General features: G+C 32.5%; 5 protein-coding genes, 2 long non-coding RNA genes and 1 pseudogene across 8 annotated transcripts; 6 read left to right on the top strand and 2 right to left on the bottom strand.

Annotated features, from left to right (window-relative positions):
• Positions 1 to 4,213: 4,213 nt before the first annotated feature.
• On the bottom strand, positions 4,214 to 6,980 carry LOC133187090 (uncharacterized). Of its 2 annotated transcripts, none has more exons than XR_009721120.1 (3): positions 6,911 to 6,980; positions 5,093 to 5,175; positions 4,214 to 4,450 (listed from the first exon to the last, which is right to left on the bottom strand). It is a non-coding gene; the product is annotated as an uncharacterized LOC133187090 (long non-coding RNA). The 2 variants fall into 2 exon arrangements; XR_009721121.1 differs by lacking the exon at positions 6,911 to 6,980 and adding an exon at positions 6,688 to 6,706.
• An 859-nt stretch (positions 6,981 to 7,839) lies between these two features.
• On the top strand, positions 7,840 to 9,083 carry LOC133187089 (uncharacterized). The gene is made up of 3 exons (XR_009721119.1): positions 7,840 to 8,045; positions 8,476 to 8,549; positions 9,035 to 9,083. It is a non-coding gene; the product is annotated as an uncharacterized LOC133187089 (long non-coding RNA).
• A 29,587-nt stretch (positions 9,084 to 38,670) lies between these two features.
• On the top strand, positions 38,671 to 53,433 carry LOC133186959 (uncharacterized). Its single transcript, XM_061322340.1, has 6 exons — positions 38,671 to 38,715; positions 50,458 to 50,711; positions 51,730 to 51,931; positions 52,249 to 52,472; positions 52,774 to 53,013; positions 53,276 to 53,433. The coding sequence occupies exons 1-6, from the start codon at positions 38,675 to 38,677 to the stop codon at positions 53,431 to 53,433; spliced, it is 1,119 nt and encodes a 372-aa protein (XP_061178324.1). The 5' UTR covers positions 38,671 to 38,674.
• A 12,853-nt stretch (positions 53,434 to 66,286) lies between these two features.
• LOC133186957 (uncharacterized) lies at positions 66,287 to 72,972 on the top strand. Its single transcript, XM_061322339.1, has 6 exons — positions 66,287 to 66,396; positions 66,686 to 66,936; positions 69,740 to 69,950; positions 71,373 to 71,587; positions 72,440 to 72,544; positions 72,794 to 72,972. Exons 1-6 carry the CDS (start codon positions 66,287 to 66,289, stop codon positions 72,970 to 72,972), a joined length of 1,071 nt encoding a protein of 356 aa, XP_061178323.1.
• A 4,043-nt stretch (positions 72,973 to 77,015) lies between these two features.
• On the top strand, positions 77,016 to 87,906 carry LOC133186956 (uncharacterized; annotated as a pseudogene).
• Positions 87,907 to 95,095: 7,189 nt separating this feature from the next.
• LOC133186955 (uncharacterized) lies at positions 95,096 to 102,684 on the top strand. Its single transcript, XM_061322338.1, has 7 exons — positions 95,096 to 95,126; positions 95,446 to 95,644; positions 95,999 to 96,255; positions 99,266 to 99,479; positions 101,526 to 101,740; positions 102,173 to 102,277; positions 102,509 to 102,684. Exons 1-7 carry the CDS (start codon positions 95,096 to 95,098, stop codon positions 102,682 to 102,684), a joined length of 1,197 nt encoding a protein of 398 aa, XP_061178322.1.
• Positions 102,685 to 115,503: 12,819 nt separating this feature from the next.
• Positions 115,504 to 122,182, top strand: LOC133186954 (uncharacterized). Its single transcript, XM_061322337.1, has 6 exons — positions 115,504 to 115,721; positions 116,089 to 116,345; positions 116,759 to 116,969; positions 119,220 to 119,438; positions 120,032 to 120,129; positions 122,013 to 122,182. The coding sequence occupies exons 1-6, from the start codon at positions 115,504 to 115,506 to the stop codon at positions 122,180 to 122,182; spliced, it is 1,173 nt and encodes a 390-aa protein (XP_061178321.1).
• Positions 122,183 to 130,794: 8,612 nt separating this feature from the next.
• LOC133186603 (arsenite methyltransferase-like) lies at positions 130,795 to 135,652 on the bottom strand. Its single transcript, XM_061321835.1, has 9 exons — positions 135,496 to 135,652; positions 134,961 to 135,111; positions 134,561 to 134,697; positions 134,100 to 134,169; positions 133,407 to 133,488; positions 132,938 to 133,069; positions 132,201 to 132,343; positions 131,820 to 131,954; positions 130,795 to 131,150 (listed from the first exon to the last, which is right to left on the bottom strand). The coding sequence occupies exons 1-9, from the start codon at positions 135,645 to 135,647 to the stop codon at positions 131,079 to 131,081; spliced, it is 1,074 nt and encodes a 357-aa protein (XP_061177819.1). The 5' UTR covers positions 135,648 to 135,652; the 3' UTR covers positions 130,795 to 131,078.
• Positions 135,653 to 144,179: the final 8,527 nt, after the last annotated feature.

The following is a 144,179-nucleotide window of genomic DNA, read 5'->3' as shown; positions in this document are numbered from 1 at the left end:
GTGACAAGACCTTCCTTTGGTTACCAACATATTTGACCCTTGACCTTAGAGTTTGACCCACTTTTGCAACAATTTACCAAAATTTTACCTTGGCCATAACTTTTGAAGAGTTGGTGCTAGGGCTTTCATACTTCACATGTGTAACCTTTCCTTGAGTGTATTTTTTTTTTACCTTTTGACCTTGACCTTGGAGTCTGACCAACTTCTTCAAAAACTTTATAACCTTGGTCATAAAATTTGAACTGTAAGTACTAGGACTTTCAAATTTCACAGGTATATTTGTTGTGACAAGACCTTCCTTTGGATACCAACAATTTGAACGTTTGACCTTGACCTTGGAGTTTGACCTACTTTTGAAAAACATATTTTGCATGTGTATTTCTTAAGACAAGGTCTTCCCCTGCGTACCATTAATTTTGACCCTTTGACCTTGACCTTGGAGTTTGATCCACTTTTAGAAAACATTAACCTTGACAAAACTTCTGAATTGTTGGTGCTTGGGCTTTCATATTTACCAGGTATATCTACTGACTCGAGTCATTTCTTTGGGTAACAATATTTTTGATCTCTTGACCTTGGAGTTTGACTTGCATTTGAGAAACTTTAACCTTCGCAATAAGCTGTCTTACGGGGGCATCAGTGTTTCACAAACACATCTTTTGTTGTATTGAATTGTATTGCTTTACCCATATGATTGTGAGTTGTAAGATATATATACAAGTAATTAAAATATAGTGTGAATCTATAGGCCATAGCCCAAATAATCCAAGTTGGCGAGTGTCGTCAATTTACTTTTTTAAATGCATATATAAATGCGATATATTTTTTAAAAAATATATCTGCGGTTTTGGTTTAAATTCAAATCATCATATTCAAACAAGCACGCAATACATAATTCCGAAGACAGTTGATTTTTAATCGTCCAAAACAGTGCGACATTTAACTCCGGACACGACATTTGTCCGGACTTTCGCCAACCACTTTTCCAAAGATATGTGGAAACCATTTATGTCATCTGATGGGATTTTTTAAAACTTAACACATGAACCAAAATTTACACCTGATTATCTTCTAGGTAAAAAGATATTACACCTGAAACCAAGAAATCCCATGGGATAATGGTGGGATTTTTTCTCCTAACCAATATCCCACCATTATTCTGTGGGAGAAAAAGGTATTCTGTGGGATTTTTTCTCCCATAGAAGTTTGAAAATCCCATGAATGCTTTATAATGGGACAAAATCTCCCATATACTTGTATATAGAAGATAATCTCCCATCTCTTTATAAATGTGGGATTTATCCCATATTCATTACAAAATAGAAATAAATTCTCCCATGGGATAAAGAAACAACAGTTTTAAACCAAATAAAGAAACTATTGAACAGTTTAACTACTATTAATTATTTATTTTCATTTAAGTTATGTGTTTCCTAAACCATTTTTTTTTAAATTTCTTAAAATTAACCAATTTTGGGGTAATGTTTAATTTTTTCAATGATTAAAGATCAAAAAATCAAAAGTGGTTTTATCTCTATAACTTTCAGTTTTTTTTTTTGTTTTTTTTTTAAGTAAAAAGGCAATTTCCCTTGTATGTAGATTACCTTCTTTTATTCCTTGTATGTAAATTTTGAATGGGAAAAATAAAAAATGCAATTAAGAAAGAACAAATCTTTTTATGTTTATTTTCCTCCTAATCATTTAGGTTAATTTATTGCATAAGTGCCATTTGTCAAGCTTTACAACATGATCAGATCCATGCACGTTGTTAGATCTTTGCCTGTTTGCTGCACTAAACTGATAGGTTTCCAATTAAAAAATCACATGAAATTGGGTCGTATCAGTCACTCTGAGATTCTTAAGAGAGTTTTAAAACTTATTTAGATGCACAAACTGTAATAATTTACCTAATTTTTACTTTTAATTTTCTTTGTATGATCCTGATCATGCCTTGTTTTGTTCCAATGACAGCTGGAAATTATTTTACACATAACGAACCCGATCTGACAAATGAACAGAAAATAATGTTGAAAAAAAATTCAACCATCTTCATTATGCACATTTACTGGTAGTTTGCATTAAAAATATTTAACAACCTTTTCACTAATTTCAAAACTTTCTACCTACACCTACTAAACATATCAAGAATTTTTGACAGTTCATTGAACCCGTTCAAAAATAAACATGATGAAAGGGCATGGATCCAGAAATATTTGCGGTGGTACTCTACTCATTGTTTCATATCATCCAGTAGAAAACAAGTTTTCCTTAGTTCTGTTACTTCTTTAATAAAAGCACTCTGCTGATCTTTTACTTGTTATTTTTTGGTACATATAATAACCATGCACCATTGACATGTATTCAACTGATAATAGCCAAGTCACCTTAGGCCATTGCAAGTTTCTTCTTTGTTAAACGTCAGCATGCACCTTGTTTTGGACACCCCATAACACATAAAATAAGAGGTCCAGGCCACAGTTAGTTAATGCTCACTGTTAATACCCACGCGGATGCAAATATAGCAGAATGATATTGGGTACATGTATTAAACTTTTACCTCAGCAATCTACGTGTAATTTAAATAAGATGTTAGATCCGCACGCATACTCGCTAAACTGACTGTAGTGACTATGTGAGCGGATATAACATCTAATCTTAACTAGTTTGGTACTTAAGTGGCTTAAATTTATTCAACTTCTTTCAGGAAGATTTTCAATTTTCTTGTCATAAATGCATATTGTCAATTATTATGCTTCCTGTCAGTTTGTCTCTACATAACCCATACCCTACTATTCTTGCATAGTGTTCTAAGGATTTAAATAGCATAAGCATACTATGCCGAAATAGTGCACGACTTCATTTTCTGAAGAAAAACTGACTGCGCCCATGCCTGGGAGCGAACTCACAACCCCGAGATTGTCAGTCGGACGCGCTACCGATTACAACACAGACGCCGTTATAAATATCAATGTACTATAATATATAAACTTAGTTTCAAATATTTTACACTTAAGTAGCTGCAGAACTGTAGCTCTCAGAAAAAATATATGTTGACAGACCAAAGAGCTACAGTGCCACCCATTGAAAAAACTGTATATTTATTGCGCACAAAAAAGTGCGCTCCGTTCTGAATTAATTCTTCGAAATTCTTACCTCAATTGAAAACAAAGCTACATTTCAAAAAAGTCCTTACTCCTCTATAACTTTATGTAGTTTACACTTGTACTAAGTGCGTTGGACCAAATTCTCGTGAAGAACAAAATGGCAGTATAAATAGGCAAAATGTTCAATGATTTCAATTTCAGGGCCAGGAGGGCTGTTAAAAACAATTATAAGGAATGATTTATTGTGGAAACAGTGAAAGAATATGTTAGAAACACACGTTTAGTAATATTTTGAGATGACAGTTTTAAAAACACTGAGAAATAAATCGAGAAACAGCGCACAAAAAGTGCACAATAAATATACAGTTTTTTCTATGGGTGGCACTGTAGCTCTCCCGTCTGTCAATATATATTTTTTCAGAGAGCTACAGTTCTGCAGCTAACACTTAAGATGAAAAATAAACAAAATAATTCTTCTAAAATAGTTTCTTGCAATTGACCCCATCACTCAACTACTATTCTCTAAAACTATCTGTACATTATACCTAAAGCCTCCGGCTTGTGCACCATGTGTCAAACCCTGACTACTTTTTAAGAATAGTGCATGCAAAATACAACACTATTATATAAATATGCACACTTCATGAGTTCCCTAGTTCATTGAATAAAGGTACACATACCTTCATTTTACATTTAAGGACATACGCAAGATACCTTACCTACTGATAATTTTTCAAGATATTCTAAATTTAAACTTATAATACATGTACCATATAACATATTTTTAAACAAAAAATCAGCATGCATTTCCAGGGATTTTGAAAAGATATTAAAGTTTGAAAAATTTTGCATTATTCAAAAAAAATGTACAAAAATTACAAAACATAAATTCCAGATTTTTTTTATCAAAATTGTTTTAGAAGAGATTTACAAATCCATATATAGACAATAAAAATATTGCACACAGGTCCTTCATTTAGTGGAACTCTTCAACTCCAGGGAAGAACCCAATAAAGTGCAAACTACGTTGCGTATGACCTTAAATGCCCGTTTATATAAGAGAAAAATAAATTAAAGAACTTGTTCTAATTAAAATAATGAAAAAAATCCTTATTTAAGCCTTTAAGTTTAATTTTTAATTAAGAAATTTGACAGATGAATAAGAAGAGTAATATACAATATAATACTTCTTAAATTAATTCTCTTGGTTCCATTCATTAGATATTCAATATTCGAGTCAACACTCTATACATGAATGAATTATCAAAAGTTTTGTCCTTAAAGTTTTCAATGGATCCACAGATCATGAGGTGATGTCTCCTTTTATGTGTATGTATCTGTGTACACTGGAAAAAAAAGAAAGTCGCTGTGTGATGAAAAGGATAAACCAGAAGTCTCTGATGAGACTGTAGCTCTCCTGGTCTATATGTATAACAAAGAAAAAGTAACACTTGGATTTGAAACTTTGCAACAGACAGCAATAAATAGAATTATGTATCTAAGTGTAGTCTACTTGTGTGCCACATTATATTGAAATCATACCAAAATTGTAGGTGGAGTAGCGTTTTTAAGGAATTTTACAGAAATTTCTATTTTTAGTAACCATGGCAGCACCGTTCATTGAAATGTACCTTAGTGCAGTCTAAGTTATATTGAAATCAGAATAAAACTGTAGGAGGAGTAGTGTTTTGAAAAATTACAAACAGATGGACAGCTAGACAGACAAACAACTAGACGCCATGGACAGACAGACAGACGGACAGCTAGACAGATGGACGAGGGACACCTTCCTATCCCATAAGCTCTTCTGATCTCTGACCAGTAGAGCTAAAAAAAATATCAAATTTGATTTTTTTTCAATGTTAAAGAAATAAAACTGCAAAATTAAATTGTAAATGGTTGGTTGCGTACTAATTATTCAAAGTAGTTTTTGTTGTATGGTTTGAAAAATTTTATTATTCATTCTCTCTATTTTCACAAAGAATTACCTTTGCATTTCTTGTATCTACAAGGGGGACAAATCTTCAAATGGTACATGTACACTATATGTCAGCTACTATACCTTCATTTTCTGTTAAAGAAAAAAAATAGAATAAATCATACAATACCAATTACATGTATAATAACAAAGCATGGATTAAATTTTTCACTAAAATTAGAAAATGAATTGAATATCGATCACTCAAATTTCTCGATCCAGCCAAAATGACTGACGCTAAAATTTACCCCTACTGAGGTCGAAGTATAAAAGTATAAATTATTTTTATCTATCAATATACCATAAATGAAACTTTGTGCATGTTCTGCATTCATTTACCGGTATCTGTATATAGTAGTTTTATGCCCTTGAGAATTTTTCATGATGTCATGCCATAATATTTCCATGTCTGTTTTTTTTTTCTCTGTGGTAACTCTTTGAAAGTTAGCGGAATTGATTTCTTGATAATTCTATCGGAATGTAAATTAGGCAGGTCGATAGGTCAGGAGCTAAGAAGGCCTAATATGCATGAAAATCTCGTGCGCACCTGTCTCTGTGTCTGACGCTAAGGAGGCTAAATATGCATGTAAATCTCGTGCGACTACCTTTGTGTTTGACTTCAGTGGGTGAGGACTATTGAAATTGGCATGGGAGTCCTTGTGTAATTTAAATCTATGTCTACATTAACATTGCAGGTTATCCTGCAACATTCACGAGAATGCGGTCTTTATTTCTTAAACATCCAATATCCTATCAATTCTAATAAAAAATCATATTATTAGTAATAAAGCTAGAACTTTTTTTTATTTCATTTCCAATTAATAGAAAAAATATTTTTACAAATAAATAATTATGTAAAATAAAAAAGTCCTAGCATTTTTGTCTTTTATAATTTACTTACACATAAGCATCTACATGATGTATATTTTTTCCCCTCAAAAGAACATGAACATAACTTAATAATGATATTCCTAAGTATGTATTCATGGTATAAAAAATGAGTTTAGCAGTATAAAGATTGATTTTTCACTCAAAGTTTAAAGACTGTTTTTCAGAGATTAAAAAAAAACATTGATTATATCAATAATCATGTGGGTACATGTCCTATGTAAACTTCAGATAATCAACCAATTTTCTAACAGAGAATTAGTAATTTGATATTTGGATACTTCCAAACAATATAATTAGGAGTTTTGGGGGTTATTAATTATGTCCATCATGACATGTACTATAAGCACTGACCCCTCATATCTCAAAATTTATTTTGACACCAAAAAAAAAAAAAAATAGTACTTGCAACACATGCAATGTTTGTTAATCCCTAGTACACTACAGTAGTAGGATACTTTTAACCATGTCTGAGAGAAGATAATTAATTTTCTAATCAGTAATGCTGATGACTGTGATCAAGATACTTATAAATTGTTACTTGCAAATTACAGACAAATTTAGACATGACAGAATAATTTTTTAAGTACAATCATCAGCTAGTGTACACATTGAGAATATTCGAACGAACGAATACTAGCCTACAACGTTGTCATTGAGGAAATTCGAACGAAAGAATAATATTCCGATGTGTATAATTTTCTGACGATTATTTACTTTGTTAACTTGTATAATGTACTACTGAATAACCCCATCGACTGCTAGCTCTGCAAACACTTTACAGTGACAGAAATTCATAAGATTGTTTCATCAGTTAACGAGGAATCAGGATGATCTATAGATCTTTAGACTTCAAAAAAAAAAAAAGAATCTATGAGCCATGTATTAACATGCTTTAAATGAAATAAATAACAAATTCAATAATTCTAGATCTACTTACAAAAATAGAGCAGGTCTTCGTCATAATTTTGTTTACAAACATCATGTAGAAATTCCAATATCCTCATAATCTTGTCGCCGTTTTTTTTTTCTTTGGTTGGTATTGGGTAATTCTAGGAATATAATGCATCCGTCTGCACAGAATTTTTAAATGCGTGTCTAAGAGAAAACCATGCAAAATCCAAATTTTATTATGAAAGGCATTGTGATCATTTTGACTGATTTTATTGTTTCTGATTAGCATCATGTGTCCTCTAATAAATCCCAGTATCAAAACTGTCAGGTACCTTTGGGGATCCCTATTATAGCCCTATATTCTATTTTTAGCACATTTTATGAAAATATTTTGAAAAACACCCATAGATTAAGAGAAAAAAATTGCAGGAAAAAATGCACTTTTATTCAAATGTTACATATTAAATAAATTTAAAGGAAGTGCTCTAACTAGAAATATTTTATTTAATTTCATTTATCAACACTGATTCTGTAAAAGTGGGGTCTAAAATTAGATTAAATCAATGTGTTTAAAATACCACTATCTTTAGAATGCTGTAAAAACCCAAGAAACGCTTAAAACATTATAAATATCAGTTTAATTGCAAAAATCCTTCTAAATCAATATATAGTTAAAAGGAATTTGGTTGCAAATGGCATTATGCTAATTTAAAAATAGATTGAAGTTGGCTGAAACTATTAGAAAAATTATCTCCCTTAGTGGAACTCTCCTTATTTAAAGGAATTAAAAGTGTGATGTCTTAATGGCAGACGAAAAGATGAAGTGTTGATTTGAGGACAATATTATGATAAAAGATCTCTAGCTTTGTTGAAAGATTGTAAAATAGATTCAGCTGAATATACAAGGTATTTTAAATGCAGCACATAAGACATTTCTGTCCGTGAAACGCTTCTTATCGTTAACCATCTTGAACCATACAGCTGTTATGGGACTTGGACATTCTAATTTCTGTAAACATACCTACATGTACATGTATGTGTCAAACACAGAAATATACTTGGTCTACACTGGAAAAGGAAAAAAGAACATGTTGTCACCCATACCTGATAGGGGAGACGCTATTATGCAAACCCGTTAACCGAGAGGGTCAAGCTGAATGAGGTTTTGCCTGTTGGAACTGGTAAGAACATTATGCAGTTTAAAAACTTAAGGAATTTTGCTAAACCATTGAAATTAACTTAATTTCTGACCTTAAAGTTTTCAGAGAGACACTGTACATGATATTTGGGTTGTCAATAAGAAATGAAACAGATTTATAAAAAAAAAAAAGCATGTTGGGGGTTCCTCCCCTTAGTGAGGGTTGAGAGGGCAATACCAGAGTAATTGGGGAATTATGTCATTATAGGTGAAGAAATTCCCCAGTCCCACAGGTCTTAAGGACAACCCTATACATGTAAATATAATATCACAAAGTGATATCATAATTGGAAATATTTACTGACTTTGTGTTTATAGTTGTGAAAACCTATTGATATCAAGTTTATACAACTTACATGTCCAATCTATAATGATTTATATCTATCAACTAATTTGATTCCTAATTGTTACAGGTATATGCAAAAGATGTATAGAAACACACTTTAAAAAATCAGTATGGAAGTAAAGCTGAAGGAAGAGCTTAAAGGTACATATACATATACTGTGTGTTTATAATTATATGTAAAAGTTTTATCAAATTATTTCTAAAATTTACTCAGTAGCTTATACATCAAGTTTCACTTATGAAGCAAAATTACCTGCTTTTATTATGTTATAGCTGAAATACATGTAAAAAGTGAAAACTCTTGAGCAGCAGTCCACTTGCTAATTCTTGTTCTCATTCGAGTATATTTAGTACTCACATAAATTAAGGATTCTACAGTAAATGTTGATGAATGGCTTTTACACTCAATAGTTTCATAATATTGATCATTTCACATGTAAATGATCCAATCCTGTTTGGAAATAAAATTTCAATTGCATATTGTTTTGAATTAGTTCTAAAAATAAAATCTCAAGTGTGATTTCTGTTTCATTTTATGTGTACATAACTGGTTATAAGTATTCATGTAACTATGAGGATTATTAAGTATTGTATAGTTAATATTAAAATTAATGTTTATTCTTTAGCAGAAATGTGTTCCTATTGACAAGGCAACAATTGAATCAAACCAAACAGGTGATCACTTACTGTAATATAATATAATATTTTTAAGGTACTACATAATAATAAAGATAATGTCAATGTTTAATATCTCAAAAAATAAAATTAACAAATATGTTTCATTTCCACACTGAAAAATATAACCAAGTGGACATTGTTCTCATGCAGTTCAATGACATGAACCAGAGTTTGTACATGTGGTTAACATTTTATAATGTATACATACAAGTTACTATAATCATGATAATATACATGTAACTGCTCATTCACATTACTGATAAGTAAAGTAACAAAGAGCAATTTATGTGAAGTTAGGTTTAAATGGTGAAGATGCCTGAATATGTGACTGATAAACTGAAAAGTCCAGTTCATATAGTTCAAGTTTTGAGCTTTAAAATTATTTAATTATGATTCATTCAAAATGTTTCAGCATTAGCATTTTTAGCATTAACTGTAATGTATAAGGGTATATATACTTCATGGCTTTTTCAATTATTTTACAGAGCAAAGAATGGAGGAAAATGGAAGAAGTCATGGACTTAACAGAAAACATATGACCTAATACCTGCAGGTAACAGCCTCCAACCCCCCAACCCCCCCAATAAATGTTTATTGGTCTGTCCATTGGTCATTCTGTCTGCACATGTATGTACTATAACACTTTAATTTGGGAACAATATCTCTTAAAGCCTTTGAGCTTTTGCAATATCATTTCATATCACAACTCCTTACAGCCTAGAGAAGATCCCTATTGATTTGAGGTCAAAAGGTCAAGGTTGGAAATTCCTACAATACAAAAAAAACTCAAATAATAACTTTAGTTTCCCTTGAGCTTTTTCTGTTAAATTTTATATCATAATTCCCAATGACTTAAAGAAATCCCCTTTGATTTCAAAGTTAAAAGGTTTAGTTGAAAAATTCATATCTTGCAATAAATAATGTCCTGGTGATAACTTTGGTTCTCTTTGAGGTCTTGAATTTATTTCTTTAATAAAAAAAGACACCAATTGACTTTAAGGCCAAAAGCTGAAAGGTTAAGGTTGACCTTTTTCTTTTTCCATCTGCATTTTTTTTTTTGGTCCAGTTCTTCCATCCTCATTTTTTTCCATAATTGGGGGCCACAATTCTCTGAATTAGCTTGTTTTATATTTGGATCATTTGCAGGTTTGCATTAAACTCAATTAGCCATTTAAGGCATTTGGATCTCTTACAAAATAGGAAATAAAGGTGATTCAGGCTAGCATTGCCAAGGTCCCTTTGTTGTAAAATTGAAATTATTCCCTAATTCCCAATGTCATTTAGAACATCAAAATACATGCTCTTTTGCTTTTGGGTATAAATGAAAATTTACTGTACAAAAATGTCTTCTTTGATTATCATAATTATTGCAATATCAATTATGAACTTTAATTCAAACATCAATTTGTCATTGCTTTTACAGATTTTGAATTCATATCATCAGTGCATATAAATTGGTCAAAAGATGAAAGATCTCAGCATAAATTGTTCAATCATGCAAAGCATATCCTGTCAAATGGAGATTACCCTTCCTTAAAGTGTCAAGTATCTCAGAAATTGGACTATTTGCAATACTGTTCAGGAATATTTTACAGTCAGTACATTTAGCAATAGGGCCTGTTGCACCATGCCAAGGTACAGAGTTGATGCTTCAAGCTGTCGACGGCATTCCAAAGGAAAAGGATGAAACTTTTTTTTAGCTCACCTGAGCCGAAGGCTCAAGTGAGCTTTTCTGATCGAAATATGTCCATTGTCTGTCGTCGTCGTTGTCGTGGTTGTAAACTTTTCACATTTTCATCTTCTTCTCAAGAACCACTGTGCCAATTTCAACCAAACTTTCCACAAAGTATCCTTGGGTAAAGGGAATTCAAGTTTGTTCAAATGAAGGGCCACACCTTCTTCCAAGGGGAGATAATCATGAATTTGTGAAAAATTGATGGCATCACCTAAAAACTTGTCAAGAACCACTGTGCTTGAAAATATGAAACTTATATGGAAGCATCCTCAGGTAGTGTAGATCCAAGTTTGTTCAAATCATGACTTCCAGGGGTAGGGTGGGGCCACAATGGGTGATCAAAGTTTTACTTAGGAATACATAGGAAAAAGCCTTTAAAAATCTTCTTCTCAGAAACAGCAAAGCCATGATTGATCATATTTAAAAGGAAGCATCCTCAAGTAGTGTAGGTTCAAATTTGTTCCAATCATGACCCCCGTGAGTAGGGTGGGGCCAGAATGGTCGATAAAAGTTTTGCATATAATACATGTACATAGGAAAAATTTGTAAAAATCTTCTTCTCAAGAACAGCAAAGCCATGATTGGTCATTTTTATATGGGTGCATCCTCAGGTAATGTAGACTCAAATTTTGTTCAAATCATGACACCCCCCCCCCCCCCACCCAAGAGAATAGGGGGGCCATAACAGGGGATCAAAGTTATACAAAGGAATACAAATGTTATATCAATAAAAATTGTCTTGTTAAGAACAACATAGCCATTATTTGTCATATTAATTCAAATATTATTATTTTGCTTTATTTCAGTGTAGTAGCTTCAAATGAGTTTTTAATTTTTTTGTTGTTTTTTTGTTGTTTTTTTTTTTTTTTTGACAATTTAAAATTAGAGATCATCTTAGTAATAAAATTTTTTATAATGTTGCTGTCTTTAAATTTTCTCTGTAAAAGTAACATGTACATGTACATGATACATTTGGTATTTTTCAAATGCAGTTGAAGGAATTTAATTGAGCATTGTCAAATATTTCATTTAAATACTAGTTGTGTTTTTATGACTTTATGGTATTAAAAAAGACATAAACTTTGTTCTGTTCATTCATTTGTATAATTTTAGGGCAAACAAAATCAGCATTTGTATAAAATGTTTTGCATGTTTAAAAACAACTTTTGCAATGAAGAACTGTATGAAATTTGGGCAACACTGTGAAAAAGTGGATTTTATTTACTGATGTGTTCACACTTTTGAACACTCTCTCTGTTAAACTTGCAATTTTATGTATTTGCAGTTTTTGCACATGCTAAGGGATCCTGTAAAATGAGCCCCATAGCTACATGTATAGCCAGTTCATTGCTATAATACATTAAGCCTTGTCAAAAACTCATGATTTTTAGCTCTACTGGTTAGAGACCAGAAGAGCTTATGCGATAGTAAGGGGTTGGTCGTCTGTCTGTCCGTCAACAAAAGCTACTCCTCCTACAGTTTTGGTCTGATTCCAATATTACTTGGCACACAAGTAAAGTACACTGAGATACATAATTTTTTTTATCGGATTTTGATTTTGATGAACGGTGTTGCTATGGTTACTGAAATAGAAATTTCTGTAAAATTCTTTTAAAATCTACTCCCCCTTTAGTTTTAGTCAGATTTCCATGAAAAGAGACCAAATCAAGGATCATTATTCTATTTATTTCTGTTGCAAAGTTTCAATTCCAACTGCTACTTATCTCTTCCTTTGTTAGAAGTACAAACCAGTAGAGCTACAGTCTCGAAAAAGACTTCTGGTTAAACAAATATTCAAATCATGCATCTTTGTGACATTCTGGATAAATATGAGCTAATTTCAGTCATGAAGATTGAAGGTCATGTGCCTGAAATGATTTAACGTTCAAAATGTAATCACTCTAGTAGTCCAGTATGCCTTTCTACCCAGATATTGTGTAATTTTGCTAGGGTGAAAAAATCAACTAATTCAAATGTGCCACCAAATTGCCTGTTATTTTTACTTAAATATCTTAAAACAAATACTTCTTGATAAAAAATATAATCACTGAAGTGTCTCTTAAAATTCTATGCCTGTTTTTTCTACAGAATATCCCTTAGAATTATTGTGACCTTTTTGCACTTGCAGTTCTGCACTTACAAGAGTGAAAACTCCATTAATTTAAATTTGCAACCAAAATCCCATTAATACTAAATAATATATTTAAAAACAATCACTTTTTAAAAATATGAAATCAATGGAAGCGTTTCTTGGAATTTTATAGCTGTTTTTCTGCAGACTATTCAAATATCTTTATTTCTTACAATTATCGTGACCTTTTTGCACTCGTAGCTCTTCACATTCAAAAAGGTATGTGGAAAAAATTCTGTAAATATTTTTTTCAAAGGTTTTATTTCCTTAAATCCATTAGTTATGAAGATATTATGGAAATTTTTTATATACTAACAGAATATGTACAAAAGGTGTTATTTTTCCATACTGGGTATAGAAATAGGCTGACGATAAACTAATTCTCCCTGTATCCATGGTAACAAATCAAATGACGTCACCAAACTTACGCAGTAAGTAAGTGACCTTGATCTCACTTTGTATGCAAAGTTTCAAGAAATTTTGAGAAACTTGCTTTCATAGCATTCTGCATGGTTTTCTCGTAGACACGCATTTAAGAAGTGAATCCATAGATAGAATATTACTGCTTCTTTTTATTTATTGGTTTATCTTTTTTTAATTTAAACAATGCATAGTTCACGAGAAAACAAAGAAATGAAATAAATTATCAGGCCTATTTTTTTCAGATTTTTTTTGTTGTTGTTGTAAATACTGCCATGGGTAATAATGGTAATTAAAATGCCCAATACCAAAAATATTAACATTTTATATAAATGGGACATCATCATGATCATTGAGAACATGATAAGAAGGAGGAGGGGTAGTGGACGGGTGGGTAGTCTCTCTGTATCTCTAAAATAAAAATTAATGTTTCCCTTGAAAAGTCAAGAAAATTTTATTTGCATGGTCAGTGGGATATTCAGTACAAGTTTAAAAGTCCAGTCAGTACATAGCCTCAATAAAGCCCCTTCTTCTTCTTTTAATTCACGACATTTTGATATATTGTTAACTTTCTATGATGTTCAAAATTGTATCATTCACCAACCATCCTTCATGTGATAATCAATAGTAACCTATAAATTTTTGTCACTTCAAATCCCATTTTTGTGAAACGTAGAATGAATCAAAGTACTGAAAGTACTCATGGGAGTTGAACATTGTAATGTAAAAGATTTAACAGGAAGTAAAGGAGCTATAATGTCGGAACATTTTTTTATGCTTTAGATACAAACCAACTATTGCAGATTTGCTAGAGATACAACATCAAACATAAGAAATAATTTCAAAAACATTTGAATAACGAAGATCATGGGCCACAATACTCACCTGAGTAACTTTAATGACTTTAACCGTGTTGTTCTTATTCAGATTTTCAAAACTTTTACCACTTAATATTCCCATGCAGGGACGTAGCATCGTTTTTGAAAGGGGGGGGGGGGCTCGAAAATTCTATTTTTTGGGTGTGGGGATAGGTTTCAAACTTCTTTCAGTATCAAATTTTACTCATACACTACTACATCACCCCTATTTGAATATTCTGCAACAAACAGTAGGGGGACGGACTTCAATAAACATTTACAATATTAAGTTTCTATAAATTTCATGTTTGGAAAAAAGGGGGGGGGGCAGACCCCTCCCCCTCTCCAATGCGACGTGCCTGTCATGAAAAAAAATGTGTCAGCATAAATTAATATGGCGATATCAAACCCTGAGGGGTCTCTAAATCTACACAATATTAATAACAATGTCTTGAAATTATGAGGATTTTTTCCCTGTACAAATACATTCAACTTAAATCCCAATTTACTTAATTCATTAAATATACCAATTTAATTTTTAGCCAATTCTCACATAGTATCCATATAATATATGAGTGCAGAACATTAACTGGCAGATTAGAAATATGCAGCTTACGTCATTTAAATTTCCATCTGTTACAATCAGAATGTTTAATGAGAGACAATGAAATGGGCGTGTACAATTCAACACGGACGTCCGAGAAAACATTGGATTGAAATTCTAGTTTGAAATTCATTTTCAATCCAACTGAGCTGTTTCTAAACCTAAAGTGTGAATGTATGATCCGAAAGACAAATAATTTCAATTCCCAAATACATGTTGTTTGACATTCATATTTATGTGAGTACTTTAGCATATAATTTTAAGGATACGTAAAAGTAAAAGAAGACAGAGATTACTTTTTCAGGGGACGGCCATTTGATTCTAGAAGGGGGGGGGGGTCAAAAATTGTCGAGTCAGATCATGCATCCACTTGATAGAATATATCTATTTCTAGGATGACAAAAGGTTTTTTTTTAGTTTTGTCTTCACTGAAAACTGTTTGACAAACAAAACCAGGGAGGGGTTGTCAATTTAAAAGAAAATTTTCATATTTATTCCAAGATCGTTCAGCCCCCTCCCTCCCAGCACACACATTCACATACCAAACAGAAATCAAATATTTGTCCGTTTATATTTCTTTAAATACACTGGACAGAAAATTCTGATTTATATAAATTTCAAACTATTCCAAAATTGAAATTATTTGTCTTCTTGGTCAATCAGTAACACCGTACGTTCTTGCGTAGCTGAGGTGGATTGAAAATGAATTTCAAACTGGAAATTCAATCCAATGTTTTCTCGGACGTCCGTGTCAAATTGTACCACACATTTCATTGTTTATCGTTTAACATTTTGACGGTAACAGATGGAGATGACGTAAGTTAATATTCCGCGATCTTAATTTGTTAAGCAAACTGAATCAACACAACTTTGAATGGTTTGCATTCTAATGGTTCTATTGCAGCAAAGTTTCCTCAAAACAAACGAAACTTTTTAAGTCATTTGGATGTAATATATAAATCACTAAAATATTAATGGACATGCTGATACAGCTCATCCAAATTTCTGAAAATAAAATCTTTATCTTCTGGGCTCCTTTCTTTAATATTTCGAACATTGATAATTTATTTAAAATACCTATGAAAGCATTTGAAGCACAACGCCCTCCCTACTTTCTTCTGAATATGTACAAGATCCGGGCCATGGCCGTAGGAACCGGGGGGGCAGGGGGGGCCGTGCCTCCCCAATAATTTTGCCGATATATATTACTATAGAAAACATAGATACTATATGTCTGTGCCCCCTCAATAAAAACGTCTGATGACCTTTGTTTTTTTTTTTTTTTTTTTTTTTTTGCTTGTCAAGAAATTTTTGGTAGTAGATAGTGCCCCCTCGACTGAAAATGTATGGCTGTGCCCCCCCCCCCCCAAACTGAAATTGCTTCCTACCGGCCTGATCCCTGGTGCCAACAACCAACTGGCACTTTTTATTTTCAATGTTACCATCACCAGACACTAAATTGTCATTTTTTTCTTCCTCTGATTGGAACAAGTAGTTTATATTATCTTTTGGGTATAACTGGTTCTTTTCGGACACATTAATTACTTTTTATAGAAATTTTATATTTAATTTTTCTATCAAAATGTTTTTATCTTTATAACTCAATCATTATGTATTTTTTTAAATCCCATAATTTTTAATTTCATGTCAAGAAATTTCTATACAGAAGTAAGTATCTCTGAATACTTTGCCTTTTGTTTGTTTGTTTTACATCTCTTCGAGAATTTTTCTCATAAAGAGACACTACCACTTGCCAATGGAGGCTAGGGCTGCAAATTTTTACCTATACAGGACACTCAGAACCATTGAGCAGTGAGGGATTTTTTTGGGGGGGTGGGGGTGCCAGCACCTAATGCGAAATGGGATCTCGGTTTATACGGTCTCATCCGAAGGGTCCGTTTCTAAATGCATACCGCAGTGGGATTCGAACCCACGACGTAATGTTTAACACCTTACTTTGAATCTCTAGAGCAAACGATTTTGAACAACTGTGCGACGCGAGTGAAATTTACTATTTGTGATTTTGATTTGATACAAATTTCAGTGTAATTGAATTTCAGGTATACTATATACATGTAGCTGAGCTGGACAAGTTTTTCAAACTTTCAATGAATTAAAACGATCGACTTGAATCTGTTTTGATTTTTAAAAAAAAAATCAGATGTAGTTTAACGAGCTACTGCAAGAAATAAAACTGTTGTAATTATGAGGATCGATCTTTCTCGCATATCGATCACTGGTCTTAATAAGCCATTGTGTCCGCACACGCATGCATTCATTCATTTTAATTGTTTTTATTAATAAAATCAAATGAAACATTTTTTAATAATAACGTACTACTGCAATACACTTTTATATGCAGACATTTGAAATGCATTAATTAATGTAACACACATTTTTCAAGTTCAGTACTAGTGTTGTACACGTGACCCACTGAATGCTGATAAATTCATGAAATTAAGGATTAAAAATTAATGACATCTGAAATTGTCACACATTTACTTCTTTCTTTATAAGTAATTCTTATCTGCAGAGTTATCAAAAACACGCAGTCTTGTCGGCAAGGTCGGTAAGGAATTTTCTGGACCGATAACGTACAAGAAAACAGTGGTCCAAACGACCGTTTAAAACATTGAACATGATGCAAATTTCTAAAACGCTGTGCCTAGGTAAGGACCACAAAACACCGAAATCGTCCGTATATGGTGACGATTGTCGATCAAAATTGTTAAAGCATGTCTCTGATTAGAGACTCTGTATCATAAGATAGGACTTTTTGTGAGATCGAATATCATAAAACTTAAAAGGCATCTTATTTTAGTGCTACTATTTTTCCCTTTATCAGCGATTCAGCGCATGTATCTGGTCTGACAAAACTTTGTCCAGTCTAACAGATCATTTGACTTTGTCAGACCTAATGTCTGACAGTGATTCAAAAATTTTGACATCTCTGCTCCGAAAATTACTGCACAGTAAATTCATTTACAGTTGTATAGACTTTACATTTGTATCTGTCCTAATATACTTAGAAGCATAGATGAAATATTTGCAAGATTTTGCCATGGTTTATTTCCTTCATCACATGACTATTAATTGTTTGGAAGTTTGAAAAATAACAATAAAAAAAGTTTCAGCTTGTTATATGATCTAACGTAAACGGTTATAATTTGTTGTTTTTCTCACTTAAAATTTACATACGTACATGTAGTTCGAATGTCAGACCTGGCTGTTCCGACTTATTTTATCAAGAATTTCATATGTGAAATGCTTATAAATTTTATGCCACATGAAAACAACTTGAAAACTCAAAAAGCTTAATTTAGTAATTTATCTTAAAGTTTCACCTTTCTGTGTACGTTAATCACCTTCTCTCCGATTTTCTTCCTCTTCGATGTTAAACGTGTTAGGATTCAATATTAAACGAACAATTGTTCATTTATATCCAAATCAATGTAATTTTTTTTATTCTTTTGATGTTTATTGTATTACCAAATAAATATTGTTGAAAACTTCGAATATTTATGGCTAAAAAAGGTATTACATTGATTGTGAAATAATTTTTACCACGTGTCAGTCAATGCAAAGAGGTTTCGCGCAGTCATATAGTCACTTGTACAGAGTTGTCGTTAATTTCCCACTCATTGTTTATAGGTGCCGCTGTATGTGCTGCAAAGGAGGTTCGTGACGACAATTTTCAACATTTTTTTAGTTCTGTATAAATCAATTTTAGTTTAATCAAAATATAGTATTCAAATTAAGTTAAATGAAATTCAATCGATTTAGCTTCATATCATTTATCAAAATTAGATAAATTCAGAAAATTGAAATGGACTATTTTATGGCGGACGTTTATGCAAGTTTACATTGAATATCACAGGAGTAAATTGGTCGACACAGAAGCCCCACGGACGGCCACTATATAATCAATACAAATTACTGCGCTTAGAAAGCCCGTGATGACCAAGGGAGATTGAACATAGTTCAACTCCCAAAAATCAAAAGCTATACGAGCATTCATTTTACTTTCATAAACATGATTCAAGTTTATATTTTCGAATTTTTTGACAAACGTTTGTTTGTATCATCTGTCCTTAAGCAGTCTAGACGAACTCCAAAAACAGCGTGAACTCCGAAAATGAAGTCTTTGGCTCCATCATGCATTGCGGCAAAATGGCGTCCGATGTAAACAAACAATGGATTGTCGCTCGCTTTCTCCAAATAAACGGCTGCATAATGGCTGTATTTAGTGCATCATTACTTCGTTTTATTTTTTGTTGAATGGATAATTGCATTTATTGAATTATTTTGTGGATATTGACTTATTTATCGCTTCAAACTCTTGCATAATAGTGAATTGGATATACGACATCGAATTCAATTCTGCCGGTAAGAAATATTTTCTTATTTAATTTATTGTCCCCTTGATTTAAATTTTATGTCGTTCCTACAATAAAGGTGCTTTAAATTTATTATTGAAGACACCCAACTTGTATTTATTTTAATCAGAAAATGCGCATTTTTCACCACGGAGCAGAGATATTAACATGTTCATTTTTAGAAGACATGTTGTGTCCTTAATATCTAGAAGAGTGGTTTTTAAAGTTATTATATTGATAGATAATAGTTTTAAAAATGTTTTCATAATAATATCTGTTCGTATGTGATAAAAAATCGGTAAATAACTATGGTAAAAACTTACGCGTTCAATTCAGATGTCGTACACAAATTAAAAAACCGTAATGCTAATTTATGTGTAAAATTCAGTCAAGTTTTTAACAGTTACAATACATATTGTCCCATTTTGCATATATATCCCTTTTATTATGCATATTTACTTCTCAAAACGTATCATTTTCTCTGTAATTGATCTGACCTGAAACGTTAACTTTGAAAGTAAATATCTCCTTTTTTGCAAATAAAATCAAAAATCTAACAAATACGATCTCTTCCAACGTCTTTTGTTTAGCATTTCTGAGTACTGGCACAATTGCCATACTTTCCAAAACTTTGCACGGACAGTTTTTGTAGACCCATCATTTTTGCTCAAAAATCGCCATTTTTTGTGTGTGTGCGCATGCGCAGACTCTATTTTCGGAGTCTTTTTCAGTCTCAATTTCTTACTTCCGGAAACGCTGTTTTTGGAGTTCGTCTAGACTGTTAAGGGGGGGGGGTATGCAATTTTATATTAATTGTTTGCTATCAATTATGAACGATGTAAAATTGTTTGGATTTAATTTTTAAATTGAAAATGAAAAAAAAATTATGACTTAATCCAAAGGTTTAGTAAAAGCATGGAGTTTGTTTTTCATGAATTTCTATTGTAGATTCATTTGTTAAATCGACTTGCTGTGTGTTAATATCCCTTGTGTATGTTTTGTTAGTTCCAAGCAAATTGTGACAGTTTTGCTACCTGGGGAAAACAAAAGACTCTTAAATGCCTCTAGGTATATACATACATGTATCATACCCTATGGAGATCTGGGGTGAAGATATTGGTTTCTTGGAAGTTAGCAAGGGGAGGGGGGGGGGGGGTTAGGTTTAACAGCAGACTTAAGTTGCTTTATTAGTATTCAAACATTTACTGCAAGATTAAGAAAAACAGGTAATACAACAGAAGTTGATTATTTTTCTGTGAAATCAAACTCAGATGACAAATATCAAAAAAAAAAAAAAAAAAAAAAATCAGATTGAGCTTAACTTGGGATCGACACCCCCGTCCAGAAATATAGTCCCGTCCAAAGCTAAAGCGTTTAGAAGTCAGCAGAGTCAATATCTCGAAGTGGGTCTTGTGACGCATTTATGAATATGTCCTATTATTGTTTTTTATCGATAAAATAAAAATAAATCATTTATAAAATTATAGCTTTAACTCTAGCTTAAAGAATATCTATGTCCGATCTAGGACACTATAGCATAATACGATACTCTTTACAGAGTTATGTCCCTTTCTAGAATGTAAGTTATAGATTTTAAAAATTTATGGTCTTTACGTTTACGTGATTTATTTTTTTCATCTAAACAATAATAGCCAATGTAACTTTTATTTTAAGAAACTTTGGACGAAAAGGATTTTTTTTTAAAGTTTAGTAGAAAAAAATGACAATTTATAGATCCTTGATTTAAATTATAGTAAATAATCAAAGCGGTCCCCTTAGGACTGTTAGTATATAAAGAAGATAATATGTCATTCTACTATAGAACTTCAATCACCTTGTTTTAATGTTATCCTGTAGATCACATTCGCATTTAAAAATATCTTTCGTGGAAGACCAAACTGATTAAATTTTAAATAGTAAAAATGAATAAAAATATATAATTTGATATTTGAAAGTTAATGATGTACCAAATGTAAATTCCGTGTGAAAAGTATACACATATACTTAACTTTCCTATCAATAATCTTGTATTCAAAGTGTACAAACAGTACATTTCAGATACTAGATGCAGGACTTGTGAAATAAAACAAAGGGCTAATTGCAGCCATATGTCTGCCGATAAGGCCACTGTTGTTTAATTTCAAGTCTATTTCAGGTTTTTTTTATATATACATGTATTGAAATCTTACGAGATTGTACAAACTTAGCACTGCACATCAACACCAAATACAGAGTAAGAGTGGAAAGCTAACGATTCACACATTTTATCGTTATTCAGTAAAACAAAAAATAAAATTAAAACAATTTTAAAAAATCAAGCAGAAGAAATGTTGCCCCCATATGCAGACGTCTCTTTTACGCTACGAATATTATGCAACAAAATTATAAAAGTTGTATGCTTCTATAAATTCTTCATCAGTTGAGCCCAACTCCTTACATGTACCCCACCCCATCTCAAAAGAGTACTGAAATTGCTTCCAAAGGCTTGATTGTATTTCAGTATCTTTGATTTGCTGAAGAATTTTCAAGAGATCTAGAGTAATTTATTGATTCTGGAAAATCTTATATAATGTTGTAAAAGAGTGATCAGATTGAAATCATTGAATGGATTCCAATTTCACACCTTTGAAAATATATTGTAAAATTTAGCCTGAAGGGAATATTCTCACACCTTTTTTTCCCCAGAACTTCAATGTAAACAGTGATATACACATATATTCAACAATTCATCTCCACACCGACTGATGATGACTCAAGCCATTTCCTGTTTATTATCAATTTGTGTATATACTTTGTTTTGGAGTACCTACTCTAAAAATTATTTTAAAACATTTTCCAAGAAAAAACAACAACATTTTAAAGTGTTGATTAATGGACATACAAAAATATGTATAGTTATAGTTTTTTTTACTGCAAAACAATGAAGATGACAATGGCCTATAATTAGTAAATATAGTTAACCTTGTTAATTAAGTTTAGGTAACAACATGTTGGACTAATTATGTTGTTAGTGCTATTATCACATGAAAACAGTTATTGGTATCTGTTTCAAAAAAAAAAAAAAAAAAAAAAAAAAAAAAAAATTCAAAATACATGTATTTGAATGTACACATGAGGCTTCATGGTTTGCTCATTCAAAGATCTGTTGCAACTCATTTTCATAATTAAAAAACCATCATTTATTCAACATTTTATTTTTTTCTTATTTAACAGATGAAAAACATATATTCATAAAATATACTTTTCTAACATTTCAATTTAATTTTACCAATTTATATATATGCATACATATAATATGACCTTTCCTATTACAATGCATTCAGTACTGTCTTTTATGGTGCAGATTACAATCACTTACAGAATTTAGACTCAATTTACCAGAAATTGTATTTTTCATTTCATAACTAATTGTTTGGGAAATTTAATGATAATAATAAGTGTACAAGTAAATGAAGAATATCTAACTGTGCCATATTTCATCGTAAGTTTTTGTATGAAGAAAAACTATATAGGTATACATCTCAGCTCTTTGATTCATTCCTTGAAAAAATTATCAATATAATTACAATCCTTTAAATTTAAAAATGACCCAAAATTTAAAGTTATACTGATATAGAAAAGAGTAGAAATTCTGATATTGTAAAAATTAAGACTTCAATTTTCATAGGGAACATTTGCCATGTTAATTAAACTCACCTAATCATACTGGTGTGTTCTCTTAAATGGCTATATATAACTTTTTTTATTTCTCAATGAAATTTTGCCAATTTGATATTATTTTGCTTGCAATAGCATGTACTTTCTAAATATAAAATGATAAATTGTAAAAGGACTGAAATTTTCATAGGGAGAATCCATCATCATATTATACTCCGTCAATCGTACTGGTGTGTTCTCTTGAATGGCCATAACTTTTTTATTTCTGAATGAAATTTTGCCAGTTTGATATCATTTTGCTTGCAATAGCATGTACTTTCTAAATGTAAAATGATAAATTGTAAGAGGACTGAAATTTTCAGAGGGAGAATCCATCATCATATTATACTCTGTCAATTGTACTGGTGTGTTCTCTTGAATGGCCATAACTTTTTTATTTCTGAATGAAATTTTGCCAATTTGATATTATTTTGCTTGCAATAGCATGTACTTTCTAAATGTCAAATGATAAATTGTAAAAGGACTGAAATTTTCATAGGGAGAATCCATCATCATATTATACTCTGTCAATCGTACTGGTGTGTTCTCTTGAATGGCCATAACTTTTTTATTTCTCAATGAAATTTTGCCAATTTGATATTATTTTGCTTGCAATAGCATGTACTTTCTAAATGTCAATTGATAAATTGTAAGAGGACTGAAATTTTCATAGGGAGAATCCATCATCATATTATACTCTGTCAATCGTACTGGTGTGTTCTCTTGAATGGCCATAACTTTTTTTATTTCTGAATGAAATTTTGCCAATTTGATATTATTTTGCTTGCAATAGCATGTACTTTCTAAATGTCAATTGATAAATTGTAAGAGGACTGAAATTTTCATAGGGAGAATCCATCATCATGTCATATTACTCCGTTAATCGTACTAGTCTGGTGTGTTCTAATGAATGGCCATAACTTTTTTATTTCTGAAAGAAATTTTGCCAATTTGGAATTATTTTGCTTGCAATAGCATGTACTTTCTACATGTAAAGTGATAAATTATAAGAGGACTAAAATTTTCATACGGAGAATCCATCATAATGTTATATATTACTCGTTAATCATACTAGTCTGGTGTGTTCTCTTGAATGGCCATAACTTTTTTATTTCTGAATGAAATTTTGCCAATTTGATATTATTTTGCTTGCAATAGCATGTACTTTCTAAATGAAAAATGATAAATTGTAAAAGGACTGACATTTTCATAGGGAGAATCCATCATCATATTATACTCTGTCAATCGTACTGGTATGTTCTCTTGAATGGCCATAACTTTTTTATTTCTCAATGAAATTTTGCCAATTTGATATTATTTTGCTTGCAATAGCATGTACTTTCTAAATATAAAATGATAAATTGTAAAAGGACTGAAATTTTCATAGGGAGAATCCATCATCATATTATACTCTGTCAATCGTACTGGTGTGTTCTCTTGAATGGCCATAACTTTTTTATTTCTGAATGAAATTTTGCCAATTTGATATTATTTTGCTTGCAATAGCATGTACTTTCTAAATGTCAATTGATAAATTGTAAGAGGACTGAAATTTTCATAGGGAGAATCCATCATCATGTCATATTACTCCGTTAATCGTACTAGTCTGGTGTGTTCTAATGAATGGCCATAACTTTTTTATTTCTGAAAGAAATTTTGCCAATTTGGAATTATTTTGCTTGCAATAGCATGTACTTTCTACATGTAAAGTGATAAATTATAAGAGGACTAAAATTTTCATACGGAGAATCCATCATAATGTTATATATTACTCGTTAATCATACTAGTCTGGTGTGTTCTCTTGAATGGCCATAACTTTTTTATTTCTGAATGAAATTTTGCCAATTTGATATTATTTTGCTTGCAATAGCATGTACTTTCTAAATGAAAAATGATAAATTGTAAAAGGACTGACATTTTCATAGGGAGAATCCATCATCATATTATACTCTGTCAATCGTACTGGTATGTTCTCTTGAATGGCCATAACTTTTTTATTTCTCAATGAAATTTTGCCAATTTGATATTATTTTGCTTGCAATAGCATGTACTTTCTAAATATAAAATGATAAATTGTAAAAGGACTGAAATTTTCATAGGGAGAATCCATCATCATATTATACTCTGTCAATCGTACTGGTGTGTTCTCTTGAATGGCCATAACTTTTTTATTTCTGAATGAAATTTTGCCAATTTGATATTATTTTGCTTGCAATAGCATGTACTTTCTAAATGTAAAATGATAAATTGTAAAAGGACTGAAATTTTCATAGGGAGAATCCATCATCATATTACACTCTGTCAATCGTACTGGTGTGTTCTCTTGAATGGCCATAACTTTTTTATTTCTCAATGAAATTTTGCCAGTTTGATATTATTTTGCTTGCAATAGCATGTACTTTCTAAATGTCAATTGATAAATTGTAAGAGGACTGAAATTTTCATAGGGAGAATCCATCATCATGGTATACTCCATCGATAGGAATTGGTGTGTTCACTTAATTAAATTACCATAACTTTTTGTACTTTTCAATGAAATTTAGCCAGTTTGGAATAGATTTTTTTGTCATAGCATTCACTTAGTAAATCAAACCTAATAAATGAATTTGTGTATATTTTTTGAAACATTAAGAAAATGACCAATGGGAGACTTTTTTTCTACTCAAGACCAGGTTTTAAAATTTAAATAAATTATTTGAAAAGGGAGAGCTTTATCTGCCTTATAAATACAGTCATAATTACTATTCAAAAATAGAAATTAAGTTTTTAAAGTCAGATACCTGCATGCATATAACATATGAATTTATTTGACCCCTAAATTTATCTGTGAAACCTGAGTGGACTGCAAGTTTTCTCCTTTTATTTCATGCAAATTCACTTGGCTGAGTACTTTTATTTGATAACGCTCTCCGAGTGAAAACGCTACCATGATTAAAAATAATTCAACATTCATTTAAAGTAGAAAAATATAGTCGTTATAGAACAATTGAATACTTTATTTAGAATGAAACGAAACGCCCGGAGTGAATCCACATAGTCGAGACGAATCCACCCAATACCGATCAAGATCTCCACTGCGCTTTGTATTCGTAGTAAAATTACACATTCTGTAAATGCATTGTTGCAACTGTGATGCAAGAACAGGGAGATGCAGTCTGCTGAAAGGATTAATTCACGTACTTTTAAATCAATTTAGTCTCATTTATATTCATTTTATTGAGATATTGGTTTAATACGTAATGCTTGAATTAGTCCACAATCATCTCAGCGCAATTAATAAGTCAAAAAGAAAGGTGCTTTAGTTCAGTTCAGTTATGGAATTCCCTCCTATGTATAAGGAGCACCCAACAGTGGCTGTCAGCTATCATCCGCAACTGTACTCGGCAATGCTGGTACCGGACATCCATGACTGTACCTGCTCACTAATATCAAAAACGGAATGTCAGAGCAAGATTTTCCGGATTGTTCAACGTATTAAACTATATGTTGTTGATTAAGTATGGATTGTTTTTTAATGAAAAATACGTGTTAATATGGAGGAAAGAAAATTTCTGATTTTAAATAAATCTACTTTATGGAAGGCTGTAATCGCCAAAACGGTAACGATAACTGGCTTAGTAAATATATCGCGGAAAATATATGTAAGCTTGACTATGCCTAAATCCATTGTATGAATCGCTATTATCTCTAAAAAGTATAACATTTACTACAGCGTACATTTTGTATATCTATGACTGTATCCTGTGCCTGGTATACAACATCTGCGACTGTACCTGTGCCGTACATACACACTACCACTGACTCAACCCGTGCTTGATTAACTAACATCCACAACAAAAAATTCTGTGGATTTTCTCCGATTTAGATTTAGACTGAATTCAATCAAAGCAAAATTAACGCTAATCTTTATATTACCCATGACAATGATACCGAGACAAACGAACAAACGATGTCAGCAGTAATTAGGGAAGGATCCAAAACTTTTACAGATTTAAGTTTAAAGCTTTATGTTCAGAGTACAATATGAGCCAGGTCTTTAATTTTTTTTTTTTTTGGGGGGGGGGGGGGAGAGCTGGGGGCATGATTTCGATATCCTACGTGCTCAATAATAATGATGAATTTAAAATGAAACATGCTAGTATAATTATAGAAAATATATGAGTAAACAATAAACAAAGTAAAATAAAAAAGGAAATTAAAATAAATATTGGAATTAATTTGTAATCCTTAATTTTATGTTAGAAAGTATAAGTACTTCACAATATTATTAATTTCACCCATTTCATTGATCATGCAAGTGGTGTCAATGAAAAACACAGGTTTTTTCCCATAAATATATGTCTTACGATATATACGGGTGGAATGGGCTGATTCATCCGTTTTCAATGTGTTATATATAAACATCTCAAGTGCACCCCAGGAAGTAGCCTCCTATGCCCTGCATGAAAAAGAATAGATCCTGACAAAAAACCCTTTATTTATTTACAAAGTACATAAAATTTACTAGGCACAGGCATCAAAGTTGTAAAAATAGACTGGAAGAACACCCCCCCCCCCCCCAAAAAAAAATTCTCAAAAGAAATAAAAATTAATTTTATATGCATGGAACAATTAACATCTTGACTGGTCGATAACCGTGGTGTGATACCTGAAATATGTAGGGTATGGTATTAAAATAATTGATCATATCAAAGGAAATTAATGCTATAATTATCGATAACATCCGAAGAAAATATTTGTATAAGTAAATATTTTTATTAGATCCACCTCTCTGAGATTCTGCTGTACTGTCCAGACAACTCTAGAAATTTTACACCATGACTGTACCGGTGTCTGATTGACAACATCCACGACTGTACCTGTCCATTACACACACTTTATTCTACATCCATGACTGTACCAGTGCTTATAAACAACATCCATGACTGTACCTGTGCCTTATAAACAACATCCCTGACTGTACCTGTACCTTATAAACAACATCCCTGACTGTACCTGTGCCTTATAAACAACATCCCTGACTGTACCTGTGTCTTATAAACAGCATCTATGACTGTACCTGTGCCTTATAAACAACACCCATGACTGTATCTGTGCCTTATAAACAACATCCATGACTGTACCTGTCCAGTACACACACTTTATTCTACATCCATGACTGTACCAGTGTTTATAAACAACATCCATGACTGTACCTGTGTCTTATAAACATCCATGACTGTACCTGTGCCTTATAAACAACATCCATGACTGTACTTGTTCAGTACACACACTTTATTCTACATCCATGACTGTACCTGTGTCTTATAAACAACATCCACGACTGTACCTGTCCAGTACATACACTTTATTCTACATCCCTGACTGTACCTGTGCCTTATAAACAACATCCCTGAGTGTACCTGGGCAGTATACACATCTTACTCTACATCCATGACTGTACCTGTGCTTATAAACAACATCCATAACTGTACCTGTCCAGTACACACACTTTATTCTACATCCATGACTGTACCTGTTCCTTATGAATAATATCCACGACTGTACCTGTCCAGTATACACACTTTATTCTACATTCATGACTGTACCTGTGCCTTATAAACAACATCCACGACTTTACCTGTCCAGTACACACACTTTATTTTACATCCATGACTGTACTTGTGAGTTATAAACAACATCCACAACTGTACCTGTGCAATATACACATCTAAATCTACATCCATGACTGTACCTGTGCCTTATAAACAACATCCACGACTATACCTGTGCAGTACACACACTTTATTCTACATCCATGACTGTACCTGTGCCTTATAAACAACATCCACGACTGTACCTGTCCAGTACACACACTTTATTCTACATCCAACACTGTACTTGTGCCTTATAAACAACATCCCTGACTGTACCTGTGCAGTATACACATCTAACTCTACATCCATGACTGTACCCGTGCCTTATAAACAACATCCACGACTGTACCTGTGCATATATACATACTTTATTCTACATCCCTGACTGTACCCATGCCTTATAAACAACATCCACGACTGTACCTGTGCATATATACATACTTTATTCTACATCCATGAATTAACCTGTGCCTTATAAACAACATCCACGACTGTACCTGTGCAGTATACACATCTTACTCTACATCCCTGACTGTACCTGTGCCTTATAAACAACATCCATGACTGTACCTGTCCACTACACACACTTTATTCTACATCCATGACTGTACCAGTGCTTATAAACAACATCCATGACTGTACCAGTGCTTATAAACAACATCCATGACTGTACCTGTGCCTTATAAACAGCATCCATGACTGTACCTGTGCCTTATAAACAACATCCATGACTGTACCTGTGCCTTATAAACAACATCCATGACTGTACCTGTGCCTTATAAACAACATCCATGACTGTACTTGTCCAGTACACACACTTTATTTTACATCCCTGACTGTACCTGTGCCTTATAAACAACATCCCTGAGTGTACCTGGGCAGTATACACATCTTACTCTACATCCATGACTGTACCTGTGCTTATAAACAACATCCATAACTGTACCTGTCCAGTACACACACTTTATTCTACATCCATGACTGTACCTGTGCCTTATAAATTATATCCACGACTGTACCTGTCCAGTATACACACTTTATTCTACATCCATGACTGTACTTGTGCCTTATAAACAACATCCACGACAGTACCTGTGGTGTATACACATCTTACTCTACATCCATGACTGTACCTGTGCCTTATAAACAACATCCACGACTTTACCTGTCCAGTACACACACTTTATTTTACATCCATGACTGTACCTGTGAGTTATAAACAACATCCACGACTGTACCTGTGCAGTATACACATCTAAATCTACATCCATGACTGTACCTGTGCCTTATAAACAACATCCACGACTGTACCTGTGCAGTACACACACTTTATTCTACATCCAAGAATTTACCTGTGCCTTCTAAAAACATCATCCACGACTGTACCTGTCCAGTACACACACTTTATTCTACATCCATGACTGTACCTGTGCCTTATAACAACATCCACGACTGTGCCTGTCCAGTACACACACTTTATTCTACATCCATGACTGTACCTGTGCCTTATAACAACATCCACGACTGTGCCTGTCCAGTACACACACTTTATTCTACATCCATGACTGTACCTGTGCCTTATAAACAACATCCACGACTGTACCTGTCCAGTACACACACTTTATTCTACATCCATGACTGTACTTGTGCCTTATAAACAACATCCACGACTGTAACTGTGCAGTATACACATTTAATTCTACATCCCTGACTGTACCTGTGCCTTATAAACAACATCCACGACTGTACCTGTGCAGTACACACACTTTATTCTACATCCCTGACTGTACCTGTGCCTTATAAACAACATCCACGAGTGTACCTGTCCAGTACACACACATTATTCTATTTCTATGACTGCATCTTGCTTTATTAACAACATCCAAGAAAAGTTATTCAAGGCTCTACTTAAAGTTTGTTCTTTTTCGTTTGTGACCCGAACCCCCATTCCCAATGCAACCCCCACCCCGTCAAAAAAAATGAATCATATGCCTGCAAGAAAGTGTGGGATTTAGACTTTTGTTTTTAAGAGGAAATACTCCTTCTTTCGATATACTCCATCCTCGCCTTCACAACTTCTGCCAAGTTTTATTATTATTGTAGAAGAGTTTATAAGTAATGGATTAATTATTTTAACACCAGTGTCAAAAAGTTAACTGCTCATTTAAAACTCTTCTCATAAAGAGGGGGAAGGGTTAGACAATTTTATAAATTGAAATCGGGCTTTAAACATAACGAGTGAACCAGATTTTCAAATACTCATGGAAATGGATAAATAACTATCAAATCTCTCCGTATGTTTAACTTATGTAAAAGTCAACTGACATATTAGATTCATTGGCAATAAAATGACTATTTTTGCTGCTTTTAGTCTGTAAACATATGTTCTACACCCCCCCCCCCCACCCCCACCCCCAAATAACTCACTCCCCTGAAACAAAAAACAATTGGTATAAATTTGAAGTTGTAAAATAACAATTCATAATACTTGAAAAAGGAATTGTTGTTTCAGTGAGGGGTGGGGGGGGGGGGGATAAAAATATTTTCCGTTGATTTCTATAGAGATGAAGTTTTACCAAAATTATAAACTTATCTCTCTTTGTTTTCCCAAATAAGTTACGTTTTCTGATAAAATTCACATAAATATTCGGTATATAAATATGAAAAAATCATTCCAAGAATGTTAACTTTCTAAATTAACTCTGCGATAGGTGGCAGAATTTTACTATCATTCTTGCTATCATATGGTTTATTCAAGCATGCGTATTAAAGCTATTGAGACAAACCTTCTGCATTAGCAATACTAGTCCCCTACCGGAAAGTGTAATCTGGTTCCCATTAAAAATTGAAAATGCTGTAATTCTGTCAAAAAATCATTGAAGCGGAACATAATGCAAACTTGATCTATAACTCATCAAGATACACTGACATACCAAACATCAACACTCAATATCTGCAAACGTTTTGAAAAAAAAGTGTGGAAAACCCTTAAAAATTAAAAAGGTTGTAATTCCCTCAAAAATCAATGAAGCGGAACGAAATTAAAAACTTGATCTGTAACTCATCAATACACACTAACATATCAAAATCAGCTTATCTGCAAGCGTTTAGAAAAAAATGCGGAAAACCAAGTGGGACAGAGTGACAGAGGGACAGCTTGGCGGATAGACAGACGGACGGACAGACTCAGAGGAAACCTATCGTCCGCTCCGGTTTCAATTTATTTTATTAGTTGTTTATAGAAACCGGAGGGGACGATAGGTTTCCTCTGAGTCTGTCCGTCCGTCTGTCGGTCTGTCTGTCTGTCAGTCTGTCCCACTTGGTTTTTCCGCACTTTTTTCTAAACGCTTGCAGATATTGAGCTGATTTTCGGCATGTGAGTGTATCTTGATGAGTTACAGATCAAGTTTGCATTTCGTTACGCTTCAGTGCTTTTTGACGGAATTACGACCTTTTCATTTTTTCAGGGTTTTCCGCAATTTTTTTCTAAACGCTTGCAGATATTGAGCTGATTTTTGGTATATGACTTTACCATGATGAGTTATAGATGAAGTTTTTATTTCGTTCCGCTTCATTGATTTTTGACGGAATTATGGCATTTTCAATTTTTAACGGGAACCAGATTACACTTGCCGGTAGGGGACTAGTATTGCTTATGCAATACTCTCAGAATGCTTGTTCTTGATGAAAGGGCAGATTAATTACTCTATTTGCATAAATGTACCACAAAAGAGCTGCGAACGATAGCATTGTTCTCCCGCCTACCTCCAAGTCAATTTTCAAAAGTTAACATATTTGAATGATTTTTCATATTTATATATATGAATTTTCATAAAACATTACTTCTTTAGGAAAACAAAGAGAGATAACTCTATAATTTTGGTAAAACTTGTGTTTTTCACTATAGAAATCAACGGAAAACGGAAAATATTTTTAAAACATCTTCCCCCCCCCCCCCCCCCCCCCGTGAAACAAAGATTCCTTTTTACAGGCAATATGGACTGTCATTTTACAAATTCATACCAAAGCTTTTTGTGTTTCACAGGGGGGAACATATGGTTACAGACAAAAAACTACAAAAATGCTTATTTTTTTCCCACCAATTTCAAAGGGTTTTACAACTAAAATATTGTATTTTATTAATAATATATGTTTAATTTTATATGCGTAAAACATAAGAAAAGATTTAAGGAACATTTATTCATATCCAAGAATATTTTAAAATGTGTTGATGCTTTAAAGCCCGATTTCAATGGAAAATATCGTCTACCCCCCTTATTTTCAGGGCTAGAATTAGGGGTAATTAACTATTTAACACTGGCATTAAAATTATCAGTCAATTACCATTGAACTGTTCTTTGCATTCAACAAAGATTTTACGGTCAAATTACCATTAGTTCGAATTAAACGAGTGTAAAATGTAGGCGGGAATCGAGAGTTAGCGTGCGTGGTTCTTAGAACTCTTTAGTGTGCAGTGTATAGAGGGCTCTTAAGCACATGAAAAAAAAAATCCAACTTTTTCCTCATTTTCCTCTCCTGTTTATGTCATGTTTCATCATTGGCTTATTTCTTAATTCTTTTGAATGCCATTTAAACATTGAATTGTGAAGTGTAGATACATGTAGTATTACATGTACTGCAATGATTATTTTCAATAGGTCTTTCTTTGTTAACACGATAAAATGCACTATTCCATCCTAAAATGTTTTCAACTATGAAAACATTTTTACACCTTCTTCTGTGCCAATCCCAAAGTTGCGGGGTATTATTATCATAGTTTACAACTGATTATACGTCAAACGTATACGACAAATGTTTATTAAAATTAATAATAGTAATTGGCTATGAGTTGACTTATAGCTTTGAGTTTTCCACCTGTACACTGATGATTATTCGTGTCTCGAACTTGATTCTAATTGATTTTCATGGTCAAATTTTAAGAGTCAATGACACACTTTAAGATCAAAATTTGTGAGTGAAATAAAATTGTTTAAATACTAATGTTTTTTTATGGTAGGATGGTCCAAATACAGTATACAATACGTAGCTCTTAAACCCTGAGAAGTTTATTGTGTGTAAATCTTGATTATAAGGCATAGGTACAGTCATAGATGTAGTGTGTGTCATACACAGGTACAGTTGTGGATGTTGTTTATAAGGCACAGGTACAGTCATGGATGTAGAATAAAGTGTGTGTACTGGACAGGTACACTCGTGGATGTTGTTTATAAGGCACAGGTACAGTCAGGGATGTAGAATGAAGTATGTATATATGCACAGGTACAGTCGTGGATGTTGTTTATAAGACACAGGTACAGTCATGGATGTAGAATAAAGTGTGTGTACTGCACAGGTACAGTCATGGATGTAGAATTAAATGTGTATACTGCACAGTTACAGTCGTGGATGTTGTTAATAAGGCACAAGTACAGTCATGGATGTACAATAAAGTGTGTGTACTGGACAGGTACAGTTGTGGATGTTATTTATACGGCACGGGTACAGTCAGGGATGTAGAGTAAGATGTGTATACTGCACAGGTACAGTCAGAGATGTTGTTTATAAGGCTCAGGTACAGTCAGGGATGTAGAATAAAGTGTGTGTACTGGACAGGTACAGTCGTGGATGTTGTTTATAAGGCACAGGTACAGTCAGGGATGTAGAATAAAGGATGTATATATGCACAGGTACAGTCCTGGATGTTGTTTATAAGGCACAGGTACAGTCATGGATGTAGAGTTATATGTGTATACTGTACAGGTACAGTCAGGGATGTTGTTTATAAGGTACAACTAGTCATGGATGTAGAATAAAGTGTGTGTACTGGACAGGTACAGTTGTGGATGTTATTTATAAGGCACGGGTACAGTCAGGGATGTAGAATAAAGTATGTATATATGCACAGGTACAGTCGTGGATGTTGTTTATAAGGCACAGGTACAGTCATGGATGTAGAGTAAGATGTGTATACTGCACAGGTACAGTCGTGGATGTTGTTTATAAGGCACAGGTACAGTTATTGATGTAGAATAAAGTGTGTGTACTGCACGGGTACAGTCGTGGATGTTGTTTATAAGGCACAGGTACAGTCATGGATGTAGAAAAAAATTGTGTGTATTGGACAGGTACAGTCGTGGATGTTGTTTATAAGGCACAGTTACAGTCAGGGATGTAGAGTAAGATGTGTATAACTGCACAGGTACAGTCAGGGATGTTGTTTATAAGGCACAGGTACAGTCATGGATGTAGAATAAAGTATGTGTACTGGACAGGTAAAGTCGTGGATGTTGTTTATAAGGCACGGGTACAGTCAGGGATGTAGAATAAAGTATCTATATATGCACAGGTACAGTCGTGGATGTTGTTTATAAGGCATGGGTACAGTCAGGGATGTAGAATAAAGTATGTATATATGCACAGGTACAGTCGTGGATGTTGTTTATAAGGCACGGGTACAGTCATGGATGTAGAGTTAGATGTGTATACTGCACAGGTACAGTCAGGGATGTTGTTTATAAGGCACGGGTACAGTCAGGGATGTACATGTAGAATAAAGTATGTATATATGCACAGGTACAGTCGTGGATGTTGTTTATAAGGCACAGGTACAGTCATGGATGTAGAGTATGATGTGTATACTGCACAGGTACAGTCGTGGATGTTGTTTATAAGGCACAGGTACAGTCAGGGATGTAGAATAAAGTGTGTGTACTGGACAGGTACAGTTGTGGATGTTGTTTATAAGGCACAGGTACAGTCAGGGATGTAGAGTTAGATGTGTATACTGCACAGGTACAGTCAGGGATGTTGTTTATAAGGCACAAGTACAGTGTTGGATGTAGAATAAAGTGTGTGTACTGCACAGGTACAGTCGTGGATGTTGTTTATAAGGCACAGGTACAGTCAGGGATGTTGTTTATAAGGCACAGGTACAGTCGTGGATGTTGTTTATAAGACACAGGTACAGTCATGGATGTTGTTTATAAGGGCACAGGTACAGTCAGGGATGTAGAGTTAGATGTGTATACTGCACAGGTACAGTCAGGGATGTTGTTTATAAGGCACAAATACAGTGTTGGATGTAGAATAAAGTGTGTGTACTGCACAGGTACAGTCGTGGATGTTGTTTATAAGGCACAGGTACAGTCAGGGATGTTGTCTATAAGGCACAGGTACAGTCCTGGATGTTGTTTATAAGACACAGGTACAGTCCTGGATGTTGTTTATAAGGCACAGGTACAGTCAGGGATGTAGAGTTAGATGTGTATACTGCACAGGTACAGTCAGGGATGTTGTTTATAAGGCACAAGTACAGTGTTGGATGTAGAATAAAATGTGTGTACTGCACAGGTACAGTTGTGGATGTTGTTTATAAGGCACAGGTACAGTCATGGATGTTGTTTATAAGGCACAGGTACAGTCAGGGATGTTGTTTATAAGGTACAGGTACAGTCAGGGATGTAGAGTTAGATGTGTATACTGCACAGGTACGGTCAGGGATGTTGTTTATAAGGCACAAGTACAGTCATGGATGTACAATAAAGTGTGTGTACTGGACAGGTACAGTCGTGGATGTTGTCAATCAGACACCGGTACAGTCATGGTGTAAAATTTCTAGAGTTGTCAGGACAGTACAGCAGAATCCTAGAGAGGTGGATCTAATAAAAATATTTACTTATACAAATATTTACTTTGGATGTTATCGGTAATTTTAGCATAAATTTCCTTTAATATGATCAATTATTTTAATACCATACCCTGCATATTTCAGGTATCACACCACGGTTATCCACCATTCAAGATGTTAATTGTTCCATGCATATAAAATTATTTTTTATTTCTTTTGAGAATTTTTTTTTGGGGGGGGGGGGGGGTTCTTCCAGCCTATTTTTACAACTTTGATGCCTGTGCCTAGTAAATTTTATGTACTTTGTAAATAAATAAAGGTGTTTTGTCAGGAACTATTCTTTTTCAGAAGGCTACTTCCTGGGGTGCACTTGAGAGGTTTATATATAACACATTGAAAACGGGTTGATCAGCCCATTCCACTCGTATATATCGTAAGACATGCAAATATATATTTATGGGAAATAAAACCTGTGTTTTTCATTGACACCACTTGCGTGATCAATGAAATGGGTGAAATTAATAATATTGTGACGTACTTATACTTTCTAACATAAAATTAAGGATTACAAATTAATTCCGATATTTATTTTAATTTCCTTTTTTATTTTAATTTGTTTATTATTTACTCGTATATTTTCTATAATTATACTAGCATGTTTCATTTTTAAATTCATCATTATTATTGAGCACGTAGGATATTGAAATCATGCCCCCCCCCCCCAAAAAAAAAATAAATAAAGACCTGGTTCATATTGTTCTCTGAACATAAAGCTTTAAATTTAAATCTGTAAAAGTTTTGGATCTTTCCCTAATCACTGCTGACATCGTTTGTCTCGGTATCACTGTCATGGGTAATATAAAGATTAGCGTTAATTGCGCTTTGATTGAATTCAGTCTAAATCTAAATCGGAGAAAATCCACAGAATTTTTTGTTGTGGATGTTATTAATCAAGCGCGGGTTGAGCCAGTGGTAGTGTGTATGTACGGCACAGGTACAGTCGCAGATGTTGTATACCAGGCAGAGGATACAGTCATAGATATACAAAATGTAGGCATAGTCAAGTTTACATATATTTTCCGCGATATATTCACTAAGCCAGTTATCGTTACCGTTTTGGCGACTACAGCCTTCCATAAAGTAGATTTATTTAAAATCAGAAATTTTCTTTCCTCCATATTAACACATTTCGTATTTTTCATTAAAAAACAATCCATACTTAATTAACAACATATAGTTTAATATGTTGAACAATCCGGAAAATGTTGCTCTGACATTCCGTTTTTGATATTAGTGAGCAGGTACAGTCATGGATGTCCGGTACCAGCACTGCCGAGTACAGTTGCGGATGTTAGCTGACAGACCCCACTCGGAGCACCCGAGAAGGTGGTTTCATAAAATACATTTAAAGGTCCGAAGTATTTCAGCACTTATAATTATAACCCATTACAAACCTATTTCAATGATATTTACAAAAATATTTTAGTTACCATTCATTATGAAATCATTTCAAGATAGATCCATGCAGAAGTCTATTTAAGGTTTATGATAAACACTGATAAAAGTAAAGAATAACAATTTTATATCTAAACCACAGCATGTATATAATATGACAGTAAAGTTTTTTTTATAGTGATATAAAGCTAGAGTAGAAATATTAAAGTAATGATTTTAAAATGTTAAGTTTGCAATGAATTATATGGCAAAAAGCTTTCAAAAATAATTTTGACCCTTGACTGTACATGTATTAGATTAAAAGAAGATGGACTGTTTTTCCCTGTGCATTAAAGAGATAAAAACAATTTCCATTCTCCTGTAGGATAAAATATTCTATAAATCATTTTGTTAGAGAACTTTTAATCCTATTAGTGACAATTATAGAACTTCTTGTCCTATTTCACAAATTATGGGATAAAAAATCCTATGTAAGGTTAAAAATGGGAGTTTTGCTTCTATAGGAGAAAAAATCCCACAGAACTCATTTTTCTCCCACAGAATAATGGTGGGATATTAGTTAGGAGAGAAAATCCCACCATAATCCCATGGGATTTCTTGATTGCAGGTGTAATATCTTTTAATCTAGAAGATATTCAGGTGTAAAGGTTAGTCCATGTTGTGCGATTAAAAAAATCCCACCAGATGACATAAATGGTTTCCATGTATCTTTGGAAAAGTGGTTGGCGAAAGTCCGGACAAATGTCGTGTCCGGAGTTAAATGTCGCACTGTTCCAAGTATTTACCTCTTCTCTAATTTTCTGGTAATATTCTTCTACGTATTTTTAATTATTACTAGTAATCATTTAACCTATCTTTCTGTTCTTCTTGGCAGCTTTGTACATACGTACATCAACCCCAATAACATGCTTAAATTGGACGTCAGCGGTTGATGACGTATACAGATCGCATTGTTACTGGTACGAGGAGGCATCCAATAAGCTTTCCTTTTTTGAAGCAGACGATCATTGTGCATCAAAGGGCGGGAGATTGGCCCCTTACGTAGATAGTATGCAGTATACGATGATTGAAAATATGCGTCCAGAATACACGTATGTTTTACCGGGATTTTCATATCAAAATCTGCTGAATTAATTGTAATTAAACATTAAATAACGTTGAAGTTAAATGAAAGGATGTTGTTATTTAAAATGAATTTTTTCAGAAAGTATTTTTAATTATCTATTGGAAAATACTTTCTTAATTTTCTAGGATACAGTATTGTACACGGATCTTAAATAAAAAAAATAAATTAAAAAAAAAACAATAATTAAAAAAAATTAAATTATAAAAAGCGGTAAAAATAACCAACGATGGACACCTTAAAAAGTTGTTGCTTTTTAATATTAAAAAAAATGTTAAAAGTCAGCATATCAAGTGTTTCATAATGAATAAGAAATTGCAATTTAACATGATAGTTGGTAAATTCTCTACTGAATCGTATACATTTGCTAAATACCATACTTAACCTATTCTGAAAAAAAAAATGAAGAGGCACTTCAAAGGCACCAAATGTACAGCTTCAGAGAATTTTAAGAGGACAATTCTTAGACTATTTAAACCTCTTGGAAAAGGAAAGCTCTGTAATATAAAAAAATACGTGAAATTCCATTTATTATTAAAGATGGAACATGTGGTTTTTTCCTTTCTAAAAATAGTTATTTTATGTAAAGCTGGATAATTAAGGGATTTAAGGGGGGGGGGGGGAGAACCCGTTTCCAATCGTTAACACTGACGAGATACTGTTTATATATATACATGTAGCTTTACTATGTAATTATTATAACACTGTATAAAAAGATGTTTGAAATGGCATTAGATAAGTATTAGCCATCAACTCGCATGTGTATAACCTTACCTCTTAACTCTAATTACCCAAATAAATAAAACTGTATATAAATTATGTTTGATTTTCATGAAAAGCAAAAAAAGCCGATGAAAATTAAACACAGATTCTTTTGATCTTTGATAATATGGCATTAATAATGGCTGGCCTACAAAGAAAGTTATCGATTAGACACATTTTAAATGATATACGAGGGTTATTAGAAGTCCTACTGTGAGCGCGCTACTTGCATGAAATCAGTAAAACTCTGCAGATAAAAACTATACGTATTTTCCAATTAATATGTAAAGAGTTGGTGTTTTCCGATGATCGTTAAAAAATGTAAAGCTAAATTATTTAGATAAACATGCATGCTTCACGGAGCATGTTATTTAGATAAACATTCTTCACGGAGCATGTTATTTAGATATTAAACATTCTTCACGGAGCATGTTACTTTTCGCATCTTTACATTACAGAGATATTGTTTTTTGAAATTAAATATTGCACTGTTGTAGCGCATAAAAGTTTATGATATTTCACCGGTCGCTAAAATATTCATGAAACTCATTTAGCGAAATTTTGAACTAAATTGGAGGAGTTGTGACCGTTTTATCGCTAATTATAGATGAACTATTTGTAAAAACAAAGCCAAGTATATGGTAACGTCATTGAACAGTTGAACGTCTTGGAGCACCGAGCTATTTAAAAATTATGTGTGCAGGTGTCGCATAATTTACGTTCCGGATACTTCGCGTTCCGGCCGGAACCTTAAAATCATAATATTTGTTCCGGATTTTACTGTAAGTTTGGTTCCGGCCATGGCTGCAATCTTCGAATCGCGGAGTCTCTCAATTATTATCGTCCAGTTTTCATTCTATATTGAACCTTAGAAGTAGTTTTTTTTTCCTTGAGGATTAAGCATGGCGCAGCGGCATGCCATTTTCATGTGGCGCAATGTTCTTTTTATAAGGCGTCATGCCCTTTTTGTACAGCCAGTTTTAAAAATAAATAAATAAATAGCCTAAGTAAAGATGGTGAAATACGCTTTCTGATACATGTACACCGAATAAAATTTGGGGCATGAAAGAAAATTTGGTCGCATGAAAGGCTTTGTTTATCTAATGCATACAAATTAAGTCCCTTTGTTTATTTAGTGCATGTCAGGTGTGAATTTCTCGCTTGGATGCACGCAGACCCGGTATTTACAGGGTAAAGAGGATAGAAGATAAACTAGACTGAGATTACACAAGCCTAAAAAGAAGCACAATGTCAAAGATAAATTTGATCAGTTAATTTTAATTTTATAATCTGATAAAGTAAAGAATTAAATACAGAATGGTATATGTATTTACAGAGATGCATTCTCTGTTTAAATGATATTACACGTGTTGCAAATTCCACAATGTCGAGCCTCGAATACATGGCTTCGATCCATTCCTCATAGATGTTATCACTAAAATGGCATGAAAATATCGTTAATATCCCATTAGAAATAAACAAACATAAAATATATAATTCAAGATAGTTATATAGTTTTTTTGTGATAAATTAACAATGAATACTTCATGAATATGCTGCTTATTCTGCAATGAAACAAACGTGGTTTATTCCCTTAGAATAAACAAACACAAGTAATTAATGAAAATTATGTTGTTGTTGTTTTTTAAAGACCGTAGGAAGAAAAAAAAACAAGGTTGAAATATGAAAAGTAAAGACCAGCCATGTTGATTGTGAAAATAGCAGTGAGGTAAACTGAATTAGCTCAAATATTTTAATAAGATAAAGGTTTTAGCAAATTTTAAATATTTTTTTTTTTATGTTTTAAAGGCCTTGAAGTGCACTTTTCTGTAACTTCCATGCATGTCCTACCCACCCACCCCTTAATATGTTTGGGAAATAACTTTTATTCCTCGGTGTTTTTTGAACATAAAACACAAAAAAATGACAATTTTTATGACACTTTAAAACTCTGTCGCTTTATACATACCATTATATTTAATGAATATCAAAATTTGTAGAGAAAAAATCAAATATATATACATGTAGGCAAAAGGCAAGCTGCAATAATGTAACACTCCTCCATTTTTTTTTAAAATCTCAGTCCCCTCCCCCAAATTTACAAAAAGGAGGACGTTATAACAACTCCAAAAAAAAAAAAAAAATGTAAGTTAATTATCTGAGCCCCCCCCCCCCCCCCCCCCATGGAGGAGTTTAAATTATACCATCTGCAAAAATGTAAGATTGTTAATTTTTTTTTATCATTTGCAAATTAAAATAATTATTATTCCAGGTTACAATTTCTGAGAGTAATATCAAACATTTTTGTTTCCTGTTCATTTTATTCCACCTTATAAACAGATAATAGTAAAGTTTTTTCAAGACTTTTTTGTATCAAAGTTGTTTCTGTTCCACTTCATAACAAAGATAAAGTAGTCCAGAACCATAATTATTGTCAGAATTAACGTTCCGGGTTACAATTGCGAAGAGTATTTTCAAACATATTTGTTACATGTACTAGGTTGTTTCTTTTCCACTTCTTTTACGAAGAAAAATTAATTAATTTATTACTAATAAAAATTAATTAACGTTCGGGGTAACAATTGCTATGTATTTTCAGATATCTTTTGTTACTAGGTTGTTTCTTTTTCACTTTATTACGAAGAAAAAGTAGCCCGGAACTAAAATTATGGTCATAATTCACGTTCCAGGTTACAATTGCTGAGAGTATTTTCAAATATTTCTGTTACAAGGTTGTTTCTTTTTCACTTTATTACAAAGATAAAGTAGCCCGGAACTAAAATTTTGATCATAATTAACGTTCCGCTTTAGAATAATCAGGGGTTTTTTAGGTCTTAAAATTAAGGGCCTGGGCCTTTCCATTTGGGAAAAATTTGCGACATTTAGTTAAAATTGGGAAAAATATCACAATTCACATTTTTCTAGAAAAAATTCAAATAAGAGCCATTTCTTTACTTGCAAGGCATTCACTGACTTATTTATATACAATAAATCTTATTGAAAATCAGTTTAACTTGTAATTGCTATTCTTTCTATAATATTTAGAATTATTTGACTTTAATGTCATGCTTCAAATCATCTTTTGGGAATTTTCTTTGATGAAATTGGGAAAAACACACACTTTTTACCATTGGGAATGGGGCCTATTACAGGCCCCCTACGACCCCTAAAAAAACCCTGATTGCTGAGAGTATTTTCAAATATTTCTGTTACAAGGTTGTTTCTTTTCCACTTTATTACAAAGAAAAAGTAGCCCGGAACTAAAATTATGGTCATAATTAACGTTCCGGGTTACAATTGCTAGGTATTTTCAAACATCTTTTGTTACTAGGTCGTTTCTTGTTCACTTTATTGCAAAGAAAAAGTAGCCCGGAACTAAAATTATGGTCATAATTAACGTTCCGCTTTAGAATAATCAGGGGTTTTTTAGGTCTTAAAATTAAGGGCCTGGGCCTTTCCATTTGGGAAAAATTTGCGACATTTAGTTAAAATTGGGAAAAATATCACAATTCACATTTTTCTAGAAAAAATTCAAATAAGAGCCATTTCTTTACTTGCAAGGCATTCACTGACTTATTTATATACAATAAATCTTATTGAAAATCAGTTTAACTTGTAATTGCTATTCTTTCTATAATATTTAGAATTATTTGACTTTAATGTCATGCTTCAAATCATCTTTTGGGAATTTTCTTTGATGAAATTGGGAAAAACACACACTTTTTACCATTGGGAATGGGGCCTATTACAGGCCCCCTACGACCCCTAAAAAAACCCTGATTGCTGAGAGTATTTTCAAATATTTCTGTTACAAGGTTGTTTCTTTTCCACTTTATTACAAAGAAAAAGTAGCCCGGAACTAAAATTATGGTCATAATTAACGTTCCGGGTTACAATTGCTAGGTATTTTCAAACATCTTTTGTTACTAGGTCGTTTCTTGTTCACTTTATTGCAAAGAAAAAGTAGCCCGGAACTAAAATTATGGTCATAATTAACGTTCCGGGTTACAATTGCTAGATATTTTCAAACATATTTGTTACTAGGTTGTTTCTTTTTCACTTTCTTGCGAAGAAAAAGTAGCCCGGAACTAAAATTATGGTCATAATTCACGTTCCGGGTTAGAATTGCTGAGAGTATTTTCAAATATTTCTGTTACAAGGTTATTTCTTTTTCACTTTATTACAAAGAAAAAGTAGCCCGGAACTAAAATTTTGATCATAATTAACGTTCTGGGTTAGAATTGCTGAGAGTATTTTCAAATATTTCTGTTACAATTTTGTTTCTTTTCACTTGATTACAAAGAAAAAGTAGCCTTGAACTAAAATTATGGTCATAATTAACGTTCCGGGTTACAATTACTGTGTATTTTCAAACATCTTTTGTTACTAGGTTGTTTCTTTTCCACTTTATTACGAAGATGAAGTAGCCCGGAACCATAAATTATGTTCCGGATTACAATTTCTGATATTATACTTTCATGTAAATTAGTTAAAATTGATTCGTCGAGAAACATTATTTTGTTAAAAGACACGATTACCCGCTGAATGATGAAGCCACGCCCTCCAGCGTAGCAACATGCAACATTGCAACACTGTTACATGTATATGTATTTGTATAAAAATTCAGTATAGTATAATAAATATTGCATGTAGTTGAATGTAACATTGAAAATTTTCACCCTTCGAAAACCATTGTCAACCTCGGCTGCGCCTCGGTTGACAGTGGTTTTCTTGGGGTGCACTCAGCTACATGCAATATTTATATAAGAATAATTTCAAAGCTATTTGTTACCTGTTCATTTTCTCCCACTTTAAAACACAGATAAAATAACCCCGGAACCAAGTTAACGGTTATAATAGACGTTCCAGGTTACAAAAGCCAGAGTAATTTTAATTTCACAGATGTATTTCTTGTGACAAGACTTTCTCTAGGATACCAGCAATTTTGACCTTGACCTTGGAGTTTGAACTATTAAAAAAAATTAACCTTGGCCATAACTTTCGACATTTCATGCTAGGGCTTTTATATTTCACATTGTATATTTCATGTGACTGGTCCATTGATTTTGACCCTTTGAGTTTGTCCCACTTTTTAAAAACTATAACCTTGGCCATATATAACTTTTGAACGGTTGGTTCTTGGGCTTTCATATTTCACAGATATTTTCATTGATACAAGTCCTTTTTTGGAAAACAACATTTTTGATCTCTTGACCTTGGCCTTAGAGTTTATCTTGCACTTTAGAAACTTTACCCTTCACAAAAGACTGCCGTGCGGGAGCATCAGTGTTTCACAAATGCATTTTGTTTTTTATTACTTCTCACTTTACCTAATGTGTTTACATTAAAGCGTTTGAACTTTTTTTTAACTATTAATCTAAAACAAATCCAGTATTTAATGTGAGTATGTAACCCTGTCTTTGACACATAGTCTTTCAATTTTAGCTTTAAAAGTCTATTATTATTTATTAATTGCTGTAGACATATACAGTACCTTATCACATTTCAACAGTAACAAACAATGCAAAATAATACACAATGGCATTGTATGGTAGTTTTATAGATTACACAATCGTCATATACATGTATAATGATATCATGGAGAATTACCATATCATATAAGAAAAAACTTTCTCTCAACTTAAAAGCATAATGGATATATGTCCCAAAATTACAGAGATCATGGACGTTGTGAGCACTTAATAATTGTACAAATTTGAAAAAAAAGACTTCTGTCAGTAATACTTCTCGACATATTTTTAAAGAAGCTTTTCAAAATGCAGGCAATTTAAAAACAAAATGGTATTCATCCTCTACTTCACCACTGCCCCCTCCAAGTTAAATTTTCGTTCGTACGTTATAACAACTCTCATTTCATCTTCACCCCCCCCCCCCTTTTTTAAATATTTCTAGATCCACGCATGTTCATTTTAACACATTCTACACATTCCACTCTCCCTAAGTATTTTATTATGTCGTCCTGTCTCATTTTCAAGATTATAAGATGAAAACCTAATTCGACTAACTTGAAATGGAGCTGTGCAGTTTTAAACTGACGAAAACTACACGCCGCATTTTCGTTTCACGGGGGGAGGGGGATATTTTCCATTTTCCACTGCATTCTATAGCGGAAAACATGTTTTAACAGAATTACAGAGTAATCTCTTCTTCTTTCCAAATACATGTAATTATTGTTTTGAAACTTCGTTTATTTATATATATATCATTCAGATATGCCTTTTGAAAATTGAGGTAGGTGACAAAACAGTTCTGAATACATGGTATTTTTAGCGAAAAATGTGATATTTAAGCGGAAATCAAAATACATAAGGACACTCAATAAATTGTTATGTAAAATATTATTATATCTATGCCTCTTCCGTTAGCCAGTCGGGCTAAGTTTTCTGCCCCCTGCGGGGGGAGGGTGTAGGATTTTGCGCAGACTTAACAATACTATTCATTTCTCAGGATTGTAAAATACAAATCTGTATCTGTATTACATTTCCTGCTCAGAGTTATTATTACAAATGCTGATACCTGCACTTACCTGTATAAATAAAAATGAGTTGAGTTTTATTCAATATAGTTTTTAGCTGTGTCGAAACCTTTGCTGGCATTACATTGATTGTTTAAAAAATAAATTTTATCCGAGAAAAAAAAAATCCACAAAAATTTTTATTGAATTATAACAGGAAATTGTTTTTCTTCAAAGTAAATGCTTTATAAATTTTCCGCTGAAATTTTATGTCTATTCACACCTTTGCAAGTCCTTCGCTCATACATCTCCTATTAAGTTCATTCATGTATTGTGATTTAATGATATAGTTGGCTTTACAAAAACGCAATGGGTGTTTGAAAAAATATATATAAAGATATTAAAATATTATCCAATAATTTTTTTAAATCGTAAATATAATTCATCTATCAGCATTACCAGCTGATCAGGGTGCCCCTTGCCTAAAACTCCTTTAAAATTGCGGAAATGACATACAATGTACAGCGATTCGCATGACTGCATATTGTATCGATAGAAGGGAGTCATAAAACAACATGATGGGATATATCAATGTAAACAAGTTTCACACCTTCGCGTTCCTTTTGTTTATACAAAGAACCAACATAGTTACGTATAATCCCATGGATTATAGTATTGGTACATGTATTAATTTAAGACCGTATATTGGGACTTCTTCTAAATCGATATACATTTAAATGCTGCTGCATCGTATAACCCGTTAAGAGAAAAAAAATCCAAATTATTTGTAAATATTAATTATAAATAAATTTTTTAAGAGGGTGTTTGGATGCCCGGAACGTTTATTATGGCCGGAACCAAACTTACGCGGGCCGGAACGTTTATTATAGCCCGGAACCAATATTATAGGTATTTAGCGTTCCGGCCGGAACGCTAAGTTACCCGGAACGTAAATTATGCGACACAGGCAGGAAAATGCCCGAAAGAGACTAAAATGTTTTTAGTCTTTTAGATGCTGCTGGGGATTATCTACACGTATAAATCTAGTATCAAAGTGTTCAGGTGGTAGCAACTTTGTAAGAAGGGAAGGATTAACGTTTTTTATTATCAACTCCTGCGATACCCCAATATCCTGGTTATCGCATGGACGTTGAACATGATTTTGTATTGTTTCTCATACCTGATCCCTAAGCTACGTAAACATTGTTTATAAGATCTCACTAATATCCGATATGTCACAAAAGACATTTTAGAAAAAAATATATATATATAGCGTCTTGATATCGATATTTAATTTTTAAGTAAGAAAAAGACATAGGGACTTGAGACAATCTTAGCAAAATCGGGTATATAGTATAATAGGGGAGAAGGACCAAACGAGCCGCCATTAATTCCTCGGTGCCTCGCTTCAAACTCTAAAAATTTTGATTTTTATTCAGAAAAAAACCATGAAAAAGTTTTGCCAGTCGAAAGGCAGAATGTTGTCCGTTATTGTCATAAATTGATCATTTACCTTACTTCATTTAAACTTAGAAAAAAAATATTCGAACTTCCGAGAATAAGGTCGCCGTCGTTAACCCTACACCATTTTTTCCATGCAATTTTCGTGCATTACCTTAATTTTTTCCGCACTTGTCATCTGTTGCACTCTATCTTAGAGCAACGTTTAAAAATATAACTGCTTTTGGTCATTCTCACAATATTTGAGGGACCGTTGATCGTCCCTCTCGAGAGATCAGCTCCATTTTCACCTTCGATTAGCCTCCGAGTTCAATTGGGTCAGCCATTGATTCCGTAAACAACTAGTAATATTATTCAATCGTCTTTCAGCGTTTAAACTTTAGTCATTCAGTGCGGATTTCATTCAATATGGTTGACCCGATTGAACTCGAAATCAAAAACCGATAAACAGAATTATGTATATTTGTGTAGTCTACTTGTGTGCCAAGATATATTGATATCAGACCGAAACTGTAGGAGGAGTAGCGTTTTGAATGTATTTCCCAGAAATCTCCTCTCTATTTTATCAGGTCCCCTGTCATATTATATACCCGATTTTGCTAAAATTGTCTCAAGTCCCTGTGGAAAAAGACATGAAAAGTCTATATAAATGGAAGACATCTAGAACTGTGAAAACAGCTTAACAGGTCTGGAATCAGGTTGTCACATCATCTAACGTCAAAAAACGTCAAGTGATGCTCTCTGAATCCTATGACCGCTGCAGAGTAAAAAAACATTGTATATTTTCAAAATTACTAGATGAATCTGATTTTTCACATACTAATAAAAAAAGATAAGAATTTAATTAGACATATGTCATTCTTTAATGTACACAATTATTGTATACTTTAAAGAATATATTATATATTTTCCGTAAATTAATGTGTCCGCGAACTTTTCTAACATCCCTAGTATAGATGTAACTTATTCCTGGCTTCATTTATTGCTATTCTACATATAAAAAAAAACTTCGTCTAACATTCAGTAAATAATATCTGTGAAAGCTTAAAATCAATGAAAAAAGTATATGTCATCCATGGATCTTTTTTCTTTTTGTTTATTTTTGTACATGTCAGTTCATGGTCACCATATTTTCTCAATTGTCGTCAAGTAACGGCCAAAGATCTCACATATTACACTCTAATCACCCAAATCTGCTTCCAAAAAAAATAAACATTTTTTTGTTTTTGAAACTGACTTCTCAGACATATTTCTTTAAAAAAAAATGCTATCAATAAAATAAGTTACTTAATGTTTACAAATTGAGGATATTCTTTAGACTATCTTTAACCAGAAATTCCTCTGATTATTTTGATATTTTTTCCAATTAAAAACAAAGTATTTATATGTATTTGCATTACCACGTATTCCTAATATTTTTAACAATTTAAGCTTTATGTACTAGTATTGACTGGAGGAACATTTTGATACGAAGGGGTTATTAGACACACATGTATAAGGAATTACATGTAATAACAAATTATTTTTATTTTCCATTAGAAAACGTAAATGGGTGGGTATCTGAAATAGGTGAGATGAGAAACACAAACTGAAATAACCTGTAAAATTGGCATGTCTAATTTTTAAAACTTTTTTATATAGGGGATAAACAAAAAAAAAAAAAAAGGTACAATATACTATTTATTCTATCTTGATATGGCAAAGAATACAGTATTTCATTCCACAAGCAGCAATTATCTATCCTATCCAATTAACTATCTTAAACTTATGCTAGTTTAACCTATCGTTCTCAGAATGTGATTGAGTGTTTGTGTTGAATTGCTGACGAGATGCCGTCTAAATTTGAGATTGCTCTCCTTATGTAGTCTTTTAGGGCCAAACGGGTGTGGGGAGATAGTTTAAATAACACTAATTCAACAGAAGAGTAAAATATTCATTCTTGACAAAGGTTCTAAGCTCATTCAGTAATATTAAGAATTTGTTTCAACTATGATATCATAAGGATGAAGGGAACCCAAGTTGTACTCTACAAATACTTGTATTGATAATAGTACATACACTGTACTAGTACTTGTCAAAAGGTAGACGAATTTCCTTTATTTTATGAAAATTATACAATTCCAAATTAAAATCTAGCTTTCGTCGAATTTTATCCTTTATTGCTTTCATAACTTTCATAAAGATAATTTCTGATTTGACTCGATAAGTTTGGGAGGAAAAATTGTACAAGTACAGGGTTTGACATTAACTTTTATGAGTACTAGACCAGTCGGGCTACTTCCCATAATTTTTACTAGCCCTGACCATAAAATCACTAGCCCTGAAAAAACTTGAAAATTTTCTTTTCATAACCTGCTATTATAATAAAAAAAATTTCGAAACCATACTCTCCGTCGCACGTGTTAAAGTATACATTTTGACAGACTGATCTATAGGTCGCAGCCCACTGAGTCAGGTTAAGCGGAACATTATAAGCTCTAAAGAACATTCAAGGAACTTAAATAAAATTATTACATTAAAGACTATATTATTCGATAACTATTTATACAATTGATAATGCTTGTTCTATTTTAGCCGGGCTAAAAATAGCGATTGTGTCACGCAGGGAAATTTTCCTTTTCAAAGCAATGCTGTCTAAAATTGCAATCGAAAAATTAAGAAAATTTCTTAAAAAAGTTTATTTGAAAGACTGAAATGATGTTTAACATTTATTTCATCCACACGACCAGTCGGTCTAGTTCATAAACATTTGACAAGACCGGACCACTCATTTACTAGACTGGGTCGGTCGGACGTGCCTTAGTGTCAAACCCTGAAGTATTTTAACTAGTTAATATCTGGCAGACACAGGATAGATAGAAAACGCCTTTTAAAATTTTTTTTCGTATCTATCACATGTACAGTGTCTTATGATAGTGACGAAAATCATGCCTGTGGATCAATCAAGGTAATGAATTTAAGTATATTTATGTATATTATACATGTACGTCAAATTGCTTTAAAATATTACAGACCAGAGACATTCTTAGGAGTTATCGATATTGGGAAGGAGAATGTTTGGACACAACTGGATGGCACGGTAATCGATAGTTCATTCACAAACACATTCGATAGAAACAATGGACAACCAAACGGAGGAAATAATCAGAATTGCATTGTAATTGACCAGGAACCGCACAGTTACTTCAAACCTGACAAAACACAAGATAAATCCTGTTTTTCAGACTACAAGACAAAGGCCATGCTGTGCTACATTGACGCAAAAGGTATGCATCCCACATAACACAAAAATAAAGTCAAACATCGTTATCTCGAACTCGAAAGGACCGAGAAAATACTTCAAGATAACTGAGGATTCGAGATATTCAGGGTAAAATACTTCAGGAATAAGTAGCTGGGACTTCAAAATGACTTCGACATATCCATGGTATTCGAAATATCCATGTTCGAGATACCGAAGTTCAACTGTAGTTCTCAACTGATATTTCAAGTGACACGAGGTATATATTTCAACAGCTACAAAAGGTAGAAATCTCAAGTCAAGGAAAAGGTATACAAAAGGTATAAACATCTGATGTGATGTAAAAGTTATACAGCTCAAATGACAAAATATATACATCTTACATGACAAAACTGGTATACTTCTCAGGTATTAACTTCAAGTGTCACAACAAGGCAGTATTTCTGATGCATTTAAGGTAATGATTTTAAGTGATACATAGGTATACATCTCAAGTGACGGAAAAATTATATAATACTTCTCAATTGACGCAACAGGTACACAACTCCAGTACAATGATATATATATCTCATGTGAAACGTGTAAATCTCTACTGGCGCAAAAGCATTACAAAATGCACACAAAATGTTCACATCTCAAATGATACAAACATGACACAAAATGTTCACATCTCAAGTGATACGAGTGACACAAAAGATATACTTTAGAAGTGCTATGAAAGGTATACATCTGAAGTTATTAGAGATGAAATAGTGTAACACATGTATATATGATTTTTATCTATGGTAGATCAATATTTGCTTTTAGGAAGTAGCTTGACTTTCATCTTGACAATAATTTTTTATTTTGTTTAAAAAAATTGCCGTTGAATGACCTGCCTAACGTCCAAAAAAGAGATAAAATCGGGGCAAAACATTTCTATAATTCGAGTTGTAAAAAGCTAATGCAGAAAATGATAATTTAAAAAAAAAGTTTTCTTTCTTACTGCACTATTCTTCATTGTACTGTAAATTCATCTTTGCAGTTTCCTTTTTATATTCCAGAATTCTGCCTCCACTGGGCTTCCACTGAAGACAGCGTCAACAGAAATCACTGTTACTGGCTTACCACAAAACCGCGATCCAGCACGCGATGGAACGCCATGGACGCCCTCTATCGGTGTACTCTAGAAGGAGGCACACTGGCTCCCGCCATAGACCAAGAGCAGATGACCTTCATCAAACAGACACTGACGTCTATTTTTCAGTATGTATATCTAGTAAGTTGTTAAAGAATATACATCGACGGATAGATTTCTTTATTTTTACAAAATAGATGCCATACTCCTCCCCATTTAAACTCCTGGACATCACCATTGAATATTTTCTCCTTTATTTCTTAGGAAAAACCATTTCCCTTAATCAATGCATTAAGCCATTAAACAAATATTATTATGTTGGTAAGTTATTAATTAGTAATTAAATAACAGGATTACATAGGATCAAAATCGGTATGTGAATTTGGAACTGTGCCACAATATGTTGATTCTGGGTGGAAGTTTCACGGATTTTCTTTATATTTAGATCCAACAGTGTCACAAGCACAGGGGTGTGGATGGGGTCAAACACAATTCGGGGAAAAGAGTGGAACTGGAACAATGAACCAAACTTCCTGTCCACCTCAATAGGGAGTACGACTCCAGAGAAGTGTATGAGGCTGGACGGAAATAGTCTGAGCATTGGCTATGTTAACTGCCGGCAAGATTCAACAAATGTACGAGGGGCTGTCTGTGTTCGATATGGAACAGGTTATTTGTTTTCAAAAAAATCTATATGGATTGTTAACGGTTGATGTATATAAATATTGAAGAGGTTAAAAATATCAATTTTTAAAAATTTGACTTTTTAAAGAAAAGAAAAAATGTATGCCAGATTTTTTATCCGTATTTTATTTTTGTAAAAATGAGCTAAAAAGATTTGAAAATCCTTTCTAATTCTTTGAATTTGAATGAAAAGTTTTCAATATTATTATTAATTTTAACATCTGCAATGCTATAGAAGCCAGCAAATAAATATATCTGAAAGATTTTTATCTCAAATTATTACCAGGAAGTCCTGTGCCTTCACCAACAGAAAGCTCAGTTGCCACTACAACAGAGACAGCAGAGACAACAGTAACAACAACAACAGAAAGTACAACAATTACTACAACATCTGAACCCACGACAACTTCCATGCTTCCGCTATGTGGTCCAACAACAGAAAACACAATCACATCCGGGGTCTTCAATAGTACGTCTGTAGAAACAATCAAGATAGCGCTCGCTTTGGATCCCAAAAACACGACGGGTATTTAAAATTTTAAGTATTTTTATGTATCAAAATTGTTACTGATGGTTAATTACTTAAATGTACGCAAAAATTGGCATATAAAGCACATTGTACGAAATAGAACCTTTGGGGATATTTTAAATGCAAGTGATTTTATCAACGAGGGAAAATCCCATTATTTTAACAATGAAAGTCACACAAAAGTCACGACAGTGACATTAAAATAACCTATAATCATTTACTTCTCTGATATTGTTGTTCTTTATTTTTTATGCTATAGCCTACAAGTCAACACTAAAATGTGCAGGAGACGACAGAGTAACCTCCCAGTACTTAGGCTACACAGGGGCAGCAGTCATATCCGCTATTTGTGCAACTTTAATTCTCATAGACTGCGATAGAATGCGTCGCTCAGGTTTATCGAGGGCACAAAGATGAAACCATTTGGAAAATTTATCATCGAAGCATGATCTCTGTTCATTTCCTGAAAACTGGCGAATATCATTTTCATTCGAGTACTTAGATTCAAAATTCTTCGAAATATATAACTGACAAGAGTAAAACACACCTAGTGATTCAAAGACTATATGTTCTTTCCTTATATGTACAGGCATTGATAAGTATGCAGGAATATGTTCACTGAAAAAAAAGAGGGGAAAAAACTTCTTGAATCCATCTCTGATAAACAAGAAGAGAAACATACACGCCATTTTCACAGTATTTGTGTTTTTTCATACTCACTTATGTTATAATGCACTCTGCATCAAAATATATGATTAAACCCTTAACAATTATGACCAAATTATGACAAAATGGTACCCCTAACAAGTTAAATGATATATAACACTCCCATGTTCTAGACAATAAAAATATTAAAGATTTACTACCTAAAATATGGGGTATATTTTGCGTTATGCTGTTGCAGCTGAAAAATGGCTTTGTTTTCCAGTTTTTGTTTCAGGAGATTTACAATAGAAACTCTTAGTTATAGATGTCAAATCATTGTGAAATTATCCCTCTTTTATATGCAATTTACTGTATGTAAATCAACAAAATATTAGCAAAATAATGTTTAAATATGTGAAAATGCAGATGCGTTATGAAATTTAATAAAATTCTACTGTTTGAACTTGCAGTTTAAAAAAATATATGTTAATGCATTACTCTTACTTTAGGTTCATTTTAAAATTAGAGTTAAATGATAAATGAAACAATAAAGAAAAGTTTTAGTGGATTCTTCGAAACTTTAGAAAATGACACATTTTCTTCTTACTGGCATAAAAATGTCCCAAAATTCTGTAGTGTCCGCAACAAGTGCTTATTCTGGAATGCATTATGAATTATATTTCTTTTATTTTACATGTAAGAGGCCAGTACAGCTACTAATCTATCTACCAAAAAATATCAGACTTTAGCTCAGTGTTGCTTGGAATTCTGGCAAATATATTGTGTTTTGTAGAGTCCGCAACGCTGTAGAGTCCGCAACAGCTTTTTAAATTCAAAGTTTCTTCAAAGAAATGTAACATGATTTCAATTGATCATCACTATAATTGTCCAAATATTCAATACAAATATGTAAGGTTACAAAACTTAGTGGAACTATAACTTCATACTTTGAATAACACCCATAACGACTTGTTTATACATAATATTCAAAATCAATTGTCAGTCTTATGTTATATATTGAAAGTTAATTTTCATGTGGTATTTAAAACTGAATAAGTGGAAACTAAAGAATATATCTAGATGTTAATAAGTCTAGTTCTAATTAAAACAGTTGTGTTGCGGACACTACAGTAATAACTATATACCACATTCATTTATTATTTTCACTTTTTATTTCATTAAATATTTTTGAAATGTAAAACACTTCTCTGATATTTTGCTCCTTTGATAATACAATTAGTTAGCTGGATTAAGATAACAAAGGGTGATTTTTGTACAAGATAACACTTCAAACTTACTGGTATATATATGGGTTTTATTTTCCAGGCCGGATAGCCATTTTTGACTAGCCTTTTTTATTTCCCTATAATATAACACCATTTACTGTACATATAGAACTAGTTAGAGATTAAGATTTTCAGTTTACTCCATTAAAACCAAATATGGTGTCATATAGCAATATTCAATATATTGTAGTGTCCGCAACAATTTCAATACTGAAAAAAAATTATGGATGCCTCAGTAAATTCTTTAATTCATTGAATTTATCTATAAAACTATTTGTTATAACTTCTTTAATTGTTTTAAAATAAGTAAAATCATAGACATTTTTTAAAACTGCAAAACAATTATACATCAAGAAATAATTAATGGTCCTTGTTATGTGGTTATTTTCATCTCAATAAACCACATTCTGCATCTTTTTATATGATACATTTTCAAGAGTTGATCCGGTGGTATATAATTCAGCCTAGAAATGAACATTTATTAACAATTATTTTTATAAAAATGACAAAAGATTATTCTTATGGTTACTTGTAGTGTCCGCAACAAAAATGCTATGCATTTTCAAAGCTAGACAAGATACAAACGAAGATATCCAGGGTGTTATGACAAATGTATTTGAAATTTAGAAGTATTCAATTTGATTTTCACATGATAATTATGTAGGTCTCATGTGTGATTGTAAAAGTAGATAAACTTAAGGAAGGGAGATAAATTAGACAAAAAAATTTGCAAGTCATTAATGTGAATAAAATTTTTGTTTTCAAAGAGAACCATAAGATTTTTCTTTTATTTCACTGCAATTAGGTACATAATCAAAACCTGCAAGAAGTTTGGAATAAATAAATATCTTTAATATTTTATTTTAGACATAACAGGTGTAATGTAGTGTCCGCAACACAAGGTCTCGCCCAAAATTTGACTTCGCATAACTTTTTTCGTAAGAATGCTTATATAAAAAAATTTGGGACTCATTTGCATAGGTATTGTACTTTCTAGAAAACATGTCAATAATGTGCTGTTTGACTTTTTATTTTTTGGTCCAAGTGCAACACAATTAGCACAAATACTGTGAAAATGGCGACAGTGTACATGAATAAAAAGGATCTCATTCCTTTTTTATTGGCCAAGGGAGTGATATTTATTTTATCATTTAACATCGATTTCCAAGGAGGGGTTCAGTTGTGCTCACCTTGTGGAGGTTTCAGATAAATGTATAATGTAGATGTACTTGATGTCATTCTGACAGATTTTATGTTTTTCAAATACGTGTATCTTAAAACTTTGTAAAATAAAATATACAATTATTGTTGAAATAAAAATTTAGAATTTAACCATGAATGTTATTTTATATGCTCTTTAGTGTTTGAAAATTTGAAAAGGATACTTTTCAAACCCTCTGAAGTTTGTGGAGGGTTAAATTAAGCTTTATGGCACTCAGGGCCATTGAGAAGTGAGAGATCTTTTTCATGCAAGCTTCTACTGCGACACGGAACCTCGGTTTATACGGTCTCATCCGAAGGACCGGTCTCCACGTTCCGCAGTGGGATTCGTTACTTTACGTAATATATCTTCTAATTCGATTCAACGAACTGAAGTTTAAGAAGAAAATGATGTTTTTTAGCACTAGTAGGTCTTTGTAGCAAACTTGAGGGTCATAATCCTTCTATTGAAACATCTGCTATAGCTATAGCTTTAATGAGAGGATACTACATGTATATGCATTAACTAGGTTTAATGTCCGACTCTTTCAAAATGCTTGGAAGTTGATCAAAGGAACGTCTGATGAGCATGAACCCTAGAGTTAATTACAGAAGCATGCTTAAGAATTTGGGCAATGAACGAACCATTAAGAACAGTTTGTCACTGGAGCATCAGACCGTCCTTCGTTAAATTCCTACAAGTACAGAAGAAAATCACCTTTGGTACATAAGACAGAGATAGTAACGTCATAAGCTTTTCTTGAATGAGAAACATGAGATATATGTGCGAAAACTTTTACGAAATAAGTCAAAATATTCTTTAAAACAAACCCCAAAAATTAGCCAAAACATATTTCTGAAAAAATAATTTTAAAAAACCAAACTTGGTCAGGCTACAGATACAATGTACTTCTGGATCAGAAAGTTACGTCATACCTTGCCACATTTTCCCTTCCCGTTAGACATTTTAATTATACTTCGCATCGCGGTGGACATAGGTATCAAACTGACCATGAAGAATTTTGTTATTCCTGGTTTTTTTCAGTCTTGTTCACAAATATTAAATTGATTCACAGTTCTTCGCAAATCCTGGTCACGGCACCAAATTGACTTAGCAGGTGTAAGCCAATAACAAAATTTGTAAGTTTTTTGAAAAGTTTATTAAACAACCGTGATCGTATAGATTTTTTAATGCTTTTTTCTGAAATTTCACCAGAATAGACCAATACGCAGGTTGTAGCAAAAGTTTTAAAGATCCTTCCAAATATTTAAAAAGAGCGTAGAACTAAAACTCCAAAGTAATAATTAATGTGAGGTCCAAAAAATTAGAGTCCAAAAAGTATTCCAAAAGGGTCAAAGAAAAGAGAATAGAATAGAATAACAGAATGCCGTTTTCCGGCAAAACAGGGTATTTTGTGCTCAGAGGGTATTCATGGTCCCGGATATAAAAGTACTTTTCATTGGCTGACTTAACATTGCCATGCCACCTACGCTTAGTCCGTAGGTCTGTCCGTTGACCTATGAACCCCAACATGGCACCACCCTCCAATTCAAGTATACCTTCATTAATAATATTTATGGACTCACTCTCCATCTCTGCACCACCGGAGTTCTAGCCCTAGGCTCCTTTACTTATCTGCTCCAAAGTTCCCAATTTTATTACTCTTAATCAAGAATCTTAATAGTAAGTTTACATTTCCGTTCAAATTTTATTACTTAGTATCGATGGGCTTGATTGGTCTATTCTGATCAATTCCATTACAAATGAGTTTACAAAATTATAGTTCATTGTATCAATCACAACGTCCAATTTGATCTAACAATATAATTATAGTTGGTGAACATAAAGTCCCTTTTCCAGTTATAAAGTCATTGTATGTGGTACACTAATAATGTAAATCCTTGTTTAATAAACTTTTATTTTAGTTTACTGTCACTACTAAGTTCACTATTAATAACTAAAATGATTATGATATGAATATAGTCCAAGTTGAAAATGTTCAAATAAAATGTCCGCTCTAAACCCTATAGGTTTACACAAGGGAGTGATCGATATTTTATCATTTACATCCATTTTCAAGGAGGGGTTCAACTGTACTCACCTTCTGGAGGTTTCAAATACATATATAATGTACATGTACTTCATATAATTCTGACAGATTTTATGTTTTCTTAAATCTTAAAACTTTGTAAAATCAAATATACAATTATTGTTGAAATAAAAATTTAGAATTTATCCGTGAATGCTTTTTTATTTATTATGTTCTTTAGTGATTAAACTTTGAAATGGATACTTTTCAAAACCCTCCGAAACCTTTGAGGTTTGAAGTTTTTGGAAGGTTTAACTAATCTTGTTTTGCTTTCTAGTCACTTTATCTGTTACTCTTCATTTGTTTGTTTGTTTGTTTAACGCCCCTCTCGAGAATTTTTCACTCATATGGAGACGCCACCACTTGCCGGTGGAGAGCTGCAAATTTTGACCTACTCGGCACTTAGGGCCATTGAGCAGTGAGGGATCTTTTTCGTGCCAGGACTAACTGCGACACGGTACCTCGGTTTATACGGTCTCATCCGAAGGACCGGTCTCCACGTCCCACAGTGGGATTCGTTACTTTACGTAATATATCTTCTAATTCGAACTAAAATTTAAGAAGAAAATGATGTGTTTTTAGAACGAGTAGGTCTTTGTAGCAAACGTGAGGGCCATAATCCTTCTACTGAAACATCTGCTCTAGCTATAGCTTTAATGAGAAGATAATATATGCATTAACTAGGTTTAATTAATGTGCGACTCTTTGAAATTGCTTGGAAGTTGATCAATGGAACGTCTGATGAGAATGAAACCTAAAGTTAATAACAGAAGTATGCTTAAGCATTTGGACAATGACTGAATCATCAAGAATATATTATAGTTTGTGACGTACAAACACTTGCGATTGAAATTTAGGAAGACTTGATAATTACATGTAAATAATTTAATTTTGTTTGTATTCTAGCCTCTGATTGGTTAATATCCAAAAAGGAACACAAATTATTTCTGTATAACCTGGTTTGGTATGGGGACACCCCCCCCCCCCCTGACAACCAGCTGAATCATCTGTATCCATACAATCCTCTCATTTCCAGTCCTCGGGATTCATGGAAAATTCCAGATTTGTTAAATGTACCTTTAATTTCAAACAATAATTCGATCTTACCACATGTAAACAACCAACATGGCTGCAAGGTCTATGTATCAGTTTTTACCTCCCCTCGATTCCCATCACTTCCGTTACTTCCGTTACTATGGTTGTATTATTGAGCGGCAAATTGAACTAATAAAAAGTAACGAAATTTTACACCCATAGCTATTTAATGATTTTAAAATTAAATTATAAGGAATGACTCTAATTCTTGGCCAAATTATTCGAGTATAACCTGGTTTGGGTCAGTTTACGCTGTTTTATAATCCGCTTCGCGGATTATAAAGCGTAAACTGACCCAAACCAGGTTATACTCGAATAATTTGGCCAAGAATTAGAGTCATTCCTAAAATAAATATTGGTGCATATATAAATGATTTTGCTGTACTGTAAACATCGATCACTAAACATCTATAAATAAAATCCTTCGGTGTGAAGTTGTTTTTCATTTACACCGATATCATTAATTAAAGTAAGTGAATCCTATATTTTTTTTTATACAAGATCCACCCCTAGCTCTCGAATTCTCATTGGCTGTTCCGAAATAAATTCAGTCAAGGTCAGTAATTATATAAACACAGCGGACAAATTCAAGATGTGATGTTGACATACACGAAAAATAACTAATATGTGGACCATTTATTAAAAGTCTGGGTCGATTAATGTTTTGCATAACTACATTTTTTGAGTTCAGGTAAGAAATGTTAATAAAACATCACTCTCTAATAATTTAAGCCCAAATCTGCGCGCGTGAATCACTCTCGCACTTGCACCATTACGGAGATCCTATGGAGTTGCATCCTTCTCCATAGACCGAAATACCTGACGTTTTCCAGGCTTTTTTCACAATTTCGATATTTAACGTTTTCCTGGCACGTAAAATATCAAAATCGTGAAAAAAGCCTGGAAAACGTCAGATATTTCGGACTACCTTCTCCCAAAATAAAAAAAAGTAGAGGGCTACATTGTTGCAGCCAGCGTAAACTTTTTAAATCTTTTTAACATGGTTGTTTACTTCAATTCGATACTTATTTTTAGAGATGAATTTAATTTTTGAGAATTCAAGCGTTGTAGTTCATTTACCTAATGAATTCTCAAAAATTAAATTCATATCTTATATTTACATTATTTTTCTGATGACTTGCCATATATTTTTGTCATTCAACGATCAGTTTTGAAAAAAAATTGCATTATTTTATTCTAACTTCAATCACATCACAATGGAAATATTCTTACTCACCCCACGGTAGTTCATGAGAACATGAACTTTTTCTAATTTGCAAAGAATCTTAAGGAAAAATATTTGGAAATGTAAATATAACAATATAACTGTACACGTTAAAAGGAAATACTCTCTTAGATTCCTAATAAATAATACAGTTCTCGCACGCTACCACTTGTATTTATTGTTTGAGAACACCACAGAATTTATATTTGGAAAGTGGAAATTTTCGTTAAGCATTATGCATTACCTTAAAGAGTGAGACCCAATGGTAGGGCAATTGGATTTTCTTTTCTTGCTCTGAGGGTGGCTCTCTGCACAGGCACCTGACGTTACTTATTTTTACTTAAAAATATACCCCCTACTTGATATTATTTGGTATAGGGGGGATATTTTTTGTTATTAAGTAAAGCCAGGTGCCTGTGGCTCTCTGCTGCAACTCTCATTTTTTGACTGTTTTCAGCTTCTTGTACTCTTTAATTCATGACGCTTCTTTTCTTTTAAAGTGTATATTGTCTTATATAACAGTACATGTAAAATTAAGAGTCTGTCGCCCTCAGTCAGAATTGCCTCTGTATCTGAGATCAATGATTAGTCACTCTGGTTCATTATAAATTCATATTGACCTACATTGAGTCCATACTTAAAAATATATTATTCCGATAGGCAGTGCTAAAAAATATGTATTTATATAACGTTATTGTAGATGGGTACGGTTTTCTTCTTAGTTGCTGACCAAAAGAAAGGGTTGTCCTTTACTTCCATAGACAAAAAAAAAAAAAAAAAAAAAAAAAAATAAAAATAAAAATAAAAGATAAAGAATAAACCGTCCTATTTGTATTGAATCCAAGGTCAAGAGATGATGATTTAGATCAAATCTTAAAGTAAAGCTTCATTAAAACCTCCAATATTATTTTATCGATTTTTTAAATGATGAAGTTGTGATAGAAATTCATACATATTTGCATTTAAATTCTACTTTTTTTCTCTTGAGTACAACACCTTTCTTGATTGGAACAATTAAATGAGTGTCGAAAATTACTGGCCATATTCAAATAGCAATAATTTTACTATAAGTCTTAAATATCATGATTAATTTTAATTATCAAAGAAGTTTTATTAATGAATCCCTTCGGTTTCGCTGTTCTCGGGTATAAAATCAATATGACCCTTTCATTGGACAATGTTTACTTGTTTGTGTGAGAATGGGTCATATGTTTAATTGAATGACCAGGTCGTACGGTAATTGAAGGAAAAAGACATTAATTTAAAAACACATGAAACAGATGGAGCATTATATGAAAATATTTTTCACTGTTTCCACTATACTGAAAGGTAAGATCGTTCAACTCCTCTAAATATGTTCTGTATCCCATTCGTCGACAGTTTTCTGTTAAATTTATAATGAAATATATCAAGATATTCCAAAATAATCTCCGAATAACTTATATAACCACCCATTTTTAAACCCAAAAGCTCTACTTTAATTGCAGATAATTTTACGTGCATTTTATGTTTATTGCGTTTCCTCAAGATTTTACAAAAAATGCTTTTATATCAGTGCAGAAATTATAATTATTTTGCTTATGAAATAATTGAAATTATTTATCACAATAAAAATGTTTTGTGCATTTTTCCCCACCAAAACTCAAACTAGAGACAGACCCTAATAATCACTATAAAACCACACAAAAACAGTTGTGTATTAGGAAAAGAGTAAATAAACAAATTTTAAGATACATAAATAACTAATGCGATCTCATTACAAGCAACGAGTACGTCTTCCGTCCAATTACTGATAAGATCCTTATTGTTTAATTTTGTAAGAACTATAGATGAAAGGTATAGGCTCATAGGTATAGAAACACATAGGGGATAAAATCGATCAATTTTGAACAAATTCCGGTTCTTTTGCATTCACTTCCGGTATGATCGGAAGTACTTGAAACGACTGACCATTGCAGATCAAGCACTTAGTAATCCCTGAAAGTTTTCATTAAAAATATGCATTTTTACACTACTTCCGGTTTTGACGAACCATACTTCCGATGGAAATGGTATCATGACTTGAAAAACTCTCTAAGAATCTTTCATAACCAGCAACATTTACTAGAAAATGAAAAAATGAAAAAATGAGCATATTTTTAAACTACTTCCGTTAGACACCGAAAATGACTGCGGAAAAATATGTCACATTTACAAGGCAAGATCTATCGTCCCTGAAAGTTTCATGATTCTATCTTGAATCAAATTTGAGAAAACGCCTGGACAATATGTCATTTGAAAACAGAAAATCGGTCGTTACTCGCGACCGGAAGTGACGACGGTAAAATCACAAAAAAGATTCAAGTTTAATTAATTTCCCATTAATGCTGAAAGTTTCATGGAAATCTATTAATATCCTTCCAAGTGTTCAATTCTTTCTCGTTCTTGCTGATCTTCTGGTAATTATGAAGTGTTTGGTGACTGACACAATTTTCTTTCAGGCAATCATAAAATTCAGCAAGTGATTCATTGGTGATGTTCTTTATGGAAAACTCAGTTTTAAACTTACCATTCTCCAACACATTCTTTGAATGTTTGCTACTTTATTGTCTAAATTCTGGCCCTTGATGCCTATTAGGCTAAAGTAATGCTTCTTAAGGTCCTTCCATATTGGTAAACTCGTATATTTTTGGGGACATCATAAAAACCAAAGTCCTGCAATTTCATTTTGAATCCGGAAATAAATCTCACACCCCCTTTCTTACCTTTTCTGTCGTACCCTTCGGTGGATTGATCCTTAGAAGGGTTTCATTTCTTTGACAAACATTCAAGAGTTTCAGATTCTGTAATGTCCGAAGTTCCGTTTAAGTCCGTGGCGTCGACCTCTTCTTCAATTTCCTTGGTCGGCAGGTATGATTCATCTTCAACAGAATCATCTTCTTCCGACTGACTGCCAAAATGCCTTTTTTGTGCCTTCTTGAATTGTTCCTTTTCCTTACGCCTGGATCCGTTTTTCTTCCTTTGAAACCTCTTTTTCTGATAAATGCTCAGATTGATTCGATTCCTCGGCCCAGATGTAATGGTTCTGGCTCTTCATCTGAAACGATACGAACACACTTTTTATCTTGTTTTCTGGGCGGTGTGTCTCCAATACATCTAATCGCCATTTTCACAGTATTGGTGTTTTTTCATACTCACTAATGTTATGATGTACTCTGCATCAAGATATATGATTTAACCCTTAATAATTATGACCAAATTATGACCAAATGGTACCCCTAACAAGTTAGATTATATCTAATACTCCCATATTCTATACAATAAAAATATTAAAGATTTACTACTGAAAAAATGGGTATAATATGCGTTATACTGTTGAAGGTGAAAAATGGCTTTATCATTCAGTTTTTGTTTCAGGAGATTTATGATAGAAAATCCTAGTGAAAGATGCCAAATCATTGTGAAATTATCCCTCTTTTATAAGCAATTTACTGTATGTAATTCAACAAAATATTAAGTAATGTGAAAATGCAGATACGTAATGTTATATATAATTCTACTGTTTGAACTTGCAATTGAAAAAAAAAATACATGTATATTGATGCATTACTCTAACTTTGGGTTCATTTTAAAAATTGAGTTAACTGATAAATGAAATAGTATAGAAAAGTTTGAGTGTAGTCTTCGAAACTTGAGAAAATGACACATTTTCTTCTTACTAGCATAAAAATGTCCCAAAATTCTGTAGTGTCCGAAACATGTGTTTATTTTGGTATGCATTATGAATTACATTTCTTTTATTTTACATGTAAGAAGCAATACAGCTACTAATCTATCCACCAAAAATATCAGACTTTAGCTCAGTGTTTCTTGGATTTCTGGCAGATACACTGTGTTTTGTAGAGTCCGCAACAGCTTTTTTAATTCATAGTTTTTTCAAGGAAATGTAACATGATTTCAACTGATCATCACTATAATTATCCAAATATTCAATTCACACATGTAAGGTTACAAAACTTAGTAGAACTATAACTTCAGACTTAGAAAACACCCATAACCACTAGTTTATACATATAATTCAAATTACGCAAAATTTTGAGACTGGCATTTGACTTGTGTAACCCTATATGAACTAGTTTTACCATTATCATTATTGCACATGGTGTATACATCATTATATCAGAAGGAATTCATAGTGTGCTTTAAATGGATTATTTTTTATGAATTTAACAGTACCTATAACTGGTGGTATATAAGTGCATCATAATTATGGGGTGTCATTAAAAAGTCAGGTATTGAAAGGGGTAATGTAATCTGAAATGCAAATGGTAAGGGACTATAGTTTGAAAAAGGTCAAAGATCATTTGATGCCACATTCAAGTTATACAATGAAGTAAGCAAATCTCCGGGCGGTCATTCCCACTCCCTGGAACTGGAAAAAAAACAAATAGCTTTAAATAAAATCGAATGCCCCAAAATATCTTATTATGACATTAAATAGTATAAGGGGCCATGATCCCCCAAAGGTCTCTCCAGACACCCCCTGAAGCTACAAATGATCATATATCTTGAAAATGGTTGAACACTTTTCCCTTTAGCCATACATACTTTTTTTCCTTGTGTGTTTACAGATTTAATGGTATAAAGGTCATGGCCCATTGGAGGTCATCTCCACCTTCTGGAACTGGAAATGATCACAATAGGGACCTGCGTAAAAAGTGTATCAATGATAATCCGCTTGACATTTCATTCATGACCCACTAGAGTAAATTCACCCTCCTAGAATTAGAAATGAAAATCATTTAGAGACCCGCCATTTACTTTTGTGAACATTTTCTATACTGCAAGCATATTTACAATTTTTATTGTCAAAACAAAGTACTGGTTTGTATGTACATGAACATCCCCGGGGGCTGGGAAAGGGGAAAAGGGGAAGGAGTTATCTCTGTATGGTCTTAAATGCTAAAAAACTCCGACTTGTCATCATTACTTCCTCTTCTCATAACATACATGCTTATTAGTCAATAGATCATAGACTTTTGGTCGTATTCCTAGCTCTCCCTTTAATCAGGAATGATGATTTAAATATTTTAAGATGATTAAGAATTAAAACAGGTCTTGTACAATCTCTTAAAATTGATTAAGCTTTGTAGTTGAATTGGCCATACCGGTATAGCTTGATTTTGCTTTTCAGAACACCTGACTTAGCTTTTTCATCACACTTTTTCTAAAATATGCAGATGGTAATTTTTTTCCTCAAAAATCATTCAACTGAAAAGAAAGTATGGCCAACGGTATTGAAATGCATGTTTATGATATTATATGACATGTTTATAAGGTGTTCATGGCTCCCATAGGTTATTTTAAACCTGTGTCCAAACATCTCTTATCGAGTGAAACCTTCATTTTCCCAAGAATGAACCTAAAAATATTGCAACCAATTCTGCAGACAAAGTTTAAACATTTTTTCTAGTTTTCGTATAAAAACCATGTCCATCAAGGTTGCCATTAAATGAAATTATGGTTATCAAAACATCACATGTACAGATCTTAAAAACTTGGAAATAGAACTGTCTGAAAAGTCCCCAAATACCATTTTCATATGAAAGTATTCATTATAATAATAGGATCATTTGTTATTAAATCCTGTGTTTTCAGGAACCTCCTGTTTATCCTGCTTAGAATGGATTTCATCCCTGGATGGAAAATATCGGAAGCATTGTTACTGGTTCAACAGCTCCTCCTCTTTAATGACGGCATTTGAAGCAGACGAGTATTGCGCTTTAAGTGACGGACGTTTGGCGCCCTATATTGACAGCTACCAGTATAGCTTCCTTGTTGAGCTTCGCCCACCCACAGCGTAATTCCACTTTTCTATTTTTCTCCTTTCTTTTTTCGAAAAAAAGTTTTTTTTTTTTAAAGAATCCCTCATTGTAAGGTTGATAACAACGTTGAACTTTTGAATCTTGAATATCAACATCTGGAATACAATGAATATGTTGAAGTGAGTTGGAAATCTCTGCCCTCTTTTCTTTATCTTTTAACCTTTTAAAGAATCTCGAATCCGCGGGCATCTCTCAGTTTCTTTTTTCAAAGCTTGACTGAATTTTATTTATCGTAAATATTCATTACAATTCATTAATTTTCAGTGGTGACACATTTATAGGAACGACGGACATTATTGTAGAGGATACTTGGGTAAACTTTGATGGCAGTAGTATTCCCGGAAATGAATTTTTATACACGATGACAAATTATCCGATACATCAACCTAACGGTGGAAGCGCTCAGAACTGTGCTGTAATGAATTCAAAACTATATGGGGGAGTTTACTTCGACAATCGAACACAAGACAAATCGTGTTCCTTCACATCAACGGATATGCTGTGTTACTTCGAAGGTATATATTATTTGCTTTACCCTGCTTCTTCTTTGTGAATTATAAGATGAAGATAACGAACAGTGACCAATCTCATAAATCCTGTAAAAGAGAATCATGAACAAGACTAAAACACCGGAGGTAGGATCAGGTGCCTAGCAGGAGTGAACATCCTCTGTTGAACTGCCTCATCCGCGGTGAGTTTTATGTATTGATCCGGTAGACGGAGTACTCCGTAGTCAAATTTAGTATAAAGTTGGACAGATTGGACAGGTCATCATTAAAAATTTTTCAAGATAGGTAGGTGGGTAGTTATTTTTTTTTTTAATTATGCAACACATATTGATAATTGTCATAAAAACCACAGGCTTCGAAATTTATTGATGTTTTCATAATACACCGGGCAACTGGACAGATTCAATATTTATTGCTATAAGCGCCTTAGAGAAATGCAGAATCTTAGTTTAATGGCAATGCGAACAATTTGTATTCTACTGGAAACAAAATGAAACAAAGAAAGAAATAATTTCTTAATTTCTTGACCACACTGAATTTTTCAATTTTGAAATCATTCGTACAGTGATCCTTATGGTTAATACTAGTATTAACTGCATTTCACATGTATTTTATTGGTTACAATAAATTATTGCTATGAAATATGATTAATTTTTGTTGAAAACATATTTTGAAAATAGAACCTTTTTGAATAATTATATAAACAACTTCAATCTCATTCATCGTAAAATTTTGTAGATTTGTTGATATGAAGATTTATATGTACTGTCCGGGAAATTTCTTTTAAAGACCCAATTTTTTACCGTACGGTTACCTGAGGAGGGGGTGTGGTCTTGGTAGTGGCAATACTCAAGATGTCAAAAATCCATATACACATTGCATTACACAGGAAGTCTGTCTTTGATAATTAGGGTCAACATTACGCGTTTCTTGCCCTAATTTTGAGTGAAACTACTGTAAATAATTTATATACGTAACTATAAAATAAGTCAACTTATATAATGTTTTCATCGATATCTTTTAATTAAAGGATAAAATAATTAATAAAAGAAATATCATTAAAAAAATCACGAGTGAAAACTACAAAGCAATCATATAAATATTTTTTTAATTGTTGGTGAAAAAAAATCATTATCAATTAAGTGTAAATATTGAAATAAAAAGATTCAATTTATTGTGTGGATATAAATCATCGGAATATTTATTTCTCTGACCAACAATAAAGTCCAAAGTATTCACTTCTTCAATTTCCAGTGGTCCATGTTTTTATGCCCTGTTCACAGATTTGAATTTTTTTTAAAAGATCGATCACTGTTCGTTATCTTCGCCCTTTTCATTACGAATATAGACGTTAGAGAAAATCCGGACAATGATTTTGAGGCACAGGTTGAATAAGGGGTTCGGAAGAGTTATCAGTCTGTGCTGCCACAGGAACTTCTTCCCTCTCCGAATCCCAGTCCCAGTCATTGGGGGAGAAAAGGGCTCGAATAGCCGCTAGTTATCTTGAACGTCATATCTCAAGAATACAAGTACCAAAGCAGTGGAGATTGAAAAAAAATAATTCATGAAGTCAAGATTTAATTATATACTCTCAATTATTTTTTGAAATATAATTACCAAGCAATATTACAGCGATTTGATTTTTTTCCTACCAGAGTGTATACAAAGCGACTATTCACGCGGTACATGAAAGCATTTGATGCGTGACCAGATGATCGTTTTCAAAACATGCAAACTCAGATTATCAGGTAGCACAGGAAGCTAAACTGTCAGTCAAATCAGTAGCTATTGTTTTTTTTCTATGATTGAAAGGCGGTATATTTCTGATCCTGAATAACGAAGATTTTGGGGGGGTTAACGTAAAATTGGGTGTTTAATGTTCAATAATTGTACCTTAATCTTTTCCAAAACAAGATACAGTGTAAAATGGTATCAGCGAACAGGATTACAGTGAATTCTTTCTTCAATGAAGTCATGTTTTATAGCCATACAAAACAATGACACATTAGCAGACATGGAAAAGCTTTGATATGATTTACGTATTTACTACGTAGATCACATTTGTTTAGTACTGTTTTTCACACGATATTACGAATACATTACAGATATATTGCCTATATATACTAAAACTCAGTAATTTCTGTTGAATATTCATTTTCAAAATTCAGTTTTTTTTAAAGGGGACATGGATGCAGTTTTGATGTTTATATCCTTCAAAATTTTGGGTTGAATTTTGTGACTTACGTGATGCAAAAAGCGTTTCAGACTGATATAACATAAAACCTTTTATTCGAAAATTATCAAATTTTTGAATTTTTGGCATGTTTGCTTGACATTAATCCGTGCACTTTCACTTATTAAAATTCATTGTTAATATTTATAAATTCAAAAGTGTAAGAAAGGAAAGTCAAAATGAAATTGTAAGAGGGCAAAACCATCCGGCCATTAATCTTTTAATGTTCAGTGATGTGTACATTGTTAACGAATATACCCATGCAGTAATACGTAAACAGAACATGAAACCATGTTTACAAAAGGTTTTGCTGGTAAGTAATGAAGAATATCGTTGCCATGGAATGTCGACAATTTTCATGTTAGTCCAAAGCATTTGAATGAAGCTATTTTTGAAAGTAAATAGGGAAATTTAAAATTGTCAAAAAAAAAAAAAGAAAAAAAAAAGAAAGAAAGCAACGATGTCTATGCCCCTTTAAAGACTTCTTTTTCATGTTTCCTTTACATTATGATAGTTCAAGTAACCAACAACCCTAACACGGATAAAGACATCTTGTGATATTGTGTACATTTCCAGATTGGACCAATCTCTGTTTATCCTGGAATTCTACAGCCGACGAGAAATACAGACAACACTGTTACTGGCCGACGACCAAAATGCCCAACCAGACCACGTGGACCGTAAAGGACGCCATGGACAAGTGTCGGTTTGAGGGTGGGCAGCTAGCCCCCATCATAGATGATGATCAGTACTCCTTCATTATGAGCCGTCTCAGCTCTGTTGCCCAGTACGTATGTTTTGCTTAGAATTGCAAATTTCGAAATTCTCACATCAACAGTAAACTATCAATCATATTCCAAAAGTTGACTTGGCAACTTTGTAAAAGGTAAGAGGAGTTCTGGGAACATGTTTTCTTGCAGAAAAATATCTTTTTTCACCCCCCGACTGGCCTCAGGGGTGAAAATGAAATTTCCGAAAACTCATTGCAACCTACCTGTACAGGGCCCCGTTTTACTAAAGAACTTACGACTAAGACAAAAATTTAATTTTGTAAATAACCCTGTTTTTTAAATCAATTTGGAAATCTTTTTGATCTTTTAAAAGAGAATTTTGGAAGATATATTTATGCATACAGTTTTAGAACAGAATTGTTTATTTTGCAAGATTTTACAAGCAACTGAAGTTTTTGGTCTTAATCGTAAGTTCTTTTGTACATGTAAAACGGGCCCCAGGGCACCATATTAAAAGAAGATTTGGTTACTGCATAAAATGTAAGGAAGTTCTGAAAACATAATTGTCGTAAAAATACCATTTCTGACTCCCAAATGGCTCCAAGGGTGACTTTGAAAATTCCAAAACCTTATTGCACATCTAAAGAACATCATCAATCATATTCCGAAAAAAGGTTTGGATATTACGTAAAATATAAGAACTAGGTGTTCTAAGAACGTTGTTTTGTAGAAAACATTGTTTTTCGACCTCCTATTGGCCAAAAAGGATAAAATTAATTTGGAAACCTTATTGCACATTTACAGGACAGATGTACAGGATAGATGATATAGCTACTGCGTGAAATCTTGGAGGAGTTCAGAAAACCGAAGTTTTGTAGAAAAAGGCCATTTTTCGACCCAATTCTGTCCCTTATTGAAATAAAAAATCTGAAACCTTATTGCACGTATAAAGGACACCATCAATAATCTTTCAAAAGGTGGACTGACTTCTGTGTAAAATATAAGAGGAAAAAGAAATTTAATAGACGGACTGGTCAGAATAACAACATACCTGAACTTTCTTCAGAAAGTACAGGGTATAAAAATAGTTTAGCCCCCATAACTTGCTTGAAATAATCTTCAGAGTTAGAATAAAGACGTTCGAAAAGCTTGAACTTTACATGTAATGTACCCAGATATCGGGTTCTTTTATCAGTTTCCTTCTGTCTGGCACACTGTTATCCACTTCTCCAGTAGCATCACATTTATAGGCTGACAAGAAGAAAGAATGCCTGTATCTTACATCTACATTCATTATGTACAGCTGTTTCACTTATAATATATTAGAATACATCGCGAGATGCTCACGACAGAAGGTTAATATGAATCAGTTTCAGTTGTATCTATAAACCTCTTGCCTCCATATTTGATTAAACAACATTCCATAGATTTCTTTCATTTTTATCACACTGCATTTTAACACTTTAACAAAACATCAGCACAACAGGTATAAGCACGGAGTTGTGGTTTGGAATCCTTAACATCAAAGGTACCCCTATGAACTGGAATGGTGATCCTATGGAGGCTACTACAACCATTGCATCTCCCTCGGGAGAGTGGTGTTTTCTGATATCGACATTCGGAAGTCAGTTCTGGAGACAGTGCAGCTTCACAGATCCATCTATTGCCTATGGTGCTCTCTGCTACAAAGAGGGTGGGTATACAAATATTTCTAGGTACGAATCCAAAACAGGAAATGTGTTTATAAAAGATAACGCTACAAAACAACCCTACAAACAATACATTTGTGAATAGGTCATAAAACAACAGGCGCCAGGAAATTCCAGAGGTGGGATCAGGTGCCTAGGAGGAATAAGCATCCCTGTCTATTTTTCAGCATGATGAATCTGCGAGGGAACATGTGATTTTTTGTGAAAGGGCAAAAAGGAAAGAAAATGATTTTTAAAAAAAATAGAGTAACTATTATTTGTATCACAACAAACTTTAATTAATACATTTTATTAGCATTAAGAGGTTGTCAAAAACGTTCTCAACGATGACGCAAAATTTTTATCCGTGGTCGGTATAGAGCTCTTTATTGAAACATTGTTCAATTATTGCTGTTTTTTAGGTCAATACGATGATTTAGCCACCTGAAGAATACAATATTCAACGAGTCCGAAGTGAATATTGTGCTTCGAAAGTAGCCAAAACAGCAATAATTGTTGCAATGCCCCATGCATTCCCAACCCCCGATTCTATGTCCCGAATATTATGTTCGCCTGAGTGGAAGTCTGATGCATGTGAAATAACTTTCCAGAACTAATTTTATAAATTTGAATTTTTTTTAATTTTTAGTTCAATGTAGGAAAAAAAAATCCTTATGTTCACCTGGAAGTCACGTGCAGGTGAACACATACTACATAACGTAGTATTTTTCTACAATGTTGGATCTCACCCAATTAGAGAGCTAAGAATTATTCAATCATATAATAATTCCCAGTGTCTTTTGAAAAAATGCCAAATTTACCATTAGTCTTAATAATTTTTTTTTTCATTTGAGAAGGATTTGTTACTGATGCTGTAAGTCCTAAAACATCACGTAATGCCATAACACTGTCTGCAGAGGAAATAAAAAAAGAACTCCATGTTAACCCAAGGAACACCAAAGGTGAACTCATTTCAATATTATTTGCATAGATGATGCACAAATATTTTTCAATTATGTAATATGAAATATATGTTTTTCAATCATTTTTCATTTCCCATTTTATGCAAAGAGAACACTTGATTTTGTAGACAAAAACCATAAAAAAAATTATCCTTGAAAAACGTTTCACATTGACTTTATTGGATTGATTCATTTTATTCTGTTTTAATAATGAAATTATAAAAATATATTTCAAAATTTTATTTCTAGCGTATAAGCTGTCAAAGATAAGTGTATATGAGGATCGTCCTGTAGCTGTGAGTCTTGGGGTCGTTGGTATTGCTGTACTTATATCGGTGTTTGCTTTCGTCATCCTGTTAGACTGTCAACAAATGGAGAGACTCTGTTCCAAACAACAAAGGCCAACAAAAATTGAAACTAAAAACTAAACTCTGAATAAAACAGATTTACTGTGCTATTCAGGGAAGGATGGAATTCATGAGATTCCCTGGCAAGGTTCATGGATCTCCACATATTAAACATACAAATCTTTTTGGTTTCATCGTTGTTGTTTTTGTAGTTGTGAAAAAAAGTAAAATTCCAGAGAAAAACATTTCCATGTCTTCAAATGTAATGTTACTAAATAAAATTAGCATTATCTGTGATGGAAAAACATCTGATAAGATTAAGAATGCATTTGTCCTAAAATTTCATAAAGAGTAAGTGGCAGTAAGTGTATTTAGTTACATTATTTTGTTTTTTTTTTTTTATTTGATTTTTAAAGCAACATTTGTACGGAAGAATATAGTAAGCATATTATAAAGAATGCAAGTCGCACTATCTTTATATAGTTACCGGGTATATAGTTCAATCATGCAGGCTTGGTGACTACATTTTATGTAATAGGTAAATCATTGTCGAGTTTTGTTTGTTTTTTGTTTTTTTTAAATATCATTGATTATAATATCTGAAGATGGTCAATACATGTTAAAAATTGAATCTTGTTTAATATTCCCGTTTTTTGGATAAAAGTGAAGCATTTTGCGATGTAATGCTTTGCTGAGATATTTCTGAAAGAACCTCGTTTAATAGTAATTCCCGTTTCTGGTTTTTAATAACTAAAAATATATCTATTTCACGTACGATATGTTTAAAGAGAACTTGAACTGACATTTCTAATGTGGTTTTCATTTTATATTCATCGAGAAATAATGGAATTGATACACTTAACGTCATTCATTCCATGGCTATTTGTCCATTTGATGCATTCCTCTTTATATTCTTTAGATGCTTTCATTTTTCCTTTTCTCATTTCACTGATAAGCTTTGCTGTTGATATTAATGTTAGGAATGTGAAGTAGTTTGAGTCGTATTTAGTCATAAGATCTGTACATGTACAATTAAATGTATATTACAACTACATGCGTTTCATCTTTGGCAAAACTGTACATGTACAAAGTCAAAATGATACTGGTAGTTCTATTTTAGTCATTTAAGGACACATAACACCAAAAAAAAAAAAAAAAAAAAAAAAAGATGCATGGATTGATATATACTTTTTAACTGATTTTGAATAGAAATGACATAAATAGTAAATCCCTGAAATGTAAAGAATTCGCAAGTATTTTTTATTGCTAAAATATGCGACTTTATGCCCGTTTCCATGTAAATCTATACAAAATTTTGGACATATTTTTCAACATTATGACAAAATCTTGATAAAATTTCCACACTTACCCTGGAATTCATTATTCAGGTTACCTATATGAATATAGATCTACAAGATATATTGCTGATTTCTGAAAAAAAGTTTGTGTTATTTATCTTTAATTAAGGTTCATATCGGCCATCGTTGTTAAAGCTATATATGGCGTATCTGAGCTAAAAAAAAAAAAAAAAAACGAGATTAAGTGTAGATGAACATGATATTTGTTGTTTATGTTCAAATTAAAATTTTCACCGATTTTGAACTTGAATAACCCCACGTTTCTAAAGTTAAATTGACTTTAAACTGTGTCTGATATTTAAATGCGGATTCGGTAAATAAATCGGTTATTGTTTTAAATTTCTAATATCTATGAAACGCGATTGATTTAAATTGTGCAATTTACAGGAAAGTCCTATCTTTATATAAAGTAATAAAACAAATAGAAAGATCTTATTAATTTTAGTTAGTCTGAACTTATAAAAAAATACACCACATATGACTTTAAACCATGTATGACAAATAACACATTCTGTGCATTAGGTAAACCATGCAACTATTAATTATGTAATACGCAAGTCATGAGGGACACGTGTCTACACTCCTTACGTAATTGTAACCCACATAGCTGCATGTACTATTACACTTCTTTTTCAAGACAGACATATTACCGATTTACCGATCTTTTTCTGCCTACTATGTAAGCATATGCATAGTTGAAATGTTAACCTATATCAAGGTTGAACATATCCAAATATTTATTTTAAATCTTTAAATATTTATGAGGAACTGCATAATGAATGAAACGCAAGCAAAATTTGTTTTTATCTTGCAGACAGGAAAAAGTTTTGTTTAATTAAGCGCTATGTTGCATATTCAAGGATGTACGAAATGATTTCCAATTCAGAGAAGTCTAAGAAAATTCTCTATCAAAGCTGCGTTTGCTGCTCCCCGCTGTAGTTCTTTCTAACACTTTTAAATGGACTACTAATACTTCCTTTTTAATTGTTTACAATTTATGTTAGTATTATCCTATGATATAAAAAGACTGGGGTTCTTCAGAATCAGATTCAAAAAAGACATTAATTTCAAAGCTTATGATACAGATGGAGCATTATATGAAAATATTTATCACTGTTTTTACTATACTGAAAGGTAAGAAATTTAAAAACCTCCCTCAGATATACTACGTGACCTTTTCAGAGACTTATCTATCAGAATTCATTATTTGCATATGTAAATTGATATGTAAATTTCTTAAGATATGGTAAATAACTTTCATCCATTTTTATTCCCAAAGTCCTACTTTGCAATGCATGTCATTTGCATGTAATTCATATTCATTGCTACGAGGGTACTGGTTGTGTCTCAGAAAACGCGAATATTTTCAATATTATTTGTTTTACTAATACTATAAAGTTAAAATATTGGCTGTGCATATAATCGACAATTTTTAAATACTCAGTACTACATAGAAATTTCAATAAAATATATTTATAAATAACACTTTTTCTCAGTAAAACGAATCTTGAAAAATAGCTGTCTGCGCAACACTCGTAGCATTGGAATCGTGCGTCTTTATAAAATTCGTATGAAGCATAAATTTGACACTGCATTTGGTTTTCTGTTAGTAACCGAGTTATTCATCTCACACATACACAGGTAAAATTGCAACGTATGTTTAACATATGTTGAACATACGTGGCAATTTCACCTGTGTACTAGTTACAAAAAGATCGAAAAATTAATTTTTTAATAGAAAATTTCTCAACCCTGATCAAAAACAATTGCTCGCATAGTTAGACGGTGGTCTCCAAGTATGACGTCGGGATCCTGTCTTTTCAGTTTGTCGTTATTTTTGTTGGTCTACCAAGGTTTCCTCCATCAGAGCTAGTCTCCCGCGTGGTGCAGTGGTTAGAGCGTCTGCTCTAGAGTCGCGGAGTTGGGAGTTGATCCTTACGTCACTGGTTCGAATCCCACTGCGGGACGTGGAGACCGGTCCTTCGGATGAGACCGTAAAAACCGAGGTCCCGTGTCGCAGTAGGTGTTGGTACAAAAAAGATCCCTCACTGCTCAATGGCCCTGAGTGCCGAGTATAGGTCAAAATTTGCAGCCCTACACCGGCAAGTAGTGGCGTCTCCATATGAGTGAAAAATTCTCGAGGGAGACGTTAAACAAGATTCAATCAATCAATCAATCAGTCTTCCATCAGATAACCAGTCCAGCCATCCCTTCACCTCTTTTGCCAGGAATAAACCAGTGTCCGAGACATGTGTTTGTGCCGTTCGATCGTTTCCATCTCTTTTCTCTTATCGACAGGAGTCGTACCCTTCTCAACACAGCACTGCTTCATTATTTGATGCGCCGCATTATCGCCCAATGTATCAGATTTTGACAATATCTAACGAATAGTGTTTATGCATCTAACGTCATATTTTTTGCCATTTATGATGTAAAATTGCACTAATATAGAGACGCACCGTATGCTGATGAAGGGCTTCAAAGTAAGACCTAAACTCGGCACTAAGGGCAATTAAGCAGTGAGTGTTCTTTATCGTGCCTTAGTGTACTTTGCGTGAAATAAAGTCAATTTAAAAAAAGTTTAAAGATACATTAAATGAGAGATAATTTGTCAAAATTTAGAAAACATACGTATTGTAAAATTTGAAAAAGTTTGTTTATTGATATTAAGTTTTCAAAGATTGATGGAATCCAGTTATAACTGAAGTTCAGAATATTGGAAAATATCGGAAACATTGTTACTGGTTCGAGCGTTCCTCCTCTTCAATGACAGCATTTGAAGCAGACGAGCATTGCGCTCTGAATGGCGGCCGTTTGGCTCCATATATCGACAGCTACCAGTACAATTTTATCCTTCAGCTGCGACCACCCACATCGTAAATCAACTTCCCAATTGTTCTCTTTTCTTTTCCTTGAATTTTTTTTTTGTGAAAACACCCCCGTTTGTGTATATGGTTCATCGAAAACAATAAAAAAGAAAATGCGTTTGTGAAACACTGATGCCCCCGTATGGCAGCTTATGACAAAGGTTAAAGTTTCTCATATGCACTTTAACCTCCAAGTTCAAGAGATCAAAAAAAAATTTTACCCAAAGAAAAGTCTTGTGTCAATGTACATACCTGGTAAATATGAACGCCCAAGCACCAACCATTCAAAAGTGCGTCAAACTCCAAGGCTAAGGTCAAGGGTCAAAATTAATAGTACGCAGGGAAAGACCTTGTAATAAGAAATATATATGCAAAATATAAAAGTTCTAGCACCAACTTTTCAAAAATTATGGCGAAGGTTAAAGTTTTCAAAAGTAGGTCAAACTCCAAGGTCAATGTCAAAAGGCCAAAATTGTTGGTATCCAAAGAGAGGTCTTGTCACAAGGAAAATACCTGTGAAATTTGAAAGCCCTTATTTTAACTGTTCAAAAGTTATGGCCAATGTTAAAGTTTTTTAAAAATGGGTCAAACTATAAGGTCAAGGTCAAAAAGTCAAAAATACTTACATCCATGGAAAGGTCTTGATAGGATGAATATAGATTTGAAAACCCTAGCACCACATGTGAAATATGAAAGCCATAGCTCCAACCAATCAAAAGTTATGGACAATGTCAAAGATATTGCTTACAAACAGACAAACAGCTAGACAGACAGACAGACGGACGGACGGACAGACAGGGCAAAAACTACATACCCCTGAATCTTCGATTATGGGGGCACAAAAATTGTCCTTTTTATCATTATTGTAAATGTCCTCACTATTAGATTAAGTACAACTGCAACATGCATGTGAAGAATTTCAACTTGTGCACTTGAATGCATGTACATGAATTTTTTTTAAACTCAGTCCTGTATTGCTGGTATACTTTTACATGTAATTAAAGGCAATTTGTTTTACATCATATATGGTATAAACTTTTTTCTTATGATTAATTAATAGATATGATTTTCAGAGATGACACATATATAGGAACAATGGACGTTGTGAAAGAGAACGCCTGGGTAAATTTTGATGGCAGTAGTATTCCTGGAAACGAATTTTTATTTACTATGACAAATTAATCCTATAGCTCAACCCAATGGTGGTACCACTCAGAATTGTGCTATAATAAACTCAAAAACATCGCCATTGGGACCAAATTATTTCGATCATCTAACACAGGACATATCATGTAATGGCCTCAGAACAACGGATATGTTGTGTTACAAAGAAGGTAAGTATGTATTCTTAAGATTCTTGATCTCCTTTGTGCATGAAAAGTAGGTCGTATTATGCCAATATAGATCATAGTGAAAATGCTGAACCTGAAATCACTTGCATTATTATTGTAAATTATATGAGCTACATTTAGCTTTCTCTAAATTTGATCATATTGTGTTATGTAAAACACACTTATCGTGTAGCTGACATTCATATAGTGAAGATATCATTTTCGGTAAATAAGATTCTCTGATTCACTCCGCACCTCACAAACTTCGGTATATGTTTCTCTCAATATTCGAATTTATTTCGAAAGGTGTGATTGGTTATGGACTTATTGATATCATTCGTTCACTTAGCAAGTGTGCTTCAAAGCTCTCTTTGCAAATATTTCCGTTCTATATGTTTCATGACTATGTTCAATAAATAGTCATGTCGTCAAACAGAACATTGCTATAGCCTGTTTCTTTTAACAAACAAATGTAATAAAAAAATTCTGAAAACCTGATTACTGATTAACGATTTATGAATAAGTATTCCAGAAGGAGATCTGGATATAATTGATCTACTAATATTGAAAGTGGTGAAAACTTAAACATATTTTAACATATCTCCATTTGCCTTCCGTAAAGCACTACTTCCTCGTAATACTTCTGAGTGTAATTTACCTGATCCAATGAGTTTCGGAGAAGTCTCATTGTAGTCTCGCAATAGTTACTGAGACTTCTCGAGCATTATTTGCTGTACATCGAAAAATTAAGGTTCAGAACACATTAGTAGGGGTATAAATATAGACCACCTTTGTGAAGAGTGGAGCGAGCTGATCAGAAATATTTTGCTAGCATATTCAGATGTCACAATGTGTTCTCTATGCCAGTATTAAGTAATAAAGTATTAAGTTTCAATGAAATCTCTGGTGACTATTTTTCTATCACAATAATGGGTGATTTTTTTTCTATCATGGATATCATAAAGCAATAAAAAGTGAATACAACTTCGTAGCTGATTTAAGAGCCCTCTATACACTGTACACTAAAGAGTTCTGATTTTGTGGTATTTTTATGCAGATTGAGTAATCTGCCCTTTGATCTAGAATAAAATAAATTGACGTGTACAGTTTATTTCTAAATTTGTGATCAAATAAAGCATTTATAATATTTTAATAGGCCAAGATGAATAGATTGAACACTTTAATTTGCTGGTATTTTGCCCATTTAAGTAAACAACAGCGATTTTTGTTCATCAGTACTTCATTGTCTTTGAACATTTTTCCTGGGGGTAAATGCAAGGTACCCTATGTTGAACATGTAATAGATAAGCTCAACATTTACACCTTTACACACTTTAATTTTCTCAATGTCCAAAAAATCTTTTCCTTTAGTGTATAGAGGGTCCTTAAAATCTTCAGGAATCCCTAAATATATGAATTAAAACAAATTGTGTTTCAGGTATCATGGTGTTTTGAAATAACATAATTTTCCAGATTGGACAAGTCTCTGTTTATCCTGGAACTCTGCAGCCGACCAGAAATACAGACGACACTGCTACTGGCTAACATCTAAAGATCCCTCTGAGACCACATGGACCGTGGTGGACGCCATGGACAAGTGTCGCTGTGAGGGTGGACAGCTAGTTCCTGTCATAGATGATGATCAGTACTCCTTTATAATAAACCTTCTCAGTTCTGTTGCCAAGTGAGTATTTTATCCTTAGAATTTGTGTGGGATCAACGTCTAGAAAAGGAAATACTTTTTCTGAAAATAAATAATAAAAATCTTCTCGATAAACAGGAATCTGGATTTATTCCCAATGAATCTATTTGATAAATAAAACGGATTCCGTAATGGTTGTTTTAAGACACTGTGTCATTTCAAATAAATATATCAATAAATATTTCAATATATAAATTATAAACTTTATATATATATATATATATATATATATATATATATATATATATATATATATATATATATATATATATATATATATATATATATATATATATATATATATATATATATATATATATATATATATATATATATAAATTATCTGCTAAGAGCAACAAAACGAAGTCAATCAATATGGCTGGAAATGCATGCACTTTTGTTATCCGATTACACATACATGACATGTCATCATGTTTTATCAAAAATATCATAATTCTATAAAAGTATATAGCCTCAGATCATTTACAGAAAAGTAGTTATAAATTCAACAAACTTTAGGCACGTAAAAAGAGAAGGGGGCTATCCCTCCACCACTTTTTGAAACATTATAATTATACCTTTTTAAATTTTTAAAAAAAATGTCCCCTCCCAAAAATCGATGCTTCGTGCCAGAACAGGACAAAACTAGAAAACTACATGCACATATTCTGATACACGTATTCTTTATTGCATATATAATGAATATCTTTCAATGTAAAAATTCGTATTTGAAGTGACTATCTTTAATTATACATTTTTTTCAAAAATTAAAATATTTTTAAAAATACACAAATTAACACTTATGAAATACGTCACATTAATTATAACGTCAGTATTTATTCATTTTTGTTTCACCATAGGTATGGGAAATGCATATGCAGAGCGATTTTAACAAAGAGTTAACTATAAGACATCAATTAAATCTGAGTTAGCTAACTTTTATTGACTTTCGAACAACAAAAATCTAACTGACAATTACGTAACTTGTTAAAAATTTAACTTTTAGTGACGGCACTGAAGTTGATTTACTATAGTTTGTGCAACCGGTTCCTGGTAGCTAAACATTAGTAACCGACAACTACATTTACTGGTTCTGCAGAAAATATGTCGCTAAAGATACAATATTGTTAAAGTTACGTTAAATTGCATTGATAATTGTAATAAACATTAATCCTAGTATCTATATTTTTTAATCTGTGTTCCTGATACCAAAACTTAACAAATAGTTTTCTTACTTGTGACCAAAAGTTTTAATATGGAATTGGAGATGAAAAATATCCATAGCTTAAATTCAGATTTCTAGTATATAATAGTATATTTTTATTTAATTTTGAATGATATAACTTTAAAGTTCAAAATAAAATGAAATTTAAGAGGTTAAAATTAATTTCAAGTCATATAAAATCTGTCTCAAGACATTTATGATAAGATGTACAATACAAAAGGTGATCACAAGATGAGATTTGTGTCTATGAACCTCTTAATCAAACACTGATATAAAATAATATTAAATTAAAATAATTTCCCTAAGAAGAATGTTTTGCTAAGTTTTCTCTTATCAGGATCATAGCTATTTTGTAAACTTTCACAAACACCACAGCACAACAGGTATAAACACAGAGTTGTGGCTTGGTCTCCATAACATCAAAGGTACCCCTGTTAACTGGAATGGTGATCCTATGGCGGCTACTACAACCACTGCTGCTCCCTCAGGAGAGGTGTGTTTTCTGACATCAACAGACGAAATCCAGAGCTGGAGACAGTGTAGCTACACAGACCCATCTACGGTCTCTGGTGCTCTATGTTTTAAAGAGGGTGAGTTCAAATATTTCTAGTTGGTACGATACTAAAACAGATAATGTATATGTTTTATCAGCGAAGGAACATCTAATGTTTTATGGAATTATTAAACTAGAGTGTTTCAAGGATCTTATGTGTCACCTGCTTTATAGCACCATTAAGGTTAAATTAAATCTAAAGATGGTCAGCTGTTTATTTGCAACTACAATTATAATTCAGGCATTTGCCTGCAAAGAAAAAAAACATTCACGGATAGTAAAACCGATAGAATAGCATTTGTCATATAAAATCTGACAATGCAATTTTGATTCCCCAACCCTGAAATCTAAAATGAATAATGAATTAATTTTTATCTAATTTATACGTGTTTAATTCAACAATCCTCCAAAGGAGGTTTAAGTATGTCTATAGGGAAATTGTCCGTCTACAACAATCCTTTAGGAATACCGATCCCGATGTAATTTCATAGTATTTTTTTGGTGACTGTAAAGCATACAGTTTCAAAGTACAGTGTCATAAGCTCATAAACATGTGATATAAATAGTTATTATAAAAAATGCCTCTCAAAATTCAAAAGGCACAGGTTTAATCAACTATCCGGAGAATATTTGCAACGTAGGTCAAAGGTCACGGTCAAATGGACTGTAACGCTGGTGTTTTTGATAATGTTTTATGTCAAACAGTACACACTACTAAATAGCATGGACTTACCTCTTAAATGTTAAAAATATGCTGTATATCGACACAGTGAACTATTTTGAAAAATAGGTCAAAGGTCAAGATCATGGGTCACGAGATCGGTAACCATGGTATTTTACAAAAGCCAAAGCGCCAAGCAATAGATGTGCAAAATATCAAATCCATACCTCTTACAGTTTTCTGTATATAGGGTGTGACAGATGGACAGACAGACAGACAGACAAACAGACGGCGGGTAAAGTGATCCCTAAGTGTCGCTCTGCTCAGCAGGCGACACAAAAAGGACAGGATCATACGCACCATAACAAACTATTAGGGAAACATTGCCACTTTAAATACATTATTGTGTCGCCTGCAGAGCAGAGAGGCACTTAGGGATCACTGTTCCCGGCGAACACGTCTGTTTGTCTGTCCGTCTGTCACACTTTATATCTTGAGAACAGTTAAAGATAGGGATTGTTATTTGGCTGATGTATTGCTTGGAAGAATTGTTTTTGTTAAATACCAGGGCTACCGACCTCATGATTTTGAACTTGACCTAAGACCTACTTTGAAAATACAAAGAGAGCCGAAATACCTTCTTTGACTTTTTAGAGGTAAGTTTGTGCTTATTTGGCAAGTGCACTGCTTGTTATAAGACATGTTAAAAAATATCAGACACAGTCCACCTGAGCTTGACCTTTGGTCTATATTTTCAAAAATACTCTTAACCGTTGTTATGTCTTATTAATTTCAGAAGTATGGCATTGTTTACTAGCATTTTTCTTTCATTACCATTGTATTATTAACATTAACCAAACTGAAATTAAAATGCATTATATTAGCAATCGGAACATACCTCGACCTCTTCTGTCAGCAAAACAAAAAAAAAAAAAAAAAAAAAAAAAAAAAAAAAAAACCTTAGTTTTTCTCGACTAGACAGAAAAGGCCAATTCAGTTCTTTAAAAAATAAAATAGGATCGGTATACCGTTTTTTGATCGCAAATCTCAGGAATTGTTGAATCAAACTTGTATTAATAAAAAAAATTCTAATAAAATTTTCTCGAGTTGACAGATAAGATTGTGTGATGTTCCCGTTGTTCCGTTAGTTCAGGATCGGTAGACCGATACCGACTTGGGCTCGTGAATCTTGGGGATTGTTGAAATAAACTCGTATGAATGGCTCGTATGAAGGGATGATTATTTTTAATAAATTCAATTTGAATATTCAATTTAACTTAAATTTGTATTGATTGTAACTTTTATGATAAATATCATTTATCACTGTCTCACTATCCGTGATTTTTTTTTATCTTTGCTTAAACTATAATGCTATAATGCTTAAACTATAATGCTAGTATAATATTAAAAAATAGATTACCACTATTTATTCTTATTTATGTCTTTTATGTTGCTATAGCAGGCGACACATGCGATCCTTGGAAACTCTAGCATTAGTAGGAAGTCAAAACGTTCTCACTTATGGGTGAATTAAAAAAAATGACCACCAAACTGAAATTATTTGGAAAAATTTAACTACTTATAACATATTTTTCACTTGTATCATCATATTGCGCATGCATTCTAGTTTAAATCCTGAAGTGGCAATAGAACAGACAATTGGATTAAAAAGTTTCCGAATTTTTATTAGTAAAATTTCTTTTGTGAAAAGAAAATATCATTACACCTTAAAAGACTTTTCTAAAATATATAATCACAAAAAATTATAGTTTTTTATGCTTCAAAATGGTAAAAGGGGTATAAATGATTAAATCTAGACCTTGGTTGAGTATCTTTTCTTGTATAAATGACAAAAAAAATTGGCTTTTTTTATTGTTATTTTACATTATTTTTTCCAATTCTGGTTTGAAAAGTTTAAATATGAAAAAATATGAAGCAATATAATTCCCCAAAAATTCACTGTTTTGTCCGTTCAAGTCAATTCTTTAAATCTAAGCCAGTTTTTTGTATACAAGTTCTCTTACAAAAAATACTATTTTGAAGTGACCCTATTTTACATTATTGTGTTGCACTCCTGACATCTGATATGTATTTTATTTAACATTGTTTTAAAAATTACAACACACAATAACTCATTCTTACTTTGTAAATCAATTTGTTGTTTTGATATTTTTCATCATTTACGACAGGTTTTTCATATTTTGAAGACCTTAAAACATGATTATTTGCAAAGTGTAATATATATAAATTGTATTTAAAAATAAATGTGAAATGATGAAAACTATTCCCTGAATTGACTGTAAAATTTCTGTAATTTGTTAATAGACATAGTGTTTTGAACATCAACTAGTATCAAACATTTTTTTTTCAACTTATTTTTTTTAGGAAAGATAGTTAAAAAGCACTGGTAATTACAAAGCAGTTTAGTTGCACTCCTGACTGCAGTAAAATTTACAAATAAAACCATAGAACACAAAAATTCATAAAGTGTTGGCAACATCAAGTGGTAAAGAAATTGTGCAATATTTATAGTCCAATACTTCATAATTAAAACAGATGAAAGTATTTAAAATTCGCATTTTATCTGGAATTATTCCCAATTAATGCCAAAAAACTAGCTTAAATGTATATTTAGAAGATAAAATATATTTTATAGCATATTTTCCTTTAGAAGACAAACACAGTAACCCACCAGAAAAATTCTACTCATCATTTTTTCTTTATTTTTATTCTTATTGGATGATTTATAATTCTAACATATTTGTTGCACTCCTGACCAAAAGCACTGAGGCCTTTAAAGTAGAATTGTGAAGTGAAAATTACACAAGAACTTGTTCTGTTGTTTCAGTGAAGTTAAGGAGGAATTGCTTGAATTTTATGACAGTTTTTTTACTGTGTTTATTTTTAACGTTCAATAAAAAATCACAAAAAGATAAAAACACATCTGAATTGAATAAATTGAAAAAGGAAGGATTTTAATAACAAAACTGTTAATAATTTAGTATTAAATTATACAAAAAGATTATTATTAATTAATGAATATCTCTAAGTATGAATAGAAGTGTTTTTGTCACACAACTTGAATCGGTAAAAAAATGCGTTGCACTCCTGACCATAGAAATATAGACCTGAAGCATAGACAGACCCTGTAATTGATAAATCTATTTGGTAAAAATGTTCTTTGTGTCTTTATTTTCCAAAATAATAAATCAGAAAATCATATAATGATAATAGTTTTTTCATGCTTGGGAGCAAAAAATCAAATGTTGCACTCCTGACATTATTGGGTATGCACATAAACTTGACTCTCATTAATGCTGCTTGTGATTTATATAACATTTTTAAGTTTTAAAATGTGTATCAGTTATTGTTTTACACTTTGAAAATTCTTTTCTGTCTTAATTTTCTTTCAGAATTTTACAATTGATGTTTTCTTGCCACACTACATTTTTTCTGTTGCACTCCTGACATGGTATAACATTTTTTTTTAAACATCAGCTATGACCACAACTTGATTAAACAGAAGTTACTACAGTCCACATTTAAAGCTCAATACTTTGAATATTATCAGGAAAGTCTTTATTTTCAACACAAACCATTATTATTTATTTCACAGATCTCCAAAAAATATTGAAATTTCAAAATGTCACAAAAAGGTGTTGCACTCCTGACAATTTTAGCATCATTTTTGGGCATTTTTTTGTTAATTGAGATATCAACGAGATATTTGGCAGGTATTTAGACACTATCTAAGACATATTCTGAGACATAGAAATCTATTTTCATTGCCTGTATTTTTAGTGTGAGTTGATAAATATGCGTTTGGTCATTTTTTTTTTTAAATTCACCCTTATTGTTTATCCATGGTTTGTAAAATATTTGTAATTCAATCATTAATTTTGACCAAATGCAATACATGTATTTATCATTCATAGAGTCTACAAAGCTTACTTAATTTTATTTCATTTCCTTTTTGAAGGATTCATTGCCGACACTAACACTTCTACAATACCAAGTAATGCTACCGCAATATCTGTCGAGGGAATTAAAGAAGAACTCCATGCAGACCCACAAAACACCAATGGTGAATTCATATCATTATAATTGATTAAATTAGGTCTGCCCCTAAATAGAATTATGATATTTTGAAAAGTAATGATGTAAGGAATAATTTAAGATAGGACTTTTTAGAAGCACACATGATCTAGGGTCGAAATTCATAACAAAAACAAATGTTCATTCTTGATATAAAAGACACTAAAGAGAATGCAAATCGTAAATCCCATTGTAACTTTAACTCATTCAAGCGAAACTATACCTCAGTATTGCACACTTTCTTCGAGGAAAAGAATTATTCACTCTGTGTTACACGAAACAGGTATTCTCGCCTGCACTGAGCTGCAATGGATTTCTATTGTATATATAACTTAGAAATTAATCAATTCAGTGTATTGTATTGCTTTTAATCCATCTGTACTACGAGTACTTGTCTGGATTATTGCGCTGGAAAGTATACATATTGCTTGTATTATCTGAGCTGAATTATATTTAGAAACATGTAATGAGTCAATGTTCTAATTTCATATCTCATGTTTAGAAACCGTAGGACTACATATCAGTATCTGCACTCCCTTGGATTTCATTGATATAATCTGTATACATTAATGGCATGTTTTTATTATATCCACGGAAATGTATTGTAAATTAAACACACATCAAAGAAAAGAATTAAGACTATAGGCATTACCATTATGTACAATGAAAAGTAAAGAAAAATATTAAAAAAAGAAAAACTTTTCGAGATAACAAACTCACAATGCGTTGACAATAGCATACTACATAGTTAATGTGTATACGACGGTTCCTCCTATCTCCACATACTGAAATAAAATATAATTTATAAAAATCGAATCAGTACATGTATGTAGCCTAAAGTCTATGACCGGAACAGAAATCGAAATGCTTTTTATAAAGACGAAAACCAATCCCGGTCATATAGGGCGGCGCCCCATTTATAACGAAGTGTTCCTTTAAAAACTTAATTCATTTGAAAATGATCTTTTTTTTAAATTGAGATTTTAAATACTAGTATGTATTTCAAAATTTTATTTTCAGCGTTTAAGAGGTCAAAGATAAGTGTATACGAGGATCGTCCAGTAGCTGTGAGTCTGGGGGTCCTTGGTATTACTGTAATTGTATCTGTATTTGTTTTCATCATCCTGTTGGACTGTCAACGAAAGGTGAAGCTCTCTTCCAAACGAAGGACTTCAAAAATAAACTGCATGAAGCAAAATCGTTGTGCTATTCATGAAGGATAAGGATAAATTCATGATTCCTTGGAAAGGGTTATGGATCTGTACATATTAAAAACTTTTTTTGTAATTTTTGTTTCATTGTCCTGGTAATTGAGTTAAAACAAAGTAGAATTCCTGATAAGTACATCATTTTCATGTTTTCATTAAAAACGTAAGCAGATTACATAAAATAACTTTTTAAAAACTTATTTTGATCACCAGTACATGTCCATTTACATAAACGGGAATCATTTAAAATTTTTTGTCTGGAGTAAGCATTGTGTATATTTATTTTAAACAAACTTCAGCTGCTAGACAAATCTTGTGATAGTGATATGAACATCTGATGTAATTTATAAATGTCCTTAAACTGCAGGCACAAATAACTGGCAGCAAATTTGCCTAAATATATCATACCCACTTGCCGCTTCCCTAAAAGAAATATAGTTTACCTGAAATTCAATACATTTTAACAGATATCAGCTTAATTCCACCATGGGACAAAAACCATTTCCCCAGAGTTCAGTTTGACTATTATGGTATAGAACTCATTAAAATCAAAGAAGGAATTTGAATACTTTTTTCTGTATCAGCAAAAATAACCTTTACCAAAACCCTTGAATGACTACTCAAGGAACATTATAACAAATGGCTTATCATATACAAATTGCGGTTTTCTCTGTAGGCTTCTTGAAATGATATTTAAGAATTCGCAGAGACACTAAACCATTTTAAAATTAGTTGCTCTTCTATGCAATAAGTCGACGATTAAAAAAGGTTACAATATAGGAATTATTCTTTTGAGTTTTAGCTTAAGCATAAAGTAAGATGAACATTTTTGGACTATACTAAATATATGTGGCTTTTAAAACTATTGAAAATCAATAACATCTGCACTCAAGACAAGGCATCATAGAAAAACTAGTGGCAAATCACTAGTGATGGAAGACGGATGGTTCATTTATGACCAAAGACAAGTGGGTGGATTTAAATGTTGGTTGATCAAATATGTTAATTTTTGACTGTGACACCGACGTTCATTTCAAACATCCCCAGTTAGGTATAACATTGTGCTTGCAGAATTACAAACTGTATAAGAAAAAAGGAGTCATAAAAATATCTCACCCTGCCAGACGAAAACCATTGCTTGCGTTTCATCCATTATGTAGTTCCAGATAAATACCAAAATACTAGTATTCATAATAAGTAGTTGGATATTCTGTTTGATAAAAATTAACATTTAAACTATGCAGAGGCTTGCACAGAATATAGATAATTAAATTGGTAAAATACTGCCTTAAAAATTGTTTTCTACAGAGAGAGACAATATTTTACTGATTAACCTATCTTTTTTCTATAGGATATTAAGTCGACTACTGGTGAAATGAATGTATCATCAATTTCCAGTTTCGTTTGTGTTTGGTTTGTTCTAGTTAAAGAGTAGGGGATCATAATGAGAATGGATAATTTTTCAGATTTCATATTAGATTATATGGGAATGAACCTTTGAAAAGTTTGAACATTACTGTAAACCATTGTAAACTAAAACAGCTTTCTACTTACTTGTTGGTCGTAAGAACGGGCTGTCATTTCCGTCCAGAAACTTTTTGTTTACAGTTTTTTTTATTTTCTGAGTAACTTTTTCGAGTATTTGATAAGTCTGTAAAATCTATCTTTAAAGTCTATGAATAATATCCATGTTCCCTAAAATAATGATTTATAAGTGTATCATTTGAAAGTAAGGCTGGTGAAATAGCTAAGTTCTTTTAAAGGCCATTAAAAAATGAATGATTCATAGAAATTTTTAGAATGTTTTTAATTTAAACTTCATGGCTAATTGGATTCAAAACTTTAACAATTGAAATTAATATCCCTTATTTTAACAAATAAAGACCTTCCATATCGAAACAATTTACTTTGCAAGATACACTGTACAATATCCCACCACGTACAAATAATAAAAAAAAATTTCTCGTGGCGTCTAAAATAATTTTTAAATGAAAGAAAAATTTGCGAGGCAGTCTTTTTGTCAAAGCTGTGAATGTTGCTGCTCCCTGCTGTAGGATCAATAGAACACTTCTCCATGTGTGTATTTTCAGTGGACTACTTTTTATTTGAGTGTTTACTTGAGAGAGAATAACGGATATCATAGGATTTAAAACCAAGTCCGTGAGAAACAGAAAAATACATTATTTCAAAACACGTGAAACATGGAGCAGTATATGAAAATATTTTTCATTGTTTTCGCTTGACTGAAAGGTAAGAAAGATAAAACCGCTATAAGATATGCTATACAGTCTAATTATTTGATAGAAACCCTCAACCAGGGGCAATGAAATTCACAGTTTTGAAAGATGCATAATCATGGATTAGTTTATCTGCTAAGTACCAAGGAGCTGAGGAGAAGATTTACAAAGAAACAATGCACTTTCACTCTATAATTAATAGAGCCCCGCCCTAACACCAGAGCCTCTGACCCTGGGGATATGACATTCACGATTTTGGTAGAAGCACCCTTGTTCATCATAACTATGCATTTTGTTTGTGTATTTATACCCAGGAGAAGAGAACATTTTCAAAGAAATAATACACTTTTACTATATAATCTATAAAGCCTCCCCCCATTGCAGAACCCCTCACCCTGGGGCCACAAATTTCACAATTTTGGAAGAGGGACCCTTAATCATCATAAACATGCAAATAGTTTATCTGCTTTGTATAAGGGAGAGAGAAGATTTTCACTATATGATCAATAGAGCCCCACCCTCACTCCAGAACCCCTGAATCTGGGGCCATGAATTTCACAATTTTGGTATAGGACTCAATGCTTGTTATCATCATGCTAAAAGTTTGACTGCTTGATATCCAGGATTAAAGGAGAAGATATTTAAAGATTGCATTAATTTGATTGTTTTAGCCCCACCCTCGATCATGACTCAGGTGGCGAGGACCATGAAATTCATAATTTTTGTTCTCCTTTACCAATAGATGTTGTATGCCAAAATTGGTTGAAATTGGTCCAGTGGTTTCTGAGAAGAAGCTGAAAATGTTCTAAAGTTTACGACAGATACACGACACACGACGACAGACAAAAACAAATAACAATAGGTCGGTCACTTAGCGACTCAGGTGACCTAAACAAGGTAAGAATGTTTTCATATGATCTGATAAACATATGATTGAATTAAAAACTGCTACGCAGTGTTCAGGAAAAAAGTTCGAAAGAGGGAGTTGCAGAAACTCGCGATTATTCCCAACATCGAGAAGAACATTTCAATACCCAAGATGCATGAAGAATTATCTCTAAATATAGATACAGCTACATAGATGACTTTATTTATACGGCGGGTATGTCCAGCTTGTTATAAAAAAACACTGCACATTTTATGTTTATTGCATGCATAGTTTTTTCCTACATAGCAACCGACTAGCGACCTGTTGCTGGACTTTTTTTTTTAAATACATTTTTACATGTGTGTGTTACTGTCGCCATATTGTATGAGTAAGCTTAGAACGATAAAAAGCAACAATTGCCAATGCACCTCGCACGGCATTTTGAAAGATGTACTGTAGACAACGTTCGAAAATATTTTTCAATAAATAAAACCGTGTCCCATAATCGCCCTGCTGATGCTACATCCAAGACATTGCGCTGAGTCAATTCAATTTATTTGTTTCAAGTCAAATCTGAGCCACTATGTAACAGAACAAAAATGAAGCGAAATAGGTACATTTATGTAAAAATTAAATTATTTAAAACAATACTTTATTTTAAATGACATCGTTACTTAACTAAATAATAGCATTATGTCTTATTACTTTTACAGTGTATAATACTGTTGTATCAGAAAAAAATAGCATCGTTTTGTGTTATTTAAAATTCTTCTTTTTATCTGTTACATCTTTAAGGAAATTAACAAAAGAACTGCAACACACTTGTTAAGTACATCAATACCAACGACTCCTAGACTCACGGCTACAGGACGATCTTTATATATACACTTATCTTTGACAGCTTAAAACGCTATGGCTAAAAATAGAATTTAGAAATACATATTTATAATTTCATTATTAAGACAAATCAAATAAAGTAAATGTGAAAATTTTTCCAATTATATTTTTTTTTGTTTATTGACAGAATTGTTAGTTTTGTTTGCGAAAAAGGAAATGAAATTGATCAAATTGATTTATATTTTACATTACATACTAGTCATTAAAAGATATTTTTGTATCATTTATGCAAATAATAAATGAAATGAGTTCACCCTTTTGTTCCTTGGGTTAACATGCAGTTCTTTTTTATATCCTCTGCAGATATTGTTATGGCATTATGTGATGTTATAGGACTTAAAGAATTGATAACAAATCCTTCTCAAATGAAACAACACAAATTTAGTAATGATAAATGTTGTATACAGTCAAATGACACTAGATAACGTTTAAATGAGCTCTATACCGACCACGCATAAAAAAGTTGATTGTTGAGAACGTTTTAACTACCTACTAATATTATAAAATATATTATTAAACGTTTGTTGTGGTACAAATGAGGTTTTAATTATTCTGTGCCCTTTTCTACGCTTTCAGAGAACATCACATGTTCCCTCGCATATTTAACATACTGAAAAAATAGATAGGGATGCTTTCTCCTCCTAGGCACCTGATCTCACCTCTGGAATTTTCGGTCATCATTATTTTATGGCAAGTTGTTTACAAATGCATTGCTTGTATGGTTTTTTTAGATATCGATCACTGATATTGTAATTCCAGGTGGAGTGAAGACAATATCCTTGTTTCATCAATAACAGAATGAGAATGGAAGAAGCACACAAAATTTCCCCATTCCTTTACTAGTGCTCTATCTCATACGTCAGGAATGTGTTAATCATATTTTGCATTTGAATTACCTCTTTTCTAACACAACATCGTACAAGTTAATTAATGATGTTTCATTTTAAATGATTTAATTAAGTATACGTCTATATTAAACACTATTTTGAGAATATCAGGTACATACATTGTATAAATCTGTTAAACCTTCTTCACCATTGGTGCACATTGATAAATTAGTTGAAAGGCCTTCGTACATGTATATGTCATAGGCCATGAAGGGCAGATAAGTGTTGTAAAAGTTCTTCGTAATAGATTAACCGTGTAACGACAATGTATTCGATAAACCATGCAGTGCAAACGATATATGTAACGTGTAAAACAATGCAATTGTTTTCTATTAACTGCAATTGTAAAAGGAAATCGTGGCAACTATATTTTATGTAAAGATTAAATCATGATGAGTATTTTACATTCTCTATTTAACAGTAACCTCTACAGGACAAATGACTGAAAATACTGTTACACTTCCTTTTCAAGACAAACATTGCATGGATTTTCCGATCTAGTTCTGCATACTATGTAAGCATAAGCATAATTTAAATGATAACTTGTATCAAGGGGGAACATATCCAAATATTTATTTTGAATCTTTAAATATTTATTTGGATCTGCAAAAGAATGAAACGCAAGCAGGGCTTGTTTTTTCCTGCAGATAGGAAAAGTATTGTTTAATTAAGTAAGTGCCATGTAACTTATTCAAAGATGTTTGAAATGATTTCCATTTTATTTCCAGTTTTACAAGTCCCTCTGTTAAAGACTTGTTTGCTGCCCCCTGCTGTATGATCTTTATAACACATTTTTTTCAGTGGACTACTTTCTTTTAAATGTTGAAAATGTAGTATTATCCTATGATATAAAAAGACTTGGCCCTTCAGAATCAGATACAAAAAAGACAATAATTTCAAAGTTCATTAAACAGATGGAGCAATATATAAAAATATTTATCACTGTTTTAACTATAATGAAAGGTAAGAAATTTAAAACCCTCTCAAGTATAATATGTGTCCTTTTTGTGGACATGAGAGATTTTTTAAATTAGATTAATTTTCATTATTTACGTATTCATATAGTGATATATAAATTCCTTAAAATGTGATGAATGAATTACCTTCAAGTTTTACTTTTGCAATGTATGACGTTGTATGTAATTCATATGAATTCGTTGCCACGCACTTATTGTAACGGAATGATATTTCCATGTTTTTTATTGTAATGCAGAAACATGGATATAAATGAGTATTTCAAGACATAATACTTTTCAATAACAAAAGTTTTCTTTCTATCAAACATTCAATTTTTCTGCACAGTTGGTTGCTAAATGGACCATCCCGAATATAAAAAAAAAACAACAGGCTTCAGGGAATTTTAATTATTTATTCATGAATTATTCTAGCATACATTTACAATATGTTCAATATGAAAAAATTATATGTTTCATCGCGCAAATTCGCGAGAAGTTCCAGTCGCAAAATAAAATTACTCGCTTTTATTTCTATATTGCCGAAATACAAATAAAATCAACTGATCAACTATGTAGTTGCTAATCCATGTTCTCACAATTTGCCGTCTACGAGTCATTTCGCTTTTTTTGAGTACGTACGTAAAATAAATAACCTACAATAGTCACGGTATCGTAAAACAGAGGAGGAAAATCACTGATTTGTTTACATTGGATCCCTTTTGGATAGCGGACATAAGATCATGTATCTACTTTATGTCACCAATACGTGTCATCATATCTTGTTTTGGTACATTTTTTTTTATATCTTGAATGATGCTATTTCGTTGTTCATGCATTCCTCTTTCATCCTACTATCCATCATCAAACGTGCAAAATGTTACAAAATTTGGAAATGTAAAATTAAAAAGTGATGTGGATACGACATCTAGCGGCTAAAAGGCGAGTTTCTTATTTATGATTTATCATTAAAATTCTGTTTGGAAATTATTGTTATACAATGACATTTGATGTCAGAGTTGATGTCGTATACTGTGGCTAAGAATAAGGCTATATATCCAACAAAATAATTAAGCATCTTTTGCAAAGAAATGAGTCTTTAATATTGTCTTGGAATGATATGAAAGATTGTTACTCTATTATACTTGATGCACAGCACTCGCTTCTTTGTTTGATTAGGTAAGTGTCTTTTGGTCAAACAAGCTGCAGTTTAAAACAGTTTACAGATACATATACATTCAATGAGAGATGATTTATCCATTTTCAAATTCAAAAAATATTTTTATTTCAAAATTTAAAAAAGGTAATGTATAATTAAGTAACAGTGATTATTTTGATGAAATAAAAAATACATTAGAAGTCATGTCGGTTATCCTTCTCAAGTACAGCAAAAGTAAAACATGTATTACTTATATTTACATTTTTTCACTTACTTTAAAGAATAAAACGTTTAGGTAAAATTCAGGAAAAGGACCCCCCCCCCCAAAGTTTAAAAATATTAACTGGAAAATATTTTGCCAATACATTGATGGCAGTGAACTGATTGTCAGAAAGAACTATATCTTGTTTATTGATAAGTTTTCAATGATTGATGGAAAACAGTTAAAGCTGAAGTTTACATTTTTAATGTTAAACATTTGGAAAATATACATATTCAGTTTTAATCGTTGGAAAATTTTATAGTGATTTATGCAATGATTTTTTTTATGCAGGAACCTCCTGTTTTTCCTGCTTAGAATGGATTTCATCCCTTGATGGAAAATATCGGAAACATTGTTACTGGTTCGACCGTTCCCTTTCAGTGACGGCATTTGAAGCAGACGAGTTTTGCGCTCTAAGTGGAGGCCGTTTGGCGCCCTATATCGACAGTTACCAGTATAATTACCTCCTTGAGCTCCGACCACCTACAGCGTAAATCTGTTGTTCCCCCTTTTCGTTATCCTTGAATTTGTTTTTGAAAATATTCTTGTTTGTGTATGTGATTGATTATTTCCATGAGTTTATTTCATGAAAATAATATTTATATCTAATTTATATCTATCCTTTTTCATCATAATTGTAAATGTTTTGCTTTTAAATTGAAAAGCAAATGAACATGACATTTCATTGTGTGCACTTGAATGAACGCACATGTCTGTCGATTTTTTCCCCATTTAGTGCAAAAGTACATCATTTATTTGTAAGGGCAATTAATGTTTCATCATATATGATAAAAATTTTATTTCAAACAAATCAGTATTTTCTGTAGAATGTATTAATTTTCAGGGTTGACACATTTATAGGAACAATGGACATTGTAAAAGAGGACACCTGGGTAAACTTTGATAGCAGTAGTATCCCCGGAAATGAATTTTTATTTACGATGACAAATTATCCTTATGATCAACCTAATGGAGGCACCACTCAAAACTGCGCTGTAATTAATTCAAAATCTCTTTCGGGAGTATATGTCGAAAATCGAACAAGCGACGTATCGTGTCTCAATGACTACAAAACGACGGATATGTTGTGTTACAAGGAAGGTATGTTTGTATTTTTAAGATCCTTGCTCTCTCCTGTATAATAAGTATTCTCAGTAAAAAATAATTTTGAACCTGAAATCGCCTATACATTACTATTGTAAATATTAGCTACATTTAATCAACTCTTTGTATCTGAACTTGAAAGATTAAAGGTGCGATAGAATCAAGAGAAGAGGCCGATGGGCCACAGTGCTCACCTGAGTAACTATGGCCCTTCTTTTCTTCGTCAGCTTGCTTTTCTTGAGAAGATTATTAAAGATTTACCCTATATATTCCTATGTATAACTCTGGTTCTTCATTGTGACCCATCCTACCCCCGGGTTAAAGATTTGAGCAAACTTTAATCTATATTACCTGAGGATGCTTCCATATAAATATGATTGATCATGGCTTTGCTGTTTTTGAGAAGAATTTTAAAGATTTCTACCTTATACTTCCATGTAAAACTTTGATTGCCTATTGTGCCCCCACTCTACCTTCGCGGTCATGATTTGAACAAAATTGAATTTACACTACTTGAGGATGGTTCTGTATACAGTAAATACGACTAATCATGGCTTTGCTGTTTCTGGAGAAAGATTTCTCCTTTATATTCTAATGTTAAACGTTGTCCCCCAGATTTTTGCTCCAGCCTACCCGTACAGTTCAAGTTTTGAATAAACTCTAATCTACATTTATTTACCTGAGGATGATTCCATATTACATGTAATATGACTGATCACGTCTTTACTGTTCTTAAGCAGATTTTTAAAGATTGTTGCTATGTATTCCTGTGTAAGTCTTTGATCGCCCTTAGAGGCCCCATCCTATCTCTGAGGGACATAGTTTGAGAAAACTTGAATCTTCGGCTCAAATGAGATAAAAATATTTGAAATTATCTACATATATTATGAAAAGTGTCTTTATAAAAAAAAGGACATTACACAAAGAATGGGGGATTACAAGACGAGGACATTCCCCCGCTCTGAGACCATATAATTCTCAATTTAAAAGTTCATGGACAAGTTTTATTTTTAAATGAACTCTAACAATATGTATTATTGATTTCACTGAAATTTCACCTCCAAAAAGACAATGATAAACCATATCAGCGAACACAATTGCAGTGAATTCTTTTTTCAATGTTCTACAAAAATAACGACACATTAGTATATATGGTTGTTTAATAACTGGTTTCCTTGATAAAATCATATTCTTCTCAGTATATCACAATTATGGTATAGTTGACACTCATTCATATCTTCGGTAGCCTAGAGTTTCTGATCCACTCTAAACCTCACAGATTTCGGTGTATGTTTCTGATCCACTCCACACCTCACAGACTTTGGTGTATGTTTCTGATTCATTCCAAACCTCACAGACTTCGATGTATGTTTCTGATCAACTTCAAACCTCACAGACTTCGGTGTATGTTTCTAATCCACTCCAAACCTCACAGACTTCGATAAGTTTCTGATCTACTCCAAACCTCACAGATTTCGGTGAGTTTCCGATCCACTTCACACCTCACAGACTTCGGTGTATGCTTCTGATGCACTTCACACCTCACAGACTACGGTGTATGTTTCTGATCCACTCCACACCTCAAAGACTTCGGTGTATGTTTAAGAGCCACTCCACACCTTATAGACTTCTGTGTATGTTTCTGATCCATTCCACACCTCACTGACTTCGGTTTATGTTTCTGATCCACTCTAAACCATACAGACTTCGGTGAGTTTCTGATCCACTTCACACCTCACAGACTTCGGTATATGTTTCTGATCCACTCAAAACCTCACAGACTTCGGTGAGTTTCTGTTCCACTACAAACCTCACAGACTTCGGTGAGTATATGATCCACTCCAAACCTCACAGACTTCGGTGTATGTTTCTGATCGACTCCAAACCTCACGGACTTTGGTATATGTTTCTGATCGACTCCAAACATCACGGACTTCGGTATATGTTTCTGATCCACTCCACTCCTCACAGACTTCGGTGTATGTTTCTGATCCACTCCAAACCTTACAGACTTCGGTGTGTGTTTCTGATCCACTCCACACCACACAGACTTCGGTATATGTTTTTGATCCACTCCACACCTCACAGACTTCGGTGTATGTTTCTGATCCACTCCAAACCTCACAGACTTCGGTGTATGTTTCTAGCAATATTCGAATTTGTTCTGAAAGGTTGATTGTTTATGGACTCTTTTGGAATATTTTGTCCACTTGGCATGTATGCTCCAAAGCTATCTTTGCTTGTGTCTGTTCTAATTGTTTCATGACCATTTGTTTCATGACTATGTTCATGGGAAGGAAAAGCTCACAAACAATTTTATCATTCATTAAATGGCCATGTTGTCAAGCCGAACATTGCTATATTCTGTTTCTTTTAACTAATAAATGTAATAAATAACACTGAAACCTGATTACTGATTGATTATTTTTTGAGTAAGTAATCCAGAGAGAGAGAGAGAGAGAGAGAGAGGGAGGGAGAGAGAGAGAAAGAGAGATATTTAATCCACTGTTATTGAAAATCGTGAAAACAAATGTAGTTTAACATATCTCCATTTGCCATTCAGTGCAGCTCTATTTCCTCGATATACTTCACAAAAGTCTCGCCATAGTTACTGAAAATTTCTCGAGTCTCATAATTTGCTGTTCATCGAAAAATCAAGGTTTTGAACACATTAATAGGGGTAAATTTAGGCCAACTTCTGAAGAGCAACGGATCAGAAATACTTGGCCAGCGTATTCAGATGTCACACTGTTTTTTCTTTATATCAAATGACATAAGTGACATAGCCAACTCGCCAGAATTTGACATTGATTCTTCAATGAAATATGATAATATGATATCCTATCACAATAATGGGTGATTTTTTCTTATCAGAAGGAATAAAAAGTAAATACAGCTTCACCTGCTTGAACCAAAATCCTCAAAAATCCAGGATTAGATATACACGAATTCAAGTAAATCGTCTTTAAGATTTGATAGGGTTTTGAGGAAACATATGATTTTCCAGATTGGACTAGTCGTTGTTTATTTTGGAACTCTACAGCCGACAAGAAATACAGACAACACTGCTATTGGCTGACGTCCAAAACGTCCAATCATCAGACCACTTGGACCGTACTGGACGCCATGGACAAGTGTCGGTGTGAGGGTGGACAGCTAGCCCCTGTCATAGATGATGATCAGTTTTCCTTCATCACGAATCTTCTCAGTTCTGTTGCCAAGTGAGTATTTTATCCTCGGAATTTGTGAGTGATCAACTTCTAGAAAAGAAAAAAATATGTGTTTTTTTAAATAACAAAAATCTTGATAAACAAGATTCTTTATTTATTCCAAATGAATCTTCTTGGTAAATTAAATGAGTCTGTAATGGTGCTTTAAGACGCTGTGTCTCTTTTTAAAAAAAAGTCCATATATTGACTAATTCAATGCATTCTCAAAGTTCATGTTATTAATGTTACTTAATTCAAATTTCTTTTAAAGATATTTTCTTCTTTAAAAATATTTGAATTCCAAATCAGATCGTGAATAAAATGTTCGAAGTATTAAAATAGAGAGATTTAAAAGCTTGAATTTTAATGTACTAACCATATTCCAGGCTTGTTGTTAGTTTCCTTATTATCATCATCTGTCTATTTGTTTGCAAATCTTTGGTAGGGAAACATTTGTACCCTATAACTACATTTACCGAACCTACAGAATATAATTGTGCTGAAGAAAAAATATTCTTATTTTCTCCTTCACTCTGTTCATCCGAAAATAAAACATTTTTTTTTCTGAACCATAATTGAAAACAACTAAATTCAAAATAAACAAAACATTTATTAGTTATGAGTTATATACTCAGCCCTACACAAAATATTTCTTTGTTTGTTTTTGTTTGTTTGTTTGATTGTTTTGCTTGGTTTTGTTTTTGTTTTGTTTTTTCATTCTATAATGTACAATTTTAGATTTTATATACATGTATAAAGACTTCCGCAACAGATTCTGATAAAGAAATATTGATCTATATTTAAGATTTAATGTACAATTCTTAAGATATCCATTAATTTTACTTACAGTATATAATTCTGAAATCAATATCATCCTTTGAAAATATGAATTGTAGATGAAGGACAGCACTTATCATCTTCGTGAAAACTTAACATTCTACAACGATATGAAATGTAATAAAAAATATAAAAAATATAATATCAAAATAACAGTTAAAAAATTCAATGCGCTGATTTTCTTCAGACATTGTATTTTTTAGCTAAGTATGAACTCTAAATACCCAAGACATTTTACTCATATATTAAATTGCATATCTAATTCATACGCTTAAGAGAAAACATATCGAACACTCTACATATAAAATAGTTCACTTATGCTTATGAAAAGAAATTAATTAAAGTTTCATTGAATTGCAATAAAGATCAATCCTAGCACATTTAGGTAGAAAATTGACGTTTCAAGATCTAATTTCGGCCGATATTTTTTTCCTATTTATTTTCATAACGGAAAAAACAACATTTTTCCGCATCTCCCTCTTTTAAAATCAGAATTAACTTCATTAAAATCTTTAATTTCAGACCGTTTATGAATTTATTATTTTAGACACCCATGGTCATATGCTTATCTGTCTATTTTATTTGCTTAATTTGATAAATGTATACACATTTTACGTTTATTATAGAATGACTTCTGTGGCTTCTTCGCTATTCAGGTACAGAGAACTAGTGTACATTTAGAGGCAAACACTCAAGCGCGTGTACATGTATTACTGTCTTATGATAGCATAAATTATATCATTTAACGTCCCATTCGAGAATTTTTCACTTATAAAGAAAAAGGTAAGGGCTTCAAATTTAGACCTATCCTCGGTACTTAGGGCCATTGAGCAATGTATCTTTTGTATCTTACCAACGCCTTCTGTGACAAGGGACTTCGGTTGTTAAGGTTTCATCCGAAAGACCCGCGACTTCACTTCTTTCGCCGGACGCTTGGCGAAAGGGCAGTCACTGCCTATGTTTACGTTTTAGGTTTGACGAGGCACGACGAACGAGAATCGAACCCCGGCCTCCCGATCACGAAGCGAACACCCAACCACTAGGCTACCGTAACCTTCATTTATGATAATAAGTTGAACAATAACAAAGGTGATCACAATTATATGTAAAGACACGAACTGCCATTATGAACCTCAAAATAGAAATGCTCGATGAATGTTGATTGTTTTGGAGTTTTTTTGAAAAGGGTCATAGCTAATTTTATGCCTTTGCAAACATCAGCTCAACAGATATAAATACGGGGCTGTGGCTTGGTTCTCATAACATTAAAGGTACCCCTATGAACTGGAATGGTGATCCTATGGAGGCTACTACAACCATTACCGCTCCCTCAGGGGATTTGTGTTTTCTGACCACGACGGGTGGAAATCAGACCTGGGGACCATGTAGTTACACAGACCCATCTAGGGTCTCTGGAGCTCTCTGTTATAAGGAGGGTGAGTATAAATATTTCTAGGTACAATACCAAAGCTGAAAATTTTATATTTTATATGCGTGGGAACATCTGACGTTTTATAACAGTGTTAAAGAGGCACAGGATGGAAAAAAACTAACACAATAACAAACACTAAGGAAGTATTGCGACTTGAAATACATTTTATAGCATCAGTAGGTCATCAAAACGTTCTAACCAGTAACAAAATGGCTATAAGTGGTTTGTAAAATTTTTTTAATCTGACTAAAGCTAGACCTCTATTTACGCTATTGCATAGAGCCTCTTTGCGATAGCGTAAATAGAGACCTAGCTTTAGTCAGATTGAAATTTTGTAATTCAATAATCACAGGCAAACATTTTGACTACAACCGATATTTATCATTCTTAAAGTCCACAAAGCTTAGTAAATTGTGTGTTGTCTCATTTTGTGAAGGATTTGTTATCGATACTATGAATCCCACAACACGAAGTAATGCTACCACAACGTCGGTAGAGGAAATCAAAAAGGAACTACATGTAAACCCACAAAACACTAATGGTGAATATTTCATTTTTATTTGATTAAAAGATAAATATTTTTTTTCATATGATGTATAAATTTAAAGAATATCATTTAACCAATTTCATTTCTTCATTTTCGGAACGATCACAAATAGTTCCGTATACAAAAGTCACAAAAATAGTTCCATACCAAATTGGTTTGATTAATTATCTTGTTTTTTATCTTGTATTTTAAATACAGGTATTTATTTCAAAATTTTATTTTCAGCGTTTAAGCTGACAAAGATAAGTGTGTATGAGGATCGTCCTGTAGCTGTGAGTATGGGGGCCGTTGGTATTGCTGTGCTTGTATCTGTATTTGTTTTCATTATCTTGTTGGACTGTCAACGAAAGGGGAAGCTCTCCTCCAAACAAAAGACAACAAAAATTGAAACTATGAAATAAACTGCATGGAGCAAAATCAGTGTGCTATTCAGTAAGGATAAAGATGAATTTATGTGATTCCTTGGAAAGAGTTATGGATCTGTACATATTTAAAAAAACGTATTCATTTTTTCAATAATTTTATTTTATTGTCTTGTTGCAGGCACGTAGAAGAAGGGGATGCCCCCCCCCCTTTTATCTGAACATAACTTTTTACTGTTGTACTGTTGAAAACGTTCAATGAAAGTCTGGTCCCCCACTTTTTGTGCAGGATCGTTAAATCATTGTAATATGGTAATATATTTGATAATATCTGGTTATGAAAAAAAGTTGGAACCCCCTCCTCTTCCTCCACCCTACCATAACGAAATACATGTAGGATTTTGGAGTTCTGGAATTTACCACAAAAAAAATTTGTCAAAAGACTATTTTCAGGTAAGTTGTCAAATAATTTTTTTTTGTCAAAAACGATACTACTACTTGCCTGAGTTGGTTGCGTTAATACAAAGTACAATTCCTGATAGGAACAACATTTTCATGTTTTCCTTATAAACAAAATGATTTTTTTATAATCACTATTTTATTTATTTTGATGTTCTACACATGCTTAAATGTTCATTTTACTTAAACGGGAATCATTCTTGGATCAAAATAAGATTTTTTGTCTAGTGTGAGCATTGTGTAGGTTTATTTTTAATACATCCGATATATTTTATAAATGTCCTTAAATTACAGGCACGAATACCTGGTAGTTAATTCCCTTAGATAAACCATACCTACTTACCACTTTCCTAAAAGAAATATTACCTGAAATTCAATATATGTTTAGCAGATATCAGCTTAATTTCACCATATGACATGAACCATTTCCTCAGAGTTCAATTTGACTATTGTGGTATAGAACTCATTAAAACCAAAGGAAAAATTTGAATATTTTTCCGTCTCAGCTTTACCTAGACCCTGCAATCACCACTCAAGGCACACTATAACAAATGGCTTATCATATACAAATTGCCATTTTTCTCTGTAGACTTCTTGATATAATATTTAAGAATTCGCAGAGACTTGCTAAGCCATTGATTAATTGCTCTTCTCTGCATTGAGTCAAGGATTAAAAAAAGGCTACGATACATAAATTATTCTTTTGAGCTTCAGTTGAAGAATAAAGTAGGATGAAAATTTTGGGGTCTGCTTAATATATGGCTTTTCAAAGTATTGGAGATCAATAACATTAGCACAAAAATTAAAATAGTCAAGAAAAGGCGTTGTAGAAAATACAGTGGTGAACAGTTGTGATGGTCGATATAAGGTAATAATAATAATAATTATTATATATATATATATATATAGCCGTAATGAGAATAGTGAAAGAGAACTACTTTATAAATCTATTCTCACCAAAACTGAACAAACATTAATTTTTTGATAAGTTCATGTCTTTCTTGTATAATTAATTTCTTAAATACTTTGTTTATTGAGACTGAGAAAATCATGATTTATTGTCCAATTCAATTTTCCCGAACTTTTACGTTATACTATGACGTCACGGATTTATTCCTTCCCTGCAAAGACACTCATGACGTCATAACGTCATAGTTAACGTTACCAAGCAAAACAAATCAGTTCAAAGTATGTACACCTGAAGAAGGATTGTTAAATCCAGAAAGCGCTTGTGTTAAATGAAATTTGGAAACTGTGAATTTTCTTTTTCTTTTATGATTATATATATATATATATATATATATATATATATATATATATATATATATATATATATATATATATATATATATATATATATATATATGTTAGAGTAAATATGTGTAATCAGGAATTTCATGTATTTTCTGAATTTTAGGAAATACATGAAATTCCTATTCTGCGTAAGAAATACGTGTATTTACTGTTTTCAGTTAGGAAATACATGTATTTACTGAATTTTGCAATACTTTTTACACGTATTTACTGACTGTGATAAAGATGCACAGTTTATTCAATATTTACCTTACCAACTTCAACCCAGTGAGTAGCGTTCAATAATTTGCTGTACATATAACAGTCTTTAAATGATCCACTTTTCATTTAACATGGTTGATGATAAGAAGATGCTTTTCACCGAGCTCTTAACTTGGTATCAAAATGATATTTCTCAATCTGTCAAACTTAATTGATTGCGAAAAAATACATTAAGGAGGAATGCTACACCAAATTTTTATTTAATGAATGTTTAAGACATCCCTCTTGAAATATTGTTTAAGCTTTGAATAGTTCTGAGTCATTTAATCGAATTGTTTTTATGTTGTATTTTTCAGAGAAAATGTTAAAAAAAATGTGTGAATTAATTTAAATGCTTGAGGAGTTTTGTAATAAATGCATAAAATGATTGTAAAATAATACATGTCAAGAAGAGTTGAGAAAACATTTTCAATTTTATGTTATTTATAAAAATAAGATACATTATTTGTGAATATATTTTAAACCTAATGATAAAAGCAACCTGAACTAGATGTGTCAAGGTGACACGAATGCCCTGGATTTTCTGGAATCGGTTGACTATACCACAACATACTTTAACTGTGTAAAATGGTCATCACATAAACACAAAATTAATTTTATAAAATATATTTTTATTTAAAAAGCTAAAATTGCTTACTGACTTTTCTTCACGTTTTATGAGATACTCACACTATGCTACTATGCATTTATTAACAGCGAATTTAAAACCAGTAGGCATCTTATTTACAAATTAAACAATTTTATACTGTTTATTGAAAAATGCAAAAAAAAAAAAAAAAAAAAAAAAAAAAAATCATGAAACACACCGTACATAAAATGTAATGGAGCTAATGTCAGTATTTCAATGATACTTTTTCAATGATGATACCTTAATTGAAAGCATTTCTCCTTAAATGGAATTTTAGAAAGACAGTGCACCGAGTCTTGTACAAAATCAAATTTAATCTATGACGAATGTCAGCTTTTAGAAAAAATCTTTTAAGGTGCTGTTTTAAAAGCAAGCATACTTGTATTTGAACACTCATTGAATATTTCAAAACAAATGTATAGTCATCCTATTTAGTTCAGTAAAAACGTGTAAAACTGGCTAAAATTTTCAGTAAATACATGAATTTTCTGGTCTATTCAGTAATTACATGTATTTCTGAAAACAGCCAGTAAATGCAACATCAATTATGATAATAATTGAATTTATGTATTAAATGCGAGTATTTTCATGTGTGTAACATCTTCATGTATAAAATGCGTTCTTAGATCCACGCCTGTTGGCTGTAAGACAAACATTTACTAGCCAATGGTTTAATGGAATAGGGTCACGTGGTCAGCGGTGCGGATCAGAGCTCAGAACAGTTGTATTTTGATATCCGCACGCTGACTACTGTGTTTACGAAGCACGTGTAATTTGAAGGCCCGCCACTACCCCCTGCAAGCCTACCTCTTTAGTTAATTTTAATGTATCATATGAAATTTTTCTTGGCCAATTTTGTTTGTATGTGCCATCTTTTTGCTATATTTTTCTTAAAAGGTTTGATTTTCTTGTTTTATATGTACTTTTTCTATTCATTTTTTGGGGATCAGACAATTTCATATTTTGCGTAACTTAAATTCAGAGCTTGTGAGTCTGATCACCTATTTGTATGTAAAATGATTTACAGTGACATCGTCATTTGAATAAATGACATTATTCATCTCTTTGAATGTGTTCTAGTCAATTATAAATTTCTAAGCAAAAAACCAGCTGCGGTAAGCCTAATAAGCATTAGAAAACATAAATGTTTAGGAAATTCATGAAATTCCTGATTTCACATATTTACTGTAACATGTATATATGTATATATATATATATATATATATATATATATATATATATATATATATATATATATATATATATATATATATATATATATATATATATATATATATATATATATATATATATATATATATATATATATAGAAAGAAAGAAAGAAAGAAAGAAGGAAAGAAAGAATAGATCCTAACAGTACAGCTGAAAGTATATTGTGTGAATCTTACTCAATAGTCATTTAAACTTCATCGATAGTTTTTCTAACTTGTTTTCTGCTCAAGTAACATTTCCAAACATATTTTTAAAGTAAATATATAACACAGTCAAGTCTCAATTGCACCAAATATTGAAATTTAATGATTCAGTTTAAAAATAAAAACATTTCATCATGAAAGAAGACTACTTTAGCATTATGTACTCATGGTTTATTTATGGCCAAAGAATATTTGCATTTCAATGTTGCGTGAGCAAATGATAATAAATTTTGGCTGTGGCATCGACGTTCATTTCAAACATTCCTGATTATGTAACGTGGCGTTCGGAGAATTGAAAAAAATCTCACTGTCAGACGAGTATTTATCGTAAAGTATCTGTAAAATTTATCTTTGTAATGAGTAACTTGAACGAGTATTTTTCGTGAAATATCTGTAAAATTTATTCTTGTTGTGAGTTACTTGTACGAGTATTTATCGTGAAGTATTTGTAAAATTTATATTTAAAGTCTATGAATAAATATACACTTTACACGTTTTCTAAAATAATATTTTATAAGTCTGTCATTTGAATGTAAAGCTAATGAAATAGCTAAGTTCTTAAAGGTCATAAGAAATGAATGATTTATCGGATTTTTAGAATGTTTTTAATTAAAACTTCATTGCTGATTAGATTCAAACTTCAAAAGTTGAAATTAATTTCCTTTATTGTTGACAACAAAGGCCTTCCAGATCGAAACAATTGACTATGCAAGATCTACAATATCCTACCATGTATACATAATAGAAAAAAATATCTCGTGGCGTCTTAAATAATTTCCAATAATTTTCGATTGACAGAAAAGTTTTACTAGACAGTTTTTTTTTTTGTGAGAGCTGTGACTGTTGCAGTTCCCTGCTGTATGATCAATATAATACTTCTCCGTGAACAAGTTCTTATTTGTTTTTGTTTTTTTTTGGTTTTTTTTTTTTTTTCAGTGGACAACTTCTTATCTGAGTGTTTATTATTTGAGAGAGAATTACCGGTATCATATGATTTAAAACGGAGTCCTTGAGAAACATTATTTCAAAAGCACTTGAAACAGATGGAGCAATATATGAAAATATTTATCACTGTTTTCGCTTTACTGAAAGGTAAGAAAGATAAATTCGCTATCAGATGCTATAAAGTCTAGTTATTTGAGTATATATTTTATGTATTGACAAACATGGTAAAATTCCTAACAAATTCTCTCCAATTTTGAATTTTATTCACAGTTTACATACAATTCATATTCATTGCCGCTTTTGTGTCGGAATGATATATTCATATTCAAATGCGAGGATATGGAAATAACTTATAACTCTGCAATAATTTATATACGTGTGTATATAGAGGATATTCAATGTTTTGTTGTTGGATATGGAATTTTTTTCAAGAATGGGACAGAATTTTTTGATATTCTCAGAAGTGCAAAGCACGAGTGAAAATATAGAAAATAATCCTGTTTCATGAGTGAAATAAATTCCATATCCAACTACAAAACATCGAATTTTCTGTCTATTACATTTTTTTTATTTTCGCGTTGCCTCTGTCTTTTTTAGCACAATGTCATACGCTGTGACATCATAGTTGAGCGGTTGAGATGTCATAGCTTAGCAATTGTCAGATTGAAAGGGTATTGTAACATTGATTTTAGCAACATATTTGGGAAGAAATTGGCAGTTTTATTCTCTATCAAGATGGTTTAGTTACGATCTCTATCTTATGTCAGACCAGAAATTATTTTTTTTACTTTGATATCTTTTCACACTGTGGGAGAATATCACTTTGGTATCCTAATACACTATAAATAAATCTCAGTATTTCACTGTTGAAAATTCATTTTATCATGGTAATCAAATTGAAATTTCTCTAAATATAATCAAGAACACTTAGTTTTAATCAAAAAAATATTTTCAATATAAAATCAGCTTATATACAAGGTTAAATTCATTTATTTATTGTTTCTTTTTTGTGAAAGAATAACAAAAAGAAACAATAAATAAATGAATTTGCACAAATTCATTGAGTAATTTTGGGACAATTAAATATGCTTTAATTACTTTAATATACTTTAGATACTTTAATTTGCCAAGTACAATCTCGTTTGTTTGTATTACGGTTGTCAACGAGTAACTCCTTACCCTGGTACTCGTCGATAGATCCGAGTATTGACTTATAAAATCGATATTCGAGTACTTGGGAAAAAACCATGTAGTATTTCTTATTTTCATCGTAATTTGTCGAGCACATTCTCATTTCAGAGCTTATCGTACTGTTTTATCACTATTTCGTACTCTGTCATGTTTTGACATCAATGAAATCATTAGCACCTTGGTTAGTGGTGGCACATTTTTTTAATGGCTAGGGACACATCATAAGTTGAATTCAAAGTTCAAATCTATTCAATAAAAAAGCATGTACTCTTTTAGTGGTACATGTAACCTCTAATTATTTTCATTTTCCCCAAAGGCAAATTGTTCCAAGACGAAAAGTATTGATCAACAAATCACAGTTGCTTACTTAAAGGGTAAAATCACATACGGATAATCTTTAATATTACTTTATAATGGCCTAATATACTGTTAAGAACACTTCAGATTAATTACAAACTAAGTATTACACGGAGATTTCAGTTTATTCAAAATAATAAACCGAAGAGAAGATCCTGATCATTCAAAGCACAAAAGTATTATTATATAAAACTCTTCAGAATCAGAGAAATGAGGTCCTTAAGGTGATTTTTCATTAAATTTAAATATCTTGGAAAAGTATACTTGTTTGTCTGGGGAATGTATGATAATCTGATGTGGTTTTTGTGATTCGAGGTGTGAATAAAGCGTAAAATGTGTTCGTAGGCTTAGCTAAACCTTCAGTTTTCCTGCTGTAATTTATTAAAAGGTAAGGATGTCTCCACATGATCTGATAAACATGTGATTGACTTTTAAAGAACTGCTATGTCCGTGTTCAGGAAACAATTTAAAATTTAATTTATTCTTTTACTTTTAAAAAATCCAGAATGTTAAAAATATTTTATTGCGTCATTGTGATCGATAATAATTTAAATTAAATTTCATTATAGATTGCACCTTGTGTTTAACTTTACCATAAGAATGACATATGACCACACGAATCAATTGATTACTACAAAGACTTCTTAAGTATAGGTGTCAAGCAATAAAATTATCAATGCATGTATCTATGTCAATCTTAAGCAGATTGTTGATCTTCGATAACTAGTTTTAAATGTTTTTCAGCATTTAACATTTATGTCAACATTAACATAGTTATTCAATAGATGATACAATGCTCTGAATTCCCTCAACTGCGTTCTAACGTTTCGGTGACATACATTTAAGAAAAAGTTAAAGATAACAAACATTGATCAATCTCATAAATTCTAAAAAAAAATATAAATGTAGAACAGGGCAAAAACACTATGGGTGGGATCAATTGCCTAGAAGTTAGCATACCTAGTTGACTTGTCCTACCCGACATTAGCCCTTTCTATTGATTATGCAGGTAAAAGGAATAATCCAGTCAAAATCAGTAGAACCGTGGCCTAACAAGATCTCAGTCTAAATTCGATCCAGCGAAGGTATGTGTTTTCAAACAATCATAATAACTACATGTAAATAATTTGCGAATTTTTGAGTTTTAAAGAGACTGTTGACATCAACTTATTTGTCAGTAGGGCGTCTTGGTTTAAGATTACAGAACATGATCTTGCAGATCGAATAAGTACATGTATGTTGATAGCTGACATATGAATAAAAATAAATATTGCTATTTTGATAAAAAATATTTAGTCCTCTTTTTTCTCACGTAGAAATATTTGAATAAATTCTGCTTCATAAGAATACAAAACCTGCAGATCAATTATGCATAGTAGACAACTTTTAAAAAGTTCAATGTCAAAGTATGGTGAGTTATGTCATAAAATAAAGAACAAATTCACCTTTACAACCAAAGAATATTCTTCAGTCTGTGAAAAGCAAAGAGTCAATAATTTTTAACTATTTTTGCTGCATTTTCTTCATGTGATGTGAAAGTTGTTTTTTCCCGTACTAGAAAAATATTTTTACCTAACTATGTCTTCTTCGTTATTCGCTGTTTGATAATAAAGTTAGACTTCCCTTTCGAGATTGCTACAGTTAATCAATAACATGGTGGACTTCAGTTTCACTGTAAATTTTAAAATACTGAATGGCAAAGAAGAAGTTACAGTTTAGGCTTTAATGTGCCCTAAAAATTGAATGTTTTCAAAAAGTATTGAAATTGACATAAATATGAGTTGAGTATATGAGTATGATAATTCCTGAAAGAATATGGCATGAAGGAGAACCATTCTGGAAATATGACCCCACTTATTTCATATTTTCTAAAGTTTTAAGCAGAAAAAGCCTAAAAATGACTCGTTTCATAGGAGATTTTCCTTGAGAAAATAGTGTCCACAGTCATCGCCCGAATTAATATTCGGATATGTTGTGTAATATTCTTTGAAAAATTACACTTTTCAAAATCTTTGTAGGCGATGCATGTAATATATATTATTTGAAAGAAAATTTCACTAAAATTGATGTCTTCTGCAACTTCTTAGGAAAATACGGGAAAATGCACATGTTTATGACGTCGTAATTAGCATTTAGGAAATCAAATTAGGAAAAAAGATTTGTTTGATCTTAGTAAATGGAGTTTCAACATTTCAGAAAGCATGAATTTTAATTTGTTTCATCACTTTCATATTTTAGAAAAATACAGGGCCAGATTTATACTGAAACTGTTCTTTGTTATTTTCTTTCTATTGAATTTAAAACAAAGTTTTCTTTGTTAAAATGTAATTGAAAAGTAAGAAATGGATACTACCATATGTAATCTGTAACATTTTCTTTGTTAAAATCTACTTGAAAAGTAAGGAATGCGTACTATCATACGTAATCTGTAATGTGAATATTGCTTTGAAAATTTTAAAACTTGATAAATGATATTTTGAAATGAAAAACAGATACATTTTCATTCACTTATTTTTTAAAATTCATTTTTAAAATTCCCATGAAGGACAGAATAATAAACTTCAAACATAAATACACTCATATTAATCCTCCAGGGACTAGTCTTATATATTTTTGATAAGAAAAAACACTCTGATGAAAGAACTCCGTCAAATTATGAATATTCATGCATCCAGGGTACGTATTTCTCATTAGAGGAGATCAAAGATTAAAGAAAGCAATGCTTCTGAATGTAAACATCTCTCTATTTCTAATTTTTCAGTTCATTCTCAATCGGTATATGAATATAATATTATGATTTGATATCTTTATAACTCGTTCGATTTCATTTGTATAATTTACAGAATTTTCATGACTTTTTCTGGTGAATAAAATAAAAAAAAAAATCCAGCTTTATTTTTAACTGACGCAAATTGTAGCGTAGCTTTGAAAAGGAATGCCATACTAAAATTTTATTTCATAGACATCCCTGTTAAGTTATGGTTCAGCTATGAAAGGATGATATAAGCTCTTAATTATTTTATAAGAATTTTTTCCCAATTTTTCATAGAAAATGATAAAAATGTTTTATTTGCAAATAAAATGCTTTAGAGTTAAAGAGTTGCTGTTAATAAATGCCTAATATACATTATCTATTAAAATATGTAAAGAAAAACCAGGGAAACATTTTAATTTTATTTTACTAAAAATTATTTATGAGAATAAAACACATTATTTGTGAATAATTTCAAAACCTAAGGATAATATATTTTTTTAAAAAGTCACAGCTACAAAGGATATGTTAAACAATCATATTTTAAAATGAAATTGCAAAATTTTAAAGAAATTTTTTTCTTTTTTTACATTTTGGCCAATCCCGATCGAAATTAAACTGATCCCAACCAGAATTTTATAATAATTGAAAATAGATAACATTTTCACCAAAAAGAAAACTAGTTTGTTTCGGTTTATACGGGTTAAAAAGTAGTTTGTTTCGGTTTATACGGGTTAAAAAGTAATTGATCTTGACAATCAATTAGATTTCTTAGCGGTAAATACATAGAGAAGGCACTAAATTATTTTTTTATTTATTTTGTGTTAAGTTTGATCGGGATCAGTTTAATTTTGATCGGAATTGGTACAAATATTAAAATAATTATTTTCCCTAAAATTTTGCAATTTCATTTCAATTTCTTTTTCAAATATGATTGATTAACATTTTCTCCCAAGTTGTGACTAGTCAAATGAAATTTTATCCATAGGTTTAAAAAAAATATGCACAAACGATGTGTTTTATCTTCAAATTTACTTTCAAGGAAAGTCCATATTTGGATTCTTCGACTCCAGAATAAAGGCTCGGATCTGTGATAATGGATATTGCTAATCATAGGCTCTTTAAACCGCCATGTTTCACGGAAGAAAATACTGCACAAACAACCCGTTTGTTCTTTAAACTTCAATATACTAACAAAGGAATTGACGCAGTTAAAATAAGAAATATTCTTAATCCCAAAAAGGTCCAATCTTGTATTCCACCATATTTCAAGTTGAAGTCCACACCTTGTATTTCTCACAAATACATCGACAATTAGTATTTAAAAAAAAAACTCAACAGTGCTTAGATATCAAGAATGTGAAACATAATACTCCATTCATGTTCATCTTCACCCTACAAATATAGTCCTGCTGGACACGTCATAACTGGTGATGTAAATATAGTTAGTAATAAGGACTTTAAATCACTTATTATAATAGAGGGCCAAAGTTTAGGGAACACCGATAGTTCAACTGGTGTCATAGTTTTATAAATATACTATGAATTCAGTAGAAGATTACTTCAGACGATGGGCTAAATATGAAAAACTATGTCAGAATGGATTAAATGTTTCAGATGGATGTATAAATTGCGCATTAAGCGATTGATGGGCAATATGAAAACCATCTATCAATCTTCTGTCTTCGACAAGTGAAGAAGTGAAACAAGAATTAGATAGATTACACAATCAGTATGTACTGGTCCCCGCTGACAAGGCAGGTAACAACATTGTCTTTGTTTGTAAGGCTCATTATTTGAATTGTATTTTAGAAGAACTGGGATTTAATTCTGCAAGTGGTAATCCAACTTATACCCATAGCTCCCTTTGTAAGAAGGAAATTCTTCAAAACCATATGTCAGTTTTAAATATTTTTAATATTCCCAACAATCAAAATGAACTTGAATTACCATACCTATACTGGATTCCAAAACTCCATGAAAATCCTCACAAACAAAGATACATAGCGGGTTTCAATAAAAGTACTACCAAGTCTCTTTCTTTACTCCTCACTAAAATATTTACAGTAGTGAAGGAGAAATGTCAGGAGTACTGTGCAACAATACATTCGAGAAGCGGTGTAAATCAGATGTGCATACTTAAAAACTCAGCCATTCCCCACCATTAAGTAAATATACTTGCCTTGTCATAGGTCATTTGCAAAATTATTTGGTTAAAAGCATTCTGATTGTACATACAAGTACTCTGAAATTTATATTAAAAAGATGCTTGATTTTCTGATTGACAATATCTATGTAGTTTTTGGAGATCGGGTCTTTCCACAATTTGTTGGAATTCGAATGGGTTTTAATTGCGTCCCCCTGTTAGCTGACATATTTTTGTACTCATATGAAGCAGAATTTATTCAAAATCTTATTCATGAGAAGAAGAAAACACTTGCTGTGGCTTTCAACTTGACATTTAGATATATCGATGACGTATTGTCGATTAACAATAGTTACTTCCATTCGTATGTCGACTCGATATATTCCAGTGAGCTTGAAATAAAAGATACCACAGAGTTTGACACATCTGTTTCATATTTGGATATTTTACTAGAAAAAGACTTTAATGGTAACCAAACAAAAAAGCTTTATGATAATCGTGATGTCTTCAAATTTTCAATCGTCAACTTCCCCTTCTTGTGTAGCAATATACCCTTATTACCTGCATATGGATTTTTGTCTCCCAGTTGAATTCATCATTTCACAAGTTTTATGGTCGATACAATGACCTTGTCAGCAAATACAACCGTAGGTATCATTAAGTCAAATGCTGATTGACGTTTTTCATTCTAATTGTTAGGCCATTACTTACACACTGAATTGTCTAGGATTTTTCTGTTTTTCCCGATCATGACAATGAGCACACGGCGGGTGTGACCGGTCGGCATGGGATGCTCACTCCTCCATAACACCTGATCTCACCTCTTATGTTTTTAGAGGTCCATGTTTGCTCTGCTCCCGATTTGTATTGTCTAAATGGACTTTGAGCTTGAATACTATTCGTTATTTTCCGTATATCATATTATGAATAATTTTAATTAAAAAAATTAAAATGTCTATCTAGCTTTTCTTTACATATTTTATTAGGCATTCATAAAATGCATTTAATAACATCAAATTTTAAACCATAAAACATCTTATTTGCAAATTAATTTTTTTCATCTTCTCTGAAAAAAAAATGCAAAAAAAATCATATAAAATAATGAAGATCTAATATTTGTCTTTCAGTACTAAAACCAGAGTTTAAAAGGGATGTCTTAAAGTTCTATTAAAATTCTGGTGTGGCATTCCTCCTTGAAGAATAAAAACTTTAGATATAAACATACCTAAAAATGCATATCAAAACGATAGATGATAGCTTAAAATAGAATGTTGAAAGACCTGTAACATCACATTATTGTCAATAACCTGCCTCTGATCCAAATTGGTCGTAAATAGTTAATTAGAAGACTTAATTAGTTCTTATTTTATGAATCTTTTGATAGGGACTAACTCTTTATCCTGCTTAGAATGGATTTCATCCCTTGATGGAAAATATCGGAAACATTGTTACTGGTTCGACCGTTCCTCCTCTTCAAAGACAGCGTTTGAAGCAGACGAGTTCTGTGCTCTGAGTGGCGGCCGTTTGGCGCCCTACATCGACAGCTACCAGTATAATTTCCTCCTTGACCTTCGACTATCGTCAGCGTAAGTCCTTCTCCGTATTCCTCTCCGCCTTAAAAGTTGATTTTGAAAGTATTCTTGTTTGTTTATATAGTGTTGATTGATCTAGGTATGTTAAGCTTTTGGAAGTCCAGTGGTCGCACTTATCTAAATATTCATAGCGTTTTGTCAACAAAGTTTATGACTGAGATAAATATTGTTGATAACCCCAAGAAAACCAGCTACATGATTTATTTTTAAACATTTTCTCTGACTACAAGTACATTTATTGTGTAAGAAAAAATATTTCATTGGGACCAAGCGACTTAGCATGTAACGGCAATTTATTTTGCGTCATATATACATTAGATAATAACTAAGATAATTATAATTTAACGAATATTTTTTTCAGAGGTGACACATTTATAGGAACGATGGACATTGTTGAAGAGAACACCTGGGTAAACTTTGATGGCAGTAGTATCCCCGGAAATGAATTTTTATACACTATGACAAATTATCCTTATGATCAACCCAATGGTGGCAGCGATCAGAACTGTGCCGTAATTAATTCAAAAGGTCTTTCTGGAGTATATCACGAAAATCAAACACAAGACAAATCGTGTCTCAATGACTACAAAACGACAGATATGTTGTGTTACATGGAAGGTATGCATGTATTTTTACCAATACCTGGCTCTACCTACGGGATATAAGATCATTGCAATTTTCGAAACTTGAAATCACTTGCACACTGTGACATGCATTAATAAATATCTACTTTTATTTACTTATAAATGTCTACTTTTTTTCAATTTTCTATAACAGAATAGGAATTTGAATTCATCTACATATATTCTGAGCATTTATGAAGAATTTCAATTTTAGTCGTACATTCGTCTACAAGAAGTTAATCCATGAAAATTTTATGAAAATAAAAATAAATTGTAGAAAAAAAAAGAAAAAAGCATTTAATTTAATTTCACAAAAATCTCCAAAACGCGATGCAATGAAGCAATATTTATTCTGATAAGGCAAATTAAATTTTTGATATGGGTATGTTATATCATATCATTTTCCAGATTGGAGCAATCTCTGTTTATCCTGGAACTCTACAGCCGACCAGAAATACAGACGACACTGCTACTGGCTGACGTCCAAAACACCCAATCAGACCACGTGGACCGTAAAGGACGCCATGGACAAATGTCGGTGTGAGGGTGGGCAGCTAGCCCCCATCATAGATGATGATCAGTACTCTTTTATTATGAGTCGTCTCAGCTCTGTTGCCAAGTGAGTATTTCATCCTCAGAATTTGTGTGTGATTAACTTTTAGAAAAGGGGATTTGAATTTATGAAATACTAAATCTTTTTGGCGAATTAAATTGATTCCATAATCATAGTAATTGATGTTATGTGAATACATTGCTTCATTGAATAACTATTTCATGTGACGACCAGACAAACCCAATGCATTCTTGAATGTTCATTGTTGTTAATTGTAAATTCAAATTCTGTTTGAAAAGGCATATTGTTCTAAAAATGCATTCAAAATAATTTGGCATACTTCTTTTAGTATAAAAATATGTTTACAAATTTTTACAGTTTAATATTCGCTTTTCATAATTTTTCTAATAGGAATGCGATTCAGAACCTTCTGGTACTAGAAAAATTTAATATGGGGTAACATCATTAATAAGGTCATGTTTAATTTTTATGATAATTTAATCGACGGTCTGAATGTGAAATATGAATACTTTTCCAAAGTGTTTCTGATACTTAATTAAGAAGATACTTTTCTTATTTTTTAGCAACATATAATAAGTGAACACAAACATGTACCCACCATTATTGATAGACTTTATCAAGGAAACAATAACAGCTCTCAAATTATTATAACATTTCTTATTTCCCTGATTATTCAAATGGACCCCATCAGCCAGAAATACCGTCCTCTGATTATTTGGACACCAGAAACCAGATAGGCGAAAGAATGCTGCTTCCAATACATTCTGCAAGTAATTGGACATGCGTCGATTTAATTCATCAACTCTCTTGTTAAACCACTCTGTGTCCACATGAAACCTGATACGTCTTGTCGGGGAAATTCTATGCAATGTCTGAAGCACCACTACTTTTTTTCACATCTTCCGCTTCACGGAGATAAATTACAAAGTCCGCCAGTTCATGAAAAATGTCTTCCACTAATGTGTTTCTCCGACACAAATCGTTTGATACAGATTGTAACAAAACAACATCTGGACGCAAGTCTCTTACATAACGAGTTCCTTGCGCGCGAATTTGAGCCAGTGACGCTCCCCCATAACCTAAATAGAAAATCTATAGCTCCTCTGAATTAAGATTTAAATTCGGCGTCACCCGGTGGTCAGAACTAATTGATACAAAGTTCTCAAATCTGCGTATAAATGAATGCTCCAGAATAAGTACTTTTAATGTCATTCTATCCTCAGCATCACCGCATGATGTACAGTCACAGATACCACAAAGTGCTGCGATTAAATTCAAGCCTTTCTAACTAGAAACATCATGTTATTGTTCGCATAAATAACTTACAGTGTCTATAAACCGTATCCATGAAACAGAATAATGCACAAAAGTGGAAATAATTTTGCTGAACGGTGGGTCAAAACATTTTTCAGACAAAGTGTGCAGACTAGAGATAAACAATGATCACGTGATAAGATCAAGTTACCGATATAAACCCAGGTTGAGTTTGGCATTAAAATATCCGGAAAGAATACATAACAATACAATGAATCGATAGATGGTATAAATTACTTTATGTTGCATATAAATACAATAAGATGCAAGATACCCATGACTTCAATTCGGGTTCCTATTTTAACAGTTTTTGGGATGGAATATTGTATCTTGGAAGTTTAAAATAAGGTGTAAATAAAGCTGAAAATAGTATTTATCCCACATGTACATCTGTATTCACTTGTTAAATTTTAAACTCATATAAAACATATCACATTTTAATGAGTTGTGCAGGAAAATGTGATTACAATTATGTGAATTGAATTTGTAAACATCTTTAAAATTGAAATGGTCTATGAAATCAAATTGATGTTGCTAAGATGATCGTTTTGCACAGTATTGTTTTATCAGGATTATTAAATAGTTTGATTGACAAACAAGTTGATGAAACAAAGATATCAACAGTCTCGTTTGAATTCATCATTTCGCAAGTTTTACTGTCGATACAATGACCTTGTTAGCATATACAACCTATCATTAAATCAAATGATGACTGGTTTTTTCATACTAATTGTTAGGCCATTACTTATACAAGGAACTGTCTAAGGATTTTTCTGGGTTTTTTCCCCCGATCATGACAATGAGCACACGACTGGTGTAACCGGTCGGCAGGGGATGCTCACTCTTCCATGGCATCTGATCCCACCTCTTAATTTTGAGGTCCATGTTTGCTCTGCTCCAAATTTGTATCGTTTCATTGGACTTTCGAGATTGAATACTGTTCGTTATCTTCATATTTCATTACATTTTCACAAATATCAGCTCATCAGGTTTAAACACGGGGCTGTGGCTTGGTCTCCATAACATCAAAGGTACCCCTATGAACTGGAATGGGGATCCTATGGCGACTACTACAACCATTGCCGCTCCCTCAGGAGAGGTGTGTTTTCTGATATCTACAGGTGGAACCCAGACCTGGAGACAGTGTAGTTACACAAACCCGTCTTCTGTCCTTGGTGCTCTGTGTTACAAAGAGGGTGAGTATAGATATTTCTAAGTGCGAAGCTTAAGCAGAAGCAAATGTGAATATTTATTTTGGAGTGAGATGTTTTTCTTTTTTCTTATGGGGAATTTTTCCTTATTTATTCAGCAGATTATTATAATACTATAGAGCGGGACACTTGACAGATTCATATATAACATATTTAAAGCTGAATATTTTATCTTTCTTTATTTTACAATTGTTAAATAAATCCAAATCTTACTATCCAGTAAAATTGGAATATCCAGTAATTATTTACGGTGTATATTACACAAGGAAAGGTGTCAAAATTACGTATGATCGAAGAGTGTCATTTGTTTGATAAGAACCAGAACATTTGCTGATTAACATTGCTACATTACAGAAAATGTAGTTTGTCGAAACATTCTCACTTTATTAAAAAAATTATTGTCATTAGTGTGAGTCATTGGTACAATCTTATTATTATTCATTGGGTGCCAGTTGATCACATCCAAATTTTATGAATTATAAATTCTTCAAGGTTAACAAAAATAGTGCGTTGGTTTTTTTTTGTTTTTTTTTTGTTTGTTTTTTTTTTTGTTTTTGTTTTTTGAAAAGGATTTGTAAGCAGTGCTATCACATCTACAAAGTCTTTTAATGGCAGTTCCACCACTACGTCAGTAGAGGAGATAAAAAAAGAACTCCATGTTAACCCAAAGGACACGAATGGTGAGATTAATTCTAGACCAATTACACAGGCTTCTGACAAATAAGTTGATGTTAAGGGTTTTCTACAATCTTGTTTAAAATCAGCATTTTAGAAATTCTGGAGTCTTTATAATGACCTTTCCTGCAAAGACAATTTATCATTCGATCGTATTTTTACTGACATACTTCATAAAAATTGTTAACTCATTGTTTTAGACTAATGTTGACTACGGATATCTCCGTTTACCTGATTAAGACAGACGTCTGACGGTGAGTGTGACCGATTGATAGGAGTTGTTATCGCCTCTTAGGGATTAATATCACCTTTAGTATTTCAAGGGGTCTGTGTTTTGCTCTGATCGTATGTTTACAGGATTAAGGACCATGGTTCCTTATCTTCGTCTTTTTCACAGGGATGAAATATTTTGTTTAACAAATGTTTATAATTAAAATTAAAAAAGGTAAAGATAACAAATGATGATCGATTTTTAAAAATCTACAATTAAATCTGTAAACAAGACATAAAACACGAATCCCCGGAAATTCCAGATGTGGAGTAAGCCCCCCCCCCCACCCCCGACCGGTCTCACCCGCCGTGGGTCCTATTTAATGATAAGGTAGACGGAATATTAAAATTTAAATATGCCACCTTTAGCAATACTTTGATCTAATATTTAGGAGATAAATGACCGTAATACATGTATTTGAAAATATGTTTTGATAAGGTTTTTGACATAGATAATTTACAATCCACAGTTTTCGAAAGCAATGTTGAGAAATTAAATAAAAACCTCAAAGACAGCCGAAATGACGGACTCAAAGAGATAGACATTTAAATTTTCGACTTAGTTTCCCACTGTATTCGTCCGATAAAAGAAGAGTTTATGCACTGGTTAATATCTTTTGTCTATTTCTATGTTGCGAAACAAATTATCAAAGGAATATATATAAATGAAATATGGAGATAACGAACAGTATTCAAGCTCAAAGTCCATCAAAACAATACAAAATAGGAGCAGAGCAAACTCGGACCTCCAAACATCAGAGGTGGGATCATGTGCCATGGAGGCGTGAGCATCCCCTGCCGACCGATCACACCCGCCGTGTGCTCCTTGTCATGATCGGGAAATAACGGAAAAATCCGTCGACAATTCAGTGTGTAAATAATGGCCTAACAATTAGTATGAAAAACGTCAGTCAGCATTTGACATAGATATTTATTACTTTTTAGTTCTATGAACAATTTAAGCCTTGATAATTGAAATTGATTAAATAATATTTACAATGATTTCAGAATAAATTTGAAGGTAACAAGTTGAATCTTAATTCGAATCAAGTGACAGTGGTAAATTATAATTTTTTTTCAATTGAAACACATTTCTGCGTTTAGATATCCTTTGTTTTTTAGTATTTAAGGAAAATTTGGCAATATATAGATATTATTTGAACGTATTTTAAGAAAAAACACAATCATTATTTATGTCTCCCACATCCAATTTTCAAATATTTTCAGGACATTTTGTTTTTAATTTAAGCAAAACATATTTTAAATGCAAACCTTCTTAGCAACTCATATCAAAGAACTATACGAATTTTTAAAGTAAAGAATCTTATTGACATTTATGCAAATATTTAAAAGATTTAAGATAAAAAAAATATCTTTCCCAATTTTCAATTAAGGAATAATTCGGAAAAAATATTTTTAATAATCCATAAATATTTTTGTAATGTATGGTGTAATATACAATTTCAATTCCGTATTTTCCGCCAAAAATTTAAATAAACACAAAAAAGGTATGTAAAGAAAAGTCATAAACATTGTCTCTGTTAATATCGTCTGTATTTGTTCCGAATGATAACAAAAGAAAACAAATACATGTGTATGTTTTTATTTTTATTTTCAGCGTTTAAGCTGACAAAGATAAGTGTGTATGAGGATCGTCCTGTAGCTGTGAGTATGGGGGTCGTTGGAATCGCTGTACTTACGTCATTCTTTGTCTTCGTCATCCTATTAGACTGTCAACGAATGGAGAATCTCTGCTCCAAACAAAAGATAGCAGCAAATGAAACTTAAAATTGACTTTTATACATATATCAAGAGCAAATTGAAATTTTAACAATAATTATTAAGCATGAGCGTGAAAAAACTCCAATGTTCACAATTATTCAACAGCCTAAAAAACAAAACAATTAAGCTATACAGCTCGCTATATGTTTTCTTCTGCCTTCTCGGGGAAAATTACGAAATCTCCTGGGTTGGCACCATCAGGAAATTACATGTATTACACTGTACCTATAGAAACCCGGGTTCATACCATCGTGTTAAAATTAATGGTAACTGTGTTGACACCATCAGGTTAAATTTTAATAGAACCTTATATGTGATTATTTTCTTGTTGATTGATTAAAGGAAAAAATAAACCATTAATATGTGGAAAGGACACTGTGGTCGTTGTATTGACTTTTACACATATTTGTTATGGCATATGGCATCACATTTTTTTTATCGCTCCACGTTGGTAAATGTCTAAAATCAAACTGTATGTTTGTTTTTAATGTAACGTAATGGAGAGAGAAGGGGGCATAACCTATTCCAACATCCGTCTTCAGAAAAAAAAAACACACAAGCAATCAAATAAGATCAAACTAATGTTTATGACAATTATAAAGAAGTGGGCCCACTGAACATTTCATTATTTTTCCTTTTTCGTAAGTTCCATACTCAGAATGGACACACCCACTACAGGATTGAAATTATAATTTTTCTCCCAATCTCTTTGGCGAAGATTACTGTAATTAAAACAAATACATTTTCATTTATATTTACTATCGAAAATAAAAACTTGAATACGAAGATGGATAATTTATTAGCAATTGATCAAAAGAAATAAACAATGCTTAAAGCGACATTGTGACGCACAAACGGAAAATTGACAAATATAGAATTTTTGCACGACCCGTGCAAATTTTGTTCAATTCCTGAAAGTATTAGGTTTCAGAAAATTACAGGTTTGGGAACCTAAAAAATCTATTTTTATGGAGAAAAAAATAATTTCTGTATGGCCCAACACGAAAATATTACTTTACTTTTTCCTCCTTATTGAACGCGTGCGCAGAAAAGTTGAAGACATTATCATGGTCTCAAGTACCAAAAAATGAATATCGGTAGACCAAGAATTTTGATACAATCTTCAAAAAAGATTATTAGAACATATTTCTCAACTTGCATGCTCCGATTGAATGTTGTTTACAAGCTTACGCTAAAAATAAAAGTGACTTGACATGCACGATAACAACGAAACGGTAGATACAACCTTTGTTTTTCCGGCACTTATTTTGTCCAGTCTTTTTCTTGCTTTGCAGTGCAGTTTAGTTGTCATATCTTCGCTATACTCATATTTGTCATTAATCTTTCGCTTATTGATACAGATATCTGAAAAGAAACACATGATTTTGACTCATTATGTAACTTTAAAATTCATTTTATAAACTCCCTAAAAGGAACCAAAATCAATATCTGAAGATATGAATAAAAAGAAAGTAAAATCTGAAATGGTCACAGTTCTAAAACGATGTATATGTTTTAAGGTCAGCGTTAAGAGAACCAAATTTAAATCTATTAAACCTAAATGAATAAAACTTATCTTAATATTAGAAAGCAAAACAATTAAAAATCAGAGGTACTGTGAGCACTGAACTCACAAAACGATAACCCCCTCCCTCCCCCCCCCCCGCTCCCATATCAGTATAAAGGCTATGAAAGCAAAGTCCTTTTCTCTTTTACTTACCTTGTCATTGGTCATTTGCAAAATTATTTTGTTAAAAATCATTCTGATCGTACACACAAGTACTCTGAAGTTGATATTAAAAAGAGGCTTGAGTTTCTGATTGACAATATTAATGTGGTTTTTGGAGACCAGGTCTTCCAACAATCTGTTGGAATTCCCATGGGTACCAATTGCGCCCTGTTGTAAGCAGACTTTTTTTGTATTCATATAAAGTAGAATTAATGCAAAATCGTATACATGAAAAAAATCTCTTACTGTGGCCTTCAACCCGACGTTTAGATATATCGACGACGTATTATCAATAGTTATTTTCATTCATATGTCGACACGATATATCCCAGTGAGCTTGAAATAAAAGATACTACAGAGTCTGACACATTTGTTTCATATTTGGATATTTTACTAGATAAATGAAAGAAAAAGTGAGCAAGCTCACACACCCCACGCTCCCTCAAAACTTGACAATCCTACACAAAAGAAATGGGACGGTGCACTTTAAATAAACAGTTTAATTCAACAAGAGGCCCAAGGGCCTTAACGGTCACAATAGTATAAAACAACAATCCATAGAGGATCCAAAGAGTATAAAATAAATTAATAGAAGAAGCTTTTGTAAATCTTTGATCGTCCATTATGGCAAGAGAGTCATAATTTGAACAAACTTGAATCTATACTACCTGAGGATGTTTCCATGTAAATATAACCAATCATGGCTTTGCTGTACTTGAGATTTTTCCTACGTATTCAAATGTAAAACTTTCATCGTCCATTGTGGCCCCACCCTACCCCTTGGTATCATGATTTTAAGAAACTTGAATCTACATTACCTGAAGATGTTTCCACATCTTTCTTGGCCCAGTGGTTCTGGAGAAGAAGATTTTTCCCAATGTATTCTGATGTAAAACTTTGATCATCCATTGTGGCCCCGCTCTACCCCTGGGGGTCATGATTTGAACAAACTTGAATCTACTCTACCTGAGGATGTTTCATCTTTCTTGGCCCAGTGGTTCTGGAGAGGATTTTTGAAGATTTTTTTCTATGTATTTCTATGTAAACTTTGATCGTCCATTGTGGCCCATTCCTACTCCTGGGGTTATGATTTTAATAAAATTGAGTCTTTACTACATGTATCTGAGGATGTTTCCATATAAGTTTCATCTTACCTTGTCCAGTGGTTCTTGAGAAGAAGATTTTTAAAAGATACCATTAATTTTTCACTAATTCTTAATTATATCCTCTTGGAAGAAGGCATGGCCCTTCATTTGAATGAACTTGAAATACCTTTACCCACGGATATTTTCTGGCAAGTTTGGTGGAAATTGGCCAAGTGGTTCTTGAGAAGAAGTCGAAAATGTGAAAAGTTTACCCACGACGCAGTGCAAGAATTATGTTGACAAATTATTATTTAAATTCCTCATTGATTTCGATTTGCTAATGAGTGTAAGTCCATGTCCAACGTATGACAGTTTACACATTTAAAATTGTAAATAATTGATGGAAACAAAATTATGATGTACTCATATAAATTTATTTATATACTGTACTTATGAAATTATATAGGGCAAAGCACTAATATAAGGTGTGTGTTTGTATGTATGTGTGTGTGTGGGGGGGGGGGGGGAGGGGAGAACTTTTTTGTATTTCTATCCAAGATTTTTTGTCTATGTGTATGTTGAATCAATATTTTCATCTCAAAATCAATAGGGGTCTTTTAAGGTCATAAAATATTTCATATAAACTTTCATTACGAAAGCTGATTCCAGTGGATTTCCTTATTATGTAGCTAGAAAGTTTCTTTAGAAGCCAAAACTCTAAGGCAAAAAATAATGGAAAAACAGAATTTCCTGGCAATATGCACAAGTACACACTGTGTTCTAAATATCTTCAAAGTTTGACGAAATTCTGAGCAGCGGTTTAAGAGGAGTTGCACTGACAAACAGTTCATCTCTATATTCAAGAAATGGCCAAAATTTAAGTTGAAAAGTGCCAAAATTCCCAGAAAATAATGGAATCAGAAATTCCTGGCAAGATGCACAACTACACACTATGTCCGAAATATCTGCAAAGTTTGACGAAATTCTGTGCAGCGGTTTAGGAAGAGTTGCGCTGACCAAAACAAAAAACAAACAAAACAAAAAAACAGGACTGACGGACTGACTGACTGACTGACTGTCAGTTAGTTGCGTGGGGTGTAAAAACGTTAATGTAATCTAACAACAAAGCTTTATGATAAACGTGATGACTTTAACTTTTCAATCGTTAACTTCCTTTACTTATGCAGCAAAATACCCTTATCACCTACATATGGGGTGTATATCTCTCAGTTGATTCGATACGCAAGAGCATGTGTATGAACAATTTCTAAAACGAGGTAAGTTATTGACCAAAAAGTTGATGAAACAAAAATATCAACAGTCTCGTTTGAAGTCATCATTTCGTAAGTTCGTAAGTTATCATTCAGTCATATGCTGACTGAAGTTTTTTTCATACTAATTGTTAGGCCATTATTTACAAACTGAATTGTTGACAGATTTTTCTGTTATTTCCCCAGCACACGGCGGGTGTGACCGGTCGGCAGGGGATGCTCACTCCTCCATGGCACCTGATCCCACCTCTGATGTTTTTGGAGGTTTGCTCTTCTCTCGATTTGTATTGTTTTAATGGACTTTGAGCTTGAATACTGTTCGTTATCTCCATATTTCATTTCATATTTCATGTGAATCAAAACACTTATAGAATACTAGAATTTAACACTTCCTACATATGAAATATATATTTTTTGTTAACTGTTCATTGTCGTGTATTGATTGATTGATTGTATTTTTGTTTAACGTCCATATTGTTGTGTAACCTCATTGCATAATAAATTGTACTATAATTTAAAGATTTATATATTATAATATATTATTATGTTTGCTACATTTTTTGTATATCTATTATGTTTGTTTTTGTTTGTTTGTTGTTTAACGTCCCTATATCTATTATGTAATGGTGTTGTATATTTTAGGTTCTGTATATTAAATACAGTATATATGGTCATTTATTCATTAATAAATGACCATTCGATTCTTATGTTTTTTTATATGTATCAAACAGAGCATTATTGGGTACCCATATAGAAAGTATGTAATTTTATCAAATGGCTTCCATTTCTTTATTCTTCAAAACTCCCAAATCGTATTCGGAGTATTTGCAAGAGTCCTCTTTACTGCGCGTTAGGTTTCCGGGGAGTGACAGGATTACTCCCTATAAAATTTCGTGCACGAATGGCTGGCAGTAAGGATGCATGGTAGTGGGGTATCTGTTCTATTTCTTGGGACAAATATAGTTTATCTAATATTTGAAAAAAAAATAAGCAATTAAATATTTCTTTCTACCATGAGGCATGAACCATTTTCTCTAATTGTAAGTTGACTATTGTGATACAAAACTCATTAAAACATCTAAATTCAGGAAACATAGAGGGATTTAATTAAATGAATTTTCAGTAATATCATATTAACATTTTTCTGAAAATTTTGTTTACCCTAGGGACATAATATTGAATGGTCGATAGAAAACTAATTGATAATTTTTCGGCAAAGTATTTTTAAAATATACCATGCATGGATCTTAGGTTTAGAAATGTTTTGATACAGAAATGTTCTTTTGATCTTCAGTTTGCAAGAAGGTGACAAATTTAAGTCTACGCTAGAAACAAACGCTTTAAAAGCACTTACAGACAAAAGGCACGGCTTTAAATACATATGAAACAAAAATAAATGCTTTAAAAATAATTAGACACAAAATATAAAAGGCTTAAGGACCAGTTGGAGTCAAAACAACAAAAGAATTAATAAAAAAGCACACATGGATTTCCATACAATTTGAGGTAAATCAAAAGACTTCAAAAGCAAATGAGAAAAAGAAAACATTGTCAATATTTAAAAATCATGATTCAGTATTACATAAATGACATTGATTTTTTTTAAACTTGCTGCTGTACAAATAAAAACTAAAACAATAGAACTTTCTTTAAATGTGTCTCTTAGTTCGATTATTTTACATAGCTGTGCTATAACGAACGCTTTAAATGCGAATGGAGGCTAAACAAACGACTTAAAACATTTGAAACCAAGACAAAGGGCTTGAATTAGACAAATTGATTAGAAATAATTAATTAATAGTACAATATAGATAACTTGATAATGCAGTCGTGCAAAAAGATTTTTAAAAATATGTGAACTATCTTTTGAAAGGGTTAGCAAGAGATAATACATTACTTCAATTGTGAAAGTTGCATGTATCAAAAATGGAGATAATGACAAATTTAAAGTCTTTGTATGAAAACTTTAAATATATTGAATATTAGGTCCCACCCCTGGCATTTAAGCCTTATTTTGTCATGTAATTGAATAATGAAAACTATTTTTAAAAATAGAGACAAAGTTCTAGGGATACATGGGAGACAAAAAAGACTTTAAAACAAATGAGAGGGAATAAAAGGCTTTAAAAAACCTTTGAAAACGAAACAAACGGCTTTAAAAACAATGGAAACCGAAGGCTTTGGATACACTGGGGACAAACAATTTTTAGAAAAATTGTAGACTAAACAAAAGTATAAAAAAAAACACTTGCATACAAAACAAAAAGGATTAAAACAATGGGAAACAACTGCATATAAAACAATAAGCTTTCCTGAAAAAGACGTGGTATATAGCTAGCAAAAAATATTTTTTTAAAGATTACATTGCACATTAGTAATTTATTTAAAAACTTACATTCCTGCAGTATAAAAAAAAGTTGTGTATGGATGTTCTTATGAAGATAAGAAAGTAAACAAGCTAAAATGTCCACTGAAACAATACAAATTGTGAGCAAAGCAAACATAGACTCTAAAAACATAAGTAGTGGGATCAGGTGCCAAAGCGGAGCAAGCATCCCATGCCCACCAGTCACAACCGCTGTGTGCTCCTTGTCATGATCGGGAAATCTGAAAATCCGTGGACAATTCAGTGTGCAAATACATTTAATGACCTAATAATTTGTGTGAAAACGTCAGTCAACATTTGACCTAACAACAGATTATATTTTCAAACAAGGTCATTTGGACAACCATTGAATTTCATAATGTGTAGTATTTTTCTTCGATAACATCATCAAATAGAAATGCATATATATTTATTCCGTATTGTTGTTCCTTATTGTGATTAATATTTAATTTTTATAATAGTCCGACTCTATTGTAGTCCAATTACTAGTAATCTGACAGCGGTAAGGAGAATGTAAAATTAAAGTATTTCGAGTGTAAACTTTGCATGTTTGGAGTAATTTTTGTTGATAATTTTAATTACAAAAAGTACAGAAAGAAAAAGTTCTGATTTGAAAAACTTTAGTAAATATAACAATGTTAGTATAAACACTACTGTCAAAGCAACGTTCAGTTCTCTCCCGATTTACCGGTATTAAAGCTCAGAAATTGGAATCCATAATTATTAATCTAAAAGATGAATGAGTAGTGGGCCTGTACAAATCCTCGACATATCGGCTTTTGGTAAGAGCAAATGCATTCTATAATTGTTGATCGTGTATTCAACTTACCTATGTTGATAAACTTTCTCAGAATGCGCAAATACGGGTTAAGTTTTTATGCAAAAGTGTGGAATAACTATTTCATTATAACAAAACATCAACATTCTTGTAGCACTTTAAAGTGCACGCTTATGAGATTTTCATTTACATGAGGAACAATATTCATGGCGAAAGGAGGACTTTCCTTTTAATGATATATACTTTTCTCAAATGCTTTCACCTATGTCATATACTTGTATTTTTCTGATTATTGTACTGTTGTATTTATATTTGTACTATACATGCATAGAGGGCCCTGAGGAAGACTAATGTTTTGCACTAATCGGGTTACCCTCTTTAAATAAAGTATTATTATTATTATTATTATTATTATTATAACACTATTTATATTCACCTACTGTTGCTAGTGTCAAGTTTTTACTTTTTAAAAATAAAAACACTTTTTTAATCTATAGCGATGACTTACCCCCTTAGCAGCAACGTTTTTGTATGTGAATACATATTTATTAACTAAAAAATTTACGACAAACTGGATTCTCGTAAAATGTTGAAGTAGTTTGAACTAAGGCCTTGTGGTTTCTTGTCTAATGTCCGGAAGTGGAAATTAAACTGTTCCTTGACCGACAGACAGTGGGATGGAAGATAACTGCATACAAAATACGTCCGTCTTCGGATTCGCAACATCCAAATATATTTTCATCTACTGAATATTATCTCCTTTATTTCGTATAAAAACCATTGTCGTTTATCAATATTTTTAACGCTACCTATATAGATTTCTTGAAAATGGCTCTTCCATCAATGATTTATTGATTGTATGTTGTTTCACGTCTCATTCAAGATTTTTTTCTTTTTCTTTAAAGACATCGCCATATACCGGTGAAGGGCTTCACATTTAGACCCACGGTACTCAAGGTCATAGAGCAGTGAGGGTTCTTTATCTTGCCAACACCTATTGTGACAAAGGACCTCGGTTTTTCAGGTCTTATCCCAAAGAACCGTAACTTTCACTTTTAGTGCTGGTGAAGGAATAGTAACTCACTATGTTTACGCCTTACATGTAGGTCTGACGCGGTGCGGCGAACGAGAATCGAACCCCGGTCTCCTGATCACGAAGCGAACGCCCTACCACTAGGCTTCCTTGACCGGTTTCCATCAATGAAACATACATTGACGTACTTAACAATAATACAATACTTAACGTACTTATTCCTACTTTATATAATTATTTATACAGATATAAAATAATATAAAAAATAAAATCTCTGTTTGTTTGTTAAAACGGGAATTAATGTTGCAGCTATTGTAGAAAAAAATTTCCATATCCCGCTTACGCGTGTTATATGTATTTTTTCTGTAACAGCTGCAACAATACCTGTTATTCTCATATAGCAACCAAGAAAGCATTTTATCGTTTGAATAATTACTATAAGCAACATAATGGCTGTATATCACATAATAATATATGTAACCAATTACAGAAACACATCCACGCTTCAATGGCAAAATTTTGTGATTTCGAATCTTTATTGGTCCTCATTTCTTGTATTAGTGAGAATCAGTCATTTCTTCAGTAAACAGATCTCAGAAGGACTTGCTAGATCCATCACATCAAGAGGCCTCCGCTTTCTTACCATTCTCTGGCTGCTTATCCAAGTAGTCGAATGGATTTTCTAAATCCACCTAGCAAAAGAGATGTTTCAGGTTTTTAAGAGTACAGTAAGAATATGTACCAATACCAAATCTTAGGCATTTCTAATTCTGCTCCTTTTAATGGTCCTGCTTCAATGGAGGGTAATCTGTTCTGATTTCTACGAAACTTTGTTTATCAGTACATGTATGTTTGTAAACAAACTCACAAGTTTTATAAACTAAATAGCTGAATTAATTAAAATGTTTCTATTTGATATTTTTGGGTCTGAGAAACTCTATCATAACAATTAAAGAAACACTATCATAACAATTAAAGAAGTCTAAAGATTGTGTACAGGTAGAGCTTTTGATGTAATTATTAATATTGTTTCTTTGTACTATCGGAAAATGAAACTATTTTCTCATTATCTTTTGTAAATTAATGTGATCCAGTATATGTATGTTTATACTCTTATTTTAATATGGCAAATCTTTAAAAGTCAATTACACTACATAGCAAAGACAATTTCTCATACAGTCTGTTTGTATTTAAGAAAGAAAACAATAGGTCTGTCTTCCCATGTTCTTGGACAAAATACACTTGCTTCTTGAAGCACTTTAGCCGTTGTCAATGGAGAGCTTTAAGTTGTTTTATAATATAAATTCAGTTATCCTGGCTTTCCTAGTTACAAAGCCTATCCCATACAAATCAGTTCCTACCTCATCAGGAGTTGTTTTATGTCCGTCTGTTCCATTGACATCCGTCGGCACTGGCTTGAACACAAACTCATCTGAGAATCGGGAATATTTCAGGGACACAGCCACCGCTCCAGTTACTGTAACGGCATTACCTTTCTGGAAAAAAAAAATAAATTATCTAAAGAAAAACCCTCAATTGAAAAAAAATTTAAAATCACTTTTTTTATCCATTCATCATAAAAAGGGCAAAAATCATTACGAATCCATATTATTAAACCTCAAAAGATAAAAATATGCTCACATAAACACACAAAATTAAACATAACGTTTTCCTTTGAAAATCACCTACAGAGATAGAGAGAGGGGGAAGGAGTTGAAGATTATTTTTTCTCTTTTACTCACCTTGAATGTGTGTTTAACATCAAACTTGAATTCCTCCTCGTGATCGGGGATACCTCCTTTGTATGTGACTTGTGCTGGTGCAAAATCTGTATCCGAAGGAAGCTTAAACAGACGATAAGTCACTGATGCAAACCGAGCATCACCTGGAGAAAATAAACCATTAATAAAACTCTCGTTCCATTCATCTAGACAATATTTTAAAGAAATTTGAAGCTGATATGCTTCAGACATTTGATGTAATGACAATTCTTGTGAATCACAAATTGAAGATAACTAACGTATACAACCGGTGAAACGCAAACATTAACAATGACAGAGCTCGTGTCCTGCTTACAAAACAGTTGCACACATCATGCACTGAGCACGGACTAACAATACTGGTGACTTGGTTTTGCTTTCTCACATTTCTACTCTGAATTTTCTTGATTATATCTTAATCTTTTTTTTCATCAATACAAAACAAAATTTCTACTTTTCTTAAGTATTAAGGATAAAGTTTTCTTTGTGAAAATGAAAGGATATGTCAATCAAACGCGTCCAGAAATTGGTAGTTTCAATAATTTCCATATGAAAAAAGTTTTTTTTAATTATATTTCCGTGTGAAATGCTATAGCAACATATAAGTCATGATATAATACAGAAAATTTGAGAAAATATAACTTCAAATCTGTGTCTATGCCCCTTTAAGTATTATCTGGTTCTATTGCTTTTAAGTACCGGTATTATTTTTTACTTACCTAATTTTCTTTGAAAATCTTCCTTGTTCACTACAAATGTTGCTGCTGATACAAGAAATGGTCGACTGAAGCCAACTTCTACCGCCATTCTAACCAAGTCTTTCCAATATAAGGTTCCAGATAAACACTCATCTAGAAAATAACGGTATTTATATACAGGTAACTACTTAATCATAATTAATGGTTGCCTAGTGTTACAAAAGAAAATGTTTCATTTCGAATGTCATGCAGTATTTTTATTTTTGAGATTGAATGATTGTGTATTCAACCACAGCTGAAAAGAGCTAAAAATGGGTCTTAGCCTATCTCATCCTTTTGACTCGGTGAGGTATTTGTTGGAGTGTCATTTTGACTAGATTCATTGTCTTTTAGAAAAATTCTCAAAAAATAAAGAAAAAATCGAACTCTATTTAGTTCAGAGGCATATTCTCATTGAATAGCACATCTTTATATCATATATATATCTTACTCCACAACTCCTTATCTTTTCTGACCGAACAGTCTAGCTCTCTGTCTGCATAAACGTCTCTAAAGTGGATCTCTCCGCCTTCCTAGTTTAGAAATAAAGACTAAATGTAACAAATTGTAAAATTTGTTCAATTTTTCTGTCTTAACCTCTATAATTCTAAAGAAATTGCTCAGTGAGATATAACTTTTTTTCTTTAATACTGTTCCTTATCTTCACATTTCATGTACCAGAACAGTATGAGACAATTGTAACGGGAGAAGGAAAAATGCGACGGACCAGACCGGAATTTGAACCCAGGCCCCCTGAATCTCCAGTCAGGTGCTTTACCAACTGAGCTATCTGGCCATCGGCGATCGAACCCGTCTGACCGCTACATTCCTCCCTCCTTAAAGGTCTTCGGTCCCCCGATAACACTAACTAATGTTTTTCCCTCCAGGTCTTTCACCTGTCACTTCCAAAACCCTGGTCACGGCACCAAATGTAACGGAAGAGAAGAAAAATGCGACGGACCAGACCGGGATTCGAATCCGGGCCCCATGCATCTCCAGTCAGGTGCTCTACCAACTGAGCTATCTGGCCACCGGCGATCGAACCCTTCTGACCGCCACACAATCATAAGTTGATTAAAAATACATGTGTGTATATGCTTAAGAAAGGCATGTTACTTTCTATAAACACAGAATAATGTATTACTTTCAAAACTGTGTAAGCTTCCTTAAGAACAGCTCTTTTGTCTGGAGTGAGGTTAATTACACCGTTTGAACTAAAAAGAAAAAATTATAAGCACATTGCATTCATTTAGATTTTTTATAGAGTAATGGGATTTTAGGATACATGTGGTCCTAGCCTGTGAGCTAAATTCTTTTAAGTAAAGTATTCATTAATTTTCAGAATTTTCAATATACAGTGTATATAAGTCTAAGTCTAACTATATTTTCATGATAAGTACAATTTCATTGATACTTTGGACATTCAATAGACAGAATTCATTTCAAGTCAAACTGTCAACCAATGATGTTTGCTGTAAATTTCGTGTCTAAAAAAATCCTTGCGTAATCTAATGTTTGTTGCTAACACCTAAAAAGTCCAAGCTATCAGTAAAAATGTGCTAGTTTTAGTAATTAAACTTATTTTGAATTACAAAGATACAATACATGATAACGTCGTAGTAATTTTCCTTCAGTCCGGCTTCTCTAAGCTTCTCAATGTAGCCTTGTACAAAGTCTGTATTGGCCTCTTTATAACCAAACTTTTTTCTGTGATAGTTTATAAATTTTGTGGAAATGGCTACCTACAATAAAATTATTTGTGAGAATGACACTCAATGCTTACAATCTCAGAAATATGTAATGCATGTACATAATATGTATACACTAGTGTATGAAAAGAAAAGCACACTTTTTACCCATCCTTTATTTTACATTGTTTACCTGGTATAAAAGATACGACTATTAACTCAAATACATTAGTTAGACCATTAAAATCTAATTTTGAAACGTGTTTTAAGGATATGACATTTATATAAAACTAGTATCAAAATATAGTTAGGAATACCATTTCCTCTGTTATATCAATTCCAGTTATGTGACCCTCTGGACCAATCAGCTTACTGAGAATAAAAGTGTCCCGCCCACTTCCGCTTCCCAAATCCAAAATCTTCATTTCCTTCAGCTTTTCTGGAATCACCAATCCGCATCCATCAAATCTATTTAAATAAATACAATACTCTGGAATCGTTTTATATCGTGGGGTTTCATTTCGTGGATTTGTTGGTACCTCTTATTCACAAATTAATGAAAAATATCTATAGACTATATTTTTGATAACAAGACGTCCTCAAGAACCAGAAATTATTTGAAATCTACGAAGCCTGGTTTGTACGAATAAAAAAGATTCCACAATACATGTTGAAGATATCTACATAAGTGAATCTGCAAAATGTTAAAATGTGTATGCCCATTTATTTTGACATGCTTTCAAGCTAACAATGATATATATTTTTCTCAACTTGACCATGTGAAGTTAATGTGAATATATAAAATCCAACAAAGATATTATATCATAATTATTAACTAATTAATTAAGTTACTTAGAGGTCACTTCTTCATGTATAGCAGCCACAGCTTCTCTCACTGTTTTGCTGACCTCTGAACCCAAGGTCACACATGTTTGATTATTCCGATCATCCAGAAGTTTACCGTAATAGTCTTTTACGGAATCGTAGACCTGGGAGCATTCCATTTCCTATTTCTGAAGTATTAACGCAAAATCTAATGTGAAAATGAAGATTATGAAGAAAAAAAAATAAAATCAGATTCTGAACATTAAAATTTTATTGCTGCTAATACATTTATAAATGGAAATAAAAATCGCTATATATACATGTATATTCTAAGAAACATTGTTTATCACTGAAAATGATATCATATGGGGTTTGATTAATATGTAACACCAATCGTTATTTTATACATTGTATAATATTCTATTGCCCCTGTAATCGAAGATTCAGGAGCATATATAGTTTTTGGTCTGTCTGTCCGTCTGTCTGTTAATCTCTGCAAAAACTTTAACTTTGCCCATAACTTTTGAATGGTTGAATCTACGGCTTTCATATTTCACATGCTTATTCCTTCCGACAAGACCTTTCTTAGAATACCAACATGTTTGACCTCTTGACCTTGGAGTTTGACCTACTTTGCAAAAACTTACCAAACATCTTGGCCATGACTTTTTAACCGTTAGTGCTAGGTCTTCTATATTTCACATGTGTATTTCGTGTGACCAGAACTCTTTTGGGTATCGACCTTTTTTTAACCTTTTTACCTTGACCAACTTTTGATAAACTTTAACATTGCCTATAACTTTTGAACGATTAGTGCTAGGCCTTTCTTATAACACGTATGTATTTCTTGTGACAAGACCTTTCTTTGGCTTCCAACACTTTTGAACTCTTGACCTTGGAGTTTGACCTACATCTGTAAAACTTAACCCTTGGCCTTGAGCTGCCATAGGGGGGCATCAGTGATTCACAAACACATCTTGTTTGTTAAAGTTGAGGATGCTTTTAATTCAGATTGTTTCCTTCATAAAGTAAATTACGAACTTGATATTTATTTTTCATATACCTGCTACGTATTTGCCGAGTATGATTGCATACTGTCACAATGTGAAATCAACGCAAATGCAACGTCTTTAGTATTACATGTTTGCAGATTAGGCCGCTCCAAGATTTTTCTATGTTTAGTTTCCCCATGTGCCTTGGTTATCAGAAAAATAAAACAAAATCATGAGTCCTAAAATTGAACCTTGAATTTTGTCAATTTCTCAAAATATTTGTCTACAATATGTCATTTTAGGAATATTGTAACCAGTGAATACCTTGATTTTGCTGAAGAATAGGATTTGTCTACGAGAAAAATAGATTAATGAAATCAAATCCTTTTAATGACGTCATTTTTATGACTATAAAGTCTGTTTTATTTTTTGGTTTGTGTGTGTGTGTGTGGGGGGGGGGGGGGTTGCGAATAGGTAGGTAGGTTTTTGAAAGATGGGTGGACGCTAAACAGAGAAAAAACTTGGAATGGCCTTAGTGTACATGTAATATACATACACTTAGTGGCCTTACTGTTCTTGAGAAGAAAATTATTACCTAATTATTTCAAATAACAGTCTTCCACGGCAAGAGGGCCTTAAAATTCAACTGGCATACACGGTTGAAGAATAGTTGACCATCATTTGATTGTCAACTTGCACACGCAGTTGAAGGAAAATTGACCCTTTTGTCATGCAAATACTAGTATTAGGATACAACGGACATTTGCAGAGAATGAGAGTGACTGTTTAGATAATTATAGCATGGAAGCTTTTTAGTTTACACTGCATAATTTAATCAAGGAGGCATATTTCCATCCTTTTGGAGATGGAACATTTTATCGAACTTTGTTAAATTATTCCATCAGAATTTTCAAAATATAATGCATATTAGGACTCATATATGACTTACATCTTGCCTGCAGAAGAACTATTGGTACATATAGTGTAGATCCGTACTTTGAATATCTGAATTTTCGAGAGCGTTATCGAAGTTCACCTCACAACTTATGTTCATTTGTAAACTTTTAACCTATGTCGCTGTGCACTAACTATCGATTTTCTCTTTAGCGTGGATACATGCATGTGCTACGGCGAAATGATAGTTTTTTTTTCAGTTTTCAATAGTATTTTTCACTACATTCATTAACACTAGATGACTACTGCACCCTAGCCAACTTCACTGCATTTGTTATATTAATTTAAAAAATTTGTTTCCTTTTTATTCTAATATGAATCTTAGTTTCAGCTAAGACAAAACAAAATATTTGTAAACTGCGGATAGTTTTTTTTTTACCCAAAGTCTTGTGAATTTAAAAAAACGATTTGTGATAATTAAGGGACATCTTATTCCCATAGACAAAATACTTCTTATTCCAAAATCCAAAATTATTTCTTTTTTCTGTGGGGGACGGGATTCACAAAACACAATTCATGACTGAATAAAAGAAGAAGATGGAATCAAGGCGACTACGTGTATCCATTTCTCAACACCAAAAACTGACTTCAAGAAATGCTTTTGTGCTTCAGAAAACTTTAGTGGGCATACCTTTCAAATAGTTCATGAAAGTGGCAATTTACTTGTAAATCATCAATATCAAGGAGAAATATGATGCATCTACAAAATTCATTTAATTGCAAATCTTACAAATATTGAGGATTTCTTTTCCATCTACCGCTATATTGTATCAATTAATGAGTACCAAACCTACCTTTGAGAGGTATCAGACCAAAACTACCTGCACATCTAACATTATTTCTTTTTATCACTTACCTGATGGCGGTGCGTGCATAAAGTAGGGGCAGAAAACAGGACATTTTACCCAAAGTACTTTTGACAGGTTTCTGGTCATTTTTACTTCCCAATCAAAACCATATATATCCGTTAAGTTTGAATATTTGTAATAGATGTCCCGAAATGAGTAGTGTTGTAGTACTCCATTGAACCTTGCAGTATGTATTTGTGCTATAAGGCATTCTTTAAAAAATAACGTCTGCACTATACAGAAATTCATTCATTCAAAAGAAACTGCTTGAGACATAATGTGACATATTTCTTACGTAATGAAATGATAAATGAAGACAAAAACTAATCTATATTGATTTTTTATTGTATTGACAATGCAAGTCACGGCTAGGTAGAGTGCACGTGAACTCGACCACTTATCAAACGGACGGTAAGAGGTCAAAGTTCAAGGATACACGTTTTAAAACACCAACATATACCTCAATGGTAACAAAAACAAATCTCAAAATTAGAAACTGCAGCTAAACAAACATTTTTGCACCAGTATTTGAACAGGAAACAGGACTTGAGTCTCACTTGAACTAGCGCTTCTTCAAATTTATCAGTTACATGTATGGATTAATAGAACTGGACAGATACATGTACGTGTCATACGTGTTATATGTACAGTTCACTATGTACAATAAACCCTGACAGTTATGTTCTAAATTATGAATTTGAATCGGTGTAAATACAAAATTTAGAACATGTCAATATTTATTGCTTTAGTGCTCAATCCATGAATTCAGCAAAGCATTAAAGAAACTTGTTTTATTTCACTCAGGGAAAAAAAGCAAAATGGAAAAATATTGATGGTCCAAGTAATCTAGATGTGCGTTTGCATAGACATTTGATACTATCATTTTAATAAAGTAGAATGTACATTTTGTAATAAATACACCAAAAGTATATAAATTGCCCAGGTACTCAATGCATGAACTCAGCAAAAGACAACTCAATTTAATTTGACAATTTACAGGCCAATGAAATAAAGCGAGGTTCTACAAAAATATATAAACTGTTGCCCGCTCTCCACTGATTGAATTTTATCTAATCCCAAAATTTCTGTGAGGGATATAAGCCAATAGGTTCATTTTCAAAAATATTGGACTGACTGACCCGCTTAATTGACTTGCATACTTCTTTGACCCCCAAACTTGTGATGCCAATCCAATATATAAAAAGTAAACTAAATGATTCTCCTCAAAAGATACTAGTCATATTTTAGACATATTGTCGTCGTTGACAATATGTACCTACCCTCGCTGCACATATTGTCGTCCATCGGCACATTGGACATATTGACACCAGCGACAATATATTTCAAGATGAGTCTTTTTTCGCTATACCTGCAGGATGCACGACAAAATGTACCTTACATTGGCACATATAGTCGTCAACGATGTATGCATATTTTGTCGTTTCAAAGTGTTGTTTGAAGAATATTTTACTGGGGTAGGAGAGAGAACAGAGAAAATGTATGGTATTTTAAGGTTCTCAGGTTTTGAAAATCAACGGTTAAGTAAATGAAAATGTTCACAAAAATGTTTATAAAATCACCAGGTAATGTGTGTTTACCCATAGTATTTTTTTTTTCAGAGTATATGTGACGACATATGAATTGAAAAACTATTTATCGTGGGGAATGGTCGTATCTGGAGTTGAAAAGTTATGTTATTGATTTTGGTAAAATTTTGTTGTTTTTAAATTTTCCAAAAGTTCCTTGGATTTTTTAAGTATCCACATCTGATTTACACCACTTCTCTATTGTTGCACAATACTCCTGAAGTTTCTCCTTCACTGCTGTTAATATCTTAGGAGGAACAAAGAAAGAGGCTTAGAAGGTCTTTTACTGGAACGCGCTAATCGTTAAATATCTTTAAACAAAATGACATTAAGAAAATGGTATAAAACTGGAAATTTTAAATTTAAAGTTAGAATTAAAATAAGAAATAAAAAAAAAAATGAAATGAATTTGTAAAAACAAAAAAATTAGGGAAAAATATCTAAAAATTGTAGTACTTTTATCGAAATGCGACATTCTTATAAACTTTACTTTTGTAGAATTGTAAACTGCGCGGCTGTATATATAGATACTGGAAAACACATAAACTGATTTGTAACTTGCAGCACATTCTAGTTATGTAATGATATCAAGCTCTTTTTCTCTCCCCTTTCTATCTTTGCCCACCCTTTCCCTACCAGTCCCCACACTCTCACTCACCCACAACCTCTCCCCAACTTCCATCCATTCTTTCCCTCCCCTATCTCTGTGTTTCTCCTCTCCACTTTCTGTCTCCTCTCTCTCTCTAACTGCCCACTCTCTCTCTCCCCACCTCTCTCTCCCACTCCCTCTCTCCACTCCCCTTCTATCTCTCTCTGTCCCGACTCCCACTCTCTCCCCAGACCCTTTCTCCCCCCCTCTCTCTCTCCCCACTCTCTCTCTCCCCCGACTCTCTACCCCCACTCCCCTCAATCCCACTATCTCTCCCCACCTCTCTCCCCACTCGCTCTCTCCACTCCCCTTCTATCTCTCTCCCCACACCCTCCCTCTCTGTCCCCACTCCCACTATCTCCCCACACCCTCTCTCCCCACTCCCCCATTCCCACTATCGCTCTCTCTCCCCATCCCACTCCCCACCTCTCTCTCTCTCTCGCCCCACCCGCTCTCCCCACTCCCTTTCTTTCTCCTCACTCCCCAATCCCTTTCTCTCTCTCACTCCCCACTCTCCGTCTCTCTCTTTCTCTTTTTCTTTATTTACTTTTTGTACGTCTGACTCAGTTACTTTGTGACCTTAATAAACTATATATTAGCAAAATACATGTTTTATAATTTATTTACAATAAAAAATAATGTGAAAGTTTTTATTCTAAAACAAATAGAAAATTCCTATCGTTATTTTAAAAGAATTTATAAAATGTTTATTCTTGATCGTTTTACTTTAAAATGGATTTAGCAGAATTGTTTAATTATGCAAAAAATGAAAGTAATTTAAAATTATAAGGGCGATAACTTCACACAACAGAAAATACTGCTTTCTAGTTCACAATTAGATCACTGCGTGGTTAGCGTATTTAATGAAGAAGAATTTTATATGCTTGAAGAACAATACTTATATGTTTACTAACATGCAAGGAAGATGATATGTCAGCTTGAAATCTCAGGTTGATACAATTTGTTGTACCGTTATGAAAAGTATCTAAATTATCCACATACTGAGATGAGGTCTATAAAATATTCTTTACTTGACCGAGTATGTAACAAAGGTTTGACATTCGCTATCCCTTTCCCTTGTATGCATTCAATTTACTTCAATTTTATAATTTTATAATTTTTGTCCTGTTCAGATATCGTGTTGTTGCGTTGGATGTTAGCCATAATGCATTTGCATCATGACTCCCTCGTTGTTCTACGCATTACCTGGTATGTCATATTTTCTCATTGCATATAAATGTTCGTTTGGTGCTTTATTCAAATGCGTACTGTTAATAAAACCTACATGTACCTTTACTTGTTGCATGGTTCTACTCTACTAACAATAGATTGACAATTAACGTTAACGCTTTTGAATGGATAGTGTTAAAATGATTTACCGTTGGGCCATCAGTGTAATTTGAGTAAATGTTCACCTTATAACAGGCCTTAGCCATGCTTCTGGGAAAATAACAATCACTCCATTAAGCAGTAGAGCCATTCAGTGAAAAAAGAGAGCCATACAAATTGTGTGCTTAAAAATTGGTACAAGGTTGCCTCTGTCGCGCACCCCCCCCCCCTTCCTCAAGCCATGTAACATTATAGGGATAAAGTTTGTAAATCGTAATAATTTAAAACAATCTGCATTACCATGCACATATGCAATGTGTAAATAAGATTTTCGGTGAAAGGAAAAAAATTTCTTTTCACTTTTATCATAAGAACCCTTTTATTTTCAAACCCCGTATCAGACAGCAAGAACTCTTAATTTGCTTATAGGAAACAGGTTCGTAGGAAGCAATTTCACTAGGAGGGGGGTGGGGGGTGGGGGCTCAACCATACATTTTCATTTGGGGGGCACTATCAACTACCCAAAATTAATTAGACAAAGAAAAAGAAATAAATAAAAAAAAAAGGTCACCAGACGTTATTACTGAGGGGGCACAAGCGTATAGTACCAAGTATGTTTTCTATAGTATTCTATACATCGTGCCCCCCCCCCCCCCGGTTCCAATGGAAAAGCCCATGGGAAAGACGTACATGGCCAGAAAGGAATTTTTTCCTATAGGCTACTAGTAAATTTAAAGAGTGTGTTACGTTTTTTTTTCTATTGGTGATTTTTTTTACATGTAACTAGAAAGGGGAAAGACGATACTACCGTGTATAGACTTGTGTTAATTCTTGGTATACCAAACACCTCTTTTTTTTTAAGCAAACAATTTTTTTTTATGTAAAAAGCCTCTTTTTTTTTTTTTTTTGAAGACTTTGTTGACACTAGCAAACGACAAAAGACATTGGTAAAGATTTTGAGCTAATCACTTCTTGTGCCCCTGACATCGAAGGTCAGAGGCATATTGATTTAGTTCTGTGTTATTTTTTCCACAAATGTAACCGTCCCTATATTTTTATGAGAAGAAGTTTGAGACTTTATTCATAGAAAATCAAAGATATTTACCACATCAATTTTTCTTATCAATCTTCCATTTTTTTTTTCACGCAAATTTTTTGGGGTAGGGTTCCAAAACGTTAACCTTTTTTTAACTTCTAAAGAAAAAAAAGATTACATTTATATTTATTGCACATTATTTTCCTAGAGTACATGTAAAATCAAAGAGGATTAAAACTATGGAAGCTATACATTATTTATGTTTCTCTTTCTTACACCAGATAAGAAAATGTCAAGAATGCACTTATGTATTCTTGCTCTAATAGTCATAGAACATCATTATAGCCTTGGTAGGTTTTCCTTTAATGGAGATAACTCATCTTGTTATATTAATGTAAACTATAGTATAACCTTTTAATTTTGTCATTTAAACTTTAAAGCTTTTAGAAAAGAACTCTCCATATCATAAGGGTGCGTGATCAAACCCCTATGTATTTGCCTAACAAGAATTTTCCTACCAAAACCTAACAAGAATTTTCCTACCAAAACCATGCATTTTTTTGCATCAAAAAATGACACTGGGTCATTATTCTACAGGGTCATTTTTCTACAATCCAAATGGAGAAAAATGACCCGAAAGCCATAATTTCTACCAAAAGTGGGTCATTTTTCTACGTAGAATATTGACCAGATCAAATTTCTACGTAGAAAAATGGTCCCCGGTCAATATTCTACAGGGGTCACTTTTCGTCGTTACGCCGGCGACGTTGACATGTTTAATTTTTCAGTGTGCGACAATATCATGAATATGTGCCACTGAACAATATGTGCAGTGAGGTAAGTTGCATACTGTCGCCGACGTAATTTGAAAATTGGACAATGACAGATTCAACAATTGAAGACATTTTGGGAATGGTGGGTATATCGACTTGGAGCGTCCGAAGAATTTTTAAATTAGAAACATTTTCTGACATCGTAGACGTTGAATGTGATTATTTCTCTTCAGTCAGACGTCTCAGGAAATCAAAAACAGTAGTCTAAGGGTAAATCCTACGTTTGTCGATTTGTAAACCTCTCACAACTTAACAACGTTGTTCAAAATACCAAGTGACAAAAAGAGTACTGAAAACAACCTTTTTTTTGAATGAAGCGTTTTCGACTTGTATCCATAACGTAATGTATGATTTTGCACAAATATAATTGTTAGAATATTGATAAAAACGATTTGTTATTTTTTATGCATGATTATACCTGCACTTTCTAAAGAAAGTTCGGGTATACGAGGGGTGATCAAAAAGTTCGCGAACTATCTCTATA

The sequence above is a fragment of the Saccostrea echinata genome, unplaced genomic scaffold (genome assembly GCF_033153115.1).
Source record: "Saccostrea echinata isolate AGI-Se365-2 ecotype Australia unplaced genomic scaffold, CSIRO_AGI_Sech_v1 ptg000014l, whole genome shotgun sequence".
Taxonomy (NCBI): domain Eukaryota; kingdom Metazoa; phylum Mollusca; class Bivalvia; order Ostreida; family Ostreidae; genus Saccostrea; species Saccostrea echinata.
Note: the sequence above shows the minus strand (reverse complement) of the source record. Positions and strands in the feature narration are given on the sequence as shown.

What these genes read in the sequence shown, in the direction of transcription:
- LOC133186959 (XM_061322340.1), top strand. Translation starts at nt 38,675, where the DNA reads ATGCAGTATACGATGATTGAAAATATGCGTCCAGAATACAC. An exon ending in AATATGCGTCCAGAATACAC is followed by an intron (nt 38,716 to 50,457) that starts GTATGTTTTACC and finishes AAAATATTACAG; the next exon opens with ACCAGAGACATTCTTAGGAG. An exon ending in ACACTGACGTCTATTTTTCA is followed by an intron (nt 51,932 to 52,248) that starts GTATGTATATCT and finishes CTTTATATTTAG; the next exon opens with ATCCAACAGTGTCACAAGCA.
- LOC133186957 (XM_061322339.1), top strand. Translation starts at nt 66,287, where the DNA reads ATGACGGCATTTGAAGCAGACGAGTATTGCGCTTTAAGTGACGGACGT. An exon ending in CGTCTCAGCTCTGTTGCCCA is followed by an intron (nt 69,951 to 71,372) that starts GTACGTATGTTT and finishes ACAAAACATCAG; the next exon opens with CACAACAGGTATAAGCACGG. An exon ending in TGCTCTCTGCTACAAAGAGG is followed by an intron (nt 71,588 to 72,439) that starts GTGGGTATACAA and finishes TCATTTGAGAAG; the next exon opens with GATTTGTTACTGATGCTGTA.
- LOC133186955 (XM_061322338.1), top strand. Translation starts at nt 95,096, where the DNA reads ATGTCGGTTATCCTTCTCAAGTACAGCAAAA. An exon ending in GAGCTCCGACCACCTACAGC is followed by an intron (nt 95,645 to 95,998) that starts GTAAATCTGTTG and finishes ATTAATTTTCAG; the next exon opens with GGTTGACACATTTATAGGAA. An exon ending in AGCTCTCTGTTATAAGGAGG is followed by an intron (nt 101,741 to 102,172) that starts GTGAGTATAAAT and finishes CATTTTGTGAAG; the next exon opens with GATTTGTTATCGATACTATG.
- LOC133186954 (XM_061322337.1), top strand. Translation starts at nt 115,504, where the DNA reads ATGAATCTTTTGATAGGGACTAACTCTTTATCCTGCTTAGAATGGATT. An exon ending in CTGTGTTACAAAGAGGGTGA is followed by an intron (nt 119,439 to 120,031) that starts GTATAGATATTT and finishes ATTTGTAAGCAG; the next exon opens with TGCTATCACATCTACAAAGT. An exon ending in TAACCCAAAGGACACGAATG is followed by an intron (nt 120,130 to 122,012) that starts GTGAGATTAATT and finishes TTTTATTTTCAG; the next exon opens with CGTTTAAGCTGACAAAGATA.
- LOC133186603 (XM_061321835.1), bottom strand. Translation starts at nt 135,647, where the DNA reads ATGGAATGCTCCCAGGTCTACGATTCCGTAAAAGACTATTACGGTAAA. An exon ending in AATTACTACGACGTTATCAT is followed by an intron (nt 134,170 to 134,560) that starts GTATTGTATCTT and finishes TTTTCTTTTTAG; the next exon opens with TTCAAACGGTGTAATTAACC. An exon ending in ATAAAACAACTCCTGATGAG is followed by an intron (nt 131,151 to 131,819) that starts GTAGGAACTGAT and finishes CTCTTTTGCTAG; the next exon opens with GTGGATTTAGAAAATCCATT.